The 144,179-nt window shown below is 42.3% G+C and overlaps 1 protein-coding gene across 1 annotated transcript; it reads right to left on the bottom strand.

Annotated features, from left to right (window-relative positions):
* Positions 1-47,642: 47,642 nt before the first annotated feature.
* On the bottom strand, positions 47,643-120,680 carry LOC142218476 (vitellogenin-1-like). The gene is made up of 35 exons (XM_075287226.1): positions 120,635-120,680; positions 119,773-119,793; positions 116,277-116,428; positions 112,710-112,961; positions 103,637-103,798; positions 103,383-103,531; positions 101,715-101,868; positions 100,191-100,348; positions 97,536-97,695; positions 95,596-95,721; positions 91,330-91,548; positions 89,393-89,610; positions 87,796-87,893; positions 86,334-86,455; positions 86,144-86,251; positions 83,294-83,413; positions 82,600-82,783; positions 81,378-81,468; positions 80,601-80,786; positions 78,525-78,672; positions 74,498-74,717; positions 72,273-72,466; positions 69,581-71,491; positions 69,439-69,495; positions 68,575-68,652; positions 67,900-68,100; positions 66,052-66,194; positions 65,829-65,967; positions 63,820-63,952; positions 58,212-58,401; positions 56,112-56,209; positions 55,412-55,506; positions 52,832-52,991; positions 51,772-51,930; positions 47,643-47,761 (listed from the first exon to the last, which is right to left on the bottom strand). Exons 1-35 carry the CDS (start codon positions 120,678-120,680, stop codon positions 47,643-47,645), a joined length of 6,771 nt encoding a protein of 2,256 aa, XP_075143327.1.
* Between the last annotated feature and the right edge of the window lie 23,499 nt (positions 120,681-144,179).

The raw sequence follows: 144,179 nt of genomic DNA, 5'->3' as shown, positions 1-144,179 counted from the left end.
CTTACCATGTTGTATGTCCTTGGAGCTGTCAGAAGATGATTTCAGGGTGGAGACTGACCCTTGACCCTTATTGACCGTCTTGTTTACACGGCCTGCTCGGGTGATGTCATACATTGCAATGTGTCCAGTCTCGCTAAATTTTTCTGGATACAAGGAATTGCTCCTGAGCCAAACACCTGCAATCGGAGCCTCGAGCTCATAACTGGAGCCAGTCCACGATGTGCTTGGCCTGGAAACAAATAACAGCTTTATCTGTCACACTGCAACAAATATAATCCAAGGGGATAACACGGAGACACTGTGTACCTAACAGCGCCAGAGACGTCGCACAGACATTCTGTATTCGGTTGCATACAAACTCATCTTCAAAGAAAAATAGAATAATATTTGTGTCCTATTTAGAATTGGTCTAAGGCCAGAAATGCATTTGCACTCACAATGTCCTACAAGATGTTGTATATCTGTCCGATCAGTACGTACCAGTCTTTATGCAACTAATGCAAAGGATGAAGACTGCAGAGACCCACAAAAAAACTCTGAAGGTGTGTTGCAAAACAAAAAACACCTAATTTTGGCAATTTGCAGAGTTACCCAATACAGAATTTTTGCAACTGAAAATCTGCAATGTGTTTGTCCTGTGTAGCCAGGGCTATATCTATTCTCCCACCACTTAGTAATGTCTCCTACATACAATGGAGTGAATGTTATATTCCAATGCAGTCTCCATTTTACAGAGCCCGTATAGAAACTGCGGTGCAGGGGACCTAAACAATGACATCATCTGCACTTACTCATTGCTATGATGTAAATTTTTGGGTAGAACTTCTCTTTTATGTACCTCATATCTATAAACTTCATACAGACCGAAATTACCTGAATGACTCCATACTGTAAACTTCCATGTCGGGAAGTAACGTGTTGGAAGAATCCATGTATATACCAGTGGTGAGTGTATAGACAGCCAACAGTCTTTAGGAAAGGATTGACATATTAATTCATGTTAATTAATGTTTCGGGAGATGTAGTCATGGAGAACCTCCTCGGTCAACTCCTTTTATGACTTCCGAGAACTTCTTACTAGCGGAGCAGCTCTTCTCACTTCATCTGGGAATACTCCAAGACCAACAACATGAGCCAAGGTCCCCAGGAGAGACGTTTCCTGACAAGGAGCTGGACAACGGACAGCTGGAAGTCCCGGTATTCCCTACGTTCAGAACATACTAGTACTTTATATTTACTGACCCAGGGACAGGTAAAAACAACATTTCCGAGCAAGACGGAGGATGTCGTAAGGCGGAGAACTCCCAGGAGCAAAATACTGATGAACATCTATTCACAATCCTATCATTCATGAGGTGAGGGGTTGTACATAGAAAAGGCCTCTGATATACGCCGCTGACTCATTTATGTATAGTGCACCAGGTCAGATAACAACCTGTAAAGTCCGAACACCGGGTGACGCCGTAAGAGATGACGCAGCAAGAAAACTTGGTGGTTACACAGCATGGCGGTTATATGAGACATCAGAATACAATGTGGCAGTCTGTTATTACAATTCCACACTGTCCAGCACAGAAGTACCAACCTGGGTGGACCCTCATGGGGCACCAAAACCAGGACCTTTTATGTCCCCACATGAGCAATACCTTAGTACAGCCACCACTTGGATCATTACTTCCCTTAAAGTGACAGTACACGGTCCACAATTTTTTCTTTAAAGGGGCTCTATCAGGAAAATCATGCTGATAGAGCCCCACATATGCGTGAATAGCCTTTAAGAAGGCTATTCAGGCACCGTAAAAGTTATATTAACCGGTTAAACTACCCCCCCGTTTTAAAATAAAACCCTGAAACAGAATGTGATAAACTTACCGAACATGCACGGTGGGCGGGCATTCAGGGTGCACCATCTTCTTCATCCACGCCTCCTCTTCCTCCGATGTCCTCGGGTCCCGTCCTCCTCCGGCGCTCGCAAACTGACATTGCTTTAAAAAAATGGCCTGGGCGCATGCACAGTAGCATGCTGCTTCTACTACGGCTACTGCGCACGCGGATGTTCCCGCGGCGTCTTCCGGCTCTGAATTCACTCTGCCAGTCATCGGGCCTGGGCAGAGCCGACTGCGCATGCCCGCGCTACAAAAAAATGGCCGCTTTGACTGTAAGTGCGGGCATGCGCAGTCAGCTCTGCCCAGGCCCGATGCCTGGCAGAGTGAATTCAGAGCTGGAAGACGCCGCGGGGAAGCTGCACGGAGAAGACTTCTAAAGGTAGGAGAAGAACCACCGTTGATTGGCCAACTGTATAGCATTCGGCCAATCAATGCTGGTTCTGCATCGAATTTTTCCATTCGAATAGCGAGTGGTACTCAATTGAGTACGAGTATTTCGAATACTGTAGTATTCGATCGAATACCAACTCGATCGAGTACTACTCGCTCATCTCTAATAGTTATGTAACTATTCAGAGCCCGGCATTAAAAGAAGTCCAGGCGGCACTAAAGAGAGCCTGTATTATAAAACTGGCATGAAATTTGGAGACTAAAAATAAAATCATGTGAATAGTCGGAAGTCACCAGCAGGCACCACCTCGGCACTAATTCTATTTCTGGCAGCCTCTAGTCTAAGAAATGTGTTCTTTCCAAAACTACTACAAAATCCATCACCCCTTCCTAGTTCACCACCATTACCAGGATTCCCTTCTACTCTTTAAGGTGAAAGATTCCAATAATAATAATAATATTATATCAGACAATATACAATACAATGGGCGAAGACGTGGCCCCCAACCCATTACCGTTTCCATGAATTCGACATCCTCCAACAATTCCTTCTTTCTTCCACAGTCCTGGGAATGAGTACATCGAATTTCCTGTATTCTGTACCTTGCATTTTCTAACGGGAACATGTATTATGTGACACAGCTTTATGACTATTAGCTGCAGACGTTGTTTTCTGTGAAACTCTGCGATTCGATCCCTCATATTTTCGTTTGTTTGAAGCTTTGCGGCTCGGAAAAATAAACTCAGCTATGGAACAAATGCATTAAGGGAGAGCAAAGGCAAGTAAAGACGTAAAATGTCAGGCCGTGCTGGCTTCTAGCCTCTATTTTTGTAACTTTTTTAGATGAAAGCTACATTGTGTTTGTTAGATTATTAACCTAGAATGTGGAGAAATCAATCGTCCAACCGCTGGAGATTTCGTCCAACCGCTGTATGCCAATAGCTTGAAATCTGAAGCGGGGGATTCTTCTGGGACTCATCACCCACAAGTCACTATTATACTTCAGGGTCTCTTCAGACTACAGAGTGTAATAAGCAGCGGCCCAGGGGAGGTGCAGAAACATAATATATAGAGATGAGCGAACAGTAAAATGTTTGAGGTTCGATATTCGTTTCGAGTAGCCCCTCAATATTCGACTACTCGAATCGAATATCGAACCCTATTATAGTCTATGTGGGGGAACATACTCATTTCAGGGGTAGGCAACGTTCGATCAAATTATACTTACCAAGTCTACGAGTGAGGGTCAGGCTGGATCCTCCGAGAAGTCTTCTCCGTGCAGCGTCCCCGCGGCATCTTCCGGCTCTAAATTCACTCTGCTAGGCATCGGGCCTGGGCAGAGCCGACTGCGCATGCCCACACTACAAGCGGACATGCGCAGTCGGCTCTGCCCAGGCCCGATGTCTGGCAGAGTGAATGAAGAGCCGTAAGACGCCGCGGGGAAGCTGCATGGAGAAGACTTCTAAAGGTAGGAGAAGAACCAGCATTGATTGGCCGACTGTATAGCATTCGGCCAATCAATGCTGGTTCTGCATCGAACTTTTACATTCGAACAGCGAGTGGTACTCGATCAAGTACAAGTATTTCGAATACCGTAGTATTCGATCGAATACCTACTCGATCGAGTACTACTCGCTCATCTCTAATAATATACACTCTGATACTCACCTTCCCTCCTCTCCTGGGATCCCTTGAGGTCCTTTTCAGCCATCTTTCAGCCATTAACGCCCCCAATGTGATGGATGAAACCAAATAACAGGTCTCAGCATCTCCAGGTGTCTGAGACATCACCTAGGAGGTCTGAAGAGGTCAAATACAACGGACTGAGATCACTAGGGAAGCCTGGAGACGAGAAGGAAGGTGAGTGTCAGTGTTTATTACATTTCTGAACTTCCCCATAGTCTCTGAAGAGACTCCAGAGTGTTAAAATGTCACCTCCCTTGGGCCTCCAATCATAATATTTTGCAGCAATGCATGTCACGGACACCATTTTTTGTTGCTTCAAGCAAATCCTCAATTGTTTAGTCTCACTGATAACCAAATAATAAGGGATATTCAGGTTGAACCTGGCTCGTGCCAAAGTTGTTCACCCATATCGACTCCAGAAATCATGTTCTGTTAACGAAGTTCGTCATGCAATCCACAAATGCAAGTTAAAGCTGTGTCATGCAAAGAAGAAAAAAACATATCACAATCCAGAAACATCGCCTTCTTCCCTAGGTCAAATGGACTGAGAAAAATGGAAAACGATTCTGTAGCTAGATTAATCAAAATGTGAAATTCTTTATGGAAATCAGACAATGTGGACTCAGAGAAGAGGGAACATCCAGCAAGTTATCTGTATCTCTGACCTTCTGGTATGTCTTCTATGATGTATTGTGTAACTTTCACTTTCTAAATGTTCTTAATTCTACTGAGTATGGTTCACCATCCCATATGGGTTTTATGTTCTATTGTGTAACTTCCATCTTCTGATATATGTGCTCTTGTGAATAAAATATGGCAATATGAGATTTCCAAATCATAGCCTTCTTGTTTTCGTTATATCTGTTTCAATTTCTTTGGAATTGGGGTCATATATATTGCACTGAACAATGTCTTTAAGATTTACAGAATCCCAGCCAAAAATCACATTACAGGATCCATTCTTGTTGTATCAGGGATATTACTGTTCTAATGTATTCTCAGGGATGGGAATTGATTTAACCGCGGTCTGTTTCATGTGATAAAGCGTTCTATGACTGTTTGGAGTGTGAAAGATTATATGGAAGGTTCATTGACTAATATATATCTAATTATAGTATATCAGAAGATCACATTTATTCCAGGGTAGCACTTTGCTAAAACGGAAAATCTTGCAAGGTAAACATGTTAAAAGGTAAAACCATTAATCTTGTGAATTTGTTCTAAGAGGAAGTAGTAGTGCCACAGAGAAAAAAAGATACGGGATATAGGAATACATACGAGGGTATATGTACTGTGTAGATATGTCTGTGGCTGTCAAGGATCCTGCAAGTGGTGGGAATCTTGGTATACATCTAGCAGATGGATCTGTATATACTGTATATATACAGTATATATATATATATATATATATATATATATATATATATATTTATAGGGTCAGGGGATAATCATACACATTAGGGAGAGTGTGTGCCTATATAGGTGTACGGAGACTTACAAGTCATTCCTCTAGGGGCAGCCCCCTTAACATCATGCATGACTCATATTTATATGCACTTAGATACATGCCTAAGACTAAATATCATATATAGAGATGAGCGAACACTAAAATGTTCGAGGTTCGAAATTCGATTCGAACAGCCGCTCACTGTTCGAGTGTTCGAATGGGTTTCGAACCCCATTATAGTCTATGGGGAACATAAACTCGTTAAGGGGGAAACCCAAATTCGTGTCTGGAGGGTCACCAAGTCCACTATGACACCCCAGGAAATGATACCAACACCCTGGAATGACACTGGGACAGCAGGGGAAGCATGTCTGGGGGCATAAAAGTCACTTTATTTCATGGAAATCCCTGTCAGTTTGCGATTTTCGCAAGCTAACTTTTCCCCATAGAAATGCATTGGCCAGTGCTGATTGGCCAGAGTACGGAACTCGACCAATCAGCGCTGGCTCTGCTGGAGGAGGCGGAGTCTAAGATCGCTCCACACCAGTCTCCATTCAGGTCCGACCTTAGACTCCGCCTCCTCCGGCAGAGCCAGCGCTGATTGGCCGAAGGCTGGCCAATGCATTCCTATGCGAATGCAGACTTAGCAGTGCTGAGTCAGTTTTGCTCAACTACACATCTGATGCACACTCGGCACTGCTACATCAGATGTAGCAATCTGATGTAGCAGAGCCGAGGGTGCACTAGAACCCCTGTGCAAACTCAGTTCACGCTAATAGAATGCATTGGCCAGCGCTGATTGGCCAATGCATTCTATTAGCCCGATGAAGTAGAGCTGAATGTGTGTGTTAAGCACACACATTCAGCACTGCTTCATCACGCCAATACAATGCATTAGCCAGTGCTGATTGGCCAGAGTACGGAATTCGGCCAATCAGCGCTGGCTCTGCTGGAGGAGGCGGAGTCTAAGGTCGGACCTGAATGGAGACTGGTGTGGAGCGATCTTAGACTCCGCCTCCTCCAGCAGAGCCAGCGCTGATTGGCCGAATTCCGTACTCTGGCCAATCAGCGCTGGCCAATGCATTCTATTAGCCCGATGAAGTAGAGCTGAATGTGTGTGCTAAGCACACTCATTCAGCACTGCTTCATCACGCCAATACAATGCATTAGCCAGTGCTGATTGGCCAGAGTACGGAATTCGGCCAATCAGCGCTGGCCAATGCATTCTATTAGCCCGATGAAGTAGAGCTGAATATGTGTGCTAAGCACACACATTCAGCACTGCTTCATCACGCCAATACAATGCATTAGCCAGTGCTGATTGGCCAGAGTACGGAATTCGGCCAATCAGCGCTGGCTCTGCTGGAGGAGGCGGAGTCTAAGGTCGGACCTGAATGGAGACTGGTGTGGAGCGATCTTAGACTCCGCCTCCTCCAGCAGAGCCAGCGCTGATTGGCCGAATTCCGTACTCTGGCCAATCAGCACTGGCTAATGCATTGTATTGGCGTGATGAAGCAGTGCTGAATGTGTGTGCTTAGCACACACATTCAGCTCTACTTCATCGGGCTAATAGAATGCATTGGCCAGCGCTGATTGGCCGAATTCCGTACTCTGGCCAATCAGTGCTGGCCAATGCATTCTATTAGCTTGATGAAGCAGAGTGTGCACAAGGGTTCAAGCGCACCCTCGGCTCTGATGTAGCAGAGCCGAGGCTGCACAAGGGTTCAAGCGCACCCTCGGCTCTGATGTAGGAGAGCCGAGGGTGCACTTGAACCCTTGTGCACCCTCAGCTCTGCTACATCAGAGCCGAGGGTGCGCTTGAACCCTTGTGCACACTCTGCTTCATCAAGCTAATAGAATGCATTGGCCAGCGCTGATTGGCCAATGTATTCTATTAGCCTGATGAAGTAGAGCTGAATGTGTGTGCTAAGCACACACATTCAGCTCTACTTCATCGGGCTAATAGAATGCATTGGCCAGCGCTGATTGGCCAGAGTACGGAACTCGACCAATCAGCGCTGGCTCTGCTGGAGGAGGCGGAGTCTAAGATCGCTCCACACCAGTCTCCATTCAGGTCCGACCTTAGACTCCGCCTCCTCCAGCAGAGCCAGCGCTGATTGGCCGAATTCCGTACTCTGGCCAATCAGCACTGGCTAATGCATTGTATTGGCGTGATGAAGCAGTGCTGAATGAGTGTGCTTAGCACACACATTCAGCTCTACTTCATCGGGCTAATAGAATGCATTGGCCAATCAGCGCTGGCCAATGCATTCTATTAGCGTGAACTGAGTTTGCACAGGGGTTCTAGTGCACCCTCGGCTCTGCTACATCAGATTGCTACATCTGATGTAGCAGTGCCGAGTGTGCATCAGATGTGTAGTTGAGCAAAACTGACTCAGCACTGCTAAGTCTCTGCATTCGCATAGGAATGCATTGGCCAGCCTTCGGCCAATCAGCGCTGGCTCTGCCGGAGGAGGCGGAGTCTAAGGTCGGACCTGAATGGAGACTGGTGTGGAGTGATCTTAGACTCCGCCTCCTCCAGCAGAGCCAGCGCTGATTGGTCGAGTTCCGTACTCTGGCCAATCAGCGCTGGCCAATGCATTCTATTAGCCCGATGAAGTAGAGCTGAATGTGTGTGCTTAGCACACACATTCAGCTCTACTTCATCAGGCTAATAGAATACATTGGCCAATCAGCGCTGGCCAATGCATTCTATTAGCTTGATGAAGCAGAGTGTGCACAAGGGTTCAAGCGCACCCTCGGCTCTGATGTAGCAGAGCTGAGGGTGCACAAGGGTTCAAGTGCACCCTCGGCTCTCCTACATCAGAGCCGAGGGTGCGCTTGAACCCTTGTGCAGCCTCGGCTCTGCTACATCAGAGCCGAGGGTGCGCTTGAACCCTTGTGCACACTCTGCTTCATCAAGCTAATAGAATGCATTGGCCAGCACTGATTGGCCAGAGTACGGAATTCGGCCAATCAGCGCTGGCCAATGCATCCCTATGGGAAAAAGTTTATCTCACAAAAATCACAATTACACACCCGATAGAGCCCCAAAAAGTTATTTTTAATAACATTCCCCCCTAAATAAAGGTTATCCCTAGCTATCCCTGCCTGTACAGCTATCCCTGTCTCATAGTCACAAAGTTCACATTCTCATATGACCCGGATTTGAAATCCACTATTCGTCTAAAATGGAGGTCACCTGTTTTCGGCAGCCAATGACTTTTTCCAATTTTTTCAATGCCCCCGGTGTCGTAGTTCCTGTCCCACCTCCCCTGCGCTGTTATTGGTGCAAAAAAGGCGCCAGGGAAGGTGGGAGGGGAATCGAATTTTGGCGCACTTTACCACGTGGTGTTCGATTCGATTCGAACATGGCGAACACCCTGATATCCGATCGAACATGTGTTCGATAGAACACTGTTCGCTCATCTCTAATCATATATTATCACGTGTATATATGCCGCATTACACTGAGATGAGACGTATAACCTGACTCCCTCTTACAACGTCCTGCAGACACAGCTGGCTCACGAAATCCTGGTTATGAATTGCAGATAGAACATAATTCCTTTCACCTTGCAGATATACACAGTCCTTTCATGTATAAATCTGGAATAGCCTTTGATAATATAAAGCTGCACATTGTTCTAAATCAAATGTCATGTCTAAGTAATAAACTGTTTCCGTATGGCTCTTAGTAACCCTTTTCCTACATGGATAGAATTACCTTAAGCTTAGAGAACCTGATAGAAAGTTTGTCTGTAGAGAGAAGACGTTAGCCAGTATATAGTAGGTCAAGCTTCCAAACTCCTATCATGCCACAATAGATTGCCCATGCTTGATTTTGGTCACTTGGCCTCTTCCTCCTGCTCAATGCTCTATAAGGCTAAAGTCCCAGGTAGTGGGCTGCAGCAAAAGGTGCTGCAGGAAAAAAACGCGTCGGAATCGTATTGTGGTTTTCACAGAAAGTCAGAAGAGGTTTACTCTGCGGACTTTCTGCTTCCATTATACCTATAATGGGAAACTATTGGCATTTCTGTAGGTATAATTGACATGCTGCGATTTCCAAAACCGTAAAACTTTTGGAAATTGCAACATTTCCATTGCATGTATTGTTCTGCAAAGTTTGGATGAGATTCGCTAGAATCCGACCCATCCTTGAAGAGACTGTAATACGCTATAGTTATTGCCAAATTTGGGGCCCTGGCCTAAAGGGTATATGGGCCACACTTAATGTACAAGTCCACTTGGCTTGTATACCTTTCATCCACACTAAGGGTAAGTTCACACGGGGTTTTTTGGACTGGAATCTGAGGCATCAGGTTCCGGTCCAAAATATGGTAGCTGCGACTGGATGGTGATGCAGTGCATCGGCATCCAGTCGCACACTTCGCTCCGGATTAGGCCCAAATGAATGGGCCTAGTCGGGAGGAGGGAGTGTCTTCAGGTGGATGTCGTGAGGTGAATCTGCCTGAAGAATGAGCATGTCGCTTCTTTCTCCGGGAGCAGGAACAAACTTCTGGAAAAAAGAACTGACCGGCTCCCATTGATTTCAATGGCAGACGTCTTTTGTTGTCAGGATTTGGAGGCCTCAAAATCCTAACCTAAAAACTGTGTGAATTTACCCTAACAGGGATTATCTCGTTGGAACGGCTGAATGGATTTGTATTATCAAAGATCAAAATGTTTAGGGTAACAGCGTCGATCAGATGGGATATGTCATTGGGTATTTGTCACGTCCCTTAAATGACAATTTTTGATAGAACATTTTACATAAAAATGTTTTATTTTGCTGTGGTCTTAGAGACTGGATTATCCTTACCCATGTACGGGAACCGATAATAATTCCCTATACTCCCAATAATCCAAAATGGCTACCAACACAAAGACGGGGCCACTGACACATCAAACCAATCAGCTAAATCCAGGTAACAGTAACTACATGGAAGAAATGGCATATTGTGAGAATTTGTCTCTGCCCCGTTTCTGACCTGGGATTGGATGTAGTTTTGCTGAGGTGCAAAATACAAACATCCAAAATAGAATAATCCAGCATCGAAATTCCTTTTGAATAAAACTTAGCTTTTATTTGTGAAAAAACATATCACCTTCCATAAAATTCAATGCAACTCGGACGATGGCAGAGAAAAAATACAGAGAACATCTGGCGACGCGTTTCGGGGCGTTAACGCTGCCCCTTCATCATAGCCTCATCATAGTAGTTTTGCTGATTACAAGCACAAAAGACAAACTGATGTCACGCTCGGACCAAACCAAGAACAAATGTGTCTGGATCTCATCACTGCGCTGTTTGGTCTGCAGATGACACAGAAGATTTTTCACCTTGCTTAAAAGCAAAAATCAGAGAAAACGATAAATCTTTGAAAAAAATATATAATTGGCCCTTCATAAGAATTTTCTAGATTAAAGTAATGTAAAGTAATTCAGCCCGGCTCAGTTTCTGTATAGTTCTTCCAGTCCATCACACAGATGTGTTTACCCTTAACTGAACTGGAATTTGGTTAGGGAATCAAATGTATTGGGAGAGCAATTCAATAAGATATTATAATAGGCTGCAAAGCACAACACAGCCACTAGATAGCTACATAGAGACTCGTATAGCATGACACCTCGCTACATAATATCGCAAAATAGTATTGTCTTGAAAAACTAATTATTTTGTGGCACATATGTCCAGCCAAGAGCAGAGGTAAGGCAGGTCACATATGTACATGGGGACCCCATGGACAGAATACCGAATGCATTGGCAAACGGTGAACTTATGAAAGCACATGGACCCCATAGACTATAATGGGATCCGTGTGTTTTACGCATGGAACATGCGGACAGAAAAGTACTTCATGGACCACTTTCCTCTCTACAGGACTCGCGTAGAGACCACATGGAAAACAGATGGACCCCATTATAGTCTACGGGGTCCATGTACTTTCACTGTTCACTGCTTGTCAATGGGTTCGGGGGGTCCCCATGCAGACTCCCCAAACGGAATACCGAATGCAGATGTGAACCGGGCCTTACATCTACATATGTGACCTCCCTTACAAAAAATCTAAATGGCCAAATGGCTGTTTTTTTTTTCAACTTTTTGCCTCCTATAAAAAAAAAGGAATAAAAAGTGATTACATTAACAGACATTCTAGGGCACTGCAGCCTTGCAGCGCTGGAGTCCTGGGTTCAAATCTACAAGGAGTTTGTATGTTCTCCTTGTGTTTGCGTGGATTTCCTCCCATTCTACAAAGACATACTGATAGGAAAAAAATAAGTCGGAATGACCAACAGAATACAGGTAACGTCATTTATACCACAAGATGCAAGCCGTCAAAATTAAACCTATGTGAAAATGGCACAAATGAGTTCATTTTCCAATTCCAAATTCCAAGTTCATTGTAAACTTTTTGTCAAAAATGGGAATGCAAAAACCAAAAATTGGCTGTGGTGTGAAGGGGTTAAGGCGAAACAGTGACCTTATAGGCAGAATAAATGCATACTTTGTGTATATGATGGACGAGCGGAATGGCTTTTTTTTGGGGCAGATCTTTTGTAATTGTAATTTGTATTGATATGTATTAGTTACTTTGATCTTTTGAGCTCTCATCGACCTTTGGCAATGAGGAAAACAAGAGAGAATCCAATTTGCTTCCATTACAGTTGATGCATTTTGGCATCAATATTATAATGTCATGATGATGTTTTAGTGTTTACATTGATACGCAATATCCCCAGACAGAACAGCTTTAGTAATGAGTTTACATGGAAGCTGCCAGAACAGAGCCTTGTTATAATTATTGGTATTACTAAGACGGAGCTTGTGCTGCCTGTTAAGTGCTGGATTTGGTATCCGGGACATGCACCAAAAATCACTTGTCCTGTCGTGAACTTGTAGAGGAGGTGACAATGAGTAATTGTAATAATAACCTATCAGGCTTGAAAGCCAAGGAGCCTTATGTATCAAACCTTGTAAGTAGGGTTGAGCCGATCTTGAAATTTCAGGATCGTTTTTGAAATCCGATTTTCCAGCCGATCCCGATCGTGAAATTTGCTCAATCGCCGATTGGGATCCGATCTTTTCCGAACCTGATCGCTCAATACTATTTATGATATATACATGAATAGGGTTGAGCTGATCTTGAGATAACCTCCGACCACGATCCCGCCGGAAAAGATTGGATCGGAATCCTGATCATGATCATGAAATTTACTCGATCGCAGACCAGAATCCTAGCACATACCTCCCAACTGTGTAGGATTGAGCAGATCATTCCCGATCGGCGGGAGATATGTCCCGGATTCAACTCCTGTCTCACCACTATGCCCCTTATGTGCTCCAGCTCTGGGAGCTGTAGGCGCTATATGATGACATCACAACACATTGCATCTGCAGCTTCCTGAACAGTTGGGGACCAGAGACTGCAGGCTGCGCAGCACGGGAGCGAGGAGAGGCAAGTCTCAGTGTTTGCTATGTTAAACTTTTGCACCATTAAACTATGGGTAAAGATGGAGGGGGGACAATATACTGGGGGGGCATATGAAGAGGGACATTAAACTGGGAGGGGTGGGCAGATAGAGGGGAACATTAAACTTTGTGGGCAGCTAAAGAAGGGCATTAAACTGAAGGAAGGTGGATGGGGAAATCGGAGGGGGACATTAAACTATGAGCAGTTGGAGGGGGACATTAAACTGTGGCAACTGGAGGCAGACATTAAACTGCGGGTGCCCCAGGAAAGAGACTTTATACTGTGGGGGTCAATTTTAAGAAGAACATTATAATTTGGCAGCATATAATATTGGGTGTCTGTGGGAACATTATACTGTGTGGGGGGCACAAAGAGAAATGGATGGGAATGGGCGAAGTCAATTTAGAAGTGAGTTGAGCTAAATTTGCCGCTACGGGGGGCCTTAGCTGCGCATTTTGTCCTTCTTTCTGTCCTTTGAAATTTGGGAGGTATGTCCTAGCAGTATAGTTATCTGCCATCACTAAAGAACGGTATGTCGCAGGGAGGCAGGAACTCATAGAACCATAGATAACTATTGTACTGACTATCCCACTCCTGACATGATGTTCAACACACGTTCCGAGTTTCAGCCATGAATGTGGGTAATTCTGTAACTGTCGTCTGAACTTCCATGATGCATTGCTCCCCGGAGACAGGAAAATAGCAGAATTCTGAATAAACTGTGGGTATGATCGGAGAAGAATATATCATGTCACTCACGGTTTTGCATAGACACTTAGATTTATATACCAAGGTTAATGGAAAGATTAGATTCCTGACTGTATGTTTATGTAAGCTACGGAAGAGAAGATGACATCTTCACAGTCTTTGATGTCTCCATTTTTCACTTTAGAAAAAGAGAGTTACGCTAGGTTCACACCTGCGTCTGGGGTCTCCGTACTATGGTTTCCGTCTTCTGCATGGCAGAAGACGGAAACCATAGATCGGGTCCGGCCGTGCGCGGCGGTGAGCGTTTTAGGCTCTCCGCCGCGAAACCGGATTTTTTTATCCGGACACAGAGTAGTGCATGTCCGACTCTGTGTCCGGATTATAAAACCCGGTTTCGCGGCGGAGAGCGCAAAACGCTCACTGCCGCGCACGGCCGGACAGCTTTCTCACCCATTCAAATGAATGCGTGAGAAAGAATCCTGCAGGCTTCCGTCTCCTGCATCTGTTTTATGCAGGAAATGGAAACCTGCAATAAGGACCGACGACGCAGATGTGAACGAGCCCTTAAACAATTTCTTCCACAGTTTTACATTTCTGTCCCGTTGAGTTATATGACTTTCTCTGGAAAAGAAAATGGTCTGTGAATTGTCTGCCGCTGTTTCATTCGAATCCATTTTTTGCAGTCTTTAAACCTTACCCCGTCACATAGGTCAGGCCATCGCCCCTGCCTTCGTCCAAGCTGCCGGGAGCGGAGACAGGATGAATATTGAAACAGGGAGCCGATGGTTGGGAGGTATGATGATGCCTCGGACTAAAGGGGTTGTCCAGGGTCTACTTTTATGGAATTTCTGTAGGACCCAAGAATCATCCAGAAACTCTAGTTATCGGAATTGAGACTTAAAGGGGTATTCCCACATAACCGTATACGCGGCGTATATGATCCAGGCTCCCATTGAAATCAATGGGAGCTTTTACAGAGCTGAAAGTCTCACACGCTGTATACGTGGCACATCACGCGGCACGTTACACCGTGTGAATGCCCCCTTAGTGTCCCCCACATATTATAATGACATGCTAGTGGCCTCTTCTACATTTATCCACCAGTGAAGGTTAACTCAATATGATCATCACTGCCATGAAATGTCTAAACCAGAAATCTCTTTGTAGAACCTAAATTGGGAAATATTACAGGGGGATCGCAATTTGAATCCACTCTAGCCAATGAGTATTTTTTAGTGTTGACACAGAAATTCTCTGTAATACTTCGGAATAAGTTAGTGTGTACACAGGCAAAGCTTTCATTATGTGTGTGGTACAAACAGTGAGATAGGAGAAGACAGATTGAATGTGTAATGTTTGCTCTGCAATGAAATGAGACCGAAAAAGCCTTTAATTGGTCACAAAAACAAAAATGATGTCCCGCAGGAAAGCATCCAAAAATGGTGTTGTATACAGGATGATGCCAAGGTCTGATCAGACTGACAAACGTATCTACGCACTTTGTACATCTCATTGCAGAAAACTTCCACTTCTTGTACATACATTATATGGGGAAAAGTTATAGGACACAGTCTTTTGCGCGGGAACTCAGTTCCGGCATAATTGCAGAATAACTTTAAACGTTCCGGCATAAATGTGTCTAAAGGGAATATGCGGAGAGTAAAAAACACAGTTACTTACCTCTCCTGGTTCCGGAAGGCTTCGAGCCTACTTCGTGATGTCCCAGACATAACATGGGTCGGGGCTTGTGTCCTAATGCTTTGCGATGCAAGCCTCTGCTCCCATGACGTCCAACATCCCGTACCTCATTGAAAATGGCCGACATCTGCAGAGAGTGTGTAAGAGCCAGGGAGAGGTAAGTAATAGTGGTTTTTAGGTTTGTATCCTCTCCCGGTGACCCCTACACGAAGTATTATGTCCCATAATAGTGTGTGCAGGAATGGGGGGAGGGGTGATGGGTTGGTCAGGGTCTCCGGCGGAGGGGTGGAGGGTTTTTGATGTGAAAGAGTGTTCCCCCCCCCCAAAAAAAAATTCCCAATTTAAGCCCTGATCTCAGCATCATCCAGTCTGTCTGGGATGACATGAAGAGACAGACGGATTGGAGCAAGCCTACACCCACAGAAGATCTGTGCTTGGTTCTCCAAGATGGCGGCGGGAACAACCTCCCCACCCAGTTTTGCCAAAAAATGTCTGCAAGTACCGAGAAGAACTGATGGACGGCAAAGGTCAAAGGTCACACCAAATATTGATGGAATTTACATTTCTCTTTTCATCATTCACTTCATGTTGCTAATCGACACAAATAAACTATTAACCCTTCTATTAACAAGTCAACATCAGTGAATTGTGCTGTCACTTTCTATACGATACCGAACATAGAGTACAAAGTTGTTGCTCAACGTGAGGGAAGTAACACATACGTTTTGTAGATACCCCGGCCAGCGGGATTAAGTCTTTACTCATTTCAGAACTATTTCTGGTGGATTCTGCATAGGAAATTGTCCTAATTTTCTAAAATTCCAGGAACAATGTTGCAATCTACAGATGCTTTCCATGTGTTATCTAAATAAAAACCCGAGGTGGCGATCACTTTCTATTAGTCAGTCTTGTCACTCATTTCACGTGTTTTGTTGACTCCCTTTGCAAGATATTTTATGCAACGTGACAGTAGAGATGAACGAGTACTGTTCGGATCAGCCGATCCGAACAGCACGCTCCATAGAAATGAATGGATGCACCTGGTACTTCCGCTTTGACGGCGGCCGGCCGCTTAACCCCCCGCGTGCCGGCTACGTCCATTCATTTCTATGCGAGCGTGCTGTTCGGATCGGCTGATCCGAACAGTACTCGCTCATCTCTAAACGTGCGTTACATATAGATGAAGTATTATGTGTCGTATGAAAGACATTTACTAGAAGAATGCTACAACATAATGGCTTGGTCTACGTGGCAATCCAAGACAATGGGTTAGCCGACCACCTTAAGGAGCCCCCAAAGGTAGGATCTGAGGTGGGTCCTTCATTTATGGCATTTTCAGCTGGTATCCCATACGTTCCTGTGATAGGGATATTCCCTTAAAGGGTTTTTCCATAACTATAATATTGATGACTTGTCCTTAGGAAAGGTCACCAGTATCACATTGGTGGAGAACCAACACCCAGAACCTCTACTGTTTAGGTAATGGAAGGAGCTGCTGTGTTTGGACGACTGCTATGGCCTCTTTACCGCTTACAAGCGCAGTGTATTGTCTAGTGGCTGAGTTTGGTTTGTCGCTCAGCCCTATTGATTCGAAACGGACTGATCTCAACATCATCCAGTCTGTCTGGGACGATATGAAGAGACAGACGGATTGGAGCAAGCCTACATCCACAGAGATCTGTGCTTAGTTCTCCAAGATGGTGGGAACAATCACCCTGCCGCCAATTGTCAGGTGGAACGGAATGACCCGAACGTAGATGGGAATCGGGCCGTAGCGACCGTCCATAAAGGTGTCCATAGATATCTGAATATAATCAAATCCTTCACATAGGATTTACAGAAAGATGGAAAGAGTGCCACACCAATCCGCAGGTTGTTTGTGGTATTGCCATTCAGCCCTATTAACTTCAATGGAGTGAAGCTGCAATACCAGATACAACCTGCGGGCAGCAGTGGCGCTGTTTTTTTTTCTTATACTGCACCACCCTTTATTTAGTCTTAAAAGGAGTTTACGCAACTATTGCCAGAGTCCCTTGATGTTACTATCCTTGGCCTTGATCTGTTGTGAGTGTGGATTTCATTACCTACGCCATATTTAGTGTCTGCCCCAGATGTCTGTCTGACACATTAAAATGATGATGTTGTGAAGAGCGAACATTAAAAATAGATTGAGCTCCTTTGACCACGTCCTTTGAAGTTAATTTAATGATCGTTGCGTAATGTTCTTCTGCTTTCGCTGGACTTGATTCCACCTTTCCTAGGAGTTTCTGCAGATATTAGGATATAGTTCTCCGAAATATGATTACACGTGCGTTCTGCGTTCTCCTATAGGAACGTCATACATATGTATCGCTTTACCTATAACACACTGCACGGAAATTCTTCTTATTGGGTTGGTTTACATTAGGAATATTCCCGAAATATTGTACACATCAAGGTGATCTCAGCAGGGTCTGGGTCTAGGACCCCTATGGATCTCATACTAGAGTCAAAAATCCATTTGGAGGCCAGAAAGGCCCTTTAAACCTTTCAGGATCAGACCAAATTTCATCTTTATTTTTTATTTTTTTAGTTATTGAATAATGACTTTTGTAATTTTTTGTTGTCGGGGGCTTGATTTTTGCAGAACATATGGGATTTCCCAATAGTAACATTGAATATTCTGTACAATGTACTACGAAGCTTGAAAATAAATCAGAATGCCACACCAATCTACAGGTTGTGTGTGGTATTGCCATTCAGCCCCATTAACTTCAATGGCCCATTAACTTTCACCTAAAAATGGCACATTACCTATATTTTACAGGACATCGTTAAAGAGGACCTTTCATATCCTCTAACCTCGGCGGTATTATATACCGCTATAAAATTGACAGGGCGTTGAATTCAGCACACTGTCAGCTTTGCCAATATATGCCAGGGTATCAGTGGTATCAATGACGCTAGTTTTTGGCACTGATATTCCTCCACTGTCAGAAGGGCAATCTTACACTGTCAGAAGGGCGCTCTGAGGCCAGTCTTTCTGACAGTGGAGGGCTATGGATTCTGAAACTACCTGCAATGATATCTTTGGCATCGGGGCACTTATCAATAGTGTGTTGAATTCACTATATAATACCGCCGATGCCGCTCGTTTTGGCACGGATATCCCTCCACTGTCAGAAGGGCAGCCTTAGGCCGGGTTCACACGGAGTTACGTGCCGCGAGATTTGGCACGTAGACGCCGCGTGACCCTTTGCGTGCCGTACACGCTCCCATTCATTTCAATGGGAGCGGGGAGCGTATGCGCCGCGCTAGTTTGCGGCCGTGAATAAATGCACGGCCGCAAACTAGCGCGGCGCATACGCTCCCCGCTCCCATTGAAATGAATGGGAGCGTGTATGGCACGCAAAGGGTCACGCGGCGTCTACGTGCCAAATCTCGCGGCACGTAACTCCGTGTGAACCCGGCCTTACACTGTCAGAAGGGCGCTTTGAGGCCAACCTTTCTGACAGTGGAGGGCTATGGATTCTGAAACTACCAGCAATTCACTATATAATATACACTATATAATACCGCTGATGTCAGAGGACATGAAAATTTCTCTTGAGAGACCCACAGCCCATGTAAAAAACCAAATAAGAAATATAGTTTTATGGGGGGGGGGTCAGAGTCTTATAGTCAGAATTCCTGACCGTACTGAAGATAAAATAAAATTCTGTCTGCCGGCGGCTGCCATATTGAAGAGACATCTATCGTACAGTACGGTAAGATATATGGGGCTTTGCAACAGCTGCAATGAATGGAACAAATAGACAGAAAAATGTTCATAGACTATACAGTCTCCAAGAAGAGATGGAGGACGGCTCCCTCTGCAGTCACCAATAAGTCACAGATGATCAGCCTACAGACCTTTGTCTCTGTATATAGCGTATACCGCTTTATTAAAATGTTCAGTATTACAACAGAACATCATGTCTTATTATATCACCTGTCTCATAACTCTGCTGAACCCGTCACAGTCTAAAAAGCAGAGCGACAAGTGATACATGATAACGCCTCGCCTCTTATGAAACCTGGAATGTATCAGGACTTCATTCTATGGAATTTCACCTAAAATTTAAGAAAATAGCAAAACCCCACATATAATATGTCATTTCTGACATCCCCTTTAAATGGCTACCTGCTTTGAAGTAGTTTTACGCAACGTAAATTCTCCTAATCCTGTTTTATATGGAATGTCTTACCGGCCGTCCATCACCTTCTCGTCAGCAGCGAACAATATTTTTATACATAACCTTCGACGATAATGCCAACACATATTCGCTGAAACATTCCGGTAAGTAATGTGTAATACGCTTAGGGATCGCCAAAGTCAGATGCCAGCGGCATAACAATTAGTCAGTCATAACAAATCATACTACACAGTCTAATTATTGTATAAACATTTGTGTTTGATGCTCGCGACGCAACGCCCAGAGCCGAACCCAACTGTGTTAAGCGGCAGATACTTAAAAAAATTAGCTGTTCCATTGAAATTGACACATCCAAAGGTCACTTCAGACTACGATGTCGGGTCACGGAGCTGAGACACGAAATATTTAATCTACAAATGAGTTTTAAATCATGTTTATCAGCAAAGCAAACATTGTGGTTTCAGCTGTTCCATCCATTCACCGAAAGTGTTGTCTGCAGTAACTATTTAGACTTTGCTGTACCACTAAAAGGAGATCTCCACCATGTCCCAAAGTCTGGAAAAAAAATCTGTATACTGTTTTCTGCATACAGTTCCTATAAAAACAGTTAAACTACCATGGTTAAAAAACATTGTGTCGTCTGATCCTGAAATCTTACTTAATCTCCTTCTTATATCACTGATGTGCTGCAAACGTACCAAACATGACTTGGCGAAGTGCAGAGCATTGATGGCACCAGGATCTGCAATGTTCGTGCCATTACTTACCTATCCCTGTTAATAGGATGCCATTTGTTCCTGGTGGCTTATTTAAATGGGTTTTTGTTCCTGGGTCAGGCTACATTCAGATGATCGAGTTGCAAAACGGCTGTGAAAAAAGGGCTAGTTAGTGGGCGGGCTAGCTAGGGGAACATGGAGGGGTTGTGTGTGAAAAAGTGAGGAGGGGATTAGGAGCGAGAGAGGGAGGTGGGGAGAGTCAGCTCTAAGTGAAGCACAAGGCATCATGGTAGTTATAGGGTAACAGAACAGGAAGCTAACCAAGTAAACCAATGCAGAGGATGCCAGGACCTCCCAGAAATCAGTAAAGACGCTGCTAAAGGTGTTTGGTTGCACTTATTTACCTTTAGAAACATTTTGAAATATGTTTTTTTTTTTTTTTTTTTTTACTCAGAAAACCTCTTTAAGACGCCTTGCTTCCACTTCATTTATAGGCCAGTTTCTATTCCAAGTCATTGCTCCTGGTACATGCAGTTCTCTGTTACTGACTACACTCCTGTCTTGATCCTTATATAATATAGGCCAAACCTCTGAGTCTATGTCACAGCCCTGCTCCTTTGCCCATACTCCAGTCCTGCTCCTTTGTCCATATTCCAGTCCTGCTCCTTTGTCCATATTCCAGCCCTGCTCCTTTGCCCATATTCCAGTCCTGCTCCTTTGCCCATATTCCAGTCCTGCTCCTTTGCCCATATTCCAGTCCTGCTCCTTTGCCCATATTCCAGTCCTGCTCCTTTGTCCATATTCCAGTCCTGCTCCTTTGCCCATATTCCAGTCCTGCTCCTTTGCCCATATTCCAGTTCTGCTCCTTTGTCCATACTCCAGTCCTGCTCCTTTGTCCATACTCCAGTCCTGCTCCTTTGTCCATACTCCAGTCCTGCTCCTTTGTTCATACTCCAGTCCTGCTCCTTTGTCCATATTCCAGTCATGCTCCTTTTCCCATTTTCCAGTCCTGCTCCTTTGTCCATATTCCAGTCATGCTCCTTTTCCCATTTTCCAGTCATGCTCCTTTGTCCATACTCCAGTCCTGCTCCTTTGTCCATACTCCAGTCCTGCTCCTTTGTCCATACTCCAGTCCTGCTCCTTTGTCCATACTCCAGTCCTGCTCCTTTGCCCATACTCCAGTCCTGCTCCTTTGTCCATATTCCAGTCCTGCTCCTTTGTCCATATTCCAGCCCTGCTCCTTTGCCCATATTCCAGTCCTGCTCCTTTGCCCATATTCCAGTCCTGCTCCTTTGCCCATATTCCAGTCCTGCTCCTTTGCCCATATTCCAGTCCTGCTCCTTTGTCCATACTCCAGTCCTGCTCCTTTGTCCATACTCCAGTCCTGCTCCTATGTCCATACTCCAGTCCTGCTCCTTTGTTCATACTCCAGTCCTGCTCCTTTTCCCATTTCCAGTCCTGCTCCTTTGTCCATATTCCAGTCATGCTCCTTTTCCCATTTTCCAGTCATGCTCCTTTGTCCATACTCCAGTCCTGCTCCTTTGTCCATACTCCAGTCCTGCTCCTTTGTCCATACTCCAGTCCTGATCCTTTGCCCATATTCCAGTCCTGCTCCTTTGTACATATTCCAGTCCTGCTCCTTTGCCCATATTCCAGTCCTGCTCCTTTGTCCATACTCCAGTCCTGCTCCTTTGGCCATACTCCAGTCCTGCTCCTTTGCCCATATTCCAGTCCTGCTCCTTTGCCCATATTCCAGTCCTGCTCCTTTTCCCATATTCCAGTCCTGCTCCTTTGTCCATACTCCAGTCCTGCTCCTTTGTCCATACTCCAGTCCTGCTCCTTTGTCCATACTCCAGTCCTGCTCCTTTGTCCATACTCCAGTCCTGCTCCTTTGTCCATACTCCAGTCCTGCTCCTTTGTCCATACTCCAGTCCTGCTCCTTTGTCCATACTCCAGTCCTGATCCTTTGCCCATATTCCAGTCCTGCTCCTTTGTACATATTCCAGTCCTGCTCCTTTGCCCATATTCCAGTCCTGCTCCTTTGTCCATACTCCAGTCCTGCTCCTTTGTCCATACTCCAGTCCTGCTCCTTTGCCCATATTCCAGTCCTGCTCCTTTGCCCATATTCCAGTCCTGCTCCTTTTCCCATATTCCAGTCCTGCTCCTTTGTCCATACTCCAGTCCTGCTCCTTTGTCCATACTCCAGTCCTGCTCCTTTGTCCATACTCCAGTCCTGCTCCTTTGTCCATACTCCAGTCCTGCTCCTTTGTCCATATTCCAGTCCTGCTCCTTTGCCAAAGTTCCAGACCTACTCCTGTATCCACCTTTTGGTCCTATGCTATGACCACATCCTTGTGTTGCTAGTACCCAAATCCACTCTCAACATTGTCTGAATTCCTGGTTCCAGATCCTGGTATTTTCCTCTTGTTCATGATCCCAATTCCAGCTCCTTGTCTATTCTTCGCATCCATATTCCTGGTCAACCTTGTTCCATGTGCCACTTGACTTCTGTGCCTGGCTGACAGCTGTTGACTACTTCGGGGATGAAAGCTGGGGCGCCACCTTCAGCACACATTGCTACAGTGCACATGTCCATATGGAGGTTAAAGAGTGAAAACCAGGGGACCCCTTAGACTACACAACCCCATCTAGCTCGTGCCAAACTGGTTGCATCCATCTGAAATAAAGGAGCATATGATCACAACAGTTGGACGGTAGTATGACTGCAGGATCCGACCACACGGGGGTTTGCATGTGCTCTGTAACCATGTAATCTGCATAGAGCCTGAAGAAACTAACCGTTTTTTAAATGGCCCAATAACAACGGATGACAATTGGGCACCAAGAAAAACCAAAAATAGGAATGAATGAATGCAGAACGGATGCACAATGGCCATCAGGAATTAAAGTTTTGTCAAACCCAGCCGCCAATTTGTTGAGAATTTCCTCGAAGGACTAATAGAGTAATGACACAATGCAGACTTATAAGAAAGAATGCCCCAAATTGCTCTATTATAAGGCGGACAAGAATTTACCGAAACAGACCTGCCGGGAACAGTGACCGTTCCTGATGTTCTTCTACCTACAGTAAGTCAGACTGACAGATGAGCAGGTCAATGAGAATGTACATGTTCAATGTTAGATTTGAGTTTACGGGAAAGAACGATCCAGATGCTCAATGACTAAAAAAAAAAAAAAAAATTCAGAGAATTTTTTATTGTATGAAAAAAGTGATTATGACAGAGAATTCCCATCTGAGCCAAAACTCTCATCAATATGAAGTAAACATTCCAGTCTTCTCCCTTACCCGGCAATAACTGATCCGAGGTCAGTCTACAATGGTATGTAAATGATTATACTGTAAATGAATTATTCTGGACATTATAAGGATCTGCAAATGCAGATGGCGGCCTGTCATAATATTTACACGTAGAGTTCAATTGTAATTACATGTGAACAGTTGCCAATCCCACCCTATCAGTATAATAGTAACAGTGTGTGCGGAGTCTTACTGTATATGGCTGTTGACACTCAATTGTTTATTATCACTTGTTATTCTCCCTATGTTGTGTCCTTATAATGATGAGAGGAGGATTAACCATCGAAGAAGACAGAGTCCGAATGGGTTTCCTTGGACCACCATGAAAAATTATTTTCGAGATCCACCTTACAAAGAAGTAAAAAATAAAAAATAACTACTGTATTTGTGCACTTGGTCAGTCTCCTCTTGTTCCTATTTTACAATTCTTCTGGTCCAGTGTTCCCTGCTTACTTCCTCGCAGTGATGATGCATATGACCAATGCAGCAAATCTCTGCAGAATGAGATTGCTGTGACCAGTCATTGGATGGCAGGGATCACTAGACTAGTGGCACTGGTGCAGAGAGGATTTTTTTTTTTAAAGTAATAGTTATTTTTTACTTTCTATTGTTTCCTGTAGTTACTTAAAGAGGTTGTCAGGCTAAACTAAGAATTAACCCCTAAACTAAACCCCTCCCCCGCCTAACTTCTAGTCTACTTCAATTTAAAAAAAAAAAATCTATAATTACCTATATCCTTGGGCCGGTCATGTGATCACCCCAGGGACACTTTCTGATAATCCAGAGACGTTGCGTTTCACGGCTTCCGAAATAGAGCATCAACATTACTCCCCTCCCCTCCATACATACCAGCCTTCCTGTGTCTGGGAATAGCTCCTCCCCTTTTCCTTTCTGATTGTAGTGGGCAGAATAGCTTAGCTAGGGAGATGTGGGAGGAGCTAGTAGTGGGCGGGATAGCTTAGCTAGTGAGACATGGTGAAGGGCTAGTAGTGGATGGGAAAGCTTAGCTAGGGAGGCAGGGAGGGGGTGAAACATAGTGAGAGACGAGGGGACTAAGTGAGAGGAAACTAGTGTGGAAAGTACACAGGAAGCTGCACAGTAGGAAGCTAACACCTGTAAACAAATGCAGAGGATGCAGCAGCAGCCAGAGTCACTCAGAAATTACTCCAAACACTGCTAAAGGTATATGGGTGTACTTATTAACCCATTACCTGGAAAACCCCTTTAATTATTCTGGGAATCATAGACTATCCCTTTATGATATAGACACTTGGGGCATGTGTGATTGACTTCAGGCAACTCCATAGTAGTTTGTTTTCAGGTAGACACCTGGATTCTATGATTTCTTAAAGAAAAATTTCTTAGAGCCTACTCCAATGGGCCAGTACATCCCTAAGGTGGTAAAAAGGCATCTGTGCCACTGCTAAGAGGGCAAGGGGAATGAAAGCAAGTCGAGATGAGGGGCAAGTGAACTAGGTGGCCTTCTAGGGTGACTTCGAGGAGGAAAGACCGAGTTACAGATACAAAAAAAACTGATTTATCAAAGTGGTTGATGCTGGACAATGGAGTTTCGATGCAGTTTTAGACTGTCTGTCTAGAGTTTTGTGATACATTTTTGGCACAATTTTGGCATACACTTACGACACATTTTAAGCCTTGACTTATTTCTAGCAAGCCACAGCCATTTTCTGGTGAAGCCAAGTCTGCACGGTCTGTACCCCGTAATCCCAACTGCAGTGTTACCAGTGGAACGCTACTCCATTCATAAGGAGGTCTTAGGGGAACTTTTGTTCCCCTTTAACTCTTTGGTGCCAGAAGATATTCTTGGTGATAGACCATAGTAAATATAAAAATAAGATTTTCTATTGCAGTTGATTCTTGAACATTTTGCTGCTTTGTTTGGAGATGGCGATGCTTTCATCTTGTACTATGTATTATGGAAACTTTATTTTCCAGTGATCTATTCAGTAGTTACGAGCTGGAAAACATAAGGCCTATAATAACACGGAGTGTTAGGAATGAAATTTGTATAAATTGCCCTCATTTTTCCATCTTTTGTCTGCTTTCGGCTTTACTGTACACCTTGTGTTTTTGTTGTTTATCTTATTTCCATTTTTTTTCAGGATCCTTCATATTTCTTTCACCAGAAACACTTTTATCTCTGGATGAGAATTTTAGCTTTATATCGGACATGAAACAAATGTTGAACTTGTCTTTTATGTTATGGTTTACAGCGGGGGCTGAGGGTGCCAAACACAACCTTCTGTCAATCCATGGCCAGATGGGTTTCGGGAGAGAAGGCACAAGATGCAACTGTTTTGGAAAATGGCCAGGAAAAGAAGACACAAGAAACAACCTTCTGTCAATCCATGGCCAGATGCAACCGTTTTGCAGACCATGGCCATGGCCAGGAAAAGAAGATGCAAGACACAACCTTTGGGCAGTCCATGGCTGGGGTGGAAGTGGGGGAAGCACAATACACAACCTTCTAGTGGTCCATGACTGGAGGAGAAAGTGAAAGACACAACCTTGTGCTGTTCCATGGCCAGGACAGGGGAAGAAGGCGCAAAACACAACTTTTCGGTGGTCCATGGCTGGGAGGAAGGGGAGTAGGCACTAGACGCAACCTTTTGGCGGTCGATGGCCAGTGGGTGAAGGTCCAAGACACTACCTTCTGTCATTCCACCATCCTGTAATTAGGCTTCTTTCTCTTTGTCCATGTCCTGTAGTATCATCGCCACTTTTTTGGCTGATATGTCCATGTCAAGATGGTTACATAGCAAGTGTGACTGAAATAGGTCCTCCATTTCCAGTCTAATGCTATGGAGACACATTTTTGGATAGGAGCTGTGTACAAAAATGCAAAGTTGAATAAAGTTGAGTAATTTATCTCATCCCTACAGTGAGTTCTTGATAGTGATGGTTATGGCTGCTAAGGAGTTTAATCTATATTAGTGTGGTTAGGGTAATCTGTGGGTCTTCTTGGTTTATGGGCCAGATGGAAGCTGCAATCTCAATACTGATGCCAGTGCTTATGGGCCCCCATAAGGCTCCTGGGCCCCGTTGCGACTGCACCCTCTGCACTCCCTCAAGTTACGTCCTTGACTATGATAATACAAGTCATGCCCAGAGCCAGGGTTGTCACTCACATAGTATTGGTAGCCATTAGCTAGAGATTGCAGAGGTCGCAGATCTATCCATCCGAATGACCTTTTGGTTTATTTAATATGGTATGAATATCAGAATACTTTATAATTGCCAACTCACTTGGGAAAATTCTATTCAGTACATTCTAATAATCCAATGAAGAAATATCGGCAGGGATGACCCCGAAGGTCAAATAATTCATGCTTGGTTTTTTTAATTTCCACTCTACGTCGCGGTTCTCCCTTAGTCTAAAATTAGCTTGTGCTACTTTGTATCACATTGGCCGCTGTTGACTCTGTGCCAGAGAGGATCTTAAGTAATAGTATAGTAAAATGTTACGAGATTAAACCGCTGCGCCCTGCATAACAACCAGAATAATATACTAAGAACCTGCTCCGCGCTACATGATAACCAGTATCATTTACTACAGCCTATGCTTAATAGACCAACGTACTAAACGGATTTATCAGAGATTCCTTACAGAGGTTTTCATCAAGTAGTTGTAATTATTTGCAGATGTTTTTTTACTAAGAAATGGCCGTAACTACCCCCAAAAATGTACCGAAAAATGTAGAATGTTACGTAGGAGTAAAACTGGGGGAATTTCTCTTGATTTTACACAGAAGCATTCCTAGAATTAACAAAGAAAAGCAATTTGTTATAATCAGACATTGAAAATTGGAGATAATAGATAATAGATCTTCCAGTCACAGCCCGTCTGCCATGCGGAACGTTCTGCAAGAAATACATTGCTGGGAAGATTTCACCTGCTTAATGGCTTCAATATCTATTTACTCAGGGATTTAATAACTTATCTATCTATCTATCTATCTATCTATCTATCTATCTATCTATCTTCTATCTATCTATCTATCTATCTATCTATCTATCTCCTATCTATCTATCTATCTATCTATCTCCTATGAATCTATCTATCTATCTATCTATCTATCTATCTATCTATCTATCTCCTATGAATCTATCTATCTATCTATCTATCTATCTATCTATCTCCTATCTATCTAATCTATCTATCTATCTATCTATCTATCTCCTATGAATCTATCTATCTATCTATCTATCTATCTATCATCTATCTATCTATCTATCTATCTATCTATGAATCTATCTATCTATCTATGAATCTATCTATCTATCTATTATCTATCTTCTATCTATCTATCTATCTATCTATCTATCTATCTCCTATGAATCTATCTATCTATCTATCTATCTATCTATCTATCTCCTATGAATCTATCTATCTATCTATCTATCTATCTATCTATCTATCTATCTATCTCCTATCTATCTAATCTATCTATCTATCTATCTATCTATCTATCTATCTATCTCCTATGAATCTATCTATCTATCTATCTATCTATCTATCATCTATCTATCTATCTATCTATCTATCTATCTATCTATGGATCTATCTATCTATCTATGAATCTATCTATCTATCTATCTATCTATCTATCTATCTATCTATCTATCTATCTCCTATCTATCTATCTATCTATCTATCTATCTATCTCCTATCTATCTATCTATCTATCTATCTATCTCCTATGAATCTATCTATCTATCTATCTATCTATCTATCTCCTATCTATCTATCTATCTATCTATCTATCTATCTATCTATCATCTATCTATCTATCTATCTATGGATCTATCTATCTATCTATGAATCTATCTATCTATCTATCTATCTATCTATCTATCTATCTATCTATCTATATCTATCTCCTATGAATCTATCTATCTATCTATCTATCTATCTATCTATCTATCTATCTCCTATCTATCTATCTATCTATCTATCTCCTATCTATCTATCTATCTATCTATCTCCTATGAATCTATCTATCTATCTATCTATCTATCTATCTATCTCCTATGAATCTATCTATCTATCTATCTATCTATCTATCTATCTATCTATCTATCTATCTATGAATCTATCTATCTATCTATCTATCTATGAATCTATCTATCTATCTATCTATCTATCTATGAATCTATCTATCTATCTATCTATCATCTATCTATCTATCTATCTATCTATCTATCTATCTATCTATATCTATCTCCTATGAATCTATCTATCTATCTATCTATCTATCTATCTATCTATCTCCTATCTATCTATCTATCTATCTATCTATCTATCTATCTATCTCCTATCTATCTATCTATCTATCTATCTATCTATCTATCTCCTATGAATCTATCTATCTATCTATCTATCTATCTATCTCCTATGAATCTATCTATCTATCTATCTATCTATCTATCTATCTATCATCTATCTATCTATCTATCTATCTATCTATCTATGAATCTATCTATCTATGAATCTATCTATCTATCTATCTATCTATCTATCTATCTATCATCTATCTATCTATCTATCTATCTATCTATCTATCTATCTATTATCTATCTATAATCTATCTATCTATCTATCTATCTATCTATCTATCTCCTATCTATCTATCTATCTATCTATCTATCTCCTATCTAATCTATCTATCTATCTATCTATCTATCTATCTATCTATCTATCTATCTATCTCCTATGAATCTATCTATCTATCTATCTATCTATCTATCTATCTATCTATCTATGAATCTATCTATCTATCTATCTATCTATCTATATCTATCTCCTATGAATCTATCTATCTATCTATCTATCTATCTATCTCCTATCTATCTATCTATCTATCTATCTATCTATCTATCTCCTATCTATCTATCTATCTATCTATCTATCTCCTATGAATCTATCTATCTATCTATCTATCTATCTATCTATCTATCTATCTATCTATCCCCTATCTATCTATCTATCTATCTATCTATCTATCTATCTATGAATCTATCTATCTGTCTATCTATCTCCTATGAATCTATCTATCTATCTATCTATCTATCTATCTATCTATCTAAATATGAATCTATCTATCTATCTATCTATCTATCTATCTATCTATCTATCTATTATCTATCTATCTATCTATCTATCTATCTATCTATCTATCTATTATCTATCATCTATCTATCTATCTATTATCTATCTATCTATCTATCTATCTATCTATCTATCTATCTATCATCTATCTATTATCTATCTATCTATCTATCTATCTATCATCTATCTATCTATCTATCTATCTATCTATCTATCTATCTATCATCTATCTATCTATCTATCTATCTATCTATCTATCATCTATCTATCTATCTATCTATCTATCTATCTATCTATCTATCTATCTATCCAATTATCTATTTGTCTTGACGTAGGTTGTGAGCTTGCATATATTAATATCTGATGGTTGTAGGCTCCTTTTTTGGGGGATGCCGTCAGATCCTGTTCTATTGAATTGCTTTAATAACTGAGGTTTGCAGCCACAGTTGCCTAATTCCTGTCCCCAATTCCTTGGATGGTCTCTAATTTTGTCCCAGCAAATTCAGACATTCAGTAAAAGGACTTTGACCTACGAATGGGATTTGCCCAGAGTGTTTCTTTAAGATGTACAAATTATTGGTCAACATGATTTTTTGATATTTTTTCAAGCCATATCCATCAATTTTCGGTTTGGGCTTCCTCTCGCTAATTGGAAGCATTTGCGTATTATACCGCTAGTCCTAGATGCCAGAATGTCGCGAACACACAATGGCCCTGCTTCTTCTGAGGTTTTGGCTCGCCATCATAAGAGATGCTTTCCAGCCCTGTTGTCTGGGGTTTTGTATTGTGCGGTTTACATGACACAGAAAACACATTATGTCGTGTCAATATGAGATGATTTCACGGCCTTGCGTCTACCTAACAAACTCGCAGCCCTGAATTGTGGTTCAGATTTTACTGAGAACTTATGGAGGTGCTTTTCGTGCTACTTTATGAGGCTTGTAAATCCATTAGTACAGTACAACATGAATGGGTTTTATTATTCTCAGAGTTAATATTGCAGGGTAATGACTGTTCAGCCACCAAGGTCCATATATATAGGGGCTCAATGTTCTTCTTTCTCTGAACTTCTCTGGAGAATTGAGATTTGTGGTCACTGTGAATGGAGATTTGGTTACACATGTTACAAGGTTATATGGTAGATGAGGTTGGATGAAGACAAAATCAAGTTCAACCTATAACCCTACAGTGTTGATCCAGAGTAGGTCAAAAGACCCCATGAAGCTGATGCCAATTGCCCCATGTAAGGAGAAAAAACTTCTTTCAGACTCCATATCCGACAGTCACTATAAAGACCTGGATCACCTTGTCCTTACCAAAACCTGTAATATTTTTCCATTCAAGAAAGGAGTCTAGACTAGGGTTGAGCGATCGGGATTGGAAAAGATCAGATTCCGATCGGCGATCGAGTATATTTCACGATTGTGATCGGAATTCAGATACTGATCTTTTCCAGCGGGATCGAGGTCGGAGGTTATCTCAAGGTCGACTCAACCATAAAAGTGACTTTTCCCATAGAGAAGCATTGACTAGGGTTGAGTGATCGGGATAGGAAAAGATCGGATTCCGATCGGCAATCGAGCAAATTTCAAAATCGGGATCGGCTGGAAAATGATTGGAAATCGGATTTTAAAGTCAATCCTGAAATCTCAAGAACGTCTCAACCCTAGTCTAGACCCACGTGTGGCTTTCTTCATACACTTCTCTGTGATTTCTGAAAACAATGGCACTCGTTTCGATGGTTCCAGAGTTGGGATCAACTTCAATAAGACATTAATGGCTCATCATGGATAGATGGGAACACTTATTTAATTAAAATGTGGGTGTAAGGTGCAAATGTCGTGGGGCACTCTAACTTGTATCAACAAAAAATGTAGGTGGTTGCATTACAATTGCAAAAACAAAAAATTACAATTGCCCTCTGCTACCACCAAGATCATTACTGCAAATACCTACATGAATATGAAGTTCTTGGTGTTTACCATGTTATGGTCTGGGGATCTCTGACCATAGACTGACCCTGACTGATAACTTCTCAGTCAGGTTAAAGAAAGCAACACACAAAAAGCAGAAGTATGAGCAGTTTGGAATACTAGTGTGTATACTCTTATACTCTACTCCTGTTTGGTAGGCCCGAGGTCTAGAAGTTTGAAGCCAAACCCTGGAAGAAGACGCCAAGAAGACGAGTTCCTGAAGAAGATGGAGAGTTCTCTCGCAGCCCCCAGTGCTGCTTGAACGCTGGGGCCCACCCCCAATGCTGCAAGAGAACTCATTTGCATACCGGCGAAAACTGGGATTTCTACGGAACAGTGGCGCAGAGAAGACATCTAAAGGTAGGAGACAAATAGCCTTTCTTAAGGCTATTCCTACGTGTTAGGGCAGTAAATTCGATTTGAATGATAGGATCCCTTTAAGAGCAAATGTTGCTTTCTCTTGCTAGTAACCTAGTCCAAGTAATAAGAAGTAATAGACTTGATTTACAAGACATTTTAAGTTGCTCTTGAGTAATTTCAGATACCTGGTCTCAGCACAAGTAATTAATAGACATCAATATGTACAATAAAATGAAATGTGACATGTTGCTGCTCCGCATATACACACTGCTATATACTTGGCTCCAAATGCTGTAGGAGTTCACCACATGGGGTTGATTAAAAGAATCTAAGTAGGACAAATTTACAACCTATTTTATGTATTACGGCCTCTCGGAAAGAGCATTATTTATGTAAATGATCTTAGCATGGCATTTTGAAACTTATTTACCGAGTATCATGAATACCATTACATTTTTTTAAGCTGGAGACGGTTGAGCATGACCTTCAGGAAGCCGAGGAGATGTGTGATAAATAGCTACCATCTGCTTTGATTTACGCTATAATTCTACGCAGCCGTAAATTACTCGTTAATATCTTGCATTTCGTTTCATATTCTCATGTCTCCGATTCCTAAAAATTGCTTTAGTGAAATTAAATCCTATGAAGGAAACAGGAGTAGAAAATAAGGTCCCAAAAACAGGAACAACTAAGTACTCCATTGGTGCCCTATATCGAGGGAGCATTGACATACAATTAGAGATGAGCGAACAGTAAAATGTTCGAGGTTCGATATTCGTTTCGAGTAGCCCCTCAATATTCGACTACTCAAATCGAATATCGAACCCTATTATAGTCTATGGGGGGGAAATGCTCGTTTCAGGGGTAGGCAACATTCGATCAAATTATACTTACCAAGTCCACGAGTGAGGGTCGGGCTAGTTTCATTAATTCAAGAGGGTGCGTTGACAATTAAAACCACCCACTTGCTGACTCTATTAGAGATGAGCGAGTAGTATTCGATCGAGTAGGTATTCGATCGAATACTACGGTGTTCGAAATACTCGTACTCGATCGAGTACCACTCGCTGTTCGAATGGAAAAGTTCGGTGCAGAACCAGAATTGATTGGCCGAATGCTATACAGTCGGCCAATCAAAGCTGGTTCTTCTCCTACCTTTAGAAGTCTTCTCCGTGCAGCGTCCCCGCGGCATCTTCCGGCTCTGAATTCACTCTGCCGGGCATCGGGCCTGGGCAGAGCCGACTGCGCATGCCACACTACAAGTGGACATGCGCAGTCGGCTCTGCCCAGGTCCGATGCCTGGCAGAGTGAATGAAGAGCCGGAAGACGCCGCGGGGAAGCTGCACGGAGAAGACTTCTAAAGGTAGGAGAAGAGCCAGCTTTGATTGGCTGACTGTATAGCATTCGGCCAATCAATTCTGGTTCTGCACCGAACTTTTCCATTCGAACAGCGAGTGGTACTCGATCGAGTACGAGTATTTCGAACACCGTAGTATTCGATCGAATACCTACTCGATCGAATACTACTCGCTCATCTCTAATAGAGTCAGCAAGTGGGTGGTTTTAATTGTCAACGCACCCTCTTGAATTAATGAAACTAGTCTTTTTGTACACCATGATATTGGGAATGTAAGTGGGAGAGGAAGTAGCTTCTTCTCCTACTAGTTAGATTTCTAGAGAAACCAATATAAATGGAGGATAGAATTGGTAAGGCAAATATTTACCGCCGATGTTTGTCGTGGTATTACTGCAGCTACTGTACTCTCTGAATAGCTTTTGTTCAATCCCTGGAATTATGCATTTATTACAGCGACATTTACATTTAGTGCATGGATTTTCGCCTAGCTGTTCTTATAGCCTTCCTGGAAGTATGAAGAATTATTATACCTGAGAGAGGGAACTAATGAAGAACACACATCCAATTCTTGTAGTCACGTCATTATAATTATGATACTTGGATTGTAAAATATATGACCTGGAACAGAACTATGGAAAAAGTATCCGCTCATCCATCTCCGACATTCCATACAGGACGCACTGCGGAGAAATCTCTCCATGACCTTCCTTAGACCGTCAGACGCTTGGGCTTCTGTACATCCATATTCCGCATAATAGTCTCATAAGAGCTTTACGTTCAGCCATCTTTTTTAACTAATGGCGGCTTTGTACGTACAGTTTTACGGCAATATTTAATGTCCCAAGTGAGATTCTGATAAAATATTCATGACAATTTATTTTTATCACCCCCAAATATAAGATGCGTTCAGGAGTCCGCGCATGAGGAGTTCACTCATCCTAATTCCAGGCCCTGTGGGTCTTTTATGAGCTGAATTAATTAGATATATAAAATCCCTGACAGTCACACTAACTGCATTACTGATCTGCAAGAGATTGTATGGGTCCCGCTATTTAAAGGCGCGCTAACCACCAAAAAGTTATTGGCTTAAAGGGGAACACCGGGAGATGATGAAATCCAGAGAGGACAAGATTGGGCTTAAAATTTTGAGGGAGCCGGTGTTTAATTCACTGGATTTATTACATATCTTTCAAAAATTTCCCCCAAATTTTGGAGTTTTCCATCTGTTACTCTCTCATACCTCCCAACCGTCTCGAGGACGCAGATCTGAGTTGAACACATACGCGGCTAAAGCAAGGAGCTGTCACAGGTCAGCTCCTTGCTTCGCCGCTGCACGCCAGCTACTGGCTGTGTAGACGCGATGTGATGATGTCACATCGTGCCTACAACTGTGTGCGAGAGAGAGAGAGAGAGAGACAAAGGTGCGGAGAAAGCAGTGGGGGAGCGAGGAGAAGGTAAGTGTAATGTGTACACTGAGGTGGAACGTGAAACTGGGGGCAGATGAAGGAGAGGACGGCATGACACTGGGGGCAGAGATGTGGAGACATGAATCTGGGGGCAGAGATGTGGAGACATGAATCTGGGGGCAGAGATGGAGGGGGCATGAATCTGGGGGCAGAGATGTAGGGGACATGAATCTGGGGGCAGAGATGGAGAGGACATGAATCTGGGGGCAGAGATGGGGGGAGATGAATCTGGGGGCAGAGATGGAGGGGACATGAATCTGGGGGCAGAGATGGAGGGACATGAATCTGGGGGCAGAGATGGAGAGGACATGAATCTGGGGGCAGAGATGGGGGACATGAATCTGGGGGCAGAGATGGAGGGGACATGAATCTGGGGGCAGAGATGGAGAGGACATGAATCTGGGGGCAGAGATGGGGGAGATGAATCTGGGGGCAGAGATGGAGGGGACATGAATCTGGGGGCAGAGATGGGGGGACATGAATCTGGGGGCAGAGATGGGGGACATGAATCTGGGGGCAGAGATGGAGGGACATGAATCTGGGGGCAGAGATGGAGAGGACATGAATCTGGGGGCAGAGATGGAGAGGACATGAATCTGGGGGCAGAGATGGGGGGAGATGAATCTGGGGGCAGAGATGGAGGGGACATGAATCTGGGGGCAGAGATGGGGGGACATGAATCTGGGGGCAGTGATGGAGGGGACATGAATCTGGGGGCAGAGATGGGGGGACATGAATCTGGGGGCAGAGATGGGGACATGAAACTGTGGGCAGAGATGGAGGGGGGACATGAAACTGGGGGCAGATGAAGGGTGTATATGAAACTGGGGGAGAGATAGAGAGGGGACATATAATTTACGGGTGACTGTAGGAGGATTATACTGTGTGCGGGCACATGAAAAATTAATGAGAATGGGCGGAGTCAACACAAAAGCAGGCGTGGCTAAATTTGCAGCGGTGCGCTAAGTGCGCCACACATTTTGTCCCTCTTTTGGTTCTTCAAAAGTTGGGAGGTTTGTACTCTCTGGGGACTCTTCAGAACCCTGATTATGATTGTGAAGGCCATGGAGAAGTGTAGGAACACATCCTCATCCCAGGCCTCTTTGGTTGTCTCCCAACCTCTTCTTGGTGACAGCATGGGCCACAGGTGACCAATGAGGCCTGCGACTGGGCCTTGGCGGTCTGATGGGGTGTTATGACATCATGATGCTTGCGGTAAACCACTTCACGTGACCGTAAAAACCAAATCATGGGCCTAAATTGACGTGATGTCACCTAGGAGGCCCAGAGTTGGCTGAAGAAGACCTCACATGATGCCATAAAGAAGCCCAGAAGAGGTGAGTGAAGGTGAGGACCAGTGTTTCTTATACAGTCCTATGAAAAAGTTTGGGCACCCCTATTAATCTTAATCATTTTTAGTTCTAAATATTTTGGTGTTTATAACAGCCATTTCAGTTTGATATATCTAATAACTGATGGACACAGTAATATTTCAGGATTGAAATGAGGTTTATTGTACTAACAGAAAATGCGCAATATGCATTAAACCAAAATTTGACCGGTGCAAAAGTATGGGCACCTCAACAGAAAAGTGAGATTAATATTTAGTAGATCCTCCTTTTGCAAAGATAACAGCCTCTAGTCGCTTCCTGTAGCTTTTAATCAGTTCCTGGATCCTGGATAAAGGTATTTTGGACAAACAATTCAAGTTCAGTTAAGTTTGATGGTCACCGAGCATGGACAGCCCGCTTCAAATCATCCCACAGATGTTCAATGATATTCAGGTCTGGGGACTGGGATGGCCATTCCAGAACATTGTAATTGTTCCTCTGCATGAATGCCTGAGGATTTGGAGCGGTGTTTTGGATCATTGTCTTGCTGAAATATCCATCCCCGGCGTAACTTCAACTTCGTCACTGATTCTTGAACATTATTCTCAAGAATCTGCTGATACTGAGTGGAGTCCATGCGACCGTCAACTTTAACAAGATTCCCGATGCCGGCATTGGCCACACAGCCCCAAAGCATGATGGAACCTCCACCAAATTTTACAGTGGGTAGCATGTGTTTTTCTTGGAATGCTGTTTCTTTTTGGACGCCATGCATAACGCCTTTTTTTTTTTATAACCAAACAACTCAATTTTTGTTTCCAAAATGAAGCTGCCTTGTCCAAATGTGCTTTTTCATACCTCAGGCAACTCTATTTGTGGCGTACGTGCAGAAACGGCTTCTTTCTCATCACTCTCCCATACAGCTTCTATTTGTGCAAAGTGCGCTGTATAGTTGACCGATGCACAGTGACACCATCTGCAGCAAGATGATGCTGCAGCTCTTTGGAGGTGGTCTGTGGATTGTCCTTGACTGTTCTCACCATTCTTCTTCTCTGCCTTTCTGATATTTTTCTTGGCCTGCCACTTCTGGGCTTAACAAGAACTGTCCCTGTGGTCTTCCATTTCCTTACTATGTTCCTCACAGTGGAAACTGACAGGTTAAATCTCTGAGACAACTTTTTGTATCCTTCCCCTGAACAACTATGTTGAACAATCTTTGTTTTCAGATCATTTGAGAGTTGTTTTGAGTAGCCCATGATGCCACTCTTCAGAGGAGATTCAAATAGGAGAACAACTTGCAATTGGCCACCTTAAATACCTTTTCTTATGATTGGATACATCTGGCTATGAAGTTCAAAGCTCACTGAGGTTACAAAACCAATTTTGTGCTTCAGTAAGTCAGTAAAAAGTAGTTAGGGGAATTCAAATCAATAAAATAATAAGGGTGCCCATACTTTTGCACCGGTCAAATTTTGGTTTAATGCATATTGCACATTTTCTGTTAGTACAATAAACCTCATTTCAATCCTGAAATATTACTGTGTCCATCAGTTATTAGATATATCAAACTGAAATGGCTGTTGCAAACACCAAAATATTTAGAACAAAAAATGATTAAGATTAATAGGGGTGCCCAAACTTTTTCATAGGATTGTAATTCTGGTTGGGGGGTCTGAAACGAAACAGATGGACAAACCTTGAAAATATTTATGAAATGCATCTTGCAAAGTTCGCCCATGTTCGCAATGTTTGAATTTTTTTCGGAAATATTGACTGACAAGACAAGGTGTGTCTGGAGCAGGGACGTAACTAGAGAGGGTGCAGTGGCCCAGGATCCTTAGGAGGCCATAAGCACTGCTATCAGTATTGAGATTGCAGCTTCCACCTGGGCCATCACACAGATAAATGGTCAGAAGTCCCATCTAATCCCCATTTTCCGCCATTGACTCTACTGTGCACTTTTAACAGACGAGTCTGTTTCGATCATAATGACAGCGTATTCCTGCACCCTTGTCATTTCTGGGGCCCATTAGGCTGATCATGGGGCCGTCATCCAACTTTTGTAAGAGTCTGACTTGTAATGCAACTGCATCAATATTGAAATATCTTTATATAACAGTGCGGTTTTGCAGGACCTTTGGAAAGCTGGATGACTCCGCTTCCACAAAATTTGACGCAAGTTTGCCACAGGAGGACAACTGGAGTAGTAATGGATTTTTATTTTAGAGTGAAAGGTCCTGATCTTATTTGTAGAGCCTCTGCTTAGATTGGACAATGGCGCCCTCTCGTGGTCAAAAGATAGATAGTCTGGTTTGAAAAGTTACATTTTATTCTATAGGTCTGTGAGATTGTGATTTTTATTCTATACTAGCTGGTACCCGCGACTTCATCTGCGGTGACTGTAGAAGTGGGTATATACAGGCGCGGGTAAGGTTTTCGAACTGTGTATAAGGTCTGGGATATGAAATGTAAGTTTGTATCTTGTTTTTACTGTAATTCAGAGAATACGTGAGACTTTTGTGTTGAAGTTCATTTGTACTTGAGCTGCTATATATACGGTGTTGGTATAAACTTTACATTGTGACTTTGGGACAGAGGTATTTGAAGTTAACCCTTTCCCGCCGGTGGCATTTTTTGATTTTCGTTTTTGACTCCCCTCCTTCTAAACCCCATAAGTTTTTTATTTCTCCGCTCCCAGAGCCATATGAGGTCTTAATTTTTGCGGGACAAATTTTTCTTCATGATGCCGCTATTAATTATTCTATATAATGTACTGGGAAGCAGGGAAAAAATTCAAAATGGTGTGAATTTCAAGAAAAAATGCATTTCTGCGACTTCCTTACGGGCTTTGGTTTTACGGCGTTCACTGTGCAACCAAAATGACATGTCCCCTATATTCTGTGTTTCGTTACGATTCCGGGGATACCAAATTTATATGGTTTTATTTACATTTTGACCCCTAAAAAACAAATCCAAAACTGTTAAAAAATTTTTTTTGGAAAAGTCGCCATATTCCGACAGCCGTAACTTTTTTATACGTGCGTGTACAGGGATGTATAGGGCGTCTTTTTTTGCGGGACTGGGTGTACTTTGTAGTTCTACCATTTTCGGGAAATGTTATTGCTTTGATCACTTTTTATTCAAATTTTTATCAGAATCAAAACAGTGAAAAAACGTCGGTTTGGCACTTTTGACCATTTTTCCCGCTACGGCGTTTACCAAACAGGAAAAATATTTGTATAGCTTTGTAGAGCGGGCGATTTTGGACGCGGTGATACCTAACATGTATGTGTTACACAGTATTTAACTACTTTTATATGTGTTCTAGGGAAAGGGGGGTGATTTGAATTTTTAATCCTTTTTTTTTGTTTTTAATATTTTTTTTACTTTTTTTAAACTTTTTTTTTTTGCATTTATTAGACCGCCTAGGGGTATTGACATGGGTGGGCGGTGTCGCGGATTGTCAGAGCGGTGGGGGTTGGCAAACATGGCTGCTCCGGAGCGTTAAAGAGAGCCTCCTTGAGTATCGTTAAGGTGAGGGGCAAAGTGGTAAAGTATCTGTATATGTGATTGTGTGGGGTTAGGGGCGAGGCTGAAGAGGGCAATATGAATTTTGTGGCTTGCTATGGTCCAAAGTGTGTGAGATTGCAGAGATGGTGATGTGAGTTTGGCGTCTGTGGGGGTCCTGGGAAAAACGTATGTGCGCTATTGTGACGAAAAGTAGCCTATTGCGCAATGGGGTGTATTAACTATGTTTGTGGAAAATTTCAGCCAAATCAGTCGAGCGGGTTTTGCGTGATTGACTAACAAACATCCGAACACACAAACATCCAAACTCACAAACTTTCACATTTATAATATTAATAGGATTATCATTGTTATTAGACATGAGCGAGTGAAATATTCGAGATTCGATATTCGTTTCGAGTAGAGCCTCAATATTCGACTACTCGATCGAATATCGAATCCCATTATAGTCTATGGGAAAAAATGCTTGTTTCAGGGGAAACCACTATTCGACTAAAAGAGAGTCACCAAGTCCACGAGTATCAGGAGGAGAATGTTTAGGAGGAGCTGTGTGCAGATAAAGTGCATGTACCCCATAGACTATAATGGGTCCGTGTACATTCGTGCGGGCAGTGCGCTGCAAGCACACGGACCCGTTATAGTCTATGGGGTCCGTGCACTTTAACTGCACAGCGCTTGCAGTTGCGCTGATATTCCGTTCGGGGGGTCTCCTGTGGACTCCTTCTGGACGGGAGGCCAGCGCTAATGTGAACCAGCTCTTACTCCTCCTGCAGAACCAGCATTGATTGGCCGAATGCTATACACTGTATAGCGTTTGGCAAATCAACGCTGGTTCTGCAGCAGGCTCGTCTTTGCTAATCGGGAGATCTGGCAGCTTGCGGTTATGCGGGAGCTGACTTTTTCTCATAGGAATGCGCTGACCAGCGTTGATTGGCCAAATGTTATACAGTGTACAGTATTCGGCCAATCAACGCTGGTTCTGCCGGAGGCTCGTCTGTGATGAGGTGGAGTCTAAAATCGGACCACAACAGTCTTCATTATGGTCCGATCTTAGACTCCGCCTCATCACAGACGAGCCTCTGGCAGAACCAGCGTTGATTGGCCGAATTCTGTACACTGTATAGCATTCGGCCAATCAACGCTGGTTCTGAATCAAATCTTTACTGCGAATAGCGAGTAGTATTCGAATGAGTACGAGTATTTTGAATACCGTAATATTGTATTGAATATCTACTCAATCGAATACTTCTCGCTCATCTCTAATTATTATTATTTTTGATAATAATAATTCCACCATCATTCCCAAGAAATTGCTATTATGTTGTTAGTAATAATAATAATAATAATAATAATAATAATAATAATAATAATAATAATATAACACTATGTAACAGAGTTTTTGTCCTTGTTCATCAAATGTTATTTTCTAACAGCGCATAGGTTGGCATTATAGAAAATACTAATTATTGTTAATCAACTTTGTTTTTATGACCAGGGCATCGAAAATAATAAAAACGTCTGATATTAGTAAAAATAAAGACTATATTCAGCTTTCTAGCTTCATCCTACTAATATTATAAGTGTGAAAGTTTGTGTGTTTGGATGTTTGGATGTTTGTGAGTTTGGATGTTTGTTCCTCAATCACGCTAAAACGCCTGGACGGATTTGCGTGCAATTTTCCACAAACATAGTTTTCCCTTAGGATTGAGTCACAGGCTACTTTTGGTGCCACTAAACAACATGGCTTCCTAGCAGGAGACTCACAAAAGCAGGACTCCTAGCCCAAGCTATAGACTCACACACACTGCCTCGCATTTCCTGCCTCAACCTGCCTGCACACTCCTTACTGTCACCTCAGGAGTAGCCCTCACTCTACTCACTCACATTTTACATATAGCTTTCTACTATATAACACATCACATTGTTTGTATCACGACATACACAATACAACACATCACATTGTCTGACACAATACAACACATCACATTGTCTGACACAATACAACACATCACATTGTCTGACACAATACAACACATCACATTGTCTGTATCACGACATACACAATACAACACATCACATTGTCTGTATCACGACATACACAACACAACACATTACATCACATTTGCTAGCCCACCAAACTTTTTAAAGCACTTTTACAGTTTCACACGTCTGTGTCCGCCCAATTCTCAAATCACCGCAGACGAAGTCGCGGGTAAAAGCTAGTATACAATAACAAAATGTCATAGAAAAATAATGTCATTATACAGGACTGTAAGAGTGTTTTTGCTTTCTAGATTTACGATTATACTGTAAGTCACTTTCTCGAACAAGTCCCCAAATGTAATCTCCCATCATGTTTTCGCTGGTCTGCAACTTGAACACTTTCGTCCAGAAGGTCCCACTGCTTCGGTCTAGATGTCAGCAGCTCAGCGTTGGACTTTGTGAGTCCCATATCTCGTATCAAGTCATTGAGATCCTCTTGTTTGGGGTAGTATCTCCCCGTTTCTCCCCTACTGTTCTATACACTGGATCAGTTACGTCTTGTTGTTCAAAATCTGCTGTGCTGTGTGGGGAGCTCAGTGCAGTGTGGTACTGGAGCAATTGATGATGGGATATCAGGATACGTCACTGGAGGAGCATTCTTGCCACTTCCACGTTTGGAAGGATTGACCATGCAAAAGTATCAGTTGGTTGAGTAGTCGGTAGGCTCTTGCCAAATTCTTGGAATAGTAAACTTCATGGCTCTTCTTTCCCCTTGGATTCATTCATAACTGTAGTGAGGTGTCCAGGGTTTCCCCTTGTCCCGAAGTATACCTTGTAGGCTTCACCCATCCTGATCGATGTTCTCATTGGATATTTCTTGGCTCGCGTCTTGATGAATTTGCCACATATGTAGCAAAACGAATCAGCAGAATGCTTACAGCCTCTTGATGCCATCTCTGCATCTAAGTACACACTATATGTCTCAGCCCTATTCCGTTGCTGCACTTGCTCTCACACTATATCACCATCCACTATCACACTATATCGCCATCCACTATCACACTATATCGCCATCCACTATCACACTATATCGCCATCCACTATCACACTATATCGCCTTCCACTATCACACTATATCGCCATCCACTATCACACTATATCGCCTTCCACTATCACACTATATCGCCATCCACTATCACACTATATCGCTATCCACTGTCACACAAGCTGTCCTGGACTGGCTTAGCACCGAGCGGTGGTTTGGGGAGGCCACTGGAGCAGCGCTGTTCCAGCAGCCTCCCCTCACGCTCAGGCAGAGAGCAGGTCCTCTCCGTGCCTGCTCTCTGCCTGAGAACGGCACTAAGCCCCGCTCCTTCACGTCGCCATGCCCCCTTCGCTCGGCCACACCCCTTCGCTCCACTCCTTCCTCGGGGGGGGGGGGAGCTTTCTGTAGTTTGCCTCGGGCGGCGAAAGGGGTAGGTTCACCCCTGCATATGGTGCTAAATCATTTGCAGTTGGTCCAGGGCACTTGCTTTGAAGGGAAGGTCACTGAGGAGCTGGGCTGGCTTCATCGGATTTAGGAGACCAGAAGGTGGCCATGTTTGGGTGTAACGGGAGTTGCCCACTTGTAATGATGACGGCAACTGACAAGGAATGGAAGTGCCAAACGTGGATGGTAAAGCATCACAAATGTACGGATGGCACTAATAGCAACATGCATCAACGTCTTTGCATTCCCCTTGGCATTCCTACTTGTTTATAAGACTTTTAACCTTCAAGGACATTATTGTCATAAATTCTTTTCGAAAAATCTGAATTTCTCCCACCTGCTGCCATATATTGTGAGATGTCTAGAAGGCATCTATGATTCTTAAGTAAAGTGTAGGGATAAAAGCGACTCGCCAATATGACAGCCAGATGAATATAACGTTATAGAGCCACTGACAAAATAGCAAAACTGTTTGACCTTTACTTAATGTATTCCAAGCTGGATATGGATTGATCGCCATGAAATCCATTCACTTTCCTGCATTATACCGGCTGTTCTGCTTTCCTCCTATTGTATTCTATATGTGTGAGTGTTTGGCAAATAAATAGCCCCCAAGCTAAAAAAATAAATAAAAATAAAATAAAATTTGTGAATACTTTGAAAATTAGCCTGGCCAGGGTTTGGCTTTGACAACGATTCTCTTTATAGAAATGGCAGCAAATGAATTTTTCCACTACGTGAGAATGAAGGAGACGGTCATAGCGGATTATACGCCTTTTGTCGTAAAAGGGCACAAACAACTTAGATACTGACGTCAGCAAATTGCCGATTACCTGAGGTCTGGAGGAGCGGAGTGTAAAAGTGGATGCAAAATCACTTGTGGAAAGAGACATCCGGTTGCTGGAGATATGAGCTTCAATATTCGGGCAGGTGATGGGGGTGGCTTATTTAACGTATGTATACGGATAAAATATAGAAGAGTATCATGTAGTTAGACCTCCTACCACCAGAGCAGGAGAAGGGCTTATACCATGGAGGAAAGGTATGGAGAACAACAGGCCAGCACTGGGGGGGCGCTGTAGTGATTTGACGTAAAGGAATGGGTTGACCAGTTGGGTCAAAACTAGGCTGATTAGGCTACTGGTCTAGGGTCCTATTAGGAAGGACAAGGGGAGGTGAAATTAAATTTCAATATCTTTCTTGAACTAAGTAGATACAGGACATGATGAGAAGTCTGCCTGACAGACATATACATAACTGGTTGTCTATTAGAAAGCTATCATGCTGAACTTTAGAGACCCAAATGGGATCACATTCTGAAAACAACCTTTGACCACCAAAAGAACCCATCCTATCCTGTCCACCAGGTATAGCAGGATTAGGAGAGTTGGCAGGGTATGGTTTGTGTTGCTGTTGTATATACTAGTTCTGTAAGGGAATTGCTAGAGGGGCCATTCTTCAGCAGCTGCTGTCAAACCCTGTATGGAAGGGAACAACAAGTCAGTGAGCCCTAAGCTGAACCCGTTCCTTGTCCCTGCCTACTTGTCTCACTGCCCTAGACGGCAGTGGACAACTGGGCGACAGTCCCATCTTATGTTATAGGTGATAACACAGAACAAAGATAAAACAAACAACAAAAAACGGGAGGTCAGCTAGCAAAGTGGTCAGAACCAGTCGAGCAGTGCAGTACGGAATCAAAAGCCAAGAGAATAGTCACAAGAAAAGCCAAAGGAGAGAGCTGCATGTATGACTAGATAGGATCATAAAACGTCCATTAGGGAATCTGACTGGAATCTAAGTGGTTAACAGCCAAGATCAGTGCTAGCACCATTCATGGCTGGCGCCTGCTGTATTATACAACTGACAACTATAGATTAGAGAAGGCTCAGCTGATGAGTCCTCTCCATACCCCCTCCCAGCATAATGTACATATACATGAAATGTTGGGAAGGGAATCGGTTGCGTTGGAGTGAGATATACTACTTAATAATTTTGGTGCCTTTTGGGTAGTTCCTGAACCTGAATTCTGGGGAATAAATGAAAAAGGAAGTGGATTTTTTTTAAAAAAATATAAAATAAAAATCATTGTGCACTATGTATCTGGTATAATATTTAGTGGGGATATTAATGGTGCGTCAAATATGTCTGTATATGTCCGTACGTCGGAAGCAAATTTACACGTGGGCCCTATTGTTTTTAATTTTCAGTTTAGGTCATTGGTGATCACTTTACTGCAATGCTGCAAATCGTATATGAGTATAGTTCATCCCTTATGTATCACTCTGTCTGTATAAAGTATAGCTGTAACGCAAAGTGAATAGTATTGACGGTCCATTGCCATGTCTTATTTTTGGCCGTTTTCACACTGAAATGTATGGGAGGGATCCATGAAAACAGGTGCCCCTCTGGTGCAAGACGTTTTATACCTCAATCTAGCCTAAGCAATACCCCTGTCCAGCCCGATACTTAATAAGAAGAATTTTTATCCCATTATGATCCCAGTCCTGGTGGCCATTGCTGCCTCTGCACCCCGTATAGCAATACCCCTGTCCAGCCTGATACTTAATAACAAGAATTTTTTTTTTTTTTTTTGTAGATTGTGAGCCCCACATAGAGCTCACAATGTACATTTTTCCCCATCAGTATGTATTTTTGGAATATGGGATGGAAATCCATGCAAACACGGGGAGAACATACAAACTCCTTGCAGATGGTTTTATGCCCTTGGTGGGATTTGAACACCAGGACCCAGCGCTGCAAGGCTGCAGTGCTAACCACTGAGCCACCGTGTGGCCCCTAATAACAAGAATTTTTAACCCATCATGGTCCCAGTCCTGGTGGCCATTGCTACCTCTGCACCCCGTATAGCAATACCCCTGTCCAGCCTGATACTTAATAACAAGAATTTTTATCCCATCATGATCCCAGTCCTGGTGGCCATTGCTACCTCTACACCCCATATAGCAATACCCTTGTCCAGCCCGATACTTAATAAGAATTTTTATCCCATCCTGGTCCCAGTCCTGGTCGCCATTGCTACCTCTGCACCCCGTATAGCAATACCCCTGCCCAGCCCGATACTGAAGAAGAAGAATTTTTATCCCATCATGGTCCCAGTCCTGGTCGCCATTGCTACCTCTGCACCCCGTATAGCAATACCCTTGTCCAGCCCGATACTTAATAATAAGAATTTTTATCCCACCCTGGTCCCAGTCCTGTTGGCCATTGCTACCTCTGCACCCCATATAGCAATACCCCTGCCCAGCCCGATACTTAATAAGAAGAATTTTTATCCCATCATGATCCCAGTCCTGGTGGCCATTGCTACCTCTGCACCCCATATAGCAATACCCTTGTCCAGCCTGATACTTATTAACACGAATTTTTATCCCATCATGATCTCAGTCCTGGTGGCCATTGCTACCTTTGTACCCCTTGTCCAGCCTGATACTTAATAACAAGAATTTTTATCCCATCATGATCCCAGTCCTGGTGGCCACTGCTACTTCGGCATCCCCTATACAAATACCCCTACCCATCCCGATACTTAATTCCAAGAATTTTTATTCTACATTTCCAAATGACATTTTTCTTCACTTATTTTCTCACTTATTCTCCAGCAGAAAAAAAACCTCATCCTTATCTGAAAACGAATATCTTCGCCGCCGCTTAATTATTTATCTGCCCCCTGGTATAAGAAAAACAAATATGTATACTGAGACGCCACACGTTCGTCTATCGGGGAAGGGAAAAAAATAACTACTCTTGATATCTTGGCAGCAAGAGGGGAAAATAGTCAGAACTACGATCGGCGCACAAAGACGTTTCTTAAGAAATAACACATAGTACATATGGAGGCTACGAGCTGCGCTAAGCCTTAGGATCCCCTCCCCCCGTCCATGTAATGCATCTGTAATTCTGTATATTCTTGAGATATGACAGCGGTATAATCCGTACCCCCCGCTGAGTCGAAGCAGCCGGGCTGCAATGTTCTGCCTCCGAGATATACAGACACATTACACTTGTCACTGCTATGAGAATCATTTGCAAACTGCCAGTTGTAAGAATTGAACTGTAACCAAACTGTGAGCCTGCTGTGAGCTACAGATGTGTGAAAATAAAAGAAGTCTTGCATCGGAGGCATTCTCCCGGTAACGCTAATGTTCCGTAACAAACTTGCTGTACCGGGTGACAGCAGGCGATGGATCGCGGCGCACAAACTTGTAACATATTACATCATTTGAATTTTATTCCACTTGCAATGAGAGGCCCGGTAGTAAATGTTAAGTAATCACGGAGGCGCTACATGTTTTCAATTACCAACCTTCTGTCAGGTTACCTGATGTTTATTGTTCTCACAGCACAAACCAGTTTCCGAGATACATAGGAAGACGCGAGCCTGGCGGCGGAGATGGCTGCAAACCTGATTTTCAATGAATTAATTGCTTTGGAATCTATAGGTTTAATTGGAATGTAGCGGCGCTGGGTTTGTCACGCGGTTCAGCTCTGCTACTTCCGCGCAGGCTATATTTTGCCGCATTCTTCCGTACACACGCAGCTGCTATGCGCCTCCACTTCTTTAATGAGGTCGTCCGATGACACTTTGGGGTTGGCTTGCCAATCCTCCAGTCTCACTGCGGATTCTAAGAAAGGAAATATAGGTCAGAATTATCAGAAGACTTGCTTTATGTCTGAATCATTTATTTTATGCGAGAAAATGGTTGTGTGTTTTTTTTCGTTTCAAGTGCTGACGTGAAATTTATCATGTTGATGTGGGGAAAAATCTATAGCAGAAATCCAAGGTCTGAGATTTTTGCCATAGAAATGTAGTATGAGAGGTTAGAACCCGCTTAGAGGGGCCCTTTCTCCACCTGCACCATACTCCAGTTCTTAGGAACAGGTCCACTGAATCCAGACCAGTTGGAATGTTTTCTCTAGCCCCCACCATTCCTGAGCAATCAGTGCTGTTAAAGGGGTTTACCCATCTTCTTGTTTCAGTAATTTGCCATGTCTCTTCTTCTCACTTCCTGTATTCCCCCCCCCCCCCCCAGTTTCATGAACAGGACACTATGAAGTATAACAATACTTATGCAGATCAGATAATATGCACTTGCTTGTAGGGAATGAACTAAGTGTTATCTGTGTGCTTACATAGAGAGATAACAGACTCTATTTTATCAGCAAACTGCAATTAGCTGAACTGATTGTCCTGCAGAGCTATAGATAACAGTGAGAGCAGTGAGTGACATCACTTTTCCTATCACACAGGTCCTGCACTATGGAACCACTTTGTAAACAATGGAAGGAATAAGGTCACATAGCAGGCAAACAAAGCAGCATTTCTAAAGCAATATATTTAGGAAAAGTCTCCAATTTACATATACAACCGGTATAGATAGGATCCTTGAGATGGGAATACCCCTTTAATTTTGGTACCTGATGTTCTATTTAGGTTTTGTACTGTCAAGTGGGTAGTGACAGACAGGAGAAGACAAGGGATAAGGGATTCTGAGCTCCACTCAGAGGTGTACAGTGTCAGAAAGTTCAGAATTACATCTCCTTTCCTACCTCTACTTGGCACGGTGCATCAGACAGTACAGAGCCTAAATTACACCCTTATTGCCGAGGAACAGTGGGAACTAGAGAAAAACTCCCCCCCCCTTTCCTTTTTCACTCACACCCCCTCCCTGTTTTCCAAGCTAGCCCGCCCACTACTAGCCCTATCTAACTACCTCAACCTCCCCACCACCCCATCATCACCCCACCAGTCCAGATCTTCTGGGCATGGGTCATCACTTCTTCTACCTCCTCTTTTTTACATCTACACAATAGAGCCAGAGTGCTGGCTACAGCGCTTGCCCACATGAAGTGACGTCCCATGCCCAGAAGGTCCGAACCGGTAGACAGGTACGTATAATGGGCTAGGGGGAGTTAGTATAGGTTATGTTCCACTTCCCCCCTTCTGGAAACGGAACGTCAGTGGGAAATTTGATAATGTACCTTGGGCCACCCCAAAGCCCCTATGCCAGGGCCTCAGGGAGGGCGGCATTTTTGGTTACCTAAGCCAGTCCAGGACAAGCTGTCCTGGACTGGCTTAGCACCGAGCACTCCAGCAGCCTCCTCTCACGCTCAGGCAGAGAGCAGGTCGTCTCCGTGCCTGCTCTCTGCCGGCGAATGGCACTAAGCCCCACCCCCTGTACTTCACCACGCCCCCTCCGCTCCGCCCCCTCCTCCCGGCGGGGGGGGGGGGCAGCTTTCTGCAGTTCGCCTCGGGCGGCGAAAGGGGCAGGTTCGCCCCTGCCCCTGCCATCTAGGTAAATATAGATTTTTAGTAAAGTAAGTAATATAGAAGGTAAGTGGGGCTGCTCCGGTGTTATGTATTTATGTAGGGCAACCCCTTTAAAAGTTGATCAAATGTTTAGTTGTATTGTGACAGTCTAATTTCCTTACTGTAGGGTTATAGGTTGGACTTGATGGATTGATGTCTTCATCCAACCTCATCTACTATATGTAGAGATATACCGAATATGCCAAAGGGACAGATGGTCATGGGGCTCTATCCCCTTACGATAGTTCTCTACTTCCTATTTCACCGCAGGTAAATGCCTAAGCTAATAAGCTTCATGGCTAACAATTACTGGTGGATTCTTATAAAGACATAGGAATTTGCTGAAATAACAGAAAACAAGGGCCCTTTGCACAGGGGGGCCCTCAGCTGTCTGTGTCCACCCCTACAGAGTCATGTATATGAACTTATACATATCTGTGCACAAATTCTGTGTAAGAGGCAGACCATATCTGAGATTGTGTCCAGTGCATCTATAAGTCATGGCCGAAACAGCACAATTGTCATTCGTCTATAGCCATGGTCAATGTGGAGCGACAGCCGAAGCTATCAGAGGGATCAATAATCCCTGGTGACAGCTGACCTTATTCCGTTGGCTCAGAAGAGGCTTACAGGGAATAAATTTAGTATATGAGGGTTAGTGAGACATATCGCTGCACATAACTGGCTCTATTTCATCAGACCAGCCAGTGACACCCATCATGGGGACTGTAATGGCCGCCATTTCCAGCTCAAGGACTTACATGGGATGTTTTAATGCATGTAGATATGTACTTTATACTTTATTTATAGAATGTATGTAAATGCATAAAGTGAGTTTTTATGTCGCTTTCCGTTTCGGATATGTACATATATAATCACAGCGCCAGGCTGCTGCAGCTACAGTATGTAACCTACAGCCGTGAATCATCCTGCACGCTCCAGCTTTCTTTACTTGTGTCCCAGTTTTTACACTTGAATACTCTCGTATATCTATTAACGTCCTGTATCTCTCTCCCCTTGTATTGTAGGATAATGAAAGCTTGTAGATGCAAAACCTAGATCCTCAACCTGTGGTAGGTGCACCCCGGGGGTACACACCGAATCTAGCGGTATACACATTGTCCATATACAGTGTATGATCATAGTCTCGAGGGAGATTAATGTATGTACTTTATAGGGTAGCAAATCACCGAGGACCAAAGGGGATAATATTGAAAACTGGGTCTCTGCAAAGTAAATAAAGTCAAAATGGCCCCAGAGGAAGAGGTTGTGGCTTGCTCCATTATGTGGGTACTCTTTCTAGTTGTCTTATAGGGATACAGTTGCTATCATTGACACAGGATGCTATGGTTGGTTTTCCGCACCTCTTGTTAATAGCGTTTAAAACAGTAGGTGCACTGGGGGCGGGCCTTCAACTCAGATGTTGTCGCTCAGACCCCTACCATCTCCTGACCATGCTACTCCTGCCAACAGAGTTGATTGCTATGACTTTGCCCGTCCTTCTTGAGTAGTAAGATCTTTGATCCCAGGGCTAAAGACCAGCCCACAGTGCACCAAATCTGCAAAAGTGACCTACCTAACAAAGATATGTTGTTTATCACTGTAATGTGCAATGTATCAGTTGAATATACTGAGGTGGTGGAAGACTCCCTTTAAGGTGTACCTTTCATGTCCTTGGAGATAGGCAGTTTTGCCAGTATGGGTGCTTGGGTGCCAGAGATATCGGTGCCGTTGGGTATCTCCAGTATCAGAGGGGCGGACCTTATAGCCTAGTCATGACACTGAGCTGTAAGGCCCGCCCTTGTGACAGTGCAGGGATATCGGTGCCAAAACTAGTTTCGACACTTATAACTCTGGCACCCAGGTGCATACAAGCAAAGTTGACAATTTAATGAATTCAGCGTCAGTTTTCTAGCGATGTCAGAGAACATGAAAGGTCCCCTTTAAGTAGAGGCCCGTTTGTTTTTCCAACCTCAGATGACTGGATGGTACCTAGTATAAAAACATCACTTCCCAGAATGGAAGCTCTCTGATTCTTTAACCCTGAAAATAATGCTGAGAGATTTCAGCTCTGAAGTTCTGAATGCAGCCCTGAACTATATTATAGACTGTAACCCAACATCTATACTATATTTTCAAAGGTGAGCACTTTGTCCTCCTTTGAGACATTGTAGCTCAGAATTTCAAACCTCTTTTAGATTAGGTGAGCGAGAGATTTGCCTCTGCATTTACGCTTTACCCCGGGTCCATGTCGAGTTTTTCCATTGTTATATTTCTCTAGTAGATTATACAGTAAGGTTGATGGTCAGATCCAGCACACTGTACCTGGAGGAAGGCAGTGAAACGCGACGGTAATTGGCACCGTAGTTGCCGGATGACATCCTTTCGCACATTTTAATACGGGCTCCGTCGAATAGCAGGTTGACTGACGTTCCTCGATAAGCTCATTTTCCATCATGATATATTGCAGGTCCAATGCACAGCCTAAGAAACAATAGAATATGAATGCGTTGGGATAAATATTAGATGTTGTCTATGTTTTATGTATGGGCTCAAGGATGACATTTTGGTTATTTCCATTCTTCCTAATTATTATTTTTGGTGGTCTTAACTCACACGTGTCATTGAGGCTTAGTGTACGGCCGACAGAACATTTGCAATGCAAATTTGCTCGCCTACAGAATACACTTCTAGAAAACGCGTGGTTGCAGATGACCCTTGTCGTAGTAAATGGGCGAAAAACCTGCAAAAATGCTGAGCTCTTGAAATCAAAGTATGCAAATGTGATAGGAAATTTTAGTTAACAGATACAAGGAGATGGTCCATATACACCCAACAGAGCAGGTCCCATAGCAAAGTTCAAAATGGCCTCCCCATTATGGTACACAGTTCTGGCACCTTAGGCCAATTTCCCAAGCCCAATTCACAATGATGTTTCTTTGGAGAGTGTTTACTGTAATGCACTAGCAAGGAGAATGGGACTAACCAGAATTAGATAAGTTCTATCCAAGGGCCTCATAGCTCAAACCTTCATTATGTGCCCCTATGACATGTTTGTCCTTCCATGATGCTTATAGTGTAGCCTTATGGTGGCAACCCTATGGCACGCTGCCACTGTTCGGCAGTGGCCTACATATAGTATAGTGCCTCATAGCAGCCCTCCACACATTATAATGTCCCATAGTGTCCCCTCCACACATTATAATGTCCCATAGTGACCCCTCCACACATTATAATGTCCCATAGTGGCCCCTCCACACAGTATTATGTCCCATAGGGCATATGTACTGGGTACAAGGTGGTGTTCTACCTTATCAGCCACTATGAGGAAAACTCCACTATGTAGAGGGGAAAAGGATGACTACAATGTGTCTCATAGTCTTACTTGATCCACAGGAACTCTCAGGCACTGTCCATGAATGGACCATATTGCTGCAACTCTTGGCAATTTGTTGGTTTGGTTTTTGGAAATCATTTTCTGGATGTTGGTCGGCATTCCCACAAAGGCCACATGTCTTCCCACGCATCAGTGGAGTAAGCCTTACCTGAAAGGTAAATCGGTATAAAGGCGTGATCGGGGACCGATTTGATTCGTGAAAATATTGAGTGATATAAGAGTAAAGGATTGAATATTGAATGCATATCCTTAGTTGATGTCATGAACATCTGATAGGTGGGGTGACAACAGGTCAAAGGTAAAAGTTTCCTACGAACACAAATCTTTGGGGGTTTCATGAGACACCAGAGTTTAACAGGTGGAGGCCCAGGGGTGGTATAAAAAATTATAAACAGGTATACTTACCTTCTCTCATTTATTCTGGGCCTATGGATGGCATCTGGCACTCGCTTTGGGTCTTCTTCTGGCCTCTTCACATTCCTTAGTGGTAACCCCATGGGCACATGACATCAACCAGAAGAGGACCCAGGCAGAGCAATGAAGTTGGCCAAACCCGAAACGAATCTTCAGAGGTTCGCCCATCTCTAATCAGTTGTACTGGGGTAGCTACTGACACCCATACTATAAGCGGAATGGAGCGGGAAGCAGTTGGCTCTGGTCTCATTTTGGTTGGGCACCAGGATTGGAACTCAGTTTCCTATTGAAGCCAACTACTCCTGACTCCATACTGCGTATAGTCCACACACAGTTGACCTGTGAAGGGTCCTCACTGCTCAAATAGCCCATAAAAATATTAATGGAATAACCCCTTTAAAGTAAATTTCTGCCTTGCACTACCAAAGGCATCAAACATCTACCATTTTTGTAATCCATATTTCATCTCTTTTCTGTTATTTTCACAGATTCCATTTTTACTTTCTGTAATGTACGTAAAAATATTCATTGTTACATGTTGAATCTGCTGTTGACTGAACTGAACACTTAATATGCGTCTCTATTTATCTTTTATAGGATCAGCTTTTAAAATAGAGGCATAGCCAAAAATCGGAAACTAAAAATATACCACATTAAAGGCACAGACTACAAAGCAAATTTGAAATCGCAGCATGTCCGCTGCGGATAGTTTTCTGCAATGTGTGGATGGGATTTAGCCAGAATCACACTGACTTTGCAGGGACTGTAGAAGTGTTGCGATTTCTGCAGCAATGTTTCGAACGTGGCAGAATCGAGGCATTTTCGCTATGTGGGACCCTGACTTCAAAATATTTTCAAACATGTTTAACTTCTATTGTCTACAAATTGAAATATGTTCGAGGGAAATTCCAGGAACATATCTTATTTTTATTCCAATATACTTTGGTGTAAGGCGACTCTGCACCGGAGTTTGCACCAAAAATTGTCGAAGGAAAAAGTCCTGCATGGTGGACTTTTCCTCCAGGTGTTTCAGTTTAAAAAAGATGGACCCCATTATTGTCATGGCGGTCTTTCGGAATACATGTGTTACCGCTATTTTAGTGGTCCACTTCTTCATTGTTCGAGTCCTCCAATGGACAAGATCGATTGACCAATGATTAGGGTTGAGCCGATCTTGACTTTTCAGGATCGATTTTAAAATCCGATTTCCGTTCATTTTTCATTCAAACCTGATCTCGATCCCAATTCCGATCCCAATGCAAGTCAATGGGATTTTTTTTATTAATCTGAGATCGGATTTTAAAAGCAATCCTATTCACTATACAGCATGGAATCTAACAATTGAACGCTTTAATTGTTAAAATCCACGCTGTGTAGTGAATCACTAAGTAGCCAGAGGATTTGTTTTTAATCGTTTGGCTATTTAGTCCCCCCTGGTGTCCACTTACCTGCAGAGATGGCTGCTCCGGTGTTCTTCTTCACCTCGCTACCGCTCCACGCTGCTCTTCTTGCCTCGCTGCCCCCACCTCCCAGATTAGGAGAGTGTGGGCGGGTACTGGGAGGGGAGACGTCACGTCTCCTCGCCCTGTACCCGCCCACACTCTCCTAAGCCACAAGTCCCGCCTTCCTAGCTCTTTAAACACTAACCTGGGAGGCGGCGGCAGCAAGGCGAGAAGAGCAGCGTGGAGCGGCAGTGAGGCGAAGAAGAAGGAAAACACTGGGCACCGGAGCAGCCATCTCTGGAGGTAAGTAGCTACTAGAGATGTTAACTTAGTCTCCCATTAGAATGAATGGACGCAGCCGGCGCGCAGGAGGTTAAGGCTGTGTGCCGGCTGCTTCCATTCATTCCTATGGAATCGAGTATACATTCCATTCAGAATGAGCGGAGCGTATACTCAGTGTGAAAGCTAAGCAAAGCATTGTGGGAAATAGTACCGATCTCGATCCCACCTAAAAAGATTGTGTTCGGAATTCTGATCGCGATCGTGAAATTTTCTCAATCACCGATCGGAATCCGATCTTTTCCGAACACGATCGCTCAACCCTACCGATGATGCTAATGTGAACCTAACATACAGTAAGACTGGGGTATGAAATGCTCATCTTGGTCTCCCCTGCCCAGCTATAGCATTTAGTAGTTTGAGCTTTACTTACATTGGCCAATTTTCCATTAAATGAAACCTGCTCAATGCCATTCTTTGGTGCCTTCACTGTCACAGTTGTTGCGTTCCTAAGAATTTTGATAGAATCTGGAACATTGATAAGAAAGTTAAATTTTCACAATCCTTTGGTAAATATGTAAAAATAATTTTCAGATATAATCCCAAACATACCGAACTTAGTGCATGTGTTGCAGTCAATTTAACTAAAATTAGACCATGCCATGACTGTATGAATAGGGATATGGCACGCTAGTGAATTTGCTATATGCCACACGTGGAGGTCAATGACCTCTGGAACTGGAGTAATTCCTGTCTGTTGGTTATCCACCCATGTCCCAAAAACAGGACGTAACTTTATTTTATACCCAATGCCATTGTACAATAGCTTTTCACAGTATACGATATGTGGCCATAGAAGCTGACAATATGACCGTGGTTATTGGGTTAACGTCTACATCCTCAGTATTCAACTACTGTTCTTTTCCTAGAACTCACAAAGAATGGAAAGTTAACACTGGGAGATACAATGAATGTTTCATGAGATAAAATGGTCATGTCAATTTGATGGTCTTCCATTCGTCACACTTTTATCCCAATATTACTGCTCAGTGATTCAATCTGCTGCCTTTTATCTGTGCCGCAGTCTGAGCTGAGCTTTGTGTTCTGTTATTGTGACCCTTGTATTACTGCACCTTTTTCATTTGTATACGTGTCATTCTTTAATAGCAGCCACATTCCATTCAGCAGCACACGAAATTCCTTTGAAGAGTCGAAATAGATTTTAATATCACTAAGAAAGGACACAGAAATCAGAGCGTTAGCTGGAGAGGAAAAAAAAAGTCCACCTATATTATATAAGAGAACACGATTCTCTGCCAAAGGGATGTTAAAGGGAAAATGCAAATAATAAAGATGGCAATAAGGAAACTGAATTGTATTGTTATTAAAAATAAGTTTCTGAGCAGAAATATTGCAATTATTTGTTTGCAATAGCGCCTCTTGGTGTCCAAAATAGGTCCATGCATGTCATTCTAGTAAGGATACCATAAGACAAAAAAAGAGAGGAAATGCAGGATGGCCCCTGGTATAAAGGGTATCAACACACTGAGAGCCGAGAGTACACTAAGGTCTCACGTAGATAGTGGTCACTATAGCTCCCTATTGAATCAATGGTTTCAACAGGGATGGCAATTCAGCTGCTGCTCCCTCCTAAGATGGTCACAAGGTGATCCCTCAGGAAACATCCCTGTTTTTCTTACCGTGGTGAGGATTTGATAGTCATTCGTATTCTGTAGAATACAGTACAGCTTCTGCTGTATCCTCAGTGAAAGAAGCAAATATATAATTAGGGTTGAACATAGACTTCCACCTGCTTTACAGAGAGAAAGCCCTGTGCGGGCAGAAGCACTTACAAGAGTCAAAAACAGGCATACTGACTCCTGAGTCCAAGCAGTAAGGAAAAAGCAATGAAATAAACACTGCACCCCCATAAGAAAACATGTTTCACTTTAGGATATAGCAGAAGCTGTACTGTGTTCTACTGGGCATAACTAACAGAACCTCACTAGAAAGACAGGAATAGGCCTGTACATATTCTCCAGTCACAAACAGATAACTGTGATATTTCTGTACTGTACATTAGACACCCACGCCCTGCTATAGCAGCTCAGCTCCCATTCACTTGGCCACTATGTAGCGTAAAGTGTCTGAATCCAGATACATTGAGGGGTGCCATATTTCTCACACTATGTTTTATAGATAGGTTCCTAGGAGCCCTAACAGTGTTCTACACTATGTTTTATAGATAGGTTCCTAGGAGCCCTGACAGTGTTATACACTATGTTTTATAGATAGGTTCCTAGGAGCCCTGACAGTGTTATACACTATGTTTTATAGGTAGGTTCCTAGGAGTCCTGACAGTGTTATATACTATGTTTTATAGATAGGTTCCTAGGAGCCCTGACAGTGTTCTATACTATGTTTTATAGATAGGTTCCTAGGAGCCTTGACAGTGTTCTACACTATGTTTTATAGATAGGTTCCTAGGAGCCCTGACAGTGTTATACACTATGTTTTATAGATAGGATCCTAGGAGCCCTTACAGTGTTATACACTATGTTTTATAGATAGGATCCTAGGAGACCTGACAGTGTTCTACACTATGTTTTATAGATAGGTTCCTAGGAGCCCTGACAGAGTTCTACACTATGTTTTATATGTAGGTTCCTAGGAGCCCTGACAATGTTCTACAATCTTTTAAGCCAATTCAAGGCGTGGTTTGTACTGAACTTTTTCAACCTGAATAGACTCTTGATCCCAAACCACCCAAACCCGAAGCAAATCTTGGTTGGTTTGCTCATTTCTACTGGGTATGGAGCCAATTACTTCTGGCTCCTCAGTGTACAGTATGGACATGGGAAGTGCCACTGAGTAGCTAATCCATGTTGGTGGCCGGTGGTCCCCCACCGATCAGAAAATCCTGGACAGCCCCTTTAACTAAATGTCCTTTTCATATAAAGAGTCCTTTATTGAATCTTACACAATACTACTACTACATTAAACATCTATTCACTATATATCTGCCAATTAAATTTTCTTTAAATTCCTCAGAGCTCAATACGGTAAAAACAGGCTCTGAGCCGTCTGTTGATATCTGCGCACAGTATCTCTATTACAATGACAGACCCCTTAATAATGAAGGGGGCAGAATGTGTTGCAAAGCTCCGTTTTACTGAATGCATTGTCAGAATAACCTTTTCAAGCAGCTCTAGTTCATTAGTAGTTGCACTTACGAGGATCCCAGCTTGACATTCATTTCAAAGGTTGAAAATCCTTGACCCATTTTTTTCATCCCGATCAGGAATCTTAATTGATTGGTACAGTCTTGTGCGATCACCGTGTAGCAATTTGTAGAGGATGGAGAGCAGGAGAGTCTTGTGCCATCAAATGTGATAATTTTCTCAGGATCTACTGTACATCCGGCTGCAAAACGACACAAATAGAGACATTTGGATCTATTGAATATAGACAACTTGGTCAAAAGTCCGTGGACACTGGATTTTGGCACTCAGTTCTAACTTGCGATCTTATCATTCTAATATTGTAGTAATACAGAGTAGCTCCTCCTTTGGTGGCCACCATACTCCATACTTGAGACCTTGGAGGATGGCTGCTAGGATCTATATCATTAAAGGGGTGTTCCCATCTCACTGTTTTAGAGGTTTGCCTGCTGTCTCTTGTTCTTACTTCCTGTATTTCCTCTCCCAACCCCCCCCCCCCAGCTTGCTGAATGACACTATGATGTATCACAATACTTATACAGGTTAGATAATATGCAGATTCTTGTACAGAATGGACTCAGTGTTATCTGTGTGCTTATATAGCGAGATAACAGACTCGGCTTTATTAGCAAACTGCAATTATCTGAACTGATTTTCCTTCCGGCAGAGCAGTGAGTGATGTCACTTGTCCTATCACACAGGTCCGTGGTTATAGCAACACTGTGTAAACAATGGGAGGTATATGTTCACATAGCAGGCAAACAAAGCAGAATTTCTAAAGCAAAAGATTTAGGAAAAGTCTTCAAGTTACATAAGCTACCAGTATAGATAGGATCCTTCAGATGGGACAACCCCTTTAAAGGAGCTAAGAGGAATGGCATAGACATATGTCACTGATCCCGCACAACTCCTATACTGATTCTTACCTGGTCTCAACCAGTCCCTGCTCTCCTGTCCTTGACACAAAGGAAATACTAACTCAGCCAATTATTACATCCTGGAATCTCTTCCTTACAACCATTTTAAGCCACAATATCACTCATGAGGTTGGACTCCCTCTTAAATTCCAACTTTATTTCTAAGTTTCAGTGGGGTTGAAGTTAGACCTCAACTCAAATCTTAGTCATCTCAAAATCATATTCCTTCACACCGAAGTTGGCTAATATTTTTTCCTTGTAAAATCTCACTTTCTACCCTGAACTACTGTCAAAAATTGGAGGCACACAAAGATTTATCTCCCCAAGAGTTGCCCAACTCGTGAGACGGAACCCATGCACAAACTTGATATTGCATGGCAAGAAGGGTTCTTCTGGCATCAATCCATCATACCAAGACTCATTCACCAGTCTACAAATGGTGACACATGACGAGTCACTTTAGTGAGTTTTCACACTTGGGATTGTGCATACTGATATCAGCCTTGAGTATGATTGATCCCTCATGGAATCCCAATACATAAAAATCTCATCAAGCGGTTCTTGTAGAAGTATCATGTCTACAGCAGACACAGCATATGTGCACTCAGTACAGCTATAGATAGACCCTACCAGGCAAGTGGGGTGATGAATCCAAGAATTTCTCGCCATACAAATTCAATACAGGCTGTAAGTCACATCACAACCACTGGGTGGCCACATAGAGGCGGAAACAACGTATACATCTCCTGACAGAGTATCTCAAACTCGTGTTTTTTTTTCAAAAAGGGAGATCATACACTACTTAGATGTCAAGTCATAAGACAATCATGTCATATGTCAAGAAACAGACATTCTGCAAAGGGTGATGGATGGAACAATGAATAAGTGTAAAGTAGGACAGCATTTTTCCAACCAGTTTAATTCCATCTAACTTGAAAATCAACACATTCTGCAAATCTTGGTACTTCTTCCCTAATACATTTTATTCATATACTGTATTTTATATCCAGGCTATTTTTAACTGTATATATTTTACTAAAAGTCCTGAAACTTTCTTTTCTGAAATCTAAAGTAAGTTCATATCCTAGAATGTCATTAGGTGGCAGTAGAAGCAAATGGAGAAAATCCCTCAGACGTCACCATTAGATTCTGTTTTTCACCGTTCACTCGCTCAGTATCTGATAATACGTTGCTCTCTAGTTGTCATCTGGCCGTACATAGTCAGACTCTTATTTAACCCAATGTTTCAGTATTTACTATCCACATGGGTCTGAAAACGCCTCAGGATAGTTATAAGCGTCACTACAAGAACTGAACATAGTCCGGAGGGGACAACAGATATAGTGAGATGTAGACATCTATAAACTACTGCTCCCATCTCATTAGTTCACTTTTCTGCTAATGTAATATCAAACTGTTTACATAAGAGTGAGATACAGTGATAAAGGCAAACATCGCCGATGTGTAGCAACTTCCCTAGAGGTCTTCAATATGTTGCCCCCTGTCACGGCCTATATGTACTAGAAGTCATTTTCTGTTACATTTAAAAGTATTAGGTAGATTTTTGTTATGCTGTTAATAGTTAAAAGTGCAAACTTATATTAGACAGTCTTAACCCCTTCTCAACATCGGCCATACATGTATAGTAGACTTGAAGCATGGCGGTTGCTCAGGAGCTGAGCAGGTACCATAGCTACCTTGTAGAACAGTTAGGGCTACTAGGAACCAATCTATAAAACACAGTGTAGAACACTGTCAGGGTTCCTAGGAAACTATCTATAAAACATAGTGTAGAACATTGTCAGGTCTCCTAGGAACCTATCTATAATACATAGTGTATGACACTGTCAGGGCTCCTAGGAACCTACCTATAAAACATAGTGTAGAACACTGTCAGGGCTCCTAGGAACCTATCTATAAAACATAGTGTATAACACTGTCAGGACTCCTAGGAACCTATCTATAAAACATAGTGTATAACACTGTCAGGGCTCCTAGGAACCTACCTATAAAACATAGTGTAGAACACTCTTAGGGCTACTAGGAACCTATCTATAAAACATAGTGTATAACACTGTCAGAACTCCTAGGAACCTATCTATAAAACATAGTGTATAACACTGTCAGGGCTCCTAGGACCTATCTATAAAACATAGTGTATAACACTGTCAGGGCTCCTAGGAACCTATCTATAAAACATAGTGTAGAACACTCATAGGGCTACTAGGAACCTATCTATAAAACATAGTGTATAACACTATCAGGACTCCTAGGAACCTATCTATAAAACATAGTGTATAACACTGTCAGGGCTCCTAGAACCTATCTATAAAACATAGTGTATAACACTGTCAGGGCTCCTAGGAACCTATCTATAAAACATAGTGTAGAACACTGTCAGGGCTCCTAGGAACCTATCTATAAAACATAGTGTATAACACTGTCAGGGCTCCTAGGACCTATCTATAAAACATAGTGTATAACACTGTCAGGGCTCCTAGGAACCTATCTATAAAACATAGTGTATAACACTGTCAGGACTCCTAGGAACCTATCTATAAAACATAGTGTATAACACTGTCAGGGCTCCTAGGACCTATCTATAAAACATAGTGTATAACACTGTCAGGGCTCCTAGGAACCTATCTATAAAACATAGTGTAGAACACTGTCAGGGCTCCTAGGAACCTATCTATAAAACATAGTGTAGAACACTGTCAGGGCTCCTAGGACCTATCTATAAAACATAGTGTATAACACTGTCAGGGCTCCTAGGAACCTATCTATAAAACATAGTGTAGAACACTGTCAGGGCTCCTAGGAACCTATCTATAAAACATAGTGTATAACACTGTCAGGGCTCCTAGGAACCTATCTATAAAACATAGTATATGCCACTGTAAAGACTCCTAGGAACCTATCTATAAAACATAGTGTAGAACATTGTCAGGGCTCCTAGAAAACTATCTATAAAACATAGTGTATGACACTGTCAGGGCTCCTAGGAACCTATCTATAAAACATAGTGTAGGACACTGTCAGGGCTCCTAGGAACCTATCTATAAAACATAGTGTATGACACTGTCAGGGCTCCTAGGAACCTATCTATAAAACATAGTGTATAACACTGTCAGGGCTCCTAGAAACCTATCTATAAAACATAGTGTATAACACTGTCAGGACTCCTAGGAACCTATCTATAAAACATAGTGTAGAATACTGTCAGGGCTCCTAGGAACCTATCTATAAAACATAGTGTAGAACACTGTCAGGGCTCCTAGGACCTATCTATAAAACATAGTATATAACTCTGTCAGGACTCCTAGGAACCTATCTATAAAACATAGTGTAGAACACTGTCAGGGCTCCTAGGAACCTATCTATAAAACATAGTGTAGAATACAGTCAGGGCTCCTAGGAACCTATCTATAAAACATAGTGTATAACACTGTCAGGGCTCCTAGGAACCTATCTATAAAACATAGTGTATAACACTGTCAGGGCTCCTAGGAACCTATCTATAAAACATAGTGTATAACCCTGTCAGGACTCCTAGGTACCTATCTATAAAACACAGTGTATGACACTGTCAGGGCTCCTAGGTACCTATCTATAAAACATAGTGTAGAATACAGTCAGGGCTCCTAGGAACCTATCTATAAAACATAGTGTATAACACTGTCAGGGCTCCTAGGAACCTATCTATAAAACATAGTGTATAACACTGTCAGGGCTCCTAGGAACCTACCTATAAAACATAGTGTATAACCCTGTCAGGACTCCTAGGTACCTACCTATAAAACACAGTGTATGACACTGTCAGGGCTCCTAGAAGCCTATCTATAAAACATAATATGTCCTGTGACTGGGCCAACAGTGGTCAGGTGGGCACGCCAATCATCATGATGTCATAACACTCAGTGTACCCATGTCACCACTGGTGTCTGATTCATAGGCCTCAGCCATGACCTTACTCTCATGACGTTCACAGGAGAGTGCCATACGTTACAAGGACACCTAAAAAGGGAGAGGGAAGGTGAGTATGAATGTTTTTTTTAATTTTTTTCACCTCACTTGGGTCTCCACCAATTATACTCTCTCCAAACAAACAATTTAGAATATTTGGATTAAACCTGGCTCGGTACGAGTTGGCTCACCCATCTCTCATTACAAATTTCGTAAATTCATATGAGTCCTATAATAACTAATTCTTCTGTGATATTTCATTTTCTTTAATGTTACGAGTTGCAGGTTATTCTGAATTTTCTTACACGCACTATATATCAATCTTCTCAGCTCCTCCTGCTCTATAACATGTTATATACAATTTGTGTAGAATTGTTATGGTGATGGGTTCCTTTGCTTTTGTCACTAATGATTTCAAACGAAAGACAAATTCCCTTTTTGTTTTTGGATCATTGTTTTCTCGATAGAAATAATGGATTCCTCTAAAGCTAGTTTAAAAGTTCCAACATTAAACAATATATTTTACCTTTATGGTTCATATCTAGAAATCTCACTTTTACGATTAAGTGTCCTTTATTTTAGTAGTTTTCTTCATTTGACAATAAATTCCTGAGACGCCATTGAACAGGACAGTTTTCTGACACCCTGACTGGTAATCACAGTCTATGAGTTTCCACAAGCCTTTTATGATTTAATATTATTTCGGAAAAAAATAAAATAAAATAAGCGTGTTCTACCTTCATGGGTACCTCTGACCATCGATGATACCTTTGGAAGATTTGTGAGTTCAATTAGTTGAAGGTGTCTGAGCCAGCGAATGCCAAGTGAAAGATCCCACGGGATGGGCATGGCCTGTTTATAAAATGTCAGCTGCAAAGGGAAGAGAGAACATTTGTTATTAGGTTATAATTCTCGGAAATATTTAGTTGTTTTCAGAAAATTTTGGCCCTGTGATGCTTCAATGCTGTCAATTGTCTGCAAACTGTGACTTAGATTTTGCAACATATCAAAAAGTCAAAAAAGGTAAAAAAAAAAAAAAAAAAAGGCAAGTGTAGAATTAATCATCTATCTATCTATCTATCTATCTATCTATCTATCTCCTATCTATCTATCTATCTATCTATCTATCTATCTTTGAATCTATCTATCTATCTATCTATCTATCTATCTATCTTTGAATCTATCTATCTATCTATCTATCTATCTATCTATCTTTGAATCTATCTATCTATCTATCTATCTATCTATCTATCTATCTATCTATCTATCTCTCATCTGTCTATCTATCTATCTATCTATCATCTATCTACAGTATCTATCTATCTATAGTATCTATCTATCTATCTATCTATTATCTATCTATCTATCTATCTATCTATCTATCTATCTATCTATCTATCTTTGAATCTATCTATGGATCTATCTATCTATCTATCTATCAATCATCTATCTATCTATCTATCTATCTATCAATCAATCAATCAATCAATCATCTATCTATCTATCTATCTATCATCTATCTATCTATCTATCTATCTATCTATCTATCATCTATGAATCTATCTATCTATCTATCTATGAATCTATCTATCTATCTATCTATCAATCATCTATCTATCTATCTATCTATCTATCTATGAATCTATCTATCTATCTATCTATCTATCTATCTATCTATCTATCTATGAATCTATCTATCTATCTATCTATCTATCTATCTATCTATCTATCTATCTATCTATCTATCTATCTATCTATCTATCTATCTATGAATCTATCTATCTATCTATCTATGGATCTATCTATCTATCTATCTATCTATCTATCTATCTATCTATCTATCTATCATCTATCTATCTATCTATCTATCTATCTATCTATCTATCTATGAATCTATCTATCTATCTATCTATCAATCAATCATCTATCTATGAATCTATCTATCTATCTATCTATCTATCTATCTATCTATCTATCCATCCATCCACCCACCCATTATATGTAATATTGGACTCTGAGAACTAAAACAATACGAAATTTTAGGTAGCCATTTACTAGCTGACAGTATGTGTTTCCTGCAGCATATGGGGCATTGTTCAAGTAGCAATTCCAATACAGATCTAGTTTTGTCTTTGTAACTGACTCTGACTCTGCTAAAGTCCAACCAACTTTGCAGCAGGCTCTGTTAAGTGAATTGGACTCTCAGAACTCTCAGAACACAGCAATTCCATAATATGCCAAGGTATTGGTCTCGGACAGCAACAAGTATGTGAAGTGTGAAACTGAGCTCTCTGACCCGGTCCATGTTTGATTGGGCAGAGCTCAGAAACCCATCCCCTTGCCCACCCCTGCTTGATACCACCCACTTGACAGTAGACAGCTCAATTGCTTTATCAGGCACCAGGCATTGTTTGTTTAGGAATGGTGGAGACTAGAGAAAAAATTGTAACTGCACCAGAATCCAAGGAGAGGCACCTATCAAAGGATGCCAAAAGCTAGAGTTGGTTTTGTTGGTGAAAGATCTTCTTCAAGGCAGTAATATTTAACCTTTAATCTCAAGGGAAACATGGAAATAAAAAAAATAAAAAATCACTTTATTGGGAAGTCATACACCTACCCAATCCCAAATGTCTAAACCAACATTGGTTTGGCTATGTTTCCAATATAGGACATTGATATCATCTTCCTGAGATCTCAGTTGTTTCAATTGTTAAGCAACATTAACTTTCTAGATCACAAGACTTACATCTGGCATCTTCAGGATGGTATCATAAGTGTCTTGAGACGTGGCTGCCACTCTTAAGGTGGCCTGGTGAGATGGATTGGAATGGTGACTTTCTGAGAATCCCATTAGGTATGCTGCACCAGGAACAAATCTCATAAGACTGTATGAATATGGAAATTTCTAAAGTTAGATTTATGTCCATAGAAACCTAAGTAAAACAGAGACCCGGTAATAGTTCACTTACCTGCCAGCTGTACTCTTCAGCCAGCTTGGTAGCCTCTTCCACTGCCAAGAGAGTTGCGCTGCGGGAGCTCCAGCTAGTGTCCCTGTAGAGAGTTGACCTACGACTTTATAGTCTTGACAGTTTGCACCCCATCTCAACATTGCCTGCAAAATTCATCAGAAAAAAGTCCCACTGTATAAACATAGATCATAGATCATATTACATTCACTACTCCCTCATATAGTGGAGCTGCAACTCGGTCCTAGTCACTCTGTCTACATGTCTGCTAGATCATATTACACTCATTACTCCTTCATATAGTGGAGTTGCAACTCAATCCCAGTCACTCTGCCTACATGTCTGCTAGATCATATTACACTCACTACTCCCATAGTGGAGCTGCAACTCGGTCCCAGTCACTCTGCCTACATGTCTGCTAGATCATATTACACTCACTACTCCTTCATATAGTGGAACTGCAACTTGGTCCCAGTTACTCTGTCTACATGTCTGCTAGATCATATTACACTCACTACTCCCTCATATAGTGGAGTTGCAACTCTGTCCCAGTCACTCTGTCTACATGTCTGTTAGGTCATATTACACTCACTACTCCCTCATATAGTGGAACTGCAACATGGTCCCAGTTACTCTGTCTACATGTCTGCTAGATCATATTACACTCACTACTCCCTCATATAGTGGAGTTGCAACTCAGTCCCAGTCACTCTAACTACATGTCTGTTAGGTCATATTACACTCACTACTCCCTCATATAGTGGAACTGCAACTCCGTCCTAGTCACTTTGTCTTCATGTCTGCTAGATTATATTACAATCATTACTCCTTCATATATCGGAGTTGCAACTCAGTCCCAGTCACTCTGTCTACATGTCTGCTAGATCATAGTACACTCACTACTCCTTCATATAGTGGAACTGCAACATGGTCCCAGTTACTCTGTCTACATGTCTGCTAGATCATATTACACTCACTACTCCTTCATATAGTGGAACTGCAACTTGGTCCCAGTTACTCTGTCTAAATGTCTACTAGATCAGAATACACTCACTACTCCCATAGTAGAGCTGCAACTCGTTCCCAGTCACTCTGCCAACATGTCTGCTAGATCATATTACACTCATTACTCCTTCATATAGTGGAATTGCAACTCAGTCCCAGTCACTCTTTCTACATGTCTGCTAGATCATATTACACTCACTATAGTCATATAGTGGAGCTGCAATTCGGTCCCAGTCACTCTGCCTACATGTCTGCTAGATCATATTACACTCACTACTCCCTCATATAGTAAAGCTGAAAATCAGCCCCAGTCACTCTGTCTACATGTCTGCTAGATCATATTACACTCACTATTCCTTCATATAGTGGAGCTGCAACTTGGTCCCGGTCACTCTGTCTACATGTCTGCTAGATCATATTACACTCCCTCATCTTCCTCTCTCACATAGCAGAAACTTTGTGCTTAAACATGTGTTAGGCTGCATTCACACAGAGTAACGCCAGGCGTCATTTGTGTGTAATTTGTGTGTCTTTTACGGCCGTCATAAAACGTTTACATAGAGTTCTATAGGAAAAGACGGCTGTCATTTACAGCCGTCATTTACGGCCGTCATTACAATGACGGCCGTAAATGACGGCTGTAAATGACGGCCGTCTTTTCCTATAGAACTCTATGTAAACGTTTTATGACGGCCGTAAAAGACACACAAATTACACACAAATGACGCCTGGCGTTACTCTGTGTGAATGCAGCCTTAGTGCTTCTTTAAGATGTTACACTTTAATTCATGATAGATTTTTCAAAAGAAAGTTTTACATTAGAGTTTGCCCACACAAGTTTCTTACCGAGGCTTTATGGAATCCAGAAACAGAGGCGTCAAAACATGTCTTCCATGAACTTTTATGATCCAGAGGGACTGCGATGGCCTGTGCTTTCAACTTAACTGGATCAATGTAAGCCGTGGTTTGGATTCCTATGCGCTGGGCATTACTCATGAAAGATTTCACCAGAAGAATGGCCATAGCGGGACTTCCACTAGACAAGTTCTGCAGAAAGACAGTCACAAAATGAAATCAGTTACTTTATGTGCAAGCATTTTAATCGATTAACTGTTACAATCCAGAGAAAAGTTTTTGAATTCGGCTCCTTATGTGAGATGTGGCCTGCATTAATAAAATATTATAGGGATATTAAAGGGATTTTCCTGACTACCAATATTGAAGGGTAAATTGCTGGATATCTGACAACTGGAACCCACATCAGTCAACTATTCCCTGCATCAGAGGCAGAGAGAATGGAGCAGGAAGCAGATAGCTCCGTTCTGTGTGTAGTGGCCACACTGAGTTACTGCAGCTTAGGTCTTATTCAAGTGAATGGGAGCTGATTTGCAGTACCATTGTCTGGCCACTACACATAGAATGGTGCTGTCTGCATGTATTTATGTTGCAGTGGTAAGATACGGTATTGGCTATGGGATATCCAGAAACGTATGGGGAGTATTAACATGATGGGTTCCAAACCTCATATGGCGCGGAGCTCATTTCACTGCTGCTGCTGCTGCTACTACTACTACTGCTGCTGCTGCTGCTCGGTGGCTTCTATAATACAACAGAAACAAATTCTGAGTTAGAAACATCAAGATGTAATAAAGTTTCCTATCAGTGAATAGACAGGAGGAAGCATGTGCACACAAGTATCAATCAAAGAGAACCAGCCGAGCAAGATGGGACTGAAGTTAGCCAGAATATTTGCGTAGGACTCCTTGTGGATGCAAAATAAAATAACTATGGTACCCTTCCTTTTACCGAGATTTCAATGTTCCGATTCCATGTTTACATCAATTTGGCAATAAGGTTACATCGATAAAGTGTTACATCTTCTGCTGAAGATCTTGATTCTTCTAAAGACTAAAGCTGACCTTACACTACAGTTGTATCTCCAAGTGGTCTCCAATACTCTCCCTCCTATATTTCGTCAAACATCGCTCAACCCATTGTAAAGAGTGCTACCAGACACCTATGAAACCACTTAAATCATGACATCACTGGTTAGCTATGAAACTGAAAACCAAACTTGGTCAATTTAGTGTCCTCCAGATAATAGATACCTTTGACTATTTCTACATGAAGGTCTAAAATAGCTTGCCGAGTGATTTCCAGATCCTGTTGATATGAGCAAGATTTACCAAAATTGTCTAATGTTGAGGACCAGTTTAAGTTTCCCATTATAAAACAGTACCACTGGAGAAGTCCTCTCATCTCATCTTTGTTCCATGTCCTCCATCTTGGTTCAGCCACTCATGCAGCTGACCTATTATTTACCAGTTGTGCTCACCAGTCCTCCGAGGTTACTATATAGTCCTATGCAAAGATCTCATTACGTACCAGAAGTTTAGATGTTGACCAAAACTTAGAAGTGACAATTTGAGGAGCAAAAAGTTCCTGCAGAAGAAAAGGAAAAACATAAAAATAAACACATTAATATAAAAAGTAATAATTGTAATAATTATATTATCCATATCATTACCATGTACTTGGATGATTTCCTGGAATGGATCGCATCACAATTGGTGCAATTTTTAGGATTTGGAAATGTTTTTGTATTTTTTCTTATAGTTTTCCAGTGGACTTTCTGGTTCCTTGTGTGGTCATTTTTCTGTTTTTTATTTACATCATCATCCTCAGTTCCTTTGTCCCAGTGTTTCTTAGGAGTCTGTGTCTTCTCATTGTCATGTATTTTTTTATTTACACTTCTTTTTTCACTACTTTGCCTTCTAGGATCTTTCTTGGAGTTGGCCATTTGCATGCTTTGACTACTACTCTCACTACTACTACTACTACTACTACTACGTTGTGATCTACGCCAGCAAGTACAATGACATTTTCCATCCTTTGATTCATAATGGTCGCCTTCTTGATGAGGGTGTTTTTCAGTGTCATGTTGCTCTTTCGGGCCACGATTCTTTTGCCGGTTGTCCTCTTCTCGTTCATTTCGATCTTTAGGCTGACCTTTGTAATGATGGTCATCCTCTTCCTTTATATGTTGGGGTTTGTGTTGCTGTTTACAGTTTACTGCCTCATCTGTTTGGCCACCTTTTGCTTCACGATGGCCATCTGCTTGATGAGGGCGTTTTTCAGTCTTGTGATGCTCTTTCTGGTCACAATTCTTGTTTCGATTGTCCTCTTCTCCTTCATTTCGATCTTTATGTTGATCTTTGTAATGATGGTCATCCTCTTCTTTTCCATGTTGGGTTTTGTGTTGCTGTTTACAGTTTACTGCCTCATCTGTTTGGCCACCTTTTGTTTTTTGATTGCCACCTACTTGATGGGGGTGTTTTCCAGTGTCATGTTGCTCTTTTGGGCCATGATTCTTTTGCCTGTTGTCCTCTTCTCTTTCATTTCGATCTTTATGTTGATCTTTGTAATGATGATCGTCCTCTTCTTTTCCATGCTGGGTTTTGTGTTGCTCTTTACATTTTACTGCCTCATCTGTTTGGCCACCTTTTGATTTTTGATGGCCACCTGCTTGATGGGCTTGTTTTCCAGTGTCATAATGCTCTTTCTGGCCACGATTCTTCTGCCGGTTGTCCTCTTCTCTTTCATTTCGATCTTTATGGTGATTTTTGTAATGATGACCATCCTCTTCTTTTTCAGGCTGAGGTTTGTGTTGACAATTACAGTTTCCTACCTTATCTGTTTGACCATCTTTTGATTCTTGATGGCTACCTTCTTGATGAGGCCGTTTATCAGTATTGCGCTGCTCTTTCTGGTCATGAAACTTGTGTTGTTTGTCCTCTTCTCGTTCATTTCGATCTTTATGTTGGTCTTTGCAATGACAGCCCTCCTGCTCTCCTTGTGGATGCTGGATTTTGTCTTGATGTTTATTATCTGATGTCTCATCTCTTTGCCTTGCTTTTCTCAGATTTTTTGGGTGATGCTGATGTCCTTCACATTCTTCCAAGCTCTTGTGATCATGTCCTTCATGGTGAACTACATGATGATGACTTTTATCTTGAGTGTTAGGTGGATTCTTGTTTTGTCCCATTTGGTGGAGGCCTTTTTGGTTACTCTCATATACTTCACGATCATGGCTCTTGTGATTTTTATCATGCTCCACTTGCCCATGTTGATTCTTGGTATGTGTTTGTTGTATTTTTGGCCAACACTTGCAATGAATTTCCATTTCTTTCTTTTTATTATGGTGATCTTTCGGTTCATGTATTTCTCCTTCATGGTGTCCTCTTGAATGGTGGGCTTGTCGAGATTCATCTTTGTGCTTCTGATGGCGTTTGTTTTGATGATTTTGTCTATGCATTATTTTTGGTTTATGCTCCCCTTCTTGGTTAGATTCATGATCAAATGCAACAGATGATGAAGAATTTCCAGACTTAGATAAGCTTTCATTAGATGAAGTACTCGTGGTATTTGTTAAATCACCCTGATAGAAAAAAAAAACATTAAATATGGCTGCTATATGTCTTATATTGTAATAAATACAGTACCATGTCATGAACCTCAGATCTATCTATCTATCTATCTATCTATCTATCTATCTATCTATCTATCTCATATCTATCTGTCTATCTATCTATCTATCGTCAAAATCTCATTATCTATCTATCTATCTATCTATTTGGTTTCTTTCCCAAAAACAGTTTTTATTGCAGCAGACAAGCTTACAGGTACAGGCAGTACTGGTCAGAAGCTCAGCATGTCAAAATAAACAAATGAAAATAAAGACCTACGCCTGTCCGGCGGCTTACTAAATGATTTCTTCCCTCACTAACCAGGGGGTTAGCCTACTGCTGACCTCCTAACAAAACAGGGTTTACAAGTAAACAAGGGGTACACATACCCGGCACTTTAACAGCGTCCTTTTGGCAAAGCTTTCTCAGGCTGGTTGACTGTGTCAGTGTTTCAGTCTCTCTCCTCTCTCTCTCACTAACCAGCACACCTGTGCTACTTACAGAGCTCTGCTGGTCTGTTTCCAAGCCTGGAATGGATTGCCCTGCAGGACTGGCCCGAACTTTACTCCAGTTCGGGAACCACAAGCTAAACGCCTGTGCATACTGCAACAGTCTTGGGGAAAAATAGCGGTTCTCCCACACTATACCTCTCTCCACTTCACACTATCTATCTATCTATCTATCTATCTATCTATCTATCTATCTATCTATCTCTATTGATCTGCTTACTTAGTATAATGAACTATTCCATACCTCTTCCAACATTGCATCATCACTACTGAGAATCTTCTTCAGCTTTGAAAGAGCCATGTGCTCTATTGGGTTTTCCAACTTGTGCGTTTCCCCATCAGTTCTCCGTACATTTACTGAACGCACCATTTTCATCGCTGCCCCGGGCCCTGCTTGAAATTCTATTTGTATTTTCTCGACTGAGGCATCCGCGTGCGCTAAAAAAAAAAATGAGAGCACTTACTAGTTTAATTATTGAAGAGCCTGAAATTCAATACACCTTTGTACGAGTCTGTTTGGCATAAAAGCAAATCTCTTGAAAATGAGGTATTTTGGTTCTAAGTCGCTGCTCCACTCTGTGTACTTTCTAACTCACGTTAAACTTTGCCATAATTACTTTGCATCTAATTATCTTGCATTAAATTGCAGGGTATTAAGCAAATGGATTTATTACTAATTTTGTTAGTGAAGTCTGTTACCTCGAGCGCCTCGGAAACGCCTATGCGAGAAAAATTGCTTAGATATCCTAAATACATAGCGGCTAATCTATAAATCTACTTTCTAGAATATGAAAGTCTTACTTTAGCTATGCTTCTTATGATAACACCGTATATCCGTCATTAGAAACACATTAAATATGGTCTTACTTGAAGAATGAAGGTAAATTTATCAAGGTAATTCCAAGTTTTCAGAATTGAAAGAGTAGCTATAGAATAAATTCATGTCTACTGCATCTATTTTGACCCCTTTCCACACTGACGTTGCGGAAAAGCTGGATTTTTTGAGCCAAACCCAGGAGTTACTAAAAAAGGAATGGGCAATATAAAGGAAACTCACTTCTTGTGAGGATAAATCCACTTTTGTATGTATCATTACTGGATTATATAGGGTCAGGGGATAATCGTACACATCAGGGAGAGTGTTTGCCTACATACATACATTGCAGGAATGACTTGTAAGTCTCCGTACTGCCTATGTAGGCACACACTCTCCCTGATGTGTACGATTATCCCCTGACCCTGGTCTATAGTCTCTCACGCTGCCAAATCAGTATCCCTGCGCTATGCTGAGGAGGCCCAATAGGCCGAAACAGCGCTGTCCATAGCTGGGAATCTGTTCCTTTTGGGATAGAAATACTAATTTGCCAATTAAATCCACATCATGATTAAAAAGACTTTGTCATGCATGATGTTAAGGATGCTGCCCTCTAGAGGGCGGCGTACAGAGTGCACTGTTCTCCTAATTACATCCTGGAAAATAGATTTGCATATTTTCGACCCTGGATTATATAGTTCACCAATAGGAACCGAAGGCTCTCAAATCCCAGGTATAATGTGCTCCTCCTCAAAGATACAATGAACACCTTTGATTTGTTAAACCAGGCTTTTATTAGATAATGCGTTTCGGGGCACACTTGCATCTAAAGTAAATGCACCACTTCATCAGATCTATACAACAATCAAAAAACAAAGTTCCGGCTCCTGGAAAAAAGAACGGACATGCTCATTCTTCAGGCCGATTTGAATAGCAAATCCGCCTGAAGACACACCCTCCTCCCGACTAGGCCCATTCATTGGGCCTAATCCGGAGCAAAGTGCACGACTGGATGCCGATGCACTGCATCGGCATCCAGTCATGGCTACCCATTTTTTGGTCCGGGAACTGAGACGGCCTCCGCCTCAGTTTCCGGACCAAAAAACCCTGTGTGCAATCAGCCTAAGATGGTCTGTAGTCAGCGCCGCACCTCCCATGAGGCGACCTGAAGGGAGCGCTTCAGGCGGCGCTATGTCAGGACCCCAGGGTGGGCGGCATTTTTGATTACCTTAGCCAGTCCAGGACAAGCTGTCCTGGACTGGCTTAGCACCGAGCGGTGGTTTGGGGAGGCCACTGGAGCAGCGCTGCTCCAGCATCCTCCCCTCACGCTCAGGCAGAGAGCAGGTCATCTCCGTGCCTGCTCTCTGCCTATGAACGGCGCTAAGCCCCGCCCCCTTCACACCGCCACGCCCCTTTGCTCGGCCACGCCCCTTCGCTCCACCCCCTCCTCGGGGGTGGGGGGCAGGTTTCTGTAGTTCGCCTCGGGCGGCAAAAGGGGTAGGTTCACCCCTGTCTGTAGTTGACCCTCTTTTCTGCTCAATCCCCTCCAGATTTTTGTTGCAAAATCTGCAACAAAAAAAGCTATATTTTTCGTTAATATGTCGTGGTAAAACATGACAAGGTAAAAGCTGACAACTTTACATTAGATTACCTACCTGGCTTAACTATGAGCTTGAAAGAATGTTCCCCGATCATATGGTAAAGGGGGCAATTTTGGGCAAAACCAGCGGTCAAGCTACTCTTCTGCCAGCAAACCTGGAAGCCAAAATGACTTGTCCGAGCACACATGGTGAAATCCTGGGAGTCGTCTTGTCGGTGCGGCTGATAGGACCAGTCTACGTTCTCTTTGCTCAGAACTTCTGCTGAAAACTTTGGCTGTGAATTGATGGAAGAGATGTCATTATTTCAAGGTATCAATATGGCATTAAATATGTTTTGAATGAAACCTGGTACTTTTTAAATGAAATCCTTCTTAAAATACGCGAAGGATCCCCCGCCGACGCTTTGTGTTTTTGTGTTAGCGAGATCTACGTTTTTTTTCGCTAAGTGCTTTTCAGTCTCTAGTTCCTTACAAGTCTATTATTATTCTCAGGAGAAAACTGAAGGTTTTGTTCATGGAGATTGATTGAAAATATGTTCTGAAAAACTTCTAAGAAACAAACCTTTGTTCCAGCTACACACGGCCCAAACCCGTATTAAATCGCCACCTACTGCTTCCTAACTGAGTTCTCAAAGTCGGTAATACGTTCCCCAAAACACTTCTCCCGAACCACGTATCATTTGTAAAAAAAAAAAAAAAAAAAAAAAAAAAAAAAGAATTTTAGATATTGCCTTAAAAATAAATCACCTACGCGAGCTCATCGACCGGGCGTCTTACGTCTAATGGGAGAGATTGGCAAATCTGGACCATCGATTGGTATCAAAATAACACACTAAGTGCATAGATAGCACTAAAATAATTCAATGTTTTCACTTTTTAAAAAAAACATTTTAACCTTTTTTTTTTTTTTTTTTTTTTTTAATTAAATCATCATCATTTTAAAGCGTAACTAAACTTTGGGGGTTTTTCTCATAAATTTATAGTGCCGGTGCAGATAATAAACTTTGTCATATAGTTTATCAAAGAAAAGTTCCTGTTTGTTCACTTATTTGTCTCCTACCTCTGATCAGAACTGTACAATAGAAGTCTATGGAGAGGAGAGGGAGAGGAAGAGGTGAGGTGCTTGAAGCAGAGAGACATCTGTACTGTAGAGAGACAGTTCTGTTTCACAACACAGCCTTCTCCTGGCTAAAGTGACTCATTTAATGCTTGGACAATCTCATATCTTGTGTCCTTCTCCTCCTTCCCCTCTCTATAGACTTCATTGTGAACTGGCACCACATGTGTATGGAGTATAGACCAAAATCAGTCAGATAAAAAGTAAAGACTGGAATATTGGTTAAAGACACAGGCATATAAAGGTGTAGTCTTGTTACCAATGATTATCACCCACTTACTTGGCACACGGTAGATAATACACAAATTGGTTGGAGTTTGACCAATGGCATCCCCAATAAATGCTAAATCGGTGCAGTGCCCATGTGTTATTGATTTTTAAGGGGTGCCGAAGGAGAAGGTTGTTTTGGTACAACCTTCAGGAGCTCACAGTTGAGCACTTGGCTTGGCGGACAGATTACACTATACGCATGCATGCTGGGCTTGGCCAAGAGTGCATGTGTTTTCAAAGGAAGAGGGGAACAAACCCTTGCAAGATAACGATGATGGCGGTTTAAGAACAAAGGTCGGATATGTCAAAATTTAACAAGTCTTCCCCCAACAATAATAAAGACAGCGCACCCCCATACACAAGATGGTTAACCAATTCTATCGCCATCTGTAATGTAAAATGACGTGGTGCTATAAAGGTAAGGGATCACGTTGTTAGGTCACTGGTCTGCCAGTCTAAATGCAAGCCTAAAAGCGAGTCTTCGTATCTCCCGCTCTGGTGGGTGGGTCCGTTTTATGACTTGGCGTAGACCATGTGCATCCTCTGTAGGACCACGTGCCTGCGCTGAACTCTATCTTGTAGAATTCAGGGATCATTTATGTCAACAAATAGATGTAAAAGATCATACATCTTGTGGGGTCAGTGGTCCAGGAAAGGGGCAGTTGCAAAATTGGATAACGTTGCCATTTTTTGCACAAAAAAACAAATTTGGACAACTATTTTTGACTTTTTTTCTGGACTTGTACACCAGAAAATTGGCACAGAAGCCATAATAATCTTCCCCATTGACTCTTCTCACTATGAGTTGCACTTCAATAGCGACAAGGGAAAGAGTTGCGCAACAGCCTCGGTCCCTATTTCCTTCTAGGCGTTGCCAAATATCCCGTTAACACAAATTACATAAGCGTAAATGTCATCTCGTGGCTCGGGCCGAGGCAGTAGGGACGCCATAAATGTAACCGTAATGACATTACTACAGTCACAATAAAGTCATTTGTACTTCCTCTTCTACCATTATTAAACATATTACTACTATATTTTTTGGAATGTCGCCCGTGAGCCCATTATCGGTCCTCCGGAGAAATATCACGTCCTAATAACAAGGGGGATTTATTGGACCTTTGTCCTTTTTAGTAACTGTAGGAGTACGAGGGTCCCTGAGAACTTCCTTCCTATTTTATTAGTACAGGTGCCCAATTATATTCATTATATTACTATTATTATGTAATCCGTGCGCGGTAGAAAGAGGTCGCGACAATTATCCCATCACAGGGAACGCCAGAGATAAGTTATACAGTAAGCCTATGCCTGGCTGGCCATGTGACGGATGTTTTTTAGCGCCACAGGGGTGCATTAAAATCAATGCATAGGAATGAGGCTGTCACTAAAACAGTCATCTTAGAATTTGACACAGAATTTGGAACTTCTCCAAGTTCCGCTTCGAAACCGTCAAAGTTCTCATTGGTTTTTGTCACGCAAAATCCGCTCCATATTCCTGCCAAATTTCTGCTTGCCAAATTCTTAGGTGGGAACTTACACTAATACCTGTTTTTGATGGTCGTGTAAATAAGACCTAAGTGTTTAAATTCCCTGCAGCGCCCCTACAGGATATATGAAGCATTACACAGTACTCAGGGAAATCAATAAGTTGTCCATGTGGGGCTTGGACACACTGGGTCCTGTGTGGAGGACTTTTCTCTCCACCGGGTTTAGTATAAAGTATCACTATCACCCCACAGTTCCCATTATTGTCTATTTTTATTCTATTTTCTGTACATGATGAAGGCGGCCATCTTGCCTGATTGTCTTCTCCCTTAGCAGCATTTAGTGATCTGCTTTACAGCAGGGTCATGGCCATAGGTGGCAATATTCTGAAGCCAACTCATTGAAATTTATGGGAGACATTTCTTGAGATGCTCTGTGCAGGTTGGGGGGGGGGGGGGAGATAAGATGTGATATTATCTATTACCAGTAGTAGATATAATGGGTCAGTGGTGTTAACTTCTATTGTAATCCTGTTTGTATATTATTATGTGACTGCTGCAAGGAAAACTTTTGAAATTGTCAAGTATCATTAGGCTTAGTGGCCAGCAGGATATTGCACTTTTACCCAAATATACACATTGGCAAGGAAAATGCCAAAGCGTAATTTTCTGACAACACTTTCCCTATAACTAATACCACCCAGTATTCTATTTATGCATTTCCAGGAGGAATAATACACAGACAGTAAAACGAATTCTGGGAAGAAATGTTTCCGAATTGTTATTTAATGGGGAATCCAAGTATTCAGTATTATGTCAGTCAGGCGATCGGTCCTCTTTAAGACTGCAGTAGTTCTAACTAACCAAGTTATGGGTAAACCAAGTGCAAAATGGAATAAAGCGGAGCCCCTGAGACAATGGCACCATTGCAAATCATAAGCAATTGCTCGCCTCTGTATTCCATCACCACTTGCCGAGCAGCTCATCCCTAGCGTTGGCTTGTTCTAAATCACCCAGATATGTTGAAGCACAATGTAAAAATGTTTGCTTTGCTCTTCGTAGCCCCGGCTGCCTTGATCCCAGTCTAAGCAATATACATATGATTAACTGCAGGCAAGCTTGAAAAAGCGGGAGTCTATATTTTTCTATAAGACAGAGTGAATCCCAACGGTGAAAAGTACATTTCTGGGATGATAGTGAATTCTCTTTACCTCGGTCCTTGGCGTGTCCCCCGCTGACAAGTCTCTTGGATTAAAGGTCTGTTTCAGTACATTTGGTTCTGTTCCAGCAGCTACAACCGGAGTCATTTTAGCAGCAGCTAAATCCTCCGCATTTCTTGTTATAGCGAATGCCTTTGACCTGAACATAAAATATTGCATTGCTGATCTTAAAGAAATATTTGGAAGAGTTGTTGCAAATAGATAGAGCTTTGTTGTTCGCGCTGTTTATGGGATTTTTGAACTTTTTGAAGGTGACTGCACTTTTATTTGTGCTCGAGAAGACGCCGTCGTCTAAGACTCTGTATTACATCAAAATATTGGATTTTAGATATATATAAAAAAAAGCATAAAAAAGAATCGCAAGGCCCCGAATCCCCATCTCCCAGGCCCTCTTTTTCCAGCTGCTTTAAAAGCTTTTCGACTATATTTTGGAACATAGTGGAAGCAACGTGTGCCCATTTAACCATAAGTGCACTGGCGAGGTGCGGCACTGATGCTGAGTCTGACTTGCAGGGGGTGTTTTATTTCCTGTCAAATTGAATTAAGGCTTCATGCACACAACAATGTGGGCTTTGCTGCCCAGGCTGCATCTTTCGATGCACAGAAATTGTGAGTTGCTAGGAAGCAACAAGTAAGTTGTATCTCCATGGATGATCTTTACAAATGAAGATACTTTGTAACTAGAGATGAGCGAGTAGTATTTGATGGAATACTACGGTGTTCGAAATACTCGTACTCGATCGAGTACCACTCGCTATTCGAATGGAAAAGTTCGATGCAGAACCAGCATTGATTGGCTGAATGCTATACAGTCGGCCAATCAACGCTGGTTCTTCTCCTACCTTTAGAAGTCTTCTCCGTGCAGCTTCCCCGCGGCGTCTTCCGGCTCTGAATTCACTCTGCCAGGCATCGGACCTGGGCAGAGCCAACTGCGCATGTCCACTTGTAGTGCGGGCATGCGCAATCGGCTCTGCCCAGGCCCGATGCCTGGCAGAGTGAATTCAGAGCCGGAAGACGCCGCGGGGACGCTGCACGGAGAAGACTTCTCGGAGGATCCAGCCCGACCCTCACTCGTGGACTTGGTAAATGTAATTTGATCGAACGTTAGCTACCCCTGAAACGAGCATTTTCCCCCCATAGACTATAATAGGGTTTGATATTCGATTCGAGTAGTCGAGCATTGAGGGGCTACTCGAAACGAATATCGAACCTCGAACATTTTACTGTTCGCTCATCTCTATTTATAACGTGTGCATGTAACTTACATTGCATTCTCCATTCTTGGGTCATTTTACACCGAACAAAGATCCAGGAACACCCACAAGACCTCCCTTTAAAGATTTGGAATACTTCCAAAAATTTGGGGGACGTGAATGTACACCCTAGGTCCCTGGACTTGCTAGATGAATGTACAGCACAATATAGCTATACTGGATGACCCCAAAAGATACTGGATCAGGGTCTCATTTTCTAGGGACTAAAAGGTTTCAGCACTATACAGGGTAGGGTAGGTTCCCACTTGCGTTGGATAACATGGACAGTTAAGGCTAAGTTACAAATTGGTGGCAGAGTCTTCATTGAGATCGGCAAAAATCGGCAGAGAGACAAGTCCTACATTGAGTTTTTTTCAGTAAGAAAATGGTGGACACTCATTATAATCAATGGGGTCCACCGGTGTCCACGTGTAACCGCTGTTTTGCCAGTCTGGTTCTCCATTGTTTGGGTCCCCCAGTGGACCTGAAAAATGGAGATCCCAGCACCGATGTGAACCTGTCCTAAAAGAAAGGTTACATGTGGCCACTGGTGTTCACCATTGACTAGTCAAATGGAGACTGTGGCTCAGACGTGAACATCTACAAATTGTGACCATTCTTTTCTTACCTTAATGCAGGTCAAATGAAAGCAACTTCACAATCACAAATATTCTTGATTAAAAAATCCTATTCTTTTCTGTACACATCACCTATGCAGTATGAGCCCGCGGTCATGTGCTGCTCCGCTTCCTCTGGCCTTACTAAGGTCCATACTTCTTTGGATTCACATACTTGGATATAATAGGCAACTAACCTTATAGATAGAACTTCATTCTCTTGTTGAACCGGAATATAATCTATTTTGAAGTGATTTTGATCCACATTAACAGCAGCTTCTACATTTCCGGGAAGAAGCATGTTGACCTGTGTTCGGAGTTTGATTCCGGCCTGGATGAGTTCGGTATTCACCCCAAACATGAATACAATATCCTTAGTCATGCTAAATGATGGGGACAAAAAAGTTACATTCTATTGGTATTTTACTATTTGAGTATTGGATGTTCCTGCCAACCCTGACACTCCAACCACCATCAGTGGTCCCTATGAAGATCTTCTAAGAAGGTCGCATTGTTAGTGGCCACTCCCTATATCTCTTGTCTGATAGCCATAATTGACTAAGACCAGGGCTAAATAATATCGCTCCAAAGTCGACATCACAAATTTCAATGCATCTCAATGATTTTGCAATAAAATCCAAACCAGTTAGATCTTGGTTGCAAGTAGAATGGGTCAAAAACACAAGACACAAATTAGCTGGCATCAGAACGGAGCCTGGTCATTGGTGCTAGAGTAGATGGGAACGGTAATTCACAAAGAGGTCAGAATTGGGTACATGAATCAATGGAGTTGATGGGATGTTTTCTTGGCACACCTTTGGTCCTCTGATACCTGTGGATGATACATATGTATTCCACAAGAATAGTTGCAGTTCTCATGGGTGTCTCTAATAAAGTGGCCTATCCTTGTAAATCTGCCTTTATCATTACACTAATAGTAGTGCATTGAAAACAAAGTATTGTACTGTAAGTACCTTAGTGAAAATTTAGAATTCAGGTTCAGGTTAGATTGTAGTAACTGGGTCAAACTTGGATCCTTTTGTTCAGGAGTGATGTGAGCTTGAGCTGTCAATTAGAAGACATCTTTAAAAACACAGTAGACTATGGACACGTGACATGGCAAAGAAAAAATAGCATATGTTAGCGGTTATATTGTTGTTATTGGTTATGTTAGCATATGTTAGTGGTTGTATTGACTTGAACTTGTGTTAAATATGTGATGGCAAGTTGTATGCTTGCATTTATTTTCAGACCACATGATATCTACATCGCAACTCTAACTCTCTTGATTCTTTCCGCGCTCTCTACAGTGTTGCCGCCTTGCCACATATTTGTCCCCCTCCCCCTGCAGACTCTGCCTGGGTTGTCTACTTTCTGTCTCCATTCACGTTGACTATGTGATCCAACCCCAATTCCCTTGCAGATTCTGCCATACTCTCTACACGGCCTGTGTCATCTTTCCTCCTACATATTGTGGGTCCTCCCCTATCTAATATACATTGTCCTGCTGAATACATCCTCCTCTCTTTATTGGTATATCTAACACTTATAGAAGAGAATGAAAGAGCAGATGATGGTCATCCCTGAAATTAACAATAGCCAGAAGCATTGTGATGTCAGATCTAAGCCAGCAGCAACATCACAACCAACCATGTGAAGGATTTCCACCAACTCTACGGCAGCAAAATGGTAGAGACTTTTTGGAAAGTCTTCATAAAACAACAGATAAGCAAAGTCAAAAGTAAAGAAGTATTCCAATGATTGACACCTCTAGTGGACCTCCAGTGGATAGGAGAATGATGGTTCAGGCCCCCTTATTGTGCCATATACTATCTTAATAGATCAGGGTCCCAGATGTGAGACAGAAATCTAGCAGATATTTATGGCATGCCATATGTTATTAGCCAAGAGACCTCTTTTTAGTGCTCATATGGTTGGCCATGGGTACAAATGGGATGATCCCACTGGTAAAGTCTGGAACTTTGGACTACCAATGGAGCACCCTTCTATTAGTCACAATGGTGAGTCACCTGACTCATCTGCATTTTTAGTAGATGGCCCATTGGTTACAATATGTCACATATTGCTTTATTTTTCATCCTATGAGACAATGGCTAGCCTCTATTCCTGGCAAAAACAACTACTCATGCAGGAGGGGGGTCTCACTATCATCACTGGTATAGCCAATGGTTGTACCTTGTAATTGAGCCCTTGTGACCGACGAGTAATACAAGCTGGTTTCCAGTGGGAGACCTACACAGGTTGGTTCCACAAGACGATTTTCACTCGATAGTAAGGATTTAGACCAATTTATATCCACACCATTTTGAAGAGCGTTTACAGCTGATCTTAATGTAGCGGACCTGCCACTGGGAAGAAACTGCACAACATGCTATATTAATTACAAGTACAATATACAGATTCTGGCAAAGTTAACCCTTGGCATATGGACATCGATCAGGGGTGAGCTATAATTCTAAACAATTGTGAACCTACTATGATGTATCATAGAATGCAGTATAGGGGAAACCTAAGCAGCTGCCCATGGATGGGTCCAAGACCTGGTTGGCTACTATACTTATTTTATTGGGTGGGAGACTCCTTTTCTGTCCTTGGTTACAAACCAAGGGTGTACTACAGATAATTCCCCGGCAAGGAATTAATGGCGAAGATTCCCCAAGATCAGCTGTTATCGCTAGGGTAAGAAGTTGACAAGTCTTGCTTTTGCTACACAGAGGTCATTGACTTTGATAGACCATGGATGACATGAGTTTCTTGTATGGCTGTTATTGGGGAGAGGTCTCCAAAACCTGGGCCACAAAGCATGCTGATCTCAGTTGTGGTTTATAAACAGGGTTCCGACAAGGGACCCCATTATTATTAGACTTACCTTGAGAATACTCTCTAGCGAGTTCTTGTTCAACGAATGATAGAAAATCTCCTGCCCAACCAACCTCAGGTACAATGATGCAACGGGCTCGGAGGATGAAATTGGTTTCCAGTCATGCAACTGTAATAAAACAATGTTTTATTGCAAAAGTGTTTAAAATTTACATGTATACGATGAAGCTTCAGATTACGTTTATGCATAAAATAGCTAAGCAGTCAGTCAATATCTGGCCACGTAAAGCGGAACACCTAAACCAGGGTTTCTAAGAAAACAGTAGCAGTCACTGTTTAAGCTTTTACAATATCAATGCCAATAGGATTTCCGTGTTGCCAAAGATGCATTACATGGGGTCATGAAGAGCAGTCAACAAGTTATATCCACAATATAAGTTAGTGAATGTTTTAACCATACGTTTTGTAAGTGACATTGGGAATATGGGTTCTCCTATCATGGGAACTTCTAGTTCAAGGGTTTAGATCTTTGACTTATAGGATGACCACCTATAGTTTTCTTCTCCTTTTGAGGACAGTTAATTTGCAAATGTTTCCCATACAGAATTTAATACTAAAGCTGCTGCGGTGATCACCTGATCTGAAAGTGCTGTAAATCAGTAGAATTTATGGTGGAAAGTTGATGTCCATGTAATACATGGAATGACCAGGTCCACCATAGCAAGAGCCACAATTGGTATTTTGCATTCTGGCTCAGAACGGGGTAAAATATTCCTCCTACAACTGTTGCAATACTAGATGATGGTAAACCACAGCTTATAAAACACTGCCTTTAAGGGGTTGCTTCCAAAACAAAAGTTCCATATCATCCATGTCTTTCCGAGTACAACACTTGCCCATTTTTATCAGTCTAACACCTGGAAATCCCGAAGAGGCATCTTCCCTGATCCACTCACCTGTGAATGGGCTGAGGTGCAATGTCAAGTAAAACCACTATACAATGTTCCGTTCCATACTTGGTACTTATCGAAGAAGACCTCATTTTAACGCTACACTCTCTTCAAATAGCTGATCTGTTGGGGTCCTGGGTGTTGATAGATATTGACAACACATCCTAAGGATAGGTCATCAGTATATAACTCCTGAAAGTCCCTTCTAGAACTGGAAGAGATGGGAATCTCTTTGGTATAGGTCAGGGGTAGGGAACCTTCGGCTCTCCAGCTGCTGTGAAACTACAACTCCCATCATGCTCCATTCACTTCCATGGGAGTTCCAAGAAAAGCAGAGCAGGTATGCATGCTGGGAGTTGTAGTTTTGCAACAGCTGGAGAGCCGTACGTTCCCTACCCCTGGTATAGGTGGTTCATGCCAAAAAAACGTAAGGAAGGACTCGCTGTCCGTTCTATAGGTTAAGGGGACAATAAAGTTCTTCTATTCCATTGGGATTTCTGTACAGAGAGCTCAGACTGTAAGATACAATTATAACATAATCATTCTCATTATTCGTGTAAATCCCCTATATACTTCAGGTATCTCGTTTTTTGACAATTAGCTTTATTTTGAGACCTTAGCAGTGAGAACTGTAATTTATTCACCACATCTTTTTATTTCTGACAGCTCTTCTAACTCCCAGTAAATTATAGCAACATGGTAATATATTTTCATGAAAATAGTTCTTATATTTTAAAGTATTTGCAACGGCAGGAGTATATAATTGGCATTGATGTATAGTTGGACTGTTTTGCAATTTGGAAAGCTGGAAATTACTGTAATACAATAGTCACATTTTGATATGCATTTGTATTATTTTCAGATTTCAGGGCAGTGTTCAGTTTTATAAAGATTGTCATTTGTCAAATGAACAATTTTCTAGAAACATTTGATCACTGGGCGGTGCGGTTGCTGTATAAAGTTTTCATAAGGACGCATACATAGGATAGTTTTTCTTTACAAAGTAGAAAAAAAAAGTCCTTGTTGGGGTACAATGAAAGTGCGATGGGCCCCAGGGCTCTAGTCTTGGGCTCAGGACAGGTCCTGGGACTGTGGAAGAACAACTGGTGCAGGGGGGCACACGGATGAAATCAGTAGGCTACTTGTACCATTCAAGTGAGGCTGTTAGCACGTACACAGTCAAATGCATGTCACCTAATACTGTGCTCAACTATCTTTATTGCTCCCATAGACCCTGACAGGAACACCAAATCTCATTCATGATCTTTGCTCCCTTCCAAATAGGGACATAAGATCAGTGGGTGCCCCAGGACCCCCAGTCATCAAACCCTTAACACCGATTCCGTGGCTTTTATGAGGGGACAAAACCTTTACAAATTTGTATTAAAAGACACTGGGAGAACTTACTAACCTATCTACACTAGTTTTCTGGTGTATATCAGTTCCTTGGGGAGCATCTTTAGTGCATAGCACTTTCTTGCACACCATTGTACATTCTGTGTCACACTAACCACTTTTTATGAAAGTTGGGGGAGCAAGGCGTAGACCAAGGAGGGCGAGGGGGGGGGGATGCCTTGGCTTGACACCTTTACTATACATATATTTACCATATATGTTTATGAGAAGAAGGAAGGAATCTCCAAGCATGTACTGAAGTAGTGCACTATATCATCCCTAGCTTTTCCTAGTCCCCCAAGTCCAGTGCCCCTGGTATGTATCCTGGAGTATGTGGTGCTGAAAATCCTGCCTGCCTTAACCAAACCATTTTACCCTCCTTTCCTGTCCATTTAATATCTTTTAAACTTTATTACAGGTAATATTTTTCAAAACCTAACTCATATTTGTACTGTACATTAAGGTTCCCCCGAGGAGACTTCACAGGTTTCCAATAATTTTGATGCAATGTGTGTCATTGTTGCTTTATATTTTACATCTAAAAAAGTTCCTACCTTTTTAAGCATATCCATAATTTTCTTTACATTTTCAAGTCCGCTTTGAGAGGAGAACAAATGTCTGCTCATTAATAATTCCTGAAGTCCTTCAGCATGATAGCCAATCTATATGTCACAATGAAATGCAAACATTCAATAGCAAAATAATGCATTTTTCTCTTGGTAGCGGTACAAAGAGGTTTCTTACCTCAAACAGATCAGTAAAAACCCCCATGAAGTAGGTTCTGAGTCTTCCGAAGGCAACCGAGGGGAGAACGTCAGCTGGGTTGTAGGCGGTGAATGTGCTTTCAGTCCCAGACATGAGGGAATCTAAGGTAAAAATGTTGTAAACTTTGTTACTGAAACAAGAAAAAAGTCAATAATTCTAAATAAATAAAAAGTTGTCAGATGTACACTTAAGAGTTCACCTCGTGGCAAAAGATGTAAAACCTGGCTAGTACGTGGAGTAAATATCATCAGCCGCTATTCATGTAGACATACAGGTAAAAAAAAATTGAAAGATCATGTTGGAACAGAGTTGGTGTGGCTATATCAAAAGATAATGCATTATAGTAACGTAAGTCTATTAGCAAGGGAGGTAACGGACAATGAGGCAGACTTGTTAAAACTGGGATTTTATATGCTGGTCTTAAAGGGGACCTTTCACCATCTGAACCAGTTCTAGATTTTAGCATCTGTTAATAGTCGCTGCTCCACCGATTCCAGCACAGTTGGAATTTTCTCTCTAGCCCCCACCATTCTTGAGCAACATGCGCAGTTAGTTTTGGTGCCTAAGGTCTGTATTGTCAGTAAGGTGGCGTCAGATTCGGAGCTCCAATCAGAGGCAGCCAGTGTCAGAGCTCAGAATCACACCCCTTGTCTGCTCCTGCCTCACACTGCCCTCCTTTGACAGGTGTAGAACTGTTTATGAAGATAGTATCCATATTTTTCTAATCATGCACAATCTCTTTAAAGAAGTTATCCCATCTCCCTGTTTCAGCAGTTTGCCTGCTGTCTCTTCTTCTTACTTCCTGTATACTCCCCCCCATCCTTGCTTGCTGAATGCAGTTTGCTGAACAGAACACTGTGAAGTCTCACAATACTTGCACATGCTTGTAGAGAAAAAACCCAGACCTGGTTCACATAAGCGTTCAGGCTTCCGTTCGAGGGGTCCGCTTGGGAACGGAAACATATATGCATTAAAAAGTGGTTACTTAAGAAACCACATGGACCCCATACACTATAAGGAGGTACATGTGGTTTCCACATGAAACATGCAGAGAAAAAAGTACAAGTGCAAGCAGCACTTTTCTCTCCGCATGTATCTTGTGGAAATTGAGCAGAAACCACACGGACCACATTATAGTCTATGGGGTCAATGTGGTTTATAAAGTAACTGCTTTTTAATGCATATAAGTTTCCATTCAGGGGGATCCCCAAGTGGACTCCCCAAACGAAAACTAAATGCTGATGTGAACCGGGACTCAGTGTTATCTGTGTGTTTACATAGCGAGATAACAGGGTTTTATCAACAAACTGCAATTAGCTTAACTGATTGTCCTGCAGAGCTGTAGTTAACAGTGAGAGCAGTGAGTGACATCACTTGTCACCTTGAGATGGGACAACCCCTTTAAGAATTCTTTAGTGAATCTACTGAATTTTTTTCTTACCTATAAATGTGCTGTAATAAAATCCACTGCTAAATGTGTTTCCTGTGGTTTCATATTTGGATTTCAGGAATAAAACGGCCACGTTGCAGACAGAAGCCCTATAAACACATGGGAATTAATATCTACGCAAGTACATGTGCAGAGGAAGTCTAAACTTTGTTAAAAATTTTGAGCAATCCAAGTTGCCATCTGAGCCTCATTGGGAGACATTGTCCAAGATGAAGCTAAAATGTATATCTGAAAATTCTAAATGACTGTATATTTGGACAAATCCAAAGTTACTGATATGAAACTGGCTTTAGGTTATGTCAAGCCAAATAGAAAACTTCAAAAATTTCCATACTTAAAATGTAGAGGAACCCAAAGATGAAAGTATAAAATGGGAACCATCTATAGAAGACCTGTCCAAATGTTTCCTTCTTAACTTTTCCATTTGGCTTGAGACACTCCAAGATAAGTGTCACCAGTTTACCTGCTTAAAAAAACCTTTTTGAATACTACAATTTTTTTATTCTTTCAAAAGTCAGCCATCTTGTACCACTCATCTAAGGACATCGTAAGTAGAGATGAGCAAGTAGTACTCGATCGAGTAGGTATTCGATCGAATACTACGGTATTCGAAATACTCGTACTCGCTGTTCGAATGTAAAAGTTCGATGCAGAACCAGCATTGATTGGCTGAATACTATACAGTCGGCCAATCAATGCTGGTTCTTCTCTTACCTTTAGAAGTCTTCTCCGTGCAGCATCCTTGCGGCGTCTTCCGGCTCTTCATTCACTCTGCCAGGCATCGGGCCTGGGCAGAGCCGACTGCGCATGTCCGCTTGTAGTGCGGGCATGCGCAGTCGGCTCTGCCCAGGCCCGATGCCTGGCAGAGTGAATGAAGAGCCAGAAGAGCCGGAAGACACCGCGGGGACGCTGCAAGGAGAAGACTTCTCGGAGGATCCAGCCCGACCCTCACTCGTGAACTTGGTAAGTATAATTTGATTGAACGTTGCCTACCCCTGAAACGAGCATTTTCCCCCATAGACTATAATAGGATTCGATATTCGATTCGAGTAGTCGAATATTGAGGGGCTACTCGAAACGAATATCGAACCTCAAACATTTTACTGTTCGCTCATCTCTAATCGTAAGCCAAGAGAAAAAACTAGGGTGCATCTCATTCCATCTGATTATTCCCCATCTCTGGTACTCTTTGTGATCGAGATGCCAAAGATCCTTACTGAGTCACGTTGCCCACTTTCCCCACACCAGTTAACAAAAAAGTTCTATTGGGGTTGTGGAAACCATTAATGAATTAACCAAACTAACCCAAATGGAATTTGGAACTGTTCTTTCTAAAAAACTTTTCATTCAACCATTTTAGTATTATAATTTTTTTTTAATTTTTTTCAAAATAAAAAATATATAAGAAACTGAAATATTTGAAAAAAAAATAATTCTAAGCTGATTTTTTTATTTTTATTACCTACATGTTTTACCTTTAACACATTCAACACTGGCCTCTACAGATACAAGGACTGTCTTCAACACCTTTTATAAGTCATTTATAAGACACATTGATAACCCCATGACCGTACAAAGACAAACTTACACATCTTGAAGATCCGGTGTGACACTTTTACTCTGTCGCTTTATTAAATAATACACAGTGCTGCCCACATTCATGTCAACTTCCTTCACCAGAGACTTCGCCATGGTCATCACAACAGCAGCCGGAGGCTTGTTGTCTAGGATAAGCCTTGCAGCTGTCATTCGGATAGCAGGATGTTGCCTCGAGTCCATATACAACTGGAGCCAAATATCCAAGACCTGAATGGTAAAATTATAAAAGTAAAAAAAAAAGATTTTTTTTCAATTGTGTTTGTTCTATTTCACCAAGTATATGTATTGAAACAAGTAAATTTGTTTGCGAGATTTGCTGGGCTGGATTTATCACTAGGCACAGTAGGATAGCGCCCACAGGTGGCCCAGGTTCAGAGGCTGCTCGTTTCCAGCACAGCGTGAATATAGAACTTATTTTCTTTTACTGGCAAAGAAAAATGAGTTGCGGGAATAAGAAGATCAACTGTTTCTAGGCTTAGCTCTGCTGGGATGAATTGTATAGGACAGTTGCACTATATTCTCTTCTCTAAAGAGATAAAAAGTCTGACAAGAACCCAAATGTCCCAAAGACTAGAATCTCCATTGAGTAGGGCTTAAAGTACCAAAACTTGCAAGACTACTTGCAGTAGTCACTTAAATCTGGCCGGGCTGATGTGTTTGTACTATGAGTCAAGGGAACACCAATAAGGAATTCCCCTATAAAGTTAATTATACAACACGTGTTCCATTTTTTAGCTAGTGTGATATACACAGTCCAGTCATATTAATGTGACCACCGCCTATTTCTGACGTCAACGTTAAATAACCAGGATGAGTTTACTCCCTTGGTCAGCAAGTTCCCTGGACTTGAACCCAATCGAGAATCTGTGGGACCACCTCGATCGGGTTGTTCGCGCCATGGATGCTCAACCACGTAACCTAGCGCAGCTGGCCACGGCACTGGAGTCGGCATGGCCCAACATCCCAGTGATATCATCACAACATCCCCTCTCTTCCTGCACGTCTTGCAGCGTTGCGCTCTGCCAAAAGGGGTTATTCTGGATTTTGACAGGTGGTCACATTAATGGCACTGGACTGTGTACTTGGTTCCAAACTACATATGGGGCAACATGGTTCACTGGTGGCTTCAATGGAGCAGAGCTGCAGTGATAGCGCCTGCCCACTATAGAGGGTACGCGGCAAACAATCCTAAGGACAACCCATAAACAACAAATTCCTGACCAATTCCTTGAAGACCTCTTCCACAACATATGACTGAATTGGATATAAACAAGGGAAAAATTTTTAATACAGTAGTAACCTATTCCCATCTTCGCCATGATTCATTTCTGCGTTTTAATTTTTCTACTCCCCTCCAAAAGCCATAACTTTTTGATTTTTAACAGGCCCATATGAGGGTTTATTATCACGAGATACATTGTACTTCGTAACAATACCATTCAATGTTCCATATGATGTGCTGGAAAGTTGGAAAAAAATTAAAACATGTACGAAAATGTTTTCTTAATTTTGTAAACATTTTTAACTCTATACATTTTTGAATATTTTTTCTTATTTTTAGACCCATTAGGGAACTTGATCCCTACAGTGTCTAATCACCAATACAATATACATATATAAATATGGGGCTGCTTGGTGGCTCAGTGGTTAGCCTTGCAACACTTGTGTCTTGGGTTCGAATCCTGCCAAGAACAGCATCTGCAAGGAGTTTGTATGTTCTTCCCGTGTTTGCATGGATATGGCAAGTCAACCTTCTTTACTTGCAATTTTTTGTAATATTATGACATCCCTGGTATCACAGACAAAAAATAGTATCTTCAGCTATCAATGGCTGGTGAACCAAATGCAGAGGTCAGAAAACCACCCAAGCCATTGGTTAAGGAATAATCCTTAATTATAACCAATCTATAGAAGGTGTATTGGTACCTTTGAGGGATGTCTAAGTGCTATATTTCTCAAGGACAGCACAGCAGTAACCTGGACTGTTACTGGTAGGGTGGAAGCCAAGGAAGAGAACCCCGGAATAAACTTCATGATACGCTTTATGCAAACTACTTGTCCTGCATTCTCAAGAGTCTTCAAGGCCAGGATCATGTCTTCTTTATCAACGGCCTCGGTTGCTTCAGACAGCAGATCATGTAGAGGCTACGAAAAGGAGAATACAGAAAAGTTCTAGATAGCAGTAACTTATTAGAGGAAGTCCTACTGGACACATGTCACATTGCAATATAAAAAAGGTAAATTTTGTGTTTTACAATGGCTTTAAATTTTACAAAGAACCTTGTTGAAACCTTCCCTTTGCAAAGTGCTATAGCGGGTAACCAGATACCACCTACAGTCACGTGGCACCATTATATATTATTGTGATGGGAACACCCTCAAATAAATGTTTCAAAGTTGGCCACCTGACCAATGAGCCAACCATCGTGGTTACTGATCCTGGGTTGGGAACTCCTAGGATAGAATAGGTTGGAGAAGAACCTGTCATGTATTTTCCCTGAAACCTCTTTGAGACAACCACCCAGTATGTTTGGAGATGACAATTTGATTCAAGGTGTTATAATGATCGCTACATTTCTAGTAGGGAAATCTGCAAATTGATCAACTTAAAATGAGTTAAGCAAATCTCTGGTGAAGTCTTAAATTTTTTAGTTGACACCTTAAAGGTATGGTCTACTTCCTCTGAAAAACTGATCACAGGAAGGGGAGGGCATGGGAACGATACAAGAAACAGAGCAGTATTTGCTCTCTTTATATCCCGCCACTCCGGAGCTTAGTCATGGCTACTCCTTGCCAATGTTTGGCAGTGGTCATATCAACTTTATGCAACCACTACAGGCAAAAACTCAAGGCTCAGGGGTGTATTGCTGAGGTAATTGGTGGAGTGAGTGGTCATATGACATCACCAATACAGCTTGGTCAATGAACGGCGGTGCAGGACAGGAGTGACAGCTCCAGAGCAGATCTCTGTTTATTTAACCCCCATTCTACCAATTCCCCTGGACAACCCCTCACGTTGCAGAAGTGCAACTTTTTTCCGTTGCAGATTTTGCAACTTTTTTTTGAGCCAAAGCCAAGAATGGCTGCAAAAGGAATGAGAAATATATAGGAAGTTCTTCTACTTCTCCCTTCTTCTCAATCCATTCTTGAAAATCTGCAACAAAAAAACCTTCATTCCTGCAACTTGGCACTGATATGCAAGGCTATGCCTTTGCTTTAGGGTCCATCTTCTTAGACCCCATCAATCCTGAGAGTATAGGAGACACCACACTTCAATTTTCCTTAACATAGGTGCCCTTCGGCTGTGCAAGGTGCAAGCAACTAGACCGCTCTCTTCCAAAGACGTCTTCTACTTTATGCATAAAATGGCAGGATGTTTCGGATGACCCCCACAGCTTCTATATGTAAAAGACTTAGGGAGCGATGAATGCTACAATAGAGGAGCTCTGCCATTCAATATTCCTTTATCTCTCCTGGAAGAAGGCAATTTGAATACAGAATCTCGCAGCTTTGAAGTCACCAGAAGTCTATGACATAGCATAAATGAAATAATACATTTTTTTTGCTGATAGTGAATTAAACCTGACATTCTCATTTATAAAAGCATTATGCTGTCTAATCGTATAGCATTTTCCTTTGTAAACGTATTAGCTTCAATAAGACATGATATGATTATATTGTGGGTGGGAAGGAAAGCTCACTTTGGCTTCGTTGTATTGCAGACTCCATGAATTCAGAGATATCCCACGTTTACTTCCAGATAAAGCTAATGTTTTCTTTCCAGTCTTGCCAATTGAAAAGACAGCGTTCTTTTATATTCACATATTCAGACTTAATTTGATTTTCAATGTTAAAGTTTTTAGGGCAAGTGAAACTGACAAATATTTTCAGTAGAAAAGAGAGAATGGAATGGGGATGGCGATTTAACTTTATTTTTTCATATGTGTAAAGAGTTGAGTAGGACGGTCAGGGTTAAGCTATCGACCCCCCAATTTTTTTTTTTTGTCTCCCCTGGGGTCAACCCAAAGTCAAAGGACGTTTGCTGTATATGATTCATATACTGAACTCAGTAAGGAAATGGGATGTACTAAGGATAGGCCATAAAGATTTGATTGGTGGAGAGGCCAACATACGGAGCCCAAATAGATCAACTTCCAATGCCCATACTAAACACAGAAGTAGTTGACTCTGGTGCCAAAATAGTGGCTGGGTGCCAATACTGCAGCTCAGGTCCCCTTGACTTCAATGGGAGCTGAAGTGCAGTACCGGAGACCTGCATAGTATAGCTGTCTGTACACCCGATTTGTTTTGGGGCTGGCAATTGGCCCCACTACTGATCAGATATTTATGGCTTACCCCAGGGGTGCTCACACTTTTTCAGCATGTGAGCTACTTTATAAACTGACCAAGGGATAAGATCTACTACCCACTTCTTGTGGGCAGGACCTGTGGGTGGGGCCTGTGGACGGGCCTGTGGGCGGGGCCTGTGGGCAGGGCGGAACGTGAGAGCAGGAGACAGCTCTCCGGTGTCTGCTTGTTCACAGCACAGGCTGAGAATCATCTCTCGACACTGGCAGGCCAGTGCCTTGCACTCGTTCGCAGTCAGGGCTGTGGCAGCCCCGCCTGCCAGTGTCCGGAGATGACTCTCAGCCTGCGCTGTGAACAAGCAGCACCCTGGCTCCCTTCATACCTAAGGGTGTCCGGAGTGCTTGTTCACAGCGCAGGCTGAGAGTCATCTCCAGAAACTTGCAGGCGGGGCCTGCAGACACCGGGGATCCTTGGCTGCATCCCGCGATCGACCCATACGTCCTTCGTGATCTACCGGTAGATTGCGATCGACGTATTGGGCACCCCTGGCTTACCCTAAGAATATGCTTTAAATTCCAAATTCATGGGCAACTCCTTTAAGACACCCTAGTGTTGGCTTGGGTTTTGATAACTGGAACCCGGAACACTAGACCAGGGATCCTGTGTCCTCCATTTGTCATACATAGTCATTCAACATCTAAGGGACTGGTGGAAATGAGCACAGTACTTGGCTATATACCAGTGGCGTAACTAGGAATGGCAGGGCCCCGTGGCAAACTTTTGACATGCCCCCCCCCGACGCTGAAGACCTCGACCAACTGACCCCCACCACCGCCGCCACCCCCCCGCACATTTCTGCACACACTATATTGGCCCCCATATTGGCCCCTGCACACAGTATTGTGTCCCCATAGTGGCCCCTGCACACAGTATTATGTCCCCATAGTGGCCCCTGCACACAGTATTATGTCCCCATAGTGGCCCCTGCACACAGTATTATGTCCCATAGTGGCCCCTGCACACAGTATTATGTCCCCATAGTGGCCCCTGCAGACAGTATTATGTCCCCATAGTGGCCCCTGCACACAGTATTATGTCCCCATAGTGGCCCCTGCACACAGTATTATGTCCCATAGTGGCCCCTGCACACAGTATTATGCCCCATAGTGGCCTCAGTACACAGTATTATGTCCCTATAGTGGCCCCTGCACACAGCATTATTTCCCTATAGTGGCCCCTGCACACAGTATTATGTCCCTATAGTGGACACCCATGAACAATTATTATACTCTGGGGTCTTTTCAGACCCCAGAGTATAATAATCGGAGACCCAAGGGGGGGATACAAACATAAAAAACTCTCTTACTTACCTTTCTCCCGACTCCCCTCCTCTCCGTCGGCCATTTTCCGGGACGTCATGTGACAGGGCCCTGCGTCGCGGGTCATATGACGTCACGCAAGTAGGCCGAAGCCTGCGCGGAGCCTGGAGAGGTAAGTTACAGTGTTTTTTGTTTTTTACCTCTCCGGGCCTCCGATCGTTATAATCGGGAGTCCGAAAAGACCCCCGAGTATAACAGTGCTTGTGGGGCCCGCGGTGTCACTTACCGATCCCGGCCCCTGCCAGGATCGGTAAGTATATGGGGCCCGTTACCGGCTGGAGTAATTCCAGCCGGTAACGGCCTATTAAAAAAAACAAAAAACGCAGCGGTAGCGGCTGTCACCGGGCCCCCTAATGTCCCGGGCCCTGTGGCAGCTGATACTGCTGCTACCACAGTAGTTACGCCACTGCTATATACATCAGATATGTAGATTAAATAGAGTGGTAGTGTGCATGTGTGACCACCCTCCATTCAGAAATGTACAATTAGAATTTGTTATAATTACCTGCAAAACATCTTCAGGGCATAAATCTTCCCTGCTGCAGAACTTATATACCAATGATCCATAGGCAAGATAGGTTACAGTCCGTAGTAGGGAATCGTGTCTTGACTTAATAGCCTCCAGCAAAGACTATAGTAGATAATAAAAACTTATATTTTATACCCGGTGGATATGGAAATAGACAATGCAGAGAAATATCATCCATAAATCGTCCATATTCAAGAAAAACATCATTGATAAAATGTATAATGAATTATACACAAGAAGACTTAGCAGTTAAAAAATTTTACCAAAATTGTGGCTACGTAGATTGGAAAAAAGATAGTTTGGGGCTAACTTTTTTACTATATTCAACTTGGTAGTCAACACAGAGAACTTAGTCAATTGTTACAAGGTGAGATCAACTTCTTTTACTGGGTGGAAGTTTTTACCATAATCCTAGATGGGATTCTTTACTGTAATAGAATTTTCTGCTACAAGGCAATATGGCCAATCCTGGAATATTTATCAATATTGTCAAATTTTGTTTTGATGCATTCGTAGTTTTAGACATATTTATAAGGGTATGTTCACATGGAGTTTTTTGCAGGCAGATTTTGATGTGGAATCCGCCTCAAAATCCACATGCAAAAATGGGAGCCGCTCGGAAAAAAGAAGCGAGATACCTTATCTTGCAGCGGATTCCGCGACTGAGTCAGTCGTGACGTCCGCGGCTCGAGACAAGCCCATTTATTCAGGCCTAATCAGGAGCGGAATGCCATGACAGAATACTGATGCACTGGTGGAAACCATTACCACCATGTGAACATACCCTAAATCCGTTGCACGTATCTTCATAAATCTACCTCACGTTCCTCAATTTTCCAATTGTCCAGAAAACCTCCATTGTGCCAAAGTTTAGTTGAATCTTCAGCTAAGTTTATACCATTTTAATCATGGTTCTCATCTTTGGCACAAACAAACACCTTAAAGGGATTCTATCATTTAAATGCAATTTTTTCTGGGTACCACATCGGAATAGCCTTAAGAAAGGTTATTCTTCTCCTACCTTTAGATATCTTCGCGCCGCTGTTCGGTATAAATCCCGGTTTTTGTTGGCATGCATATGAGCTCTCTCGCAGCACTGGAGGCGGGCCGCAGCACTCAACCAGCACTGGGGGCGTCCCCAATGCTGCGAGAGAACTCTCCAGTGCCGCCTTCATCTTCTTCTGGAACGGCCTTTCTTCGCGTCTTCTTCCGGTGCTGGGTTCAAAATTCTAGGCCTCGGGCCTAGGGCAAAGCTGACTGCGCATGTCCGCGGCCACAAGAAAATGGCCCCTTACACAGTATTGTAAGTGGCCATCTTCTTGTGGCCGGCAGGCATGCGCTGTCAGCTGCCAGTGGCCTAGAAGTTTGAAGCCAGCGGCGGAAGAAAACACAAAGAGAGGCCGTTCCAGAAGAAGATGGAGAGTTCTCTCGCCGCATTGGGGACGCCCCCAGTGCTGTTTGATCACTGGGGCCCGCCCTCAGTGCTGCGAGAGAACTCATTTGCATACCGATGAAAACCGGGATTTATACCGAACGGCGGCGCGAAGAAGACATCTAAAGGTAGGAAAAGAATAGCCTTTCTTAAGGCTATTCCGACGTTTTAACCAGAAAAAAATTCATTTTAATGATAGAATCCCTTTAATATCATCGCTCGGCACCAGTTTTCTAGTGTAGGAGGAATGATAAATTTGCACCTCTGTTCAGAAACGCGTCGTAAATACTGCGCATCATAAATTTTGGTATAAATGTAGACAGAAACGTGTCGGGTTTCTACTTGCCATTAGAATTTCCCCGTTCCATCATTTTCTGTTCTGCTAGCGGCGCTATAATTTAGCGGTAGAGAGAAAGTAGAGAGAACTGCAGAGTGTGACTTTCAAGTATTCAGTCTAGATGAACTATGACATGATGTTCAGTACCTTCGCTTCTGCTATTGCTTCCCGATCCGCTTTAATTAAATGTAAAGCCAATGGTACAGACTGTGCCGCCTCAAACTCACTGAGTTCTCTCAGCTTCACCTTTAGAAACCTTAGTGACAAATGATTACCGATGGCTGGAACTGCATCTAGAAACCAGCGCCTGCAAACAAATGACAAGAAAACCAACACATTATAGAAATGGGACAACATTCCTTATAATCCCCATTACTGTGATGGGACAGACAGACAGTCTGGATTATTAGTATATAGAAATGTTAGCACATGATTCCCCGAGTACATCTCTCTGTTCCGTCTCTCTGTTCCAGAATAAATAATCTGATTACGTTAATCCCTTTATAGATACCAAATACAACGTTCTACCACTTTTCCCCATAATAAAGCACTTTTTAGGAAAAAATTATGTTGTCACAGGACCAGGACCTATAACTAAGGTTGAGCCAATCTTGAGATTTCAGGATCGATTTTAAAATCCGATTTCCAATCATTTTCCATCCCAATCGCGATCGTGAAATTTGCTTGATCACCGATCGGGATGCGATCTTTCCCGATCCTGATCTCTCAACGCTAATTGTATATTATATATACAGTAGGATTGAGCCGATCTTGAGAGTTCAAAATCCGATTTCCGGTCATTTTCCTGCCGATCTTGATCGCGATCGTGAAATTTGCTCGATCCGATCTTTCCTGATCCCGATCGCTCAACCCTGCCTATAACACATGTTATATTTCCATGAACAGAGCTGCATGAGGGCTTGTATTTTGTGGGATGAGTTGTAGTTTTCTTTATATAGTATTGGGAGTACATATGATGCTTTGATCACTTCATTCTCTGTTTTATGGAAAATAAATGCCACATGAGCATTAGCTAGAGCTAAGGCCAGGTATAAATATAAAAACTCTCTCCATGGACTACATAAACCAATAATTTAAAGCGGAAGTGTAATACTTAACTTTGCCTGCGGGAGTGATATAGGAAAACTAAACACTTACTGTCTGCCACTGTTATGACACCTTACAAACTGCCCAGGTATCATCCACTTAATAGTATTGTGATATCGGTAGACAGACTAAAGGCATTGATATATCTGCAATGAGTCAGTGAAGCAGCCCCATAAGCTTTGTATCGTCAAGGGGGATGTGTTAGGTAAGAGCAGACAAGGGGTGTGATTCTTAGCTTTGACAATGGCTACCTCTGATTGGAGCTCTATATGATGCCCCCTGCGTGACACCACCTTCTAACATTACAGAGCTTACATAGCACATCAGGCACCAAAACTAACCGTGCTTGTTGCTCAGGAATGGTGGGGGCTAGAGAGAAAATTCCAATTGTGCTGGAATCAGTGGAGCAGTGCCTATGAACAGATGCTAAGAACTAAGTTTTTAGACAATGGAATGTCTGGATTTGCTAGAATTGTTTGACCAAATTTTTGAAAAGTGACAGAAAATTTGGGATTGGTTGCAACTGTTAACTATTGTCTTACTTGTCCGAGCATCATTTCTTTAAAGGCCCAGTGGAGAATAAGTTGCTACCAGAACCTTCTCCTATTTGAAGATAAATGAAATCCAAAATGTTTGATAGGTTACTCCCCCCACATCTCCTAACATGGTATGGTCCAGACACCTTCATACATATGAATAGTCAGGCAGTTCCACTACGTTTAGGTTAATTGTCCTTTGCTCAAAAGTCCAGAATAAAAAAGAGTTAGTGGTTGGGAAATGTAAGAACATATGAAGAGTATAAAGGTAGAGGGATCATCTTATCTATAAATTAAAATGAAGCCGCCATTACAGCTGGTCATACAGCAAGTGAATATGTATATATAAAATACATTGCAAAACAAGAAAAGGTCAAAGGTCAAGGTCATAATGAAATAACGAATGCATGATTCTAATTGGCCCTACCAAGTAAGTACCATTTTAACCATCTAAAATGTATTAAACTAAAATCATTAGATTCAATAACTTAACTGCATATTTGTACCTCTATTTTTTAGGAACAGCGCCCCTCTTGTCCACAGGCTGTGTCTGGTATTGCAGATCGGATTCATTTGTGTTACAAAACTATACACCTTTGTCCTCTTGAAATCTCCAAGCCATAATTGTAATTGTACGTGCACGTCTCGATTCTGCTGATGGGTCTTTTTCGTTCCTGCTATTTAGAGGGTCTTCCTCAAAGGTTCCTGGTTCTCTAGTGACCTGTTCACTGGCGCTTGTGTTTCTGCCTTCACTCCCTGGACACTGAGCTATAACACCACTCTGGTTCCCTGTTGCTGATCTGACCCATTCCTGATCACTGGACCTGTTACTTTGGTCTATATTCAGAACATGCATCTGTCTGGCACTTTATTGCACTCAACCATAGTCCCGAACCTGCATGGTTATCTGTCACCAACACCAGGACCACTCCAAGAGACAGCGACCTGTTCAGTGAGGCCCAGACCCTAGGTTACAGGAATTAAAAAGCGAAGACTTGGGAACAAGTTAGACAATGCCCTAAGTCAAGGTTGTTGATATAGGGAGTCTACAACCCGCTGTCTGTTACAGTACAGGATTATAAGCGTGAAGAATAGACCATCAGGGATATTTTACTCTCGAATATTGACCCAATGGTATATAGGCTAATTCTACATTTACCTGAATTGAATCCTTCCTGAATATTGTTTCCATAAACTTTCGATGCGATCATAGCTTGACCCTCGCAAATGGTGCACAAGCTCCATAAACTTCTCTGGAGATACCTTAGATAATGGTCCTACATTGTGTTGTACTAAATGATGCAGAAGTTCATCAATCTGTAAGAAATAGAAAAATATGTTCAATACTTATCCTATCCAATATATTCAATATATTCTTCTTGGTTTGACTCCTGATCCTGACCTCAGCCATGCTCCTGGTTAGGGCTTCTGCCTCTCATCTTATTGGTAATTATTATTCTGACCTTGGATCTGTTCCTGACTATGTTTTATAGCCCTGTTACATTCTGATTCTCCATTCTTGACCTTCACTACTACAGTCACCAATGTGTGCCTATACAGGGAAATGCAACTTAGGAAGTACATACCTCTTTGCATGGTTAAAGGGATTCTACCATTAAAATCAATTTTTTTGTCCCTAACACGTAGGAATAGCCTTAAGAAAGGCTAATCGTCTCCTACCTTTAGATGTCTTCTCTGAGGCGCCGTTCGGTAGAAATCCTGGTTTTTGTCTGTATGCAAATGAGTTCTCTTGCAGCACTGAGGGTGGTTCCCAGCGCTCAAACAGCACTGGGGACGTCCACAATGCTGTGAGAGAAATCTCCAGCGCTGCCTCCATCTTCTTCAGGAATGGCGTCTCTGCACGTCTTCTTCCGGAGCTGGGTTCAAACTTCTAGAACTCTGGCCTCGGGCAGAGTCGACTGTGCATGCCCACAGGCCACAAGAAAATGGCCGCCTACTTACTGTGTAAGTGGAAATTTTCTTGTGGCCACAGACACGTGCAGTCTGCTCTGCCCGAGGCCTAGAAGTTTGAACCCAGCTTCCGAAGAAGACGCGTGAAGACCCCGTTCCTGAAGAAGATGGAGGCGGCGCTAGAGATTTCTCTTGCAGCATTGGGGACGCCCCCAGTGCTGTTTGCGGAGAAGACATCTAAAGGTAGGAGACGAATAGCCTTTCTTAAGGCTATTCCTACGTGTGATCTACAAAAAATGGTAGAATCCCTTTAAGGGTGAGAACTGAGTGATTCTCTAGATTCGTACCCCGGTCTAGCCATCATCAAATGGTTTGCAGTTTAGAGAATCTACTGTACATCCTGGTCCATAACACCCTTGATGAATATACGAGATGATCTACCAGAGTAGACCGTTCGTTGGAAATTGGGGTTGGTTAGAGACCCCTGAATTATGGGGTCATTGTTACCTTTGTATACAGTTTAGATAAGGGGAGTGTTCTTTACAATTGGGCATGGATAAGTGTATATAGCAGTGTACATTTACCGCTTTTTCTTCACAATTACATGTCACATATAACAGCAGCATCTCAGAACCTGGCCTTCCTAGGCGAGCCGCAATGACACTTTATACAGATGCCAATTATATTTTTTTTCATGGAAGAAAATGCTTTCTAAAATGCATAGCACATTCAAATACAAAGAATTGTCGGAATATTCCTGACAGTCACGTACCCGGCTTTCTGTGTTTTTTGTTCTTAACAAGTGAATAGGAGTTTGAATCAGTTTCCTCTCAAAGTGATAGCGTAGTGACTCTTTGGTAATATAGTCATTATTCTCCGGGGTCGAATGAATCTGCTCTTGAACTGCTTGTAACACAAGACTCTGCCTGCGAACAGTAACAATGATATGAATCGTGTACTGTATTATACAGGAATTTGTACACCTTGGATAATGCAAGCCCCTCCGCTGCACAGTGGTGGATTTGCTTCTTTGTTAGAGACTCTGTATTTTCTACTTAAATATGGGACGCTTCAAGACTAGGTGTGCGCTTTATTCTACAATGCTATCTAGGGCAGGATTTATCCAAAGCACGTTGCATGCCATTAATCTTACATTTTGTTAAACTGGGTTAAAGTAGATGATGGGCACTTGGATATTTTTACTGGAATTTGTACTTTTAGGTTGGACTCGAAACACTTTCACTCATTTCCTAAGGATTTATATCCAGCTAGTGGTACAGTAATGTAAAACGTTTCAGGTTCAGGGGTGTACATGCTAAAAAAATCCAACACTTTGGCTATTATAAGGTCCTTTGAGAAAGGGAGCCATGCAGGATTGGTACCACCATGTGACTATCTGCCTAATATTTAGGACTGATCCCTGGAGATCCCAACTCTAGGACAGCCACCAATCACAAAGCATGGTCCCATATTACTGGTTTAAGTGGAACAACATGGTTGCACTTGTGTGCCGATGCTACATTGAATCTATTATAGGACTGATAGAGATAGCTCAGTAGAGCATTCACTATCTTTGTCGATCCCTTAGACTGAAGCCAAGTGAGTATACATACCTTCATCCAAACAGTGGGAATGTACCTGGAGGGGGTGTGGAAAGTGTGGTTGGGAAAGGGTGCCTATAAGGTGTCGCTTCCAAATATAGAGGAGATACAATTCTATAAATGATACATTATAGCTAGGGAACTTGGTATAGATGTTGCATTGGGGCTCAGGAGCTTCATGTTACACCTCTGAGAAGATGCTTGTTCCATGAGGTGGGTGTGGGACCTAATTTCTTATTTTCCCAACTGAAAATTTCAACTCCAGGAATTTGAAGCTGAATCTTTTGCTTGACCAATTTCCATTGCGGAATTTGCAAATCTTCAGTACCAAAGAGAATTTTTTCTGCCTCCCAGTCACACCAATGGGAGTTATCCGGCAGAATCCACTTGAAGATCGAGAATGATCTTTTTCTCGCAGAAAAATTCATCTGTCTCTGACTGAAATCAATGGAGCCTGGCTTCAAGCAAAATTTGGAGCCGGTTTTAAGACAAAATCCGCCTCAAATATTAGCACCAAATTCTACCGTGTGAACAGACTCAAACACATGGAAGTTGGAATCACCCTCTATGAGCCAAAACAAGTTGCCACTGAGTGAGAGAGACTACAGTTCTGGAAAAGCCAAACCGTCCATGGTCAACCTTGCAGTTGGATGACCGATATGTAATATCTGATTAATAGGGGTTAGATAAGTCCATGGTGATCACGTCATCACCGACCCACCTTCTATGTCCAAAGCGTTGCCTTCATGAATATTAGTGAAGATGCATTTCAAATGTCCTCCAAAAATGAAAGATTTAGGCATCATTATTGATAAGATATGACGTGTCCTATACTGTACCTTGCTTCGACCACCAAGGAGCCTTCAATTTCATTAAATGGTGTGAACTGATGGACTTCTCGTACCTCTGCCTCCAGTAAGCGGCCTCCCTGCTCCGTACCCTTCACCTTATAACTATAGGTCGCCGCCGCTCGGGAATTTTTGTTTCTCTCAAGAAAAAGGTTACAGACACGACTGTCATTTTTGGAAAACAAAAATATAAAAAAATTGCACGAAAATCATATAATCGTGTAAATACTGTGTATGGAGCCTACCTGCTTACAACTGGCACAAGTATGGAAATAAGCATTGCCAATGACCTTGCGTTGTCTCTGCTCGCAGTCCTTCAGGTCGATTGATTTGGTAATAAGCAATTGGTTTGTGTTTTGGTTTTCCTGAATCAAGTAGTTGTTATAGCAAAATCCTCCAATGCCATTCTGCCGTATAGAAGAGCGAAATGATGTCAGTTCCACAATGGTATCCTATGTACTACACATCAAAGATGTTATCGATATAGCGGCCCACTAAGTCAAACAGATGTCCACATATGGTGGCAGGGCTGTAATGTTGTACAGGTTAGGAAAAAAATGGCTGCTTTCTTAAAGGGGTTGTCTAGGCAAAAATGGACAAGCCTTTTAACTTTTAAAAACTTTGAAAAAAAATTAAAAATTGATACTCACCTGTCCCGGTTGCCCCGGTGTCTTCCCGTGACTCCTGGTTCTTCTGCACTGGCGGCTTCTCACGATTCTCTTCCGGAGTTCCGCTGAAGCTTCTGATTGACTTCAGTGGTCAGATGACTGCTGAGGCCAATCAATGGCGCTACAGTGGAACTCCGGAAGAGACCCATTCAGCAGAAGAACCCGGGACATGCCGGGAGGACACCAGATCATCGGGGACAGGTGAGTATGAACTTTTTTTTTTTTTTAGTGCCCCCGACTGATCTAAAAGTTGATCTATATGACTATACTAACCTTTACTACGGTCATCAATGGCTGATCAGGGGGAAGGTTTTCACCACCCAAAGCAGCAACCCCTCCCTATTCTGGCTAGAAGAATGGATCCCAAGCAAAAAGTTGATTCTACAAGTGGCATGATCTTAAACAAAAGTGGCAACCTCTTGTGTATAGATAATACCCTACCAATTTGTATTTACAATTGTGTCCCACATATCATTGGTCATTGCAATTTTTTGAAAATAACTTTTTTGTCCGACTCTTAGAATAAGGGGTCGCCATCACTGATTTCTCCTACATAGCAATGCTTCTAGCTACCCGGTAGATAACACAGTGCACAATTCACTTGAATGGAGATGGACACAGTTGGGGCGGCGGGTGACTAAGGTGACCACCGTCTTTTCATGCTGCGGACTAAAGTGACAGCGCTCAGACTCCGACCCCTCCTAATTAGAGATGAGCGAACACTGTTCGGATCAGCCGATCCGAACAGCACGCACCCATAGAAATGAATGGAAGCACCTGGCACGCTGACTATGCCGGCGGCCGACCGGCGTCAAAGGTGCTTCCATTCATTTCTATGGGTGCATGCTGTTCGGATCGGCTGATCTGAACAGTGTTCGCTCATCTCTACTCCTAATGCTATAGCACAGGGGTCTCAAACTCAACTCAGCATGTGGGCCGCAGAGCAAGATCCCAGCCAGTCGGCGGGCCGCACCGCGGCAAATTTAGCTCCACCCACTTTTATGTTGACTCCGCCCATTCATTTTTCATGTGCCCCCACACTGTATAATCCTCCTACAGTCACCCGTAAACTATATGTCCCCCCTCAATCTTTCCCCCAGTTACATATACACCCTTCATCTGCCCCCAGATTCATGTCCCCCCATTTCTGCCCTCAGATTCATGTCCCCCCATCTCTGCCCCCAGATTCATGTCCCCCCATCTCTGCCCCCAGATTCATGTCCCTCCATTTCTGCCCCAGTGTCATGCCGTTCTCCCCCCTCCCTTCGTCTGCCCCCAGTGTCATGAGCCCCTTCATTCCACCTCAATGTTTAAAGAGGACCTTCCACCATTTTGCCCACAGGCAGTTCTATATACTGCCGGAAAGCTGACAGTGCGCTGAGTTCAGCACACTGTCGGCTTTCCCGATGTGGGCCCGGTGTGAAGAGCTTACGGTCCGGTACCGTAGCTCTTCTATGGTCAGAAGAGCGTCTCTGACACTCAGTCAGAGACGTCCTTCTTCACAGCACAGCCAATCGCGCTGTGCTGTGAGAGCCGGGAGGAACGCCCCCTCCCTCTGCTCGCAGTACTCGTCCATAGACGAGCATTATCAGGGAGGGAGGGGGCGTTCCTCCCGGCTCTCACAGCACAGCGCGATTGGCTGTGCTGTGAAGAAGGACGTCTCTGACTGAGTGTCAGAGACGCTCTTCTGACCATAGAAGAGCTACGGTACCGGACCGTAAGCTCTTCACACTGGGCCCACATCGGGAAAGCCGACAGTGTGCTGAACTCAGCGCACTGTCAGCTTTCCGGCAGTATTTAAAACTGCCTGTGGGCAAAATGGTGAAACGTCCGGATTCAACTTGGATCCGGCGTCCCTAGGCTTGTGCGTATAGCATGTCCTAAAATCACTAAATGCCAGGGACATCTCTACATTAATATGTTGCAGTACACAATAAATCCATTTGACCTTAATACATAAGTGAAAGTCATTGTTTAGTTTAAAAAAAAAAAAAAGAAAAAATTCCTAATAGTGTACACAAGTTCCAAACTTATCAAATACGATGGTGCAGATCAGAAATTTAAGAGTTAAAAAAAACCTTCACAGTCAAGGTTATTGGTCCGAACTGACCCCCCGCGTCCCCGCAGAATACCGTATTGTTTATTGTTCACGATAAAGCAGACGATGTTGCGTCAGTCCGGGCAGGGTTGGAGAGTTTAGCCTTAGGCCTAGAAGCCAGAGCCCCTGGCAAGTGCTATTTCAATGGGACAGTCAGAACTAGACCTTCCCCCAGGAATAGAGCGCAGGATAGCTCAGGACATCCTTGAACACTGGATAGAATTTTGAGTCCCTTTTGTCTGCCGGTGTGAATTTCGAGAATATGTAGCATTGTGGGCTGTTTACTAATACTGTAATTTTTTTTTAATAAAAAGAAAAGTTGCGGTGTCCTTACTGTACGCCCAGTGTTATAGTACCAGTCGTGCTGGATCTGAATTGGACATTTCCATTGCAAATTTTGGGGGCACTTGTCTAAAACGTACATCTGAGGTCTCTTACAGCACAGGCTGTATTATGTGTCTGCCATGCCAATCCATATTCAGGGGTGTATACAAAAATCCCATAGCAAAATTCAGAATAGTCCCCGTCCCAAAAACAAGGAAGCGGTGCTGAGGTTATGGTTGCCCCTGGGCCCAGGATCTTTACAGAGCCCATAAGATGTCTCCCTCCAATATGAGGAGACCATTACTATAAATGATACGTTGTATTTTGGTGGACTGGGGCCGGTTTTGCATTGGGGCCCATGCTCAGTGCCCATTATTCAGTGGTGTCAACATATAACTGGAGCAGGAAGGAGAAGACAGCTGGGGAACTCATGGAGATGGACAACTCCTTTAAATAATGCAGAAGCAGTTCATCATTAGACTTATAAGATATTGGGTGGGAGGTGGAGAGTCAATGCTGAATTGGAGCTGCTCTTGTGTGGGGAATTGGGAGATTTCCAAAAAAAATCCAGTGACTTTTGCAAAAATACAATATATATATATTGCCGTAGTAGAAGCCGCGTGCTACTGCGCATGCGCCCGGGCTATTTTTTTTTATCAGTGTCCGCGAGCAAGCGTCGGAGGAGGACGGGACCCGAAGACGTCAGAGGAAGAAGAGGCGGGGAAGAAGAAGACGGCGCACCCTGAATGCCCGCCCAGGGTGCACGTTCCGTAAGTAGAGAACATTCTTTTTTAAGTTATTATTTTCAAACGGGGGGGGGGGGGGGGTAGTTTAATATAACTTTTACGGTGCCTGAATAGCCTTTTTAAAGGCTATGCACGCATATGTGGGGCTCTATCAGCAGGATTTTGCTGATAGAGCCCCTTTAAGAGCTGGAACACAAAACTCTCCATTCATGTGTCTATAACATAGGTCATTGAATGGTCCTTGTGAACTTTTAATGCGCTTCACCATCTTTTATTACGTAGGGAACACAATGTTATTGAAATCCGTACCATTGTCTAGACTCTATAGATGGAATTATTAAGCAGGAAGACTCATATATCAGTAGATACTTCTCTGGCTATATCAAGACGTCCTAACGATATATGGCTTGGCTAATTATTATTGATTTCTAGGGCAAATGATTAAAATTTTGGACATAGCCATCAATTTATTGCATATTGGATTTTTACCCAAAATGGTCTCCTGACTACAGAGGTACAGAATTTATGAATATGCCCAGACATTGGCTCCTGAGGGGGCTTATTGACCACACGATGGGGCGCTAGTATCATTGGGTGTTGTGCAGAAACGCAAACTTTTCTTCACCGAAGCCTAAGTTGAGTGTCGTAATTAAAAATACCTTTGCCAAGGTGGCTTTTTCCAACCTTCCATGTTACCCAACACAATGGACACATGGCCCAGAAGTCACCCATTGACCTTTGAGTTTCTACGCCATTGCACAGATTGAACTGGCATTCAATGGGGCTAGTCTTCTGCTTTTCTGAGTTAAATCCATCCAATATCAGTAGCACACTACTAAATTTCTTGTCACATTTTTTTTACACAAAACATTTGTGGAGACCCAGAATGACCATTCATATGCAGCGCTTGTCCTTGTATTTGATATGGATGGCAGTGTAGAATCCACAAAGAATTAGGCATCAAGTATGACAAGTCTGAGTATTCCCTAACAAAACTGTAGAGGGTGACCATTCTCCCAACCCTTTGCACCACCTACAACACTACCGAGCACCTGCCACTTGCCGACTCCCCCATATGACGATAGCAGACCATTAGAAGGAAGGCAAGAGGGTTGGGATAAGCATTTTTTTTTGTTCATAGTGTCAAGGGTCTCTACCACATCTTCGGGTGCAGCTCAAAGACTGATAGTACTAGCGGTAGAGTGTCCTTAAATCTGATGGTGTTTGGAATGCCCATGATGGTAGGTGCAGGAAATAGACTCTGGAGATAAGGTTGCAAATGAGGAAACTCGCAGCTGATTGATGAAAGCTGGAAGTACAGTTCTTAAAGGGGATGTCCAGGCAAATCTTTTTAAGTTTAAATAAGCTAGGGGAAGTGCAAAAAAAAAAAAAAAAATGCAAACTCACATGTTCCCATTGCTCTGGTATTGTGCCGTGTCTCCCAGTTCATCTGCTCTGCCGGGTCTCTTCTGGCAATTGCTGAAGCCAGTGAATGGCCTCAGCAGTCATGGGACCATTGAGGCCAATCAGTGGCCTCAGCAGGTCTCAGGAAGAGGACCCGTGATGTCACAGGTAGTGACATTAAGGCCTTTCGCTGATTGGCTTCAGCCATCACCTGACCACTGAGGTCAATCAGTGGATTTAACTGGAAGAAACCACGGGAGCAAATGAACCTGGAGGTGCGGGAGGACACCGGAGAAATGAGGACAGATGAGTATGCATTCTTTCATATTTTTTTTCACTGCCCCCAGCTTATTTTAAAGTGTAAAAGGCTTATCCATTTTTGCCTGGACAACTCCTTTAAGAGCATGTACTGAGGCTGATGCTATGGCACGTCCTGGTATTGGCACGTGTCTTCATAGAGGAGGCAGTCTTCCTCTTTAACAGCGGGTCTGCAATGCCTTGATTGCAGAATACAGATCTTAACAGGCTTATCCCGTCTTATCCTCAGTGTCTTCTCCTGCATGCAGTAATTATGCTCATATGAGCAGGGATTAACCCCATCTCCTGACTGCAAAACAAGATGGCTGCCTTGAAACAAGTTTAGGGACAGCCTATCCTTGGAATCTTGATCAGTCTTCTCCCACTAGCCCAGGCTCAATGAGGACTCATCATCTTATCCTATCCCCTTCACCATATGCTCCTAAGTCATGAGTTATACCACTTATTAAGCTCTCAAACCACATGGGCCAGAAGGTGTTCCTCAAAGAGTTTTGGGTGGATATCTGCTGTCGTATCCCACATAGACTATTAAGGCTCATATCAAGCATCTGGTTGATTCACACAAGTAAGTAGAGATACATCAACTCAGGTATTGTTTCCTTAGCATACAATGCCATTGAGTAGATACTTTCTTATTCCATACCGATACGGATTATCCTATCATATCTTGGGGACTGCATCAGTCTCATAGAAACAAGTTCCCTCTGCAAAGAAACGAAGCTCGCCTTGTATTTATTTTATTACCTCTTTAGTCTTAAAAGCAGCATGTTCAGGGCTTACGCCGGCAATCAAGTCTCCTTGGAATAACAATGCTCCCTTCATGTGCATCTTAACATATACATATAACACTCCGCTACAATAAGTGAACCTAGGCTTTCTCGTTTCTTACAAAGGCCTCGTGTTCCATTCATCATCTCTCCAGGTACCTCTGCCCTATGGTGACCCTGTTCTTACAAATAACACTTTCTTGTTCTGCAGATGAAAGCTCCTTGCCCAGAATCTCAAGGATGGACCTCTGCACTTGCCATAGAGTGATCCATCTCAAAGGTATTTCTCTGGCTCTCTTATGCTGATGTAAAGATCATACCCTGATTTAAAATACAGATTCTCATTAACATATTTCAGTCTCTCAAGACAAAGCATTTTTTTTTTCAGCCATCATTCACATTCGGCTGATAACATCTGTCTCTGAGCAGTCACAAATCCTTCTTTATGGAGAACTGTCTTGCTTATATGTCAATGTTTTCTTGCGGCAAAAGTTCATATATTCACGAACGGCATATTCTCGCCCTCATTAAGCAGCATGTGTTCCCCCGCTTCTCATAATGACCCCATATGGTGCTCCACAACTGTTTCCCATGGAGCTCAGTCAGCTCTGCTGTTTGATGAACAGTAAAGTTCCAAAAGATGGCCACTGTCGTTTCCTGGGGACTTTATGAATTTAAAGGAAATGTCTGCTTTGGACAACTTTAACATAGAGCTTTTTTTTGTTAGCTCAAACCCTCAAAAAGGTGCTCATCACAGGTTGTCCCATTGGTGAGACCACCAGTGATCAAATATCCTCTGTAGAGGAACTAGGAGCAAGTGTTCAATTTCCCTGCAGCACTCCCACAGGAGAAATGAAGTATTACACTAAGTCTAAGGAAATTGATATCCTGGCCATATCATACTGGGTTTTCTTGAGGCAAATAGATTAGGAATTCCTTAATAAAGTATATCCTGTAGGTGGGGTTAGTGACATAGCCAACATATCTTATATGGGTCAAAAAGTCTGAAAAAAATAAAGTTTTAATCCATTTAGAAAGGAGCTGTTTGGGCATGGTTGCCACCTCTAACATAAGGAGTGACAAGCCCAATATGCAATAACCACAGGCAAAAATTGGAGTCCTGGCAGATGGGTGACGCCATGCTCGGGGCCCTACAGCTTCTTTACATATAGATTATAAGCTAATTTTCCCTGCATTAAGATTGCATTTTTCCATAAAAGTTATCCCTATCTATCCCTACAACAGTATATACAGGTCAGCAACTGGTTTAGAGGAAATTTTGGTAGTGATAGACTTCCTTGAAGGGAGTCTGTCACCAAAAAAGTCTTTATTGACGTATAAGAGCAGACAGATCTCTGGGATTAACATGTATAAAATACTTCTTTTTGCTTCCTGATAGGGGCTGTCATTGCTGAGATTTTGGCTTTTGTCATGATATGCTAATGAGCTGTTTGGTTCAACAAGGACGTCACCATTGTTGGAGGTAGCTAGGACTGACAGGGATGAGCAGGGGACATGCCAATCATAACAGGGAGGGAAGGCTTGAAGGACCAGTCAGTAGAGGCGTAACTTGAGGGGGTACACAGGGTTCAGTCTCACCTGGGCCCAGGGGCCTTAGGGGGCCAATAAGCACTGGCATTAGTATTGAGGTTGCAGCTTCCATTGGGCCATAAGCCAAGGAGACCCACAGATTCCCCTAACCACACTATGGTGGATTAAACTCTTTAGCACCCGTAACCATCACTATCAAGAATCCGCTGTAGGGATGAGGTACGGGGCCCAGACAAAAGATTGCACCAGGGACAACTAGACTTTAGTTACACCAATGCCATTCAGTCTATGTTCATATTTGAAAGTGTCCTCCAAAAACTTTTTCCTCTGCCGGTTTCAGATTAAATATGATGGACACCCAACAGACACCATTATAGTCAATGGCGTCCACTGGGCTCCTTATGTAACCACTGTTTTCGGGGTCTGTCTCTGTTTTCCCAATGGACCCAAACAATGAAGAGATGACACTAGGTTCACACTAGTTAGTTTTTTGGTGTGATGATATGGTTAAGGGGATATCGTCACTCCATAGGGAGAGACCACCATTTAGGTGTTTGGAGTCTTATTAAGCCATTAGCGCTCCACTGCAAAGGAACATGGGAGAATATGCAACTCTGTCTTCCATGATGTAATTAGGAAGACAGAGTCTCAGTCAAGACATCCAATAGAGGGCGCTCCCTTTAACATCATGCCGACCTTCTCAGAAGCCTTTGTTTGCAATGATGTTGGGATTATACCAGATACAGTCTTCTCAGCCAAGGACAGCCGTTTCGATGTATTTGCATCTCGTCAGCTTGGCGCAGAGAGGACTGATCTGGCAGAGGTGAGAGGCTTAGTCAGGGTTAAGGGGATATCGTCACTCCTTTGGGAGAGACCACCATATAGGTGTGTGGAGTCTTATTAAGCCATGAGCACTCCACTGCAAAGGAACATGGGAAGAATATGCAAATCTGACTCCCATGATGTAATTAGGAAGCCAGTGCCTCAAATATGCACACCAATAGAGGGCGCTGACTGAGAATGTGATGTGTGATGATAGTAATGGTGACTCCCTTGTTGCACCAAAGCATATCATGGGAAGACAATGGAGGCACCAATGGGCAGCAGAAAGAGCATTTTATCTAGTTGAACCCCATCTGACCGTGCCTAGTACAACAGAGACTGTTTTGTTAACAAGCTCCCTTTAAGAACCAATATGGCTGCACTTCCTGTTACGCCCCTTTGAAAATGGACCCAACACCCAAAGAGAAAAAGAGTATTTAAGCAAGTAGAATATAATGACATGTACCAAACCTTTAAAAATATAGAAAATTTTGTAAAAATAAACTGTTAAAAACCTAAAAAATAATCAATTAATTAATTACTAAATAAATCAATATTTTATATTAAATATTTTTTAAGAATTTTTTTTTTTAATTTTTCGAATGTACTTTGTCACTCACCTCTTGCACTATGTAGGTGTCCTGCGATCTCCTTATGGTGAGCTGCAGAATATTCACAATACCTCTCAGTATATTCACGGTAGTCTCCGATAATCCATTCGGTATGTGCAAATCGCCAACCTGACCGCGGTTATACTCAAACTTAATGGGTTTAGCCAGCTGTTTTTCCAATAATCTAGTGAGTTTACTGGAACTTGTAAACTTATCCGTGGGCCAAATACCATTATATTCCTGAATTTCAATATTCTGAATCTAAAAAAAATATATAAATATATAAAAAAAGAAGTAAAAATAAAGAAGGAAAAGAAAAAAATCGTATTTTAAGACACTTAGAAAGGATATTTTGTAAAAATTGGTTCAAATCCGACCTTGGGTTAAAATGAATTCCCAATGTAGGAATTATTTTCGAGAAATCTGGAAGTATTTTCCACCTAGTAAATGCTGATAGACATCACCATATATCAAGCCGTACCCCTGGGCACCACGAAAACCTGCTTTGCTCAATAATTAGAATACGTATGTTCCATAGACAGAGAACAGCAGTGAGCTGAGATTTTTACCATTAAAACTGGCTGCCAGGTAACATGAAGTCATTCAGCCTTAATACGTTACACATTTCTGTTCCGAGAGCTTTCAGGGAATACAGAACACTGCTCATGTATTTCTGTCTTGTGCTTTCCATTCTTAGCAGCGTGACCCAGTATATTAAAGAAGTTGTAGAGGATTAGAAAAACATGGCTGCTTTTTTTTTTTCCTGAAACAGCGCCACCCCTATTCACAGGTTAAGTGTGGTACTGCAGCCCCATTGATTTTAAAACAAGGAAGGAAGTAAAGATGCAGTGTACGCTCCACCGACTACCTTTACTTTCTCCGTAAGCGTACTGCGCAGGTGCGGGATGTGGATTGCGCTGACGGTAGGACTGGGATAGTCTTTCTAAAGGCTATTCCAACATGTGCTTAGTTAAACATGAGCATATACTGATACACTGTCTGTGAATGGGGCTATTCACATGATGGTCCATTTTCAAGGATGCCGTTATATATTGAAGTATAGGGGGAATCTGTGGAAATGAGAGCACCAAAAAAAAAAAAAAAAAAATGGTTGAAAATATGTCCTGTGGACAGGCTGTGTTTTTTTGGAAAGCGCACAATGTCAATTTTACCTATGGAAACGCCGTCTATTTCCATATAGGAATAATGAAAGCAAAAAGTCTGAAGAGGAAAGCTCTGCGAACTTTCTGTGAAAAGTGCTGCGGGAAATACCGCGATGCGTTGCCGTCAGGGGACGCTATGTGAGACCTTAGGTTTAAGGTGGAATTGTCCATTAAAAGACAGGAATATAGTATTGTAAGAGTGAAGCTCCAGAGATTTTTCAGACTCACATACGCGCGCGCACACACACATATACATATGCACATACACATATATACACACACACACATTCACGCACAGACACACAGATAAATACACACACATAGACACTAGAGAGATGAGTGAGTAGTATTCGATCGAGTACGTATTTGATCGAATACTACGGTATTTGAAATACTCGTACTCGATCGAATACTACTAGCTATTTGCTGTAAATATTCAATTCAGAAACAGCGTTGAATGGCCGAATGCTATACAGTGTATAGCATTTAACCACATTAGCGGCACATTAGCGCCCCAGGGGCACGTACTGGTGCATGAGATACATACAGGTAATATTCAGTCATTTCATATGCTTTTCTTGTGTCTGTAACACTTGGTGGAGACATGTTGGTTCTTAGTGGTATTTGTTAACCACTTCAAGTCCCTCCATACACTTACTTATACTTGGTTAATAAGAATTGTCTACTTATTTCATGGTGTGTTCCCCTTTATTAAAACATTACACTGACCCATTATAAAGCATATTGTTCTATGGAAGCCTACTAGTATGTATTTCATTGCACTTAGTGTGGTTGCACTATTTGTCTTTGAACTCATGTTCATTATTTATATAATATTTCAATAAATTTATACATTTTTAGAAAAAATATTGTCTTTTGTGTGGTAGTTGGCCTGGTTTAGGCTAATGTGGTTGGTTTGATATCACTACCGGAATTGCCCTATAATTTTTGTTTAAAATACTAAGTGTATAGCATTTGGCAAATCAGCGCTGGTTCTGCAGCAGGCTTGTCCTTGCTAGTCGGCAGAGAGCAGGCAACTTGCTGTTACGAGGGAGCTTAGTTTTTCTCATAGGAATGCATTGACCAGCGTTGATTGGCCAGTGTACAGCATTCGGCCAATCAGCGCTGGCTCTGCCGGAGGCTCGTCTGTGAGGAGGCGGAGTCTAAGATCAGACCACAGCAGTCTTCATTGTGGTCCGATCTCAGACTCCGCCTCCTCACAGATGAGCCCACGGCAGAACCAGTGCTGATTGGCCGAATGCTGTGCACTGGCCAATCAAGGCTGGTCAATGCATTCCTATGACAAAAAGTCAGCTCCCTCGTAACAGCAAGCTGCCATCTCTCTGCCGACTAGCAAGGATGAGCCTGCTGCAGAACCAGCGTTGATTTGTTGCAGGCTCGTCTTTGCTAGTCAGGAGAGTTGGTAGCTTGCGGTTACGAGGGAGCTTACTTTTTATCAGCGCAACTGCAAGTGCTGTGCAGTTAAAGCGCACAGACTCCATAGACTATAAGTCCATGCGCTTTAACTGCACAGCACTCCTCTTAAACACTCTTCTCCTGCTATTTGTGGACTTGGTGACTCTCCTTTAGTCCAATAGTGGTTTCCCCTGAAACGAGCATTTTTTCCCATAGACTGTAATGAGAGTCGATATTCGATTGAGTAGTCGAATATTGAGGCTCTACTCGAAACGAATATTGAATCTCGAATATTTCACTGTTCGATTATCTCTAATAGACACACATACAAATATACACAGACACATACATACACACATATATACACAGACACACACTAAATCATACACACACATAGACACACAGACAGACAAATACACACATACATACACAGACACATACACACATACATAGAAACATAGACACACAGGCACATACACACACATACATACACACATACACAGACGTGAAGGCACACACATACTCAGACACATACATATACACACACACACAGGCACACACACATACTGTACACTCACATACACACACATAGACACACACACAGTCACATACACACATACACACACACTCTATGAGCATAAGTTTACATTTCAGCATTACAATTATGGTTTACAGCCATGACAGCAGATGATTGAATAATAGATGATGAAATTATAGTCTGCTGTTCAGTTTCTCAGCAATTGCATTGATCCAATAAAGGTTTGTTGTTCGGTTCAAATTATTTTCTTTTGTGTTGCCGAGCAGAAAGCAGAACAAATCCTTTAAGTCCATGACTGGTTGATAACTATCTGGCATATGTTTGAAATTGCATCAAGAGCACTTCCTAAAATAATAGATGTAATTGCATCCTGCCCAGGCAAGCAAAGCAGAAAATTAAAGTTTTCTCTTCTCGCATAGCTGAATGAAATGAGAAACTTGTGTGTTCCCTTTTCCTTACCTTAAGGAATCGGAGCCTGGGGGCCGCCCCACTGATCTCTGCTCTGCATTTCAGCTTCAGTCCTGACTTTGCAAAGCCTCGTTCTTGGAGACCGCTCAGGACCAGACCCTCGTAGGCATATATATAAGTCTTACTGGTTGCAAAATCCAACTCTGAAATAAAGAGGAAAGTGTTTTTTTTTAATCATTACTAAAGATGGGCGAACCTATAAAGATTTCCTTAGTTTCCGATTTGGATTGTTCGACCCTAAGATTCGTTTCTGGTTCATATCTGCTTTCGGTAAACCATTTGGGCAGTCTGCATGGGGACCCCTGAACGGACTACTGAACGCATTGGCAAGCGGTGTGCAGTGAAAGCACACAGACCCCATAGACTATAATGGAGTCCGTGTGCTTTCCATGCAGTGTCTGCGCGAGTCATGTGGAGAGGAAAGAAGATCGTGAGGTGCTTTTCTGTTTGCATGTTCCGTGCCGACAATGTGTGGAAAGCACACGGACCCCATTATAGTCTATGGAGTCCATGTACTTTCACTGCACACCGCCTGCCAATATGTTTGGTAGAACGTTCGGGGGGTTCCTCATGCGGACGCCCCAAATGGATTACCGAACGCAGATGTGAACCATGCCTTATCTTATACCTGGCGTGCCCCATGTGACCACAAATGCCTAATCACAGGCCTCAGTGGTGACCCAGGCCACCCAGAACCCAGGAAAAGGACCAGGAGAGAGTTACAAGGAGGCCCAAAAAGTTGAAGAAAGATAAGTATAAATGTTTTTTACACCTACCCTTTTGTGCCACAGCCCCCTCCGCAGAACCCCTCCTTGACTATATGCAGACCAACTCCTAATTTTGCCATTAAAGGGTTAATCAGTGGATTAACCCTTCTGGTAAAACAGTGGAAGGCCGCCACAAAGGAGATTCTAAGGCTTGAATAAATCTTCTCACTCCAGTGCACCAGGGGGAAGAGGTGATCAATTTACAATATACAGACTTCCAGGAAATCATAGAGAAGTTTATGCAGCCCTAGCATGCTGTGGGTGATCTTAGGGTCCCCTGATTTCTGGGCGTTGGTCGCAGAGGTGACTATTGCATTCTCCATAGTTCTGCCAGTGAGAGGAAGTTACTATGTACAGGAGCGTAACTACCGGGGTAGCAGCGGGAGCAGCTGCCACAGGACCCGGGACATGAGGGGGCCCGGTGACAGATGCTATCGCTGCGTTTTTTTTTTTAATAGGCTGTTACCGGCTGGAGTTACTCTCTACTCTATTTACTTATCTATCCTGGCAGGCACCGGGATCGGTAAGTGACACCGCGGGCCCCACAAACACTATTATTATACTCGGGGGTCTTTTCAGACTCCCGAGTATAATGATCGGAGGCCCAGAAGAGGTAAGGGAACATAAAAAACAGTGTTACTTACCTTGGGGCTCCTTCAGGTTACTTACCTCTTCAGGCCTACATCAGTGACATCCCTGACATCTCATGACCCGGGCCTGCATCCTTGTGCATCGTGACTCAGGCCCCTGGGTCACATGACATCCCGGACATCATTGAAGATGGCTGCCATCAGAGGAGAGTTCTGCAGAGCCAGGAATAGGTAACTAACAGTGTTTTTTATGCTTGTATACCCCATTGGGTCTCCGATTATTATACTCTGGGGTCTGAAAAGAGTATAATAATTGTTCATGGGAATCCACTATGGAGCATAACATTGGGTGAAGGGGCCACTATGGGGTATAGTATTGTGTGCAGGGGCTACTATGGGACATAATACTGTGTGCAGGGGCTACTATGGGGCATAATAGTGTGTGCAGGGGCCACTATGGGGCATAATACTGTGTGCAGGGGCCACTATGGGACATAATACTGTGTGCAGGGGCCACTATGGGGCATAATACTGTGTGCAGGGTCCACTATGGGGCATAATACTGTGTGCAGGGGCCACTATGGGGCATAATACTGTGTGCAGGGGCCACCATGGGGTATAATACTGTGTGCAGGATCCACTATGGGGCATAATACTGTGTGCAGGGGCCACTATGGGGCATAATACTGTGTGCAGGGGCCACTATGGGGGATAATACTGTGTGCAAGGTCCACTATGGGGCATAATACTGTGTGCAGGGGCCACCATGGGGTATAATACTGTGTGCAGGGAACACTATGGGGCATAATACTGTGTGCAGGGGCTACTATGGGGCATAATAATGGAGTCGGTTGGGGTCTTCGGTGTCTTGTGGGAGGGGCATGTCAAAAGTTCGCCACGGGGCCCTGCCATTACTAGTTACACCACTGAGTATGTGGCTGCTTTAACAATGAGCAAACCATTGCTTCATCTGGTAAATGTTGACTCTTCTCGGTGATACGATTTATACTAGGTTCACACTAGCATTTGGCATTCTATTATTTGGGTCCACTTGGTGACCCGAAGAACAGAAACTTAATCTGCTTAAAACGGAAGCCCACAGACCCCATAGACTATAAGGAGAGAAAAGTTCTGCTTACAGGTACAGGTAGAGCAATGGTGGTCACCCAGACAGAAAACCCAGAGGTCGCCAGGCTACTAAAGCACCATGTCCTTAGAATAGACTAGAAAGGATCTGCAGCCAAAGATAGAACTCTAGATTCTACAAATGTAAATATGGTTGTAATCACATACAATAAGGAACATATTTTAGCTTCTGGTAAACATCAGTGTGTATGTATATACCTTGTATATATGTAGTGACATAATCAGTCACATCAATCACTATAGGCCTCGTATCACAATGTCCGCCTACATGTTGTAGAGGTTGAGGCGAGGTCAGATATTCCTGTAATGTATTGTATTTACAGATCGTTGGATTGATTAGGGTGAAGGAATCCATATAGCTGAGGTCGCGGAGTGACCCAGATTGAACCCTTATGGCCCTCTAATCCTGGGAGAGGTGTCCTTATCTCCTTATTCCAGTCACCGCCATCTACCTACTATTGAGTTTCATATCTGTGCTGTATTGTCAATCAATAGCGGACGTCTGGTTGGCTCATGGACTGGACTCGTCTAATAGCAATCTATTTTTTCCTCTAACGGCCAATTTCAGCCATTTAACCCTTTGATTGCCGTCATGCAATGATCAAAGGGGGCTCCCCCTCTTGATTGGCTCCCCCTAACAGTGACCTGTAAGCCAGGAGGCCATGCATTAGTGTATAGAAGTGTGCCCATACCTGAGGAGGCTGAAATAAACATGTAAAAACAAAAATTATTTTGTGGGACTGAAAAAAAAAAATCTGCAAAAAATGTACAGAACCTCATTTTTTCAAGCATTAAATACATGGCAAACATTGCTTTATATACTATATCTGTGCCACATGGAAGTGACATAGTTATGTATATGTACCCTAAAACAGCTTTTACATATATATATATCCAGAAGCAGCCAGGGCCGCAACAAAAAAAACCAAACAAATGCCCTTAAAATACAAAGTGTAAAACCAAAAAGTTACATGAAATGCTTACCATACTTCAGATAGGGGTTACCTGTAAAATAAACAGAAAGCGGTGAATTATTACACATCCCTATTTCTATTAGTATTATTATTAGTACGGGTATATTCTAAAATTATACATTATGATTAGATTTTCTAGATTTATTACATGTCCCTTTACTATCAGTATTAGTAGTAGTAGTAGTAGTAGTATTTTCTAAAATTATACATTATAATGGATTTTTATAGATTAATTACATGTCCTTTTTTCTATTAGTACTACTAGTAGTAGTGGCATACTCTAGAATTATATATATTATAAGGTTTTCTAGATTTATTACATGTCTCACTTTCTATTAGTAGTAGTGGTATATTCTAAAATATATTATATTTGGTTTTCTAGATTTATTACATGTCCCGTTTTCTATTAGTAGTAGTGGTATATTCTAAAATATATTATATACGGTTTTCTAGATTTATTACATGGTCCGTTTTCTATTAGTAGTAGTGGTATATTCTAAAATATATTATATACGGTTTTCTAGATTTATTACATGGTCCGTTTTCTATTAGTAGTAGTGGTATATTCTAAAATATATTATATACGGTTTTCTAGATTTATTACATGTCCCATTTTCTATTAGTAGTAGTGGTATATTCTAAAATATATTATATACGGTTTTCTAGATTTATTACATGTCCCATTTTCTATTAGTATTAATAATGGTATATTCTAAAATATCTTATAAAGGGTTTTCTAGATTAATTCCATACCCTTTTTTCTACTAGTATTATTAGTAACACTGGTATAACATTAAATTATACATTATAATGGGATTTTCTAGATTTATTATCCAATATTACAAAAGAAATACCAAAAATTCTCAACCTACCAGCCGCAGCCAAAGCAACACTCAGGGCCAGTATAATGCCCAACATGGTGATGACTGACTGAGGTCAATCTATTGCGTCCTCTTTTATATGACAGGTCATTCGGGTCAGGTGAATGTTTTTGGATGGCTAAACTGATGAGCAAGCAACATTTTGTACCTGCCAGGATTTAAGCAAACAGCAGAGGAAAGTTGACTCCACCATTTGGAAGTTTAACCTTATTTTTCCCACATTAAAATGATCAACAACCCCTTTAAAGGGACCTTAAAGGGGTTGTTCAGGGTTAACAAAAAGGTTGTTATCAATTTATCATTAGGGTCTTGTTTTGTTGAAAACAGACCTTAGGGCCCCCCAGATACCAGGGTACAGGTGTTAATATTAGCGCTGTATCCCCTTAAACTTCACCCTCACAGGTCTCCTATATATCCTTGGTTCAGTTGTGGATCCGGTTTCAAATCTTCAAAAATCTTTTGATTCTTTTAATAAATTGTATTATTAAAGGGATTGTCTGGGATAAAATGATATTTCTAATCTAAGTTTAACGCCTACCTCCTAATTTACTTATTTTACAAAAATACCTATATTTGACTAGATCCCCTGGGCAGTCATGTGAATTTCCAGGTTTTCTGTTGCTGTTCCCTTTCTCCGTTTCCAGAAATGGAAAGTCACCTATACATCCCCCTCCTCCACCCCATCACACTTACCTGTCTTCCTGTCTGGATCATCTGGCCAGGGGACATTACTTCCTTTTGGCACTCCGGCTCTATTGCAAAAGTGCTGGTAGATGTCAAGAAGAGGAAGAGGAGGAGCCGTTTGTCTGGAAGGAAGTTATGTCCCATTCCTAAAAGATCTGGACAGGAAGACAGGAAAGTATTATGGGTTGGGGGAGTAGGTTGTTAGGCCTGGTTCACATCTGTGTTTGGTATTCCGTTCGGGGAGTCCGCATGCTGAACCCTGAATGGAATACCGAACGCATTGCCAAGCGGTGAGCTTATCAAAGCACATGGACCCCATAGATGATAATAGGGTACATGAACTACATTCCTTTCCGCATGACTCTTGCCGACTCTAAAACACACGGACCTCATTATAGTCTGTGGGGTCCGTGTGCTTTCACTGCTCACCGCTTGCCAATGGGTTAAGTATTCCATTCAGTGGGTCCCTATGCATACTCCCCAAACGGAATACCGAATGCAGATGTGAACCAGGCCTTAGTTAGATGGCAAAGGCTAATATGGGGTGGGCGAACTAGGGAAACAGGGAGGGTTTGAGGCAGTGAGAGAGGGAGGTGGTGTGAGTCAGCTCTGAGTGAAGTGCAAGGCATCATGGTAGTTGTAGGAAAACAGAACAGGAAGATGCCCATGTAAGCAAATGCAGAAGATGCCAGGAGCTCCTAGAGAAACCCAGAAATCACTCACTTTTGCCTGGAAAACCCCTTTAAGCTTTATCAAGAAAAAAAAATAAGGAAAAACATGATGTGCCCCTAAGGAACTCTCTAGTTTTAAAGTGGTTCACTGGCAGTAAGATATCTAGAATGTTAGAAACTTTCTCTTTTAAATTCATTTATAAACTTTGTAAATAGAATTTTAGATTTTTCTTTTTAATGAACTTGTAGATTTTTTTATGAAGTTGTGATTTTTAAGATTTGGAATAAACTAGAAGTTACAGACTCTGGGCATGAGTATCCCCTTCAATCAATCACTACCTTGAGGCGGAAAAATGATCATTATGGTAATTATTTACAGATCCATATGTTTTTACCCTACCGTGAAGAGTGTGCACTAAAGTTTCTGAAAGGATTACATTACAAAAAGGTAGCCATAGATGATAAAGCTAGGTGGATAGGTATAAACAGAAAAATCCAAGGCAGCACAGTGCAAGAATATGGGTACAAGCTAGAAACCTTAGCTAATGTTCTATAGAATCTTCTAGAAAAACAGCAGCACTCCAGGATTTCATGATGCAAAAAAAGTGAATTCGATTCATTATTCCATGTCACAACAGCAATGTAGATAGATAGATAGATAGATAGATAGATAGATAGATAGATAGATAAATAGATAGAGACAGATAGATATGAGATAGATAGAAGATAGATAGATAGATAGATAGATAGATAGATAGATAGATAGATAGATGCAAAGATAGATAGATAGATAGATAGATAGATAGATAGATAGATAGATAGATAGATAGATGCAAAGATAGATAGATCATCCAGTCTGTCTGGAATGACATGAAGAGACAGAAGGATTGGAGCAAGCCTATGGTATATCCACAAAAAACAGTTGTGAAGGTGTAAAATGGTCTTGGTCTTCTTCTGGCCTCCTATATGATGTCATGCGCCCAGTGATTGGGCCTCAGCGGTCACATGGGGCACGCTAAGTGCATAATGTCACCCAGAAGAGAGCACTGGTCACCGCAAAGAGGCCTAGAAGATGTGAGGGAGGTCTAACTGTTTGATATTTGTTTCCATCTCCCTGGGTCTCCCCCTATTACACTTTGGGGTCCGGAAAGTGCAGACCACAAAGAACAGGACAAGTTCAGACTGAAATGACTCATCAGAACCAGAAAAAAAGTGAATCTTCAGGTTTGCCCATCTCGTCTCAGCTTTTATGAGATGTGTTGCTGCCATCAATTTCTAAGTTATTTTTTAATGGAATGGAATGATATGTGTTCTATTGTGAATAAAATATGGTTATGTGAAATTTCCAGATCATTGCATTTTTTGTCTTTACATTTTACTCAGATAGATAGAGAGACAGATATACAGATATATATATATATAGATAGATATATAGATAGATAGACAGACGATAGATGGATGGATGGATGGATGGATAGATAGATAGATAGATAGATAGATAGATAGATAGATAGAGAGATAGACAATAGAGAGATAGACAGACAATAGATAGATAGATAGATAGATAGATAGATAGATAGACAATGCCAGGATCCCATTATAGTCCCTTCCTCATGGGTATTCATTCCTGAAGTCATTGACATACACAGAAGAGAGGGTGCCCAATAACAAAGTTTGAGGGGGGGTTGTCACAGCTTCATTCAGGTAACACATGACCCTTAGGTTAATTCCTCACCCATTGCTTTCTAACATTGCTGCCCCTCTACAGAGTAGAGTCCACTTGCCATCTAATATAATACAATGAAGTCTTCCTTTCTTCAAGGACCCCATGATATATTGCATGGTTGGCTTCTATAGTACGTAAGTCCTTGCCTGGAGCAGAACAAAGGCTCAGATTTATGTAAAAACTCCTCACACCCCCTCAGCCCCTGAGATGAGTACTCAGGAACCTAAGAAGGTATATTAGGATTTGTGAGAGTCCAAACACACGGCCTCTGTAGTAGGCACACACTCACATAGTCCTATCCAATTTGCAGGCAGCCTGTTTTTTATCTTCTGAGAGCTCATCGGTGGATGATTGGATCCAGCGGCTTCTACTACCCAACATTACACCTATTAGAATTATTCTAAGGTGGTTCCAAGCGGCTTAAGAGCCCTCTGCTATAAATAACAGAGGGAGAGACTCTCGTAGCAGAAGGTATTCACGCGCACACCGCCGCTTCATAACAATCAGCACGGCTGATGACAAATAATGCGGCTGCCGTCGGTCGTACCGCAGCATCCAGCGCTTATAATGGGCTGTTGTACCTTAGGCAAAGCAGAAAACGGGGCTAATAAATAGCACTGACTATGTACGGTAAACTAGGAAGTTATGGTAAAAAGCTTTTCAAAGGAATATAATAATGCATTATTTCCAAGATATCTCAGGGAGAGGAAAAGGAGCAGTCACTGTAATACAATTGGAAGAATGACGGCGGGCCAGATTAAGCTTGACTGCAACGAGGAGGATGTTGTGATTGCATCGGCTGCTTTTAGCATAAATGGAGCATAGAAACAGCCTGATTAACATGATTAGGACAACTGCGGCTCAAGCACAAGGCTGCCATCGTGATGTGCAATGCTATAGAGCTGCGAGAGTTTACTTTCTGCTCTCGAGTTATTTCATTCTGCTGATGTGACTGTTTATCTGGTAAAATCTCTCGGCTTTGATACACAATGTTCCGTCTCCTTCAAAGGATTTCTATGTGCCAAGTGTACGGGATGAAAGCACAAAGCATGGCTCCGAAATTGGACTTTTGGTATTATTACCATCATTATTATTATGATTATGATTATTTTTGGTTCTATTACGTTTCCTTGTTCTGGGCACTGTTGAGAGCACATTGGCCTAGATTTAGTAATAGTCAGGGTGCACATAAGCCTCATGTACAAGACCGGGCTTCCGATTTTTTTAATGGAAGGCTCTCGGATGACACTTGCTACAATTATTCCAATTGGGCGTTTTGTTTTGAACTGGATTGGGCATGCTCCATAATCTGGATTAGGTCGTCTGAAAATTCACCAGATTTATCACAGTGGCTGACGCTGGATAAAAACTCTGTGTTCAGACAGTGGTAAGTGAAGAGGAATTTTAGGCGGACCACAACATGTCTTAAGTCTTGAATCTGTAGCGAGCTTGAGCAGGATGTTTATTTTTTCAGTATCCTGCTCCGATTCCCGCCCTTAATCGGAAATTTTTTTTAGGCAGGATCAGCATTGGATGTGACGTGTACTTTGAGGTGTTACTCGCCTACTACCTAGTCTAAGTTTAGCCGAGTTGATTCAGGGGTGAACCTACCCCTTTCGCCGCCCGAGGTGAACTACAGAAAGCCGCCCCCCCTCGGGAGGAGGGGGCGGGGTGGAGGGGGCAGGGCGGAGTGAAGGGGCGGGCTTAGCACTGTTTGCAGGCAGAGAGCAGGCACGGAGAGGACCTGCTCTCTGCCTGAGCGTGAGGGGAGGCTGCTGGAGCAGCGCTGCTTCAGTGGCCTCCCCAATCCACCGCTCGGTGCTAAGCCAGTCCAGGACAGCTTGTCCTGGACTGGCTTAGGTAAGCAAAGATGCCGCCCTCCCTGGGGCCCTGGCATAGCGCTGCCTGAAGCGGTCGCTTCAGGTCGCCTCATGGGAGGTGCGGCGCTGAGTTGATTCTAAGATATGCCATATGTACTCCAGAATCTAGTCATAGTCACAAGTCTAGGCAATAGACTATACAGTGGCACATCAAGGCCCTTTGTACATACTATTTGTATTAAGAAAAACTCAAGGTATTCAGAGGTTGCGACTGTATCTGGGTCCTGCAGCTTAAGAGGCACCAAAGGATTCAGGACGACCTTAGACGACACATCCTAGCATAAACTGAGCGGCATTTTTTTAATCGCCAGTACCTACTGATTCATTCCAATATTTTTCTCACCGCTCCCCACTCCTGTACAGTCCGTACTCTTCTTCCTCCAGATGGCTCTGTAGTGTTCTTCAGTGTCAACAAGAGGGGGATCGGTGAGTAAAACCCTGTTAGAATAATCAAACAGTTGCCGTATGGTGCAGCACCAGAGGAGGTGAGTAAAATCAACTAACAGTTGTACTCACCTCTCCTGGGCATCTAGCATTCCTCTGGCATCCTTTGTCGCCATGACTCTTGGTGTACCCCAAGAGGTCCAATCATGACCCCAAAATGCTCAGTCTTCTCCTTGCTCTACCATGTTCACTGCTAGTTACCTGTACTATGGGGACTGAATTAATACATCATTATATATCGATGTACACAGGTTTGCACTAGTGACATCACTAAATTTGAGCTCCTCAGCCAAGTCTTTGACGAAATGTTACAGCCCATTTGACTTCCTCGTACTCTCTCGACCACTTTGTATACAGCAATACAAAGCTTCTAGCTTCCCTATAAGGAAGCCTATGTCTGCCCTTAATGATCACTATCTATGGCGTAACCTGCTCCTTTGTCCATGATTGACAGTGACAGGTTCATTCCATAAGGCTAGAAGTTAATTTCTTTTCACTTAATGCCGTTTATTAGGTCCAGATGCGCGGTAAGACTCCCATACCGAAATTCATCTAAAACAGATCCCACCAAAGCCGACAGGATCTTTAAACAAGCACTGGAAAAATCTGTACAGCCATGGAGGTGGGCCCGAGAGCGGCGAGCGACGCAGACAACTCCAATTCTCTTCAAGCATTTCCATAGATCTCTGACATTATGTAAAACCAATTTTATTAGAGATCAGAATACTTAGGCGAGCGCGTGAGGATGTTTAAGTCAGACATAATAGGATTATTGTATGGGAGTTTAGGGGGTCTTGTCAATCTTATTACACGAAATTCCATTTTTAAGATATATAGACTCAAAGAAATGAGCAAACAAAACCACTTTGTGCCGAAGAAGTGGAGAACATGAAACGGGACAAATTAATGATGTATTTAAAGGGGTTCTCCAGGACTAGGACATTGTAGGTGCAACCATAACATAGACCCTCAATATAAGGTCTTTGGGCGTCCAAGTCTCACCACTGAAGAGGCTGTGATCCCTGATCTGTTTAGGAATGCCGGTTTTCTTGCACTTTTTTTGGAACAAAAACTTCTGCCATTTTGTCAATATTCCATCACCCATGGAACTTTTGTGAAACGTTCATGTAACAGAGTGAGACCAGAAATCTAGGCCAGGCCCTGTTGGCACAAATTTCATTTCTGGCACATCCGGAATCAGTGCAGACAGTATGGAGACTGGTGTTGGTGTTAATAAATTCCCAATTTTTTGCCCAAGCTATTAGTGCATATGATCCATACCTTTATGGTGGCAGATTTACACACATTTTTGCATCATTTAAAGGGAGTCTGTCACCAGAACCAGAATATAAACCTAGAACCAACTTATAAGTAGGTTAGGGTCACCAGAGCCCAGAATATCAACCCAGAACCAAAGGTAGATAGGTTATGGTCCGCAGAACTCAGCATATCAATCCAGCCCTGCTGATAGATAGGTTACAGTCACCAGAACCAGAACATAAACCCAGTCCCACATATAGGTTAGGGTTACCAGAACCCAACCCAACCCTACAGTTAGATAGGTTAAAGACTAGAATCCAGCATATCAACCCAGTCCTGCAGATAGATAGGTTAGTGTCACCAGAACATCACCCCAGCCCTGCAATTAGATAGGTTATGGTCCCTAGAACCTAACATATCAACCCAATCCTGCATATAGATAGGTCATGGTCCCCAGTACCCAACATATCAACCCAGTCCTGCAGATAGATAGGTTATGGTCTCCAGAACCCAACATATTAACCCAGCCCTGCAGATAGATAGGTTAGGGTAACCAGAATCCAGCATATCACCCCAGCCCTGCAGATAGTTATGTTAGGACCACCAGAGCCCAGTGTATTAACCAAGCCCTACAGATAGATAGGTTAAGATCACCAGAGCCCAGAATATCAACCCAGAACCAAAGGTAGATAGGTTATGGTCCGCAGAACTCAGCATATCAATCCAGCCCTGCTGATAGATAGGTTACAGTCACCAGAACCGGAACATAAACCCAGTCCCACATATAGGTTAGGGTTACCAGAACCCAACCCAACCCTACAGTTAGATAGGTTAAAGACTAGAATCCAGCATATCAACCCAGTCCTGCAGATAGATAGGTTAGTGTCACCAGAACATCACCCCAGCCCTGCAATTAGATAGGTTATGGTCCCTAGAACCTAACATATCAACCCAATCCTGCATATAGATAGGTTATGGTCTCCAGAACCCAACATATTAACCCAGCCCTGCAGATAGATAGGTTAGGGTAACCAGAATCCAGCATATCACCCCAGCCCTGCAGATAGTTATGTTAGGACCACCAGAGCCCAGTGTATTAACCCAGCCCTACAGATAGATAGGTTAAGATCACCAGAGCCCAGCATATGAAACCAGCCCTGCAAATAGATAGGTTTTGGTCACCAGAATCAAATGGCGTTCCTTGTGAACCAGTACCTCTGCTGCTGAGATCCTGATGTTTGTATCAATATGCAAATGAGCTTTTTGGAGCAATGGGTGTTGCTTTTTACCTCTTTGGAGCAATAGCAATATTCTTGTTGCTCATTTGGAAATTAATAAAATGAGCGATATCTTGGCAACAGAGGGGCCGATTCTCAAGTGGAAAACACTGATTCAGGTGACTCTAGCCTATCTATCTGTGGGGCAGAGTCGATAGGCTGAGTTCTGATAGACTCCCTTTAAGCCATTTCTGACATCTAATAATTCTGATGACCCCATATTGTCGGCCTCTGTGATACATATGTCTTTTAGGCTAGGACATACCTTTCCTGGACCCTTCTTGTAGCTCTTCATGCCCTGGTCCTGTATGACTGTTGTATAGCAGCTATCTACCAGTATACAGTATATACTGTATAAATTATGTCATTCACATCTGATACAATTTGCGCCATTCTTGCAGTAAACCACCGTCTGCACCCCCTATATATTTCTTTATCTTTCATGGCGGGCCCATTTTCCTCTCTTAATTCCAGAATATATTAACCCTGCGCTTTTCATTAATCCGGCCCTATCGCAACTCACAGTAATGAAACAGAAGAACTTTGGGCTCCTATGAATCAACACGAAGCAAAGTGACTGATAAAAGGGATTGTTTTCCGCAGAGTAAATTATAGCCGCTCAGATGTTATAATATTCATTTAGGACACAATGACATTAGGTCACTGGACAAATAAGATAAGGGATTGGTAAGTCCCATAAGTTGTAAATAGAGGAATAGCAGGTATTGTATCTGCCAACATAAGCAATACTCCAATAATAATTAACTTCACCTTTCTCGCTGCCAATTTATCCTTGTGACAATTGGCACACTTTCATTTCTGCTCCAAATTTTTGCTGATAGGAAAATGTCCTCCATATTATACAGGTAAATATAATGGGGCACATTTATTAACAATTTATAAGGGGGGGTAGCCACATAAAAAATGTAATTTTCACTAATTTTATAAAATAATATAACAAGTATTACAGCGCTAGTTGTTCTTAGAATGCGGAAGAAAACATATACAAACATGGGAGAACATATAAATTCCTTGCAGATATTGACCTCGGCTGGATTCGAACCCAGGGCTGCAAGGTAGATAAACACTGAGCTGTTAGGGACTTTACCTTCATAATCCTTCTGTATGTACGGGCCACTCAACCGATTGTGGTTAGTCTTGGGTAGCCAAAGGTTATCCACATGGTATCCACATGGTTCTGATGATGCCAGCAGGGAGGAGTATGTTTATTATGTGGGAGAAAGTGACCTGTCCATTCATGTGATTTTCTTAATGATATAAAGAGGGCCCTTTATGTCCTATAAGATTGAGTTCAAAGCAATTTTAGTGTTGCTGTCATCTGCCCCAGTTGCAGAGATATCATATGTCATAATTTTGGTACCAACATCCCTGCACTGTCTGATGGACCGGCTTCACAAGCCAGCGGAGTGGTTAGGAACGCTCCCCTGATGGTACACAGTTATAGTCTTGTACTATGAAGGAAGGTGTTCCTTACTGTCCAGCAATGACATTGACCTGTGAGGCCAGCTCCTCTATCAGTGCAGGGATATTGGTACCGAAATTAATACTTCTGATATCTCTGCAACCGGGGCATGTACTGGCAAACCTGAAAGTGCGCTAAATTCAGTGGACTGTTAGCTTTGCATCGATATATAACACTCAAGATCTTAGAGGACATGAAAGGTCCGTGTTAAGGAAAGTTTCACTAATTTTTATTTATTTAATTAATTAATTCTGTTTTCCTTTTTGTAGATTGTGAGCCCCATATAGGGATGTAATTTTTTTTCCTATCAGTATGACTTTATCGTATGGGAGGAAATCCATGCAAACACGGGGAGAACATACAAACCCCTTGCAGATGTTCTTCCTGGAAGGATTTGAACCCAGGACTCCAGCGCTGCAAGGCTGCAGTACCAACCACTGAGCCACCATGTTGCCCCTCTATTTTCATTTTCTAATTGTAGATATTTTTTATTCTATTTTCTGTACGTGATCATGGAGGTGGCCATCATGTCTGAGCTTCACCGCTGCTCTTTTAATGGCATGTAGGGATATTCTTTATATCATAGTCATAGCCATAGGTAGCAATAGACTGGAGACGAATCATTGAAGCCTATGGGAGAGTTTTCTATCATTGAGGCCTATGGGAGAGTTTTCTATCATTGAGGCCTATGGGAGAGTTTTCTATCATTGAGGCCTATGGGAGAGTTTTCTATCATTGAGGCCTATGGGAGAGTTTTCTATCATTGAGGTCTATGGAGAGTTTTCTATCATTGAGGCCTATGGGAGAGTTTTCTATCATTGAGGTCTATGGAGAGCTTTCTATCATTGAGGCCTATGGTAGAGTTTTCTATCATAGAGGCCTATGGGAGAGTTTCCTGCAGGGACAAGGAGGAGATAAGCTTTGACATCATCTATTGTCAGTAGTCAATATAATGACATGTCACTATGGATATTATCTGTAAAGGTGTTATCTTCTATTGTGATCCATCTTGTTACTTGTAGAAGAGATGTATGCTGCAATGAAAATCTCTACAGAATTGTCACTTTATTATTCAGTTATTCAGTTGCACTAACACAACATTGTCAGTTTAATTCCAGACCAGCACATAAAAATGTTCTGAAATCACACAGTTGCCTAAGAAACTGAACCCCCGTGTCTCTATGACCATAGTCAGATCAAGTAAAAAATGAGTAATATAGAGGAACTTTTAAGTTTAAAAGCAGGTTCTGCAATGGATACAGATATTATGTCATCTATACTCTACTTAATCCAAGGGGTTCATGGCTGTATCGGTTGGTAAGGTTTATTTTTTGGGGGGCACGTCAGTGTTATGGGGTTCACAGGAATAGATTAAGGAATGGGAATGAGATCAACATCAGGAAAGTACAATTCAAGGTAATGCATCAAAAGTTTTCTTTTTAAAGGGGTTGTCCCATTTAGAAAATCATTTTAATGACCCTAGTAATAAATTCTAAGTCAACAGAGACAGTGACAGGGTCAGGCCATCTATAGTAATGCAGTTTACAAGGTTTAGGAAAGATGTTCACAGTCCACAGTATTGTCCTGCAATGTTGATCCAGAGAAAGACAAAAACCCATATGAGGTACGGGACAATTTTCTTCACCAAAAACTGATTTCCTGTCTCCAAACTTGGCAATCAGAATAAATCCAAGTCCCTTATTCAATCCAAGTCCCTTATTCAATCCAAGTCCCTTATTCTCTTTGTGGAGGAAATCCATTGACGGCAAGGATAGTCCATTGAATTCTGGGAACTGGGTAAAACTTCAAGAGGTATGGTCGTCATTACAAGATATCTCTGATCAATAGTATAGGGAATAACTTTTTGTTTGGGGGTCCAACATGTGGGACCTGCACCAGTCATAAGAATGGGGGTACTGTGTTTCCCATAGGAGAGGAGCATTGCCACCCCAATCCTAATCTCTATGGGACTGATAGACTCAGTGATGTGCTGTCCTCAGTTGTCTCCTGAAGTTTTATAGAAATGAAAGAGTCACAAACCGCCACCCCATTCATAGAGAACTTAGTTCGCCCAATATGATGACCGTTGATGGGTTGGACCCTCTTCAGTCCGATGGTTATCCCCTATGGATATAGGATAATATGGAACTTCTGTGAAAGAACAGTCCTAACTCTTCCATGTTGGACTTCCAGCATACTACATCCAAATGCTGGCGGCACCCTGCGATCATCTAAATGTCAAGGGACCTTCACAACAAAAATAGGAAAATTTTCCGGCATTTTCTGGACCACCAACAGTTTTTCATACAGGATAAGTTCTCCGTACGCGATCGTGGGGGGGTCCAAAAACTAGAACTGGAATCATCTGACCCAGGTACCTACAGGAGCTAAAGCTACATTGCTGTTTTTGAAATGGCAGCTTTTCCGCTGTTGAATTTTTTCTGCAATGGTGGACGGGATTAGCCAGAATCCCATCCACTTTGCAGGTAATATAAAAAGCAGTGGCCAAAACTTTGCAACGTGGAGCCCCGACCTTAAAGGGAATGCTCAAAACATTGGTTGCAAAAATAGACCTTCCCTTTAACACTCTAGCCATTTGCAAGAATCAGTCGATGACAAAAAATCTCTTTCTAAGCCTTTAAGATTTTTCCTTCTTTTCCCCCCGATACAGTGATTGACAACTTCAGCGGTGCCTGTACTCCCATAAATCACAGCGTTAATGCACAGCCCAATGTGGCTTTTGTTTGGAAGAAATTGCCTGTACCAGGATTTTATTCTTCATCAATGTCAGCCGCTCCGTGATTAATAACTTCTTGTGAAATGCAAAGTGGTTTTCACGCACAATTATAATAATTCATTTTGGGAAGGATCGCGTGTCACCATCAAAATAATTTATATCCCTTGTTTACTTGAGATTCCCTGTTAGTCGGGGGTTGTAACGCCATCCTCAGCTATTTTTCTTGTGCCAACAAGGTCTTGTCCTACCTTTACAGTCGCCCCCGGAGTTGTTCCTCCTGGATCTGCTGGATGATGATCAGATTGGGTCTATCTGTTGGGGCCATGTCGTCAATTCCAAGACTCCTCCTCCAAAGCGTAAAGGTCGCACCAAATATTGATGGGATTTACATTCCTCTTTGGTTCATCCATTTTGGTAATTGACAAAAAAATAAACTATTAACCCTTGTAGCATTCTTACTTTGCAGCATTTTCTAACACCTGTCTAAAACCTTTGCCCAGTACTGTAGATACAGGACAAAGGCATCAAACTGAGCTTAAGTAACTAGAGTATTGTATGACTGAGGCAGGTGGTGGCAAACTGGGCAGTTATCCATTGTCCTTAGCTTTTGGAGGTCTTCTTCAGGATGAGACCTTCAGGAACCTGAATTTACCACCTTCCCTGCTGCTGTTGTATCGTGGAGTGTAGGGGGTGCTGATCTTACCAAAGGTGTATCAAGCATAGGAGTTCTGGTGCGTAGGACACTGGGATAGCAAAACTTGTCTCTTGTGCTGGTTAGTTGCCCAGCGGTCCGAGACTCCCTCGAGACTCCGAGAGCCCCTAAACGGGTAGAGAAGCCAACTGAGACGAAGCTGGGCCCCAAGTCACAAGGAACCATGGGTGGAGTACCAGAGAAGAAGACTGTGCAACGTTGAACCAGGAACTGGTGAGCAGATAGTGGAGTCAGCCATGGAAGTGTTCCGATGTGTCACTTTTGAGTAAGACGGTTATACTGGCCACATGGCTGAAGACTGGTAGATACTTATCAGTTCTCAAAGAGTTGCAGTAACCCTACCAAACCCTGTATAGTTGGCATTACCATGTCCCTCACCTATATGTTACGCTACGTGCAGGCCTCACTGAACTAATAGAACTTTGGCAGTGATACGTTCACATTTGTAGGATTCTATTCGCTCTCCTGGCCCAGAAAAACAGAAAAATGGTCCATCAAATGCTGCACAGCCAAAATTCCCGGGGAACGCCATAGACCAAAATGGTATTTGCCAGGAGTGTGTTATTTTTGAACAGCACTTGCAGGACTTTAGCCTAGCACTGCCCTAGACCAACCACAAATATAAAATTAACTCCTACACCACCAGGAAGCTAACAAATCGTGAATGTGGCGTGTTTTGCCGAGTGACCCATTTCCTATAGAACTGTCCCTCCATCTTGCTTTTCCAAGCTCCAGAATGGAGACTCTCCTAGTCATGTAGTGATATACCATCCTACGTTTTCTAAAGAGGGAAGCTCAAGAACCTCTGCTACATATTTACTGGTATTTTCTTTATTTCAATGAGACGTCCTAACATGTAGAATCCTAGATCTTTGATAGAATTCGCTTTTCCAAAAGACATTCCTTTTACTCCATAAGCAACCTAATAATCCCAGACAGAAGTGCTAATAATACGATAGCGCAGCCGGCCCATCCTTAGATGTATAATGTCAGAGCTGACTACACACACACATCTCCTCCATATTGGAGGGGGAAAAAAAACGTAGGATGAGCGGGTAATGACTGGAACGTATTGTAATGGACCCATCTAACCAAGGCTAAGATCAGAATTACAGAGACAGCAAAAATTGGTTATGCTGGAAAACACAGAAGCTTATTCTATTTTTTTCTTTTCCAACTTACATTTAATTGTACTGTCTGAAGTCTATCTGGTACCTGTCCTCGGTGCTGCAGGTAGGTGGCGCTGTTGTCCTGCGCAATGTCCTGTCTTTGCATCTTATATTCTGTATATTCCTTGTCTTTGTTTAATGTTTCAGGCTATAAAACATAGGCCTTTATTCCGTCTAAAATAACATCTATCATCTATCTATCTATCTATCTATCTATCTATCTATCTATCTACATTATCTATCTATCTATGTCATATCTATCTATCTATCTATCTATCTATCTATTTATTATCTATCTATCTATCTATCTATCTATCTATTATCTATCTATCTATCTATCTATTGTCTATCTCCTATCTATCTATCTATCTATCTATCTATCTATCTATCTATCTATCTATCTTATCTATCTATCTATCTATCTATCTATCTATCTATCTATCTATCTATCTATCTATCTATCTATCTATCTATCTACATTATCTATCTATCTATCTATCTATCTATCTATCTATCTATCTATCTATCTATTATCTATCTATCTATCTATCTATCTATCTATCTGTTGTCTATCTCCTATCTATCTACATTATCTATCTATCTATCTATCTATCTATCTATCTATCTATCTATCTATCTATCTACATTATCTATCTATCTATCTATCTATCTATCTATCTATCTATCTATGTCATATCTATCTATCTATCTATCTATCTATCTCTTATCTATCTATCTATCTATCTATCTATCTATCTATCTATCTACATTATCTATCTATCTATCTATCTATCTATCTATCTATCTATCTATCTGTTGTCTATCTCCTATCTATCTACATTATCTATCTATCTATCTATCTATCTATCTATCTATCTATCTATTATCTATCTATCTATCTATCTATCTATCTGTTGTCTATCTCCTATCTATCTACATTATCTATCTATCTATCTATCTATCTATCTATCTATCTATCTATCTATCTATCTATCTACATTATCTATCTATCTATCTATCTATCTATCTATCTATCTATCTATCTATGTCATATCTATCTATCTATCTATCTATCTCTTATCTATCTATCTATCTATCTATCTATCTATCTGTCTATGTCATATCTATCTATCTATCTATCTATGTCATATCTATCTATCTATCTATCTATCTATCTATCTATCTATCTATCTATCTATCTATCTATCTATCTACATTATCTATCTATCTATCTATCTATCTATCTATCTATCTATGTCATATCTATCTATCTATCTATCTATCTATCTATCTATCTATCTATCTATCTATCTACATTATCTATCTATCTATCTATCTATCTATCTATCTATCTATGTCATATCTATCTATCTATCTATCTATCTATCTATCTCTTATTTATCTATCTATCTATCTATCTATCTATCTATCTATGTCATATCTATCTATCTATCTATCTATCTATCTATCTATCTATCAAGAGTCAAAAGCAGCACAGTTTACAGTGTAACCGTACAAGTCTTAGGAAGATCACAATGGTTCATGCCATGAAAAAACGGCAGCACTCCATTAGTTCCAAATGAGCAAAAGTCTTCCTTCCTTCCTTCCTTCCTTCCTTTCTTTTTATATCTATGTCCCTCTCTCTCATCACTCTCTATCTATATTGTTGTCTTTGACTATCTATCTATCTATCTATCTATCTATCTATCTATCTATCTATCTATCTATCTATCTTTATTAAAGAGAGTCTGTCACCAAAATGAAGCATACTTACATACAGTATGCCAGGCTCACCTGAATATAACTCCCTTTTTTCCCTTGAAAATTTGTTCCTGTGTTTCCAAGATATTCATTTATTTCACGATATACAAATGAGCGTTCTGGAGCACTGAGGGCGATTCTGTTGCTCCGAGCTGCTAAACCCCATAAAGCTCTAATACGCTGATGTGAGTGCAAGAACGTAGAGTCAGGCTAGTTTCAGTATAGCTCCCTGGCCCTGTCACTCATAGAAGGGTATAACTTTTCGGACCAGAAGACGAAGGACAGCACAAATCCAAAGGAAATGAGTAGAAGAACTCTTTATTCCAGACAAACACCAATATAACACAACGCGTTTCAGGGATTTGAGCTACCCCTTTATCAAGTGTGCATCAAACTCTACCTGTAAAGTTCACCTGAGGGGAGAGGAGGCTCAAAAAAACTTTGGAATACGTTGACATTGAAAGACTCTGACTGCTATAACATACTGCTAGTAGAAAATGGCCGGATGAATTTAGATAGAAATAGCATTCTACAACGGACATTCACTTTACGGATTATTCTACGACCAGCTTAACCCATTCCCGATGAGGTGAAGAATTTTCTATCTCTTTATTCCGGTAGAGATGGTTCCGCCCGGAGGTGCGGGTTCACTAGCGCTTGTTTGCACTCTCTTCCTGCACATAAGATCAAGCTTTTCCCTTTCTAACAAAGACGGAGCTCAGTTCAGAGCCTTCACCTAACTGGGCTCATAGTCAAAGACCACACTTACCGTCAACTAAGTCCTGATTATTTTGTGCTCACAATGAAGCCGAGTTATGTGATGTGCTTAAACTCTACCCAGACCTTTATACTCTTTGTGCCGACAACTGAGCTCTAACAAAAACGCCTTTATTCCGAAGGCTGAGAGACGCTGTATAGAAATCTCACATACGGCAGGCATTGCAAAAAGGACATATCTGAATGATAGTTTGTGGATCCATCAAAGGGCTTTATGGCTAGCAGTATATTCAGTTATATACACTGAGGCTGCTAAATCTCAGCATTTTACCCAAAAATGATAAGACCTCAGGTTTTTATATAGTTTTTGTTTCCATTGACACCCTGTGTTGTGCAGTATCGCAGTGGGCACTGCTATGCAGTATAGTTGTGCCCTGTGTATCATACATTTAATGGGTTGTATATAGTTCTGTCTATATGTCACTGTAATGTTTTCCAATCCTGGGTAGATAGACTCCAGCCACCATCAAGTATCTTGCAGGCCCCCACAGCTCTGCACCAGCCCAGGAGATGAGCCGGAGAAGTTGTTTTAGTTTACTAGCCAACAAGACAACTCCTTCTATTACTACTACTACTTCAAGATTCTGGGTTTCCTCCTACAGTTTGCAATTTTTTTACATCCTTAGGATAGGCCATAAATATATGATTAATAGTGGGAAGAAACCCAGTCCCCAGGATGATCAGCTGTACAGGGCCTGTCCAGTACACATTATGGGGCCAGAAGCAGGCCTAAGGAAAAGAACCAGGACCAGTGACGTTCCGGTTCATTCACTTAAGCCGCTGAGCAGTCACGTGTCTCCGCAAAACAAGATCCAGGAGCAGCAGGAACAGACCATGGTGGCAGACAATGGAGCACCAGGGGAGTTTAATTTTTTTTTCACCTTCATCAGCCTCATATAAAAAAAATGGAATATCCTGGACAACCTCTTTAGCTTAAATCACACTGTTATGCCAAACTTTAGTTACATTTTAGCCACTCACTTTTTCCACTTAGCCACACCCTTTCCACAAAAGCCACACCCACACGGTTTTATCTCATTCTAGATGCACCAAAATAGCATCACATATTGCAGATTTTACACCAGGGTTGAGATGCAATAGTAATATTAAACCGGCATCATTGTTTTACCCAGGAGACTTAACAGACCACTGGATGCACAGGAAAGATGGATGTCATTTTAACTAGGTAGATAAAAATTGACTAGTACCTGTAATCATTTCTAGCACCTGTTCCCATGTCTAGTACCTGTTCCAATGTCTAGTACCTGTACTCATGTCTAGTACCTGTCCCCATGTCTAGTACCTGTTCCAATGTCTAGTGCCTGTCCCCATGTCTAGTACCTGTACTCATGTCTAGTGCCTGTTCCCATGTCTAGTACCTGCACTCATGTCTAGTACCTGTACTCATGTCTAGTACCTGTACTCATGTCTAGCGCCTGTCCCCATGTCTAGTACCTGTACTCATGTCTAGTACCTGTACTCATGTCTAGTGCCTGTCCCCATGTCTAGTGCCTGTTCCCATGTCTAGTACCTGTACTCATGTCTAGTACCTGTACTCATGTCCAGTGCCTGTCCCCATGTCTAGTACCTGTACTCATGTCTAGCGCCTTTCCCCATGTCTAGTACCTGTACTCATGTCTAGTGCCTGTCCCCATGTCTAGTACCTGTACCCATGTCTAGTACCTGTACTCATGTCTAGTGCCTGTCCCCATGTCTAGTACCTGTTCCAATGTCTAGTGCCTGTCCCCATGTCTAGTACCTGTACTCATGTCTAGTACCTGTACTCATGTCCAGTGCCTGTCCCCATGTCTAGTACCTGTACTCATGTCTAGCGCCTGTCCCCATGTCTAGTACCTGTACTCATGTCTAGCGCCTGTCCCCATGTCTAGTACTTGTACCCATGTCTAGTACCTGTACTCATGTCTAGTGCCTGTCACCCTTGTCTAGTACCTGTTCCAATGTCTAGTGCCTGTCCCCATGTCTAGTACCTGTACTCATGTCTAGTACCTGTACTCATGTCCAGTGCCTGTCCCCATGTCTAGTACCTGTAGTCATGTCTAGCACCTGTCCCCATGTCTAGTACCTGTACTCATGTCTAGTACTTGTCCCCATGTCTAGTACCTGTACTCATGTCTAGTGCCTGTCTCCATGTCTAGTACCTGTACTCATGTCTAGCGCCTGTCCCCATGTTTAGTGCCTGTCCCCATGTCTAGTACCTGTAATCATGTCTAGCGCCTGTCCCCATGTCTAGTACCTGTACTCATGTCTAGTACCTGTTGCAATGTCTAGTGCCTGTATACATGTCTAGTACCTGTATTCATATCTAGTGCCTGTACCAATGTCTAGTGTTACTGTACCCATGTCTATTTCCATTTTCTACAAAATACTAAGTTAATACTAAGATTCCTTCTAGAATCTTAGACTTTGAAGATGTTGTCACCACAGGTCCTTCAAGCTGTACCAACTCTGGGGAAAAGGATTTGGGTATGGTGGCCAGACTGTGAAAGAATGGCAAACAATGGCCAGTATGCGAGGTAGGAAAGCTATAGGGAAATAGTAGTGATTATGTGAGAAGAGGAGGGGCAGGGACCTATTTTGGCCAAAGAGCAAGGGTCGGGAAGTCCATAAATCTTAAGTCACATGGTAGACCTCAACAGTATCCGCAAGCAACAGAGAAAGACCTCCTGTTTGCGCAGGAACCCATGCTAGAAAAAAAAGTCACACTCTTTCTTATTGTAGAACTAGAAAAGCTGGAAAGAAAACCGTGAGTTGACATCCATTACTTATGAGAGGATGGCTCCTTAACACACTATAATGAGTCAAAAAAACATAAGAGTGCCCCTTTAAGGACTTGTTAGCATTTTTTCTTATATAGAGGTGGTTGGAGCCCTTTAAATACACAACATTTTCCATCCCATGCTCTTTGGCCGGCTGTATTAGGTTAATGTCAGGTATTTATCGGCCTTTATGCGGCACTAATGTAAGTAATAGCCCAGTAAAAGGTCGAGGCGTATGTGCCTCGTGCCTCCAACATGCTCACGTAAATATAAATGTACGCCGCGGCGCTAGTGTTTCTCTCCAGTTTCCATCCTATCCAGTTATTAAGCAAAGGATTTCTATAATTAGACGTATAAAAGCCCTGATGGACATGATGTGAAGTTTTATGTTGGGAGACAGTTGATGTATGAGTAAGTACATTATATTTAGAGTCAATGGCCAGCAGAGAATGCATTATGTTTTCCAGGCTAATGAACTGCTTCATTAAGAACGTGTCCCTAATTCTCTTGGCTAGACCGCGCAGTTGTTCTTAATAGCAACATGGCACCGTGCCCTGCTTTGAGTTAAAGACGCCACGACGTATGGAGATTAGGCTTACTTAAAAAAAAAAAAAAATGTTTTTATCAAATAAATCGGACTTTGTGAATTTTGCAAAAAGTTCTTTTTTCCAAAAACAGCACCCCCACCTGTCCATAGTTGGAGCTTGGTATTGCAGTCTCTTATACTATTTCATCCCATCAGATTTCTGCTGCATTTTACTGTATATTCATGTCGAAACACCTGCGTAGTGAAAAAAAAAGTCATTTCAGCATCTCAGCCGATTGCCATTAACATGCACAATTTCAGTCGCCGCAGGGTCTCAACGCTAGCAAATTTGTTTTTTGACAAAACCAAAAATGTTCTTCTTGGCGATAACCTTGTTTTCTATGTGTAATTGCAAGGAGTATAATTAAGAATATTGTAATTGCTGTCATAGTGGAGTCTACCTTGACGGAGATACTTTATGTATTGTGTATAGAACACTGTGATATGTCGTTGGTGTGGCAGGAATATGAGATTGTCTGCTGGGGATGTGCCGTTTGCACTGCCAGGGATCCACATGATCTGCAAAGCGAAAAATCTGCCCCATGGGGTTAGAAGGTTTTTGCTGCCACAAATGCGTGTTTGATACTGATGACGTACCCACAGGATAGGCCATCAGTATCTGATCTGTGGGGGTCTGACTCCTGATTGCACACCGATGAGCTGTTCTGGCCGCCTTCTAAGCCAACCCCATGTCAGGTCGACTCTGAAATGGTTTTCAGGTGGGATAAAAGTGTCCGGTGTGGCCAATGATTGGCTAAATCAATGCATTTCCTGGGGTTGTGATGAGACCGGGAACTGGACACCAATGAGAACCCAGTAGGTGTCTGACCTGCCGAAGAGTGAGAGTGGTGGAGAGGAAATTTTTGGAAGAGGTAAATTTTAACCATAAGATTCCGAAGGATAATATAACATATCCAGAGCTTCCGGAGCAACTGATCGGTCTGGATTGCAGGTTGAAAACCATTCTCATTCACAGGGCCATGTAAGATTAGTGGGGGACCTTAGACAATGGCACGCTGTGCAACGTAACACATGCAACGACAGAGTCCTCTAGAAGGTGCCACAGAAATTACTGTAGCACCAATGATGGCCATATTTTTGGATTAAAACTGCTGCGATTTTAGTTTCAGAACATAGATAAGATTTGTAAAAACTCATCCACAATGTTGCCTCCTTAGTGACCCCATACAGCATAATGTCCAGTTAACTGTACCCTCCACACAATATATTGACCCCTTGTGTCCCCACATAATATAGTGACCCCCATACAGTATACTGTCCTCTAATTCCCCAAAACACAGTGGGATGCTCCCTTATGCCCCCTCACAATGTTCTTTTATGACCCCCACACAGTATAATGTCCCTTTATACCCCACATTGTGTAATGCTCTTCATGTCCATATTTGATGTTCCCACATAGTCTAATATCTCCTTATGCCCCCACATAGTATAATGCTTCTTATGCTCCCACATGATGTTCCCCACAGTATAATGTCCCCTTATGCCCCCACATACTGCATCGTAATTCCCCCTTTTGCCCTGCCCCCCATGATGCCCCCAACATAGTATAATGTCCCCTCATGCCCCTACATAATATAATGCACATTTGTGTCATGACATGACATATCCATACAGTATAATGTTGCTTTATGGAAATCCCGATCCTACGGGATAATGTTTGTGGGACCCTGGGGAGAATGAGGTGAGTGAATGGATTTCCTCAGCACACAACACTCAGTCAGCATCTGAAGCAGGGAAGAGACTGGGAGTCCAGGAAGCTAAGAATGGTGAGTACTGTTGAAACTAGAGATGAGCGAGTAGTGTTCAATCGAATACTACGGTATTCGAGATACTCGTACTCGATCGAACACTACTAGCTGTTCGAAGTTTAAGGTTCGATGCAGAACCAGCGTTGATTGGCAGAATGCTATAAATTCACGCTGGTTCTTCTCTTACCTTTAGAAGTCTTCTCCGTGCAGCGTCCCCGCGGCGTCTTCCGGCTGGAATTCACTCTGCCTATTCAGAGCCGACTGCGCATGCGCGGGCATGCCCTCGCTCGCGCAGTCGGCTCTGCTCAGGCGTCAGGCCGGGCAGAGCCGACCGCGCATGTGCAGTCGGCTCTGCCTAGGCCCAGATGCCTAGGCAGAGTGAATTCCAGCCGGAAGACGCCGCGGGGGGCGCTGCGCCGGGAGAAGACTTCAAGGAGAATCCAGCCCGACCATCACTCGTGGACTTGGTAAGTATAATTTTATCGAGTGTTGCCTACCCCTGAAATGAGCATTTCCCCCCATAGACTATAATGGGGTTCGAAATCCGTTCGAACAGTCGAACAGTGTGCTGCTGTTCGAATCGGATTTCGAACCTTGGACATTTTAGTGTTCGCTCATCTCTAGTTGAAACCCAGACTTATCGCTCGTTCCCAGGCCATTACTCAATGAAGCACCCCACCCAATGACTCAAGGATTCAACTGAATCCAATCTTGCTGTAGGAATGCTCTAGAGAACTTTCAGGGCACATATATGGAAGCAAAACCAACCCCATGTCAGGTCAACTGTGAAATGGTTTTCAGGATGATGGGCTGAGCAGACATTTCTAGACATCCTGTGGATCGAGATTGGACCAGGAACTGGAGACCAGTGGGAATCCTGTAAGCATCTGATCAGTAGCAGAGTGGGTATGGCAGAGGGGAAATTTTTGGAAGAGGTAAATTTTCACCATAAGATTCCAAAGGATAATAAAAATTTCTTTCCACCTATGATACCTACGTCCAAAACTACGTCAGCAGCACCATGAATTATAGCACCTTAGAAATGGTGGAGCCAGGAGACTCGGTGTAGCTGGAGTATGTTTTCATCTTACGTTATGTGATCTTCAGTTTAGACGGTATTATATCACGCTGGAGCAGTGTGGGAGTTTATTATACACGGGATAATTCAATGTGCAGTCATGAAGGGCTCCACTGTGGGCTCCATTCTCGGTTCTGTCCAGGAAACAGCAACTTCTTTATGAGACATAATCTGCGCTTGTTGATTAAATTGACCTTTTTAATTCGATTTTTTTTATCTTGAATAAAAGGGTAGGAAGAAGAAATTACAAGAACAGAGAGTACTAAATTGATAGGAATATTAGGTTTACAGATGTACAGCACTAATCACTTTATACATTGCATGTCATGCAGATGGACGGGAGTACGAGAGACACATGGTGGGTGCAAGCTATGGCACAAAAGCGGCCATATTATATTTCTAGAAAAAAAAAATCACTTCTATATACATAATATACCAACTTCTTCCAATTTAATTACATGGGTTTTCCCCATTGCATTGGTTTTTGGGATTGGCAAAATGGATATTTACCCAGGGCTCCCATTAACCAACTAAGCTCCCACTAATATTTAATGTTATAATGAATAACCTTCCTGATCCATTTGTTGCAAAATCTGATGAGTAAACCCACTTATGTGTCTTTTTACAGGTAACTCCTGCATGGTGAAGCCCTTGGAAGAGATGCCATGTCCATCGAGGAACAGAGTTAACTATGGATTATTTTTTATACTGGTTCCTGGGTGGATTATTCATAACATCAGTTGCC

The sequence above is a fragment of the Leptodactylus fuscus genome, chromosome 9, assembly GCF_031893055.1.
Source record: "Leptodactylus fuscus isolate aLepFus1 chromosome 9, aLepFus1.hap2, whole genome shotgun sequence".
Lineage (NCBI taxonomy): Eukaryota > Metazoa > Chordata > Amphibia > Anura > Leptodactylidae > Leptodactylus > Leptodactylus fuscus.
The sequence above is the reverse complement of the archived record's forward strand: the minus strand, read 5'-3'. Positions and strand labels throughout refer to the sequence as shown.

Excerpts from the sequence above, each read along its gene's own strand:
- LOC142218476 (XM_075287226.1), bottom strand. The coding sequence starts at position 120,680 with ATGTTGGGCATTATACTGGCCCTGAGTGTTGCTTTGGCTGCGGCTG. Across the intron at positions 63,953-65,828 it reads CCATCCTGAAGATGCCAGAT|CTGACATTTTATAAACAGGC; the intron begins GTAAGTCTTGTG and ends TTCCCTTTGCAG. Across the intron at positions 47,762-51,771 it reads GTTTCACTGCCTTCCTCCAG|AATCCGCAGTGAGACTGGAG; the intron begins GTACAGTGTGCT and ends TTCCTTTCTTAG.